At 42.9% G+C, this 110,605-nt stretch overlaps 7 protein-coding genes and 1 long non-coding RNA gene across 22 annotated transcripts; 3 read left to right on the top strand and 5 right to left on the bottom strand.

Moving 5' to 3' along the window:
• Positions 1-4,487: 4,487 nt before the first annotated feature.
• LOC311150153 (2-epi-5-epi-valiolone synthase-like) lies at positions 4,488-12,152 on the bottom strand (the record flags this gene model as incomplete). The annotated part of the gene is made up of 5 exons (XM_084187462.1): positions 4,488-4,597; positions 4,729-4,981; positions 5,179-5,421; positions 5,782-6,415; positions 11,977-12,152. 5 exons carry the CDS (start codon positions 12,150-12,152, stop codon positions 4,488-4,490), a joined length of 1,416 nt encoding a protein of 471 aa, XP_084043588.1.
• Positions 12,153-12,535: 383 nt separating this feature from the next.
• Positions 12,536-14,892, bottom strand: LOC311150158 (uncharacterized protein). The gene is made up of 4 exons (XM_084187471.1): positions 14,813-14,892; positions 14,587-14,665; positions 13,156-13,401; positions 12,536-12,897 (listed from the first exon to the last, which is right to left on the bottom strand). The coding sequence occupies exons 2-4, from the start codon at positions 14,663-14,665 to the stop codon at positions 12,638-12,640; spliced, it is 585 nt and encodes a 194-aa protein (XP_084043597.1). The 5' UTR covers positions 14,813-14,892; the 3' UTR covers positions 12,536-12,637.
• Positions 14,893-15,816: 924 nt separating this feature from the next.
• Positions 15,817-32,666, bottom strand: LOC311150148 (forkhead box protein P1-B-like). Of its 9 annotated transcripts, none has more exons than XM_084187448.1 (16): positions 32,528-32,666; positions 22,004-22,164; positions 20,138-20,263; positions 19,835-19,924; positions 19,567-19,693; positions 19,253-19,394; positions 19,056-19,163; positions 18,831-18,918; positions 18,657-18,740; positions 18,290-18,461; positions 18,102-18,178; positions 17,858-17,959; positions 17,371-17,498; positions 17,109-17,166; positions 16,844-17,013; positions 15,817-16,733 (listed from the first exon to the last, which is right to left on the bottom strand). In XM_084187448.1, exons 2-16 carry the CDS (start codon positions 22,148-22,150, stop codon positions 16,571-16,573), a joined length of 1,782 nt encoding a protein of 593 aa, XP_084043574.1. In that variant the 5' UTR covers positions 22,151-22,164; positions 32,528-32,666; the 3' UTR covers positions 15,817-16,570. The 9 variants fall into 9 exon arrangements, with proteins under 9 accessions (XP_084043574.1, XP_084043572.1, XP_084043575.1 ...); XM_084187446.1 differs by having other exon boundaries at positions 18,290-18,494; positions 32,528-32,649; XM_084187449.1 differs by having other exon boundaries at positions 16,844-16,926; positions 18,290-18,494; positions 32,528-32,649.
• Positions 32,667-33,280: 614 nt separating this feature from the next.
• LOC311150155 (eukaryotic translation initiation factor 4E type 3-like) lies at positions 33,281-42,198 on the bottom strand. 3 transcript variants are annotated; one of them, XM_084187467.1, is made up of 8 exons: positions 42,127-42,198; positions 40,747-40,913; positions 36,359-36,431; positions 36,056-36,150; positions 35,907-35,967; positions 35,725-35,791; positions 34,472-34,627; positions 33,281-34,137 (listed from the first exon to the last, which is right to left on the bottom strand). In XM_084187467.1, the coding sequence occupies exons 2-8, from the start codon at positions 40,908-40,910 to the stop codon at positions 34,091-34,093; spliced, it is 663 nt and encodes a 220-aa protein (XP_084043593.1). In that variant the 5' UTR covers positions 40,911-40,913; positions 42,127-42,198; the 3' UTR covers positions 33,281-34,090. The 3 variants fall into 3 exon arrangements, with proteins under 3 accessions (XP_084043593.1, XP_084043591.1, XP_084043592.1); XM_084187465.1 differs by lacking the exon at positions 42,127-42,198 and adding an exon at positions 41,949-42,044; XM_084187466.1 differs by lacking the exon at positions 42,127-42,198 and adding an exon at positions 40,995-41,048.
• Positions 42,192-57,589, top strand: LOC311150154 (serine/threonine-protein phosphatase 4 regulatory subunit 2-A-like). Of its 2 annotated transcripts, XM_084187464.1 has the most exons (9): positions 42,192-42,269; positions 42,881-42,962; positions 51,420-51,590; positions 51,699-51,792; positions 52,149-52,186; positions 52,356-52,430; positions 55,010-55,150; positions 55,257-55,504; positions 55,822-57,589. In XM_084187464.1, the coding sequence occupies exons 1-9, from the start codon at positions 42,236-42,238 to the stop codon at positions 56,172-56,174; spliced, it is 1,236 nt and encodes a 411-aa protein (XP_084043590.1). In that variant the 5' UTR covers positions 42,192-42,235; the 3' UTR covers positions 56,175-57,589. The 2 variants fall into 2 exon arrangements, with proteins under 2 accessions (XP_084043590.1, XP_084043589.1); XM_084187463.1 differs by lacking the exons at positions 42,192-42,269; positions 42,881-42,962 and adding an exon at positions 50,988-51,200.
• A 2,879-nt stretch (positions 57,590-60,468) lies between these two features.
• Positions 60,469-61,642, top strand: LOC311149897 (guanylyl cyclase-activating protein 2-like; the record flags this gene model as incomplete). Its single annotated transcript, XM_084187130.1, has 4 exons — positions 60,469-60,669; positions 60,776-60,979; positions 61,099-61,213; positions 61,491-61,642. The coding sequence occupies 4 exons, from the start codon at positions 60,469-60,471 to the stop codon at positions 61,640-61,642; spliced, it is 672 nt and encodes a 223-aa protein (XP_084043256.1).
• A 3,399-nt stretch (positions 61,643-65,041) lies between these two features.
• LOC311150163 lies at positions 65,042-66,858 on the bottom strand. The gene is made up of 2 exons (XR_014615081.1): positions 66,765-66,858; positions 65,042-65,795 (listed from the first exon to the last, which is right to left on the bottom strand). It is a non-coding gene; the product is annotated as an uncharacterized lncRNA (long non-coding RNA).
• LOC311150159 (ADP-ribose glycohydrolase OARD1-like) lies at positions 65,654-68,315 on the top strand. Of its 4 annotated transcripts, none has more exons than XM_084187473.1 (6): positions 65,654-65,741; positions 65,999-66,061; positions 66,885-67,050; positions 67,218-67,276; positions 67,360-67,472; positions 67,589-68,315. In XM_084187473.1, the coding sequence occupies exons 2-6, from the start codon at positions 66,014-66,016 to the stop codon at positions 67,740-67,742; spliced, it is 540 nt and encodes a 179-aa protein (XP_084043599.1). In that variant the 5' UTR covers positions 65,654-65,741; positions 65,999-66,013; the 3' UTR covers positions 67,743-68,315. The 4 variants fall into 4 exon arrangements, with proteins under 4 accessions (XP_084043599.1, XP_084043600.1, XP_084043598.1 ...); XM_084187474.1 differs by having other exon boundaries at positions 65,668-65,741; positions 65,928-66,061; XM_084187472.1 differs by lacking the exon at positions 65,654-65,741 and having other exon boundaries at positions 65,793-66,061.
• Positions 68,316-110,605: the final 42,290 nt, after the last annotated feature.

Below are 110,605 nucleotides of genomic sequence, written 5' to 3'. Positions count from 1 at the left end.
GGCAATCAGGAAGCAGGTAAAGCTAAGCATAAAGTAGCCCATGCACTTAAAGGGGCATTCTCTGCAGTAACAATCCACTGCAGAATGGCCCTCGTGGTCAAACTGAACCCAGGTCTGTCTGGTGATATTTACATTTTTGTCATTTAGCAGATGCTCTTATCCAGAGCGACTTAGTCAGTACATACATTTTCATACTAGACACAGGCCTGTCATTCACTCACTGCCCTTTGACTGAACCCAGGTCAGCATATCATTGAATGCATATAACTAACATTTCCATTAAAAGCAATGGTGACAGTTGATTGAAGCTTATTATTTGTAAATACACATTGTAATTTTGATTGGGTCCACTACCATGGAACAGTCTGGGTATACCACTAACATTTCAAAGAGCCATGTTTGTTCACACATTGAACACACCTGTCAGCTCTACTCATTATATTTATCTGCTGAGATTGCCACTGTAATCTGATAATGATACATACACTGGTTAGGGATGGATCAGTGATGTCAAACTCAAGCTCATTAATTAGAACTGAGTGTGAAAACTATCTAGTGACAAACATTAAAGTCAATTAAATATTGTTACCTGTCTTTATATGTTTTCTTTCTATTTAAGTATTTCACTAATTGTCTGTAAACACGATTGATGGGGAAATAATACTGTATACAATGAGGTTAATGAGAATACAGTATATAATGTTCAAAGACACTCCAATATAATTAATATATACAGTGCCTTCAGAAAATATTCACACCCCTTGACTTTTTCCACATTTTGTTGTGTTACAAAGTAGGATTAAAATTGATTGAATTGTCATTTTTTGTCAACGATCTACACACAATACTCTAATGTCAAAGTGGACATTTTTCTTTTTTCATTTGTAAAAAAATCCATGGAAATAAAACATTAAGTGTAAAATAGTGTTAAAAAGACATTTGGAACACCTTCCTAATATTGAGTTGCACCCCCCTTTACATTTACATGCCTTCAGAACAGCCTCAATTTGTTGGGGCATGGACTCTACAAGGTGTCAAAAGTGTTCCACAGGGATGCTGGCCCATGTTGACTTCAATGCTTCCCACAGTTGTGTCAAGTTGGTTGGATGTCCTTTGGGTGGTGGACCATTCTTGATACACACGGGAAACTGTTGAGCATGAAAAACCCAGCAGCGTTGCAGTTCTTGACACACTCAAACCGGTGCACCATACCCCATTCAAAGGCACTTTTAAATATTTTCTCTTGCCCGTTCACCCTCTGAATGGTAATGGTACACGTACACAATCCATGTCTCAATTGTCTCAAGCCTTAAAAATCTATCTTTAACCTGTCACCTCCCCTTCATCAATAAGGGATCATAGCTTTCACCTGGATTCACCTGGTCAGTCTGTCATGGAAAGAGCAGGTGTTCCTAATGTTTTATACACTCAGTGTATCCTGATTAGATTATTATTCAACCCCCTGCCCTGAGTCAATACAGTACATGTCAAAATCACCTTTGGCAGGGATTACAGCTGTGAGTCTTTCTGGGTAAGTCTTTAAGAGCTTTCACACCTGAATTGTGTAACATTTGCCCATTATTCTTTTAAAAAATCTTCATGTTCTGTCAAATTGGTTGTTGATCATTGCTAGACATCCATTTTCAGGTCTTGCCATAGATTTTCAAGTATATTTAAGTCAAAACTGTAACTCGGCCACTCAGGAACATTCACTGTCTTCTTGGTAAGCAACGCCACTGTAGATTTGGCGTTGTGTTATAGGTTATTGTCCTGCTGAAAGGTGAATTCATCTCCCAGTGTCTGGTAGAAAGCAGACTGAACCAGTGCTTAGCTCCATTCCGTTTATTTTTTATCCTGAAAACCCCCGTCCTTAACGATTACAAGCATACCCATAACATGATATAGCCACCACTATGCTTGAAAATATGGAGAGTGGTACTCAGTAATGTGTTGTATTGGATTTGCCCCAAACATAACACTTTGTATTCAGGACAAAAAGTTAATTACTTTGCCACATATTTTGCAGTATTACTTTAGTGCCTTGTTGCAAACATTATGCATGTTTTGGAATATTTTTTATTCTGTACAGGCTTCCTTTATTTCACTCTGTCAATTAGGTTAGTATTGTGGAGTAAGTACAATGTTGTTGATCCATCCTCAATTTTCTCCTATCACAGCCATTAAAGTCTGTAACTGTTTTAAAGTCACCATTGGCCTCATGGTGAAATCTCTGAGTGATTTCCTTCCTCTCCAGTAACTGAGTTAGGAAGGACGCCTGTATCTTTGTACTGGGTGTATTGATACACCATCCAAAGTGCAATTTATAACTTCACCATGCTCAAAGGGATATTCAATGTCTGCTTTTTTACTAATAGGTGCCCTTCTTTGCGAGGCATTGGAAAACCTCCCTGGTCTTTGTGGTTGAATCTGTGTTTGAAATTTGCTGCTCGACTGAGGGACGTTACAGATAATTGTATCTGTTAAACATTATTATTGCACACAGAGTGAGTCCATGCAACTTATGTGACTTGTTATGCACATTTTTACTCCTGAACTTATTTAGGCTTGCCATAACAAAGAGTTTGAATGCTTATTGACTGAAGACATTTAAGCTTTTCATTTTTAAAATGTTACCCCCTTTTTCAATCTTGTCTCATCGCTGCAACTCCTCAACAGGCTCGGGAGGCGAAGGTCGAGTCATGCATCCTCTGAAACATGACCCACCAAACCGCGGTTTTTAACACCCGCCCGCTTAACCCGGAAGCCAGCTGCACCAATGTGTCGGAGGAAACACCGTTCAACTGACAACCGAGCTCAGCCTGCAAGCGCCCGGCCCGCCACAAGGAGTCGCTAGAGCGCGATGAGCCAAATAAAGCGCCCCTGGCCAAACCCTCCCCAAACCCTCCCCCCACTACTGTAATGGTCCAGGTTACAAAGTGGCTCAGTGACTCGTGTTTGCATCTCAATGTGAAAAAAACTGTTTGCATGTTCTTCACAAAGAGGGCAACAGATGCTACTGAGCCAGAAGTCTATGTGTCAGGGGAGAAGCTCCAGGGGGTATCTGATTTTAAGTACCTTGGCATCATACTTGATTCCAACCTCTCTTTTAAAAAGCATGTGAAAAAGGTAATTCAAATAACCAAATTCAACCTAGCTAATTTCCGATTTATACGAAATTGTTTGACTACAGAGGTAGCAAAACTGTACTTCAAATCTATGATACTACCCCACTTAACATACTGCTTGACTAGTTGGGCCCAAGCTTGCTGTACAACAGTAAGACCTATTCAGTCTGTCTACAAACAGGCTCTCAAAGTGCTTGATAGGAAGCCCAATAGCCATCATCACTGTCACATCCTTAGAAAGCATGAGCTCCTGAGTTGGGAAAATCTTGTGCAATACACCGATGCATGTCTTGTATTCAAGATCCTAAATGGCTTGGCTCCCCCTCCACTCAGTATTTTTGTTAAACAGAAAACCCAAACATATGGCAGCAGATCCACAAGGTCTGCCATGAGAGGTGACTGTGTAGTTCCCCTAAGGAAAAGCACCTTTAGTAAATCCGCTTTTTCTGTGAGAGCTTCCCATGTCTGGAATACACTGCCATCAGACACACACAACTGCACCACATATCACACTTTCACAAAATGCTTGAAGACATGGCTAAAGGTCAATCAGATTTGTGAACATGGTCCCTAGCTGTGTGTTGCCGCTTTCCATGTCTGTTGTCTGTAACTTGTGAGGTGTGGAAACACTTTGTTGCTTTTATGAATTTTGTCTTGCTGCTTTTTGTTCTATGTTGCTCGGTCTGTATGCTACGTCTTGCTTGTCCTATGTTGCTATGTCTGTATGCTATGTCTTGTTCTATGTTGTTATTGTCTATATTGTAATTGTTTTTAATAACCTGCCCAGGGACTGCGGTTGAAAATTAGCCGGCTGGCTAAAACTGGCACTTTTACTGAAACGTTGATTAATGTGCACTGTCCCTGTAAAAATAAACTCAAACTCAAACTCAAACTCAAACCAGGACAACGCTGGGCCAATTGTGCGCCGCCCTATGGGACTCCCAATCATGGCCGGTTGTGATACAGCCTGGGATCGAACCCAGGTCTGTAGTGACGCCTCTAGCACTGTGATGCAATGCCTTAGACCGCTGCGCCACTTGGGAGGCCCTCAGCTTTTCATTTTTAATTCATATGTAAACATTTCGAAAAACATAATTCCACTTTGACATTATGGGGTATTGTCTGTAGGCCATTGACAATAAATCTCTATTTAATCTATTTTAAATTTGGCCAGTAACACAACAAAATTTTGAAAAAGTCAAGGGGTGTGGACACTTTCTGAAGGCACTGTATATTATATATATTAATATTGTATTGGTAGACTTCAAGTAATGTGTGTTGACTGAAACATATTGAATATGAAATACAGTATTTCATCTTCACCAGCTCATAATGGCATCAGTGTATTCCGTGTGGATATTGTTATCTCCAGATGTCAAGAAGAACCAAGTTCATCACACCAGCTCTTGAAAGCCTGACACAGGAATTCATCACTGATGTCATGGAAGATTTCTGTAGAGATGAGACAGAATGTACAGTATAGTCAATGAGCTTGCTTGTTTAGGTAATTACAAAACACATACTGTATGGAATATCTAGGAATGTTTTGAGACTGATATAAAAAGGCAGGCTGATGGTGTTCTTAAAGGAAAGATGTCCAGACCTGCACAGCCCAGTCCTTTGGGAAGAGGCATCCTCAGGGACCCTGCAGAGTGCTTCAGTCGTTCGCTCAGAGACTTCTGCACAAGGGCCAGAGTGCAGTCCTGGTGCCACACAGGCAACTCCAGCCCCAACATGCAGCGGCTGATCCGGGCCTTCTCCTCTCCCGTCAGGAGCCCTTTCTGGTGGGCCACGTACACCATGAAGGACATGTCAATGTTCACTGCCTCCCCGTGGAGCAGCGCAGGCAGCACTTTCTGCAATGGAGCATAAAGAGTTTAGTTCCAAAGGTAAAGTTATACTGTATTCACATTTGCCGAATTGTCTCTTCACTTGTCAAAAATGTATCTGATCATTCACACCTTCCCTGATGCCTTCCTCTCCATCCTTTTATATCCTCTCCATACACCTTTTTTATCGTTCACTAGTATCAATTCAGTGATCATATCTTTACCATTTCTAGCTCAGGGCTGACTAGATGGCCGAAGTCCACCAGTCTGTCCAGGTCATCCTCCCACAGATTGGGAGCCAACTCCTCTAGCATGGTTTCTATGGCAATCCGTGTGGACAAAGAGGCTGCATCCTCCAGGTCACAGCAGCCACTGAACTTGTCACGGGATTGGAAACTGGAGTCCAGCAGGTACCTGCCTTCAGTCTCCAGGAGCTCAAACAGGCCCCTGTGTTTCATCAGAGCCATCTAAAACACAACGGATGATGGCTGATTTATTAGCTCCATTCAGAGTTTGGAAGTAAGCCACTATCAATGGGGTGGTTTAGGCTCGTAAAAAGTGCTTAACTTTCTTCATTCATATTTGTAAATTAGTAATAGTGATTAGTAGAGTGTATTAGACATGTAATAGACAGCAAACAAATACAACCACACCTTGCTGTTAAGGGATGTTTGTCCAAAACAACTGTTGTCCAGATATGCCTCGAAATGCACAGCAACAGTCTCAGTCCTTTTAGAAAAGATGACATGCTCAGTTTGTAATGTGTTAGAGAGCTTTCACGTATTTAACCCACATGCATACTGTACCCATGCTGCGATGATGAGTACCTTTAACATTTCTGCCATTCCATTAGAAACCTGCCTGCGAGGAACAGTTCGGATGAAAGTCCGGTCTAAAAATGTTGCGACCGGGGGTATGTAACTCCCCAGCTTGTTCTTGCCATTGGCAAAGTTGACTCCAGTTTTGGCCCCCACACTGGCATCAATGTAGGAAAGCAGGGTTGTCGGGACACGGATATATGGGGTTCGTCTCCGGTAGAGAGAAGCAGCTAGGCCCACCACATCCAGACACACCCCTCCTCCAATAGCAATGAGGGGCTCAGAGCGCCTGTCTATCCCAAACTTGTGGACCTCCTCCAGAATCCTGGTCACGAGCTCCATGGACTTGTTCTCCTCTGTAGTGGGCAGTGGGAGGATCCTATAGAGAACATTTCTGGCCTCAAAATACCTGGTGACCTGGGAGCCATAGAGCTGATTGACTGTCTCATCGATGACAATGAAGCGTTTGATGGGCTTGGTTTTGCTTCTGAAGGCCTTGAGCTCTTCCTGGTCCTCTATATGACCACATAGCAGTGTGTCATTCCCAACATCCAGCAGGTTGTGGCATTGGATCACTCTGTAGGTGAACACAATAGGGCTGACCACTGTCCAGGAGAGGCCATGTTCTGAGGTTCTCTGGAAACTGCATGAGGAGCCAGCAGAAATGGTAAGTGATCACAACAACTGTCATAGTGGCAGGTTTGAATGGATTTATAAAGCTTTACTGTTTTCGTCTGGCTTGACTATACATACTAACCCTTGCTTTGATGTTGAATCCCTGTATACAAACATCCCCCACCAGGGAGGCCTAGAAGCTATGGCACACTATCTTAGTCAACAACCCACTGGCACACTCCCTAGCACTACCTGTATTGTTGAACTGGCTGAGATTGTTCTAAGAACTTTTTCATGTTTGAAAATTACATGTTCATTCAACAGAAGTGATCTGCCACGGCAGTAAAATGGCACCGAATTATGCCAATCTGTATGCTGGGTTGTTTGAGAAGAATATGATTTTCAGCCCTAACAATCCATTCTTGCGCCATATCAAGCTCTGGAAACGTTTCATTGATGACATTATTCCTTCCATTACAGGGTACAGCAGAGGAACTTCATCAATTCCACTCCATCAATATAAGCAGTGAATATCTAAAATTCACCCTCACATTTGATGCGCATTAAACAAGTTTCTGGACATTTTGATAAAGAGGGAGGTGGCTTTAGCACGGCCCTATACAGAAAGCCGACGGACAGGAATTCACTGTTACGCGGAGATAGCTGCACCCTACACCCCTGATAAAAAGCCTCCCTATCAGCTAATACAGTCGCATACGTAGGATCTGTAGTACACAGTGACTATGACAAACAAGCCGTCTGTCTGGATGAGCGTTTCAGACAACGGAATTATCCAGAGGAATGGCTGCATGACTCAAGGGACCGTTTCAAAGATATGACCCAGGATGACAGCCTCACGCCCAAACCACCCCGCCCCCCTGACCAACGAGTTCAATGCTTCCTTCAATACTCCCCACTTCGCAAACAGTTCGACCATATCATTAAAAAACACTGGCACATCTTGAGCACTGATTCACAACTGGAAAATACTTTTAAAGAACCCCCGCGGGTAGTCTTCTAACGCGCCCCAAACATCAGTGGTGGTGAAGTCTGATTTTCCACCCGTGCCACTTAGCACACTCCTAGACAATATGCCAGACGGTATTTACAGATGTGGCGGGTGTAGGCCTACTCAGTGTAACTTTACGAACAAATGCACAATGTTCAATCACCCTTTCACGGGCAAGGGCATTAAGATTAAGGGCATCATTACGTGTTCCACAAAAAAATGTGCTATACCTGATCAAATGTATTGGTGGTCTATGCTATGTAGGAAAAACTAAACGAGCTCTGAAAACAAGGAAAGCAGAACACAGGAGTAATATCAGGACTCCTGACCAGAGAAACCCGTGGCTGCGCATTTCATGGAGGCTCGTCACATCAGCTCTCTGAGATACATTGGTATCGAACATGTTAAGACTAACACGATGCGGTGAGATATCGACATTCTATTACTGAGAAGATAATTGTATTGGCTTTACAGTTTGTCCGCCATGTCTCCTAAAGCTCTGAACCAAAACACCGTTCTAAAATGCGCACCGCACATGCAAGCGGTTTCATTGACAGAGATGGAAATATCAGTTAGAAAGAGGGGGGATTTAAAGATGCAACAACTATCATGGGTTGCTAATATAATTACGATAATGTCTTTGGCTGCTAGACAATTAAAGAATGTTGAAATTAAACCAATAGAACAGGAGAACGCATAATAATAAGTAAGTATTTATCAAAATAATTCCATCCACGTTTCTATGGTTGGATTTTGGCTATAGGCTACTTTGAAGCAAGGTAAGACATGCCTCATATTATGAATTAAAACGTCCAGGTTTCAAACAATAAAGGAACAGGACAACTATAGTGATGCTAATGATAGGCCTAACCATCTTCTGGTAGATGGAAAGGCTTTCCCAAAAACCTTCTCTATTAAATGTTAACTAGCTACAAAGTAGCCTATGCCTACCTGTCAGAATGATATCATGATGATTATTTCCATCAATCCAGTGGCCATTTCTTTTGCAAACTCCATCTCATGTGCTACAGAAACACTGCTAATCAAACAATAGTGTAGCTCAATTGGTAGAGCATGGCGCTTGTAACGCCAGGGTAGTGGGTTCGATCCCCGGGACCACCCATGCGTAAAAATGTATGCACACATGACTGTAAGTCGCTTTGGATGAAAGCGTCTGCTAAATGGCATATTATTTTCCCCAGACCTCAAAAGTGGTCTCCTGATGTGGTTTAAGCATTGTTATGAACATAGAACATACCATTTTGTTGTTTTTCTGAAAAGAACGAAAACCTGGAAAAATAGGGGAAAATCTGAAACGTGAATTTCTGTCTCAATAGTAGGCCTACTATTAGCCTACTGCACAGCACAGCTTGGGGTGGCCTGACTGAAAGACCAATATGGGATCTATCATTTTAGATCATTCAGACCCTTACGAAAAAATATTGCAGTCAGAGTGCAGTATAACTGCAGTATGCTGTAGTATAACTGTAGTTAGAGTGCAGTATATCTGCAGTATGCTGCAAATACTGCATCCAAAATAACACTGTTTTTTTACTGCAGTAATTTTGCAGTGTAACTGATGTACACTGCAGTTATTCTGCAGTTACTGCGTCCAAAATACCACAGTCCACTGCAGTTACTGCACTTTTACTGCAGATTCAAAACTGCAATCTTTCTTTGTAAGGGGAGTGTATGTCACTGTTTCCAGCTACAATAGCCATTTACAACATTAACAATGTCTACACTGTATTTCTGATCAATTTGATGTTATTTTAATGGGCAAAAAAAATGCTTTTCTTTCGAAAACAAGGACATTTCTAAGTGACCCCAAACTTTTGAACGGTAGTGTATGTATACATTATATTTTCTGTAACTTCTACATGTACCAATCTCATTTATATCAAATTATTAGAGGTACATAAGTTGTTTTTTAAATAGGTCTGTAATTATATCTACGGCCACCGTGCGCCCTGCGCGTTATGGTCATATGGGCGGGTATTCCAACAGTTTCCAACATAATCTTATTTTTTTTTACTGTTGCCTAGGTTTTAACTTGGACCGATTTGTATGTACAGTACCTGTCAAAAGTTTGGACACACCTACTCATTCAAGGGCTTTTTTTTATTTTTACTATTTTCTACATTGTACAATAATGGTGAAGACATCAAAACTATGAAATAACACATGGAATGATGTAGTAACCAAAAAAGTGTTAAACAAATCAAAATATATTTTATATTTGAGATTCTTCAAATAGCCACCCTTTGCCTTGATGACAGCTTTGCACACTCTTGGCATTCTCTCAACCAGCTTCACCTGGAATGCTTTTCCAACAGTCTTGAAGGAGTTCCCACATATGCTGAGCACTTGTTGGCTGCTTTCCCTTCACTCTGCCGTCCGACTCATCCCAAACCATCTCAATTGGGTTGAGGTCGGGTGATTGTGGAGGCCAGGTCATCTGATGCAGCACACCATCACTCTCCTTCTTGGTAAAATAGCCCTTACACAGCCTGGAGGTGTGTTGGGTCATTGTCCTATTGAAAAACAAATGATAGTCCCACTAAGCCCAAACCAGATGGGATGGCGTATCGCTGCAGAATGCTGTGGTAGCCATGCTGGTTAAGTGTGCCTTGAATTCTAAATAAATCACAGACATTGTCACCAGCAAAGCACCCCCACACCATAACACCTCCTCCTCCATGCTTTACGGTGGGCACTACACAGGTGGAGATCATCCGTTCACCCACACCGCGTCTCACGAAGACACGGCGGTTGGAACCAAAAATCTCAAATTTGGACTCCAGACCAAAGGACACATTTCCACTGGTCTAATGTCCATTGCTCGTGTTTCTTGGCCTAAGCAGGTCTCTTCTTCTTATTGGTGTCCTTTAGTAGTGGTTTATTTGCAGCAATTTGACGGTGAAGGCCTGATTCACACAGTCCCCTCTGAACAGTTGATGTTGAGATGTGTCTGTGACTTGAACTCAATTTGGGCTGTGATTTCTGAGGCTGATAACTCTAATGAATGTATCCTCTGCAGCAGAGGTAATTCTGGGTCTTCCATTCCAGTCGTGGTCCTCATGACAGACAGTTTCATTACATTTACATTTTACATTTTAGTCATTTAGCAGACGCTCTTATCCAGAGCAACTTACAGTTAGTGAGTGCATACATAATTTTTTCATACCGGCCCCCCCGTGGGAATCGAACCCACAACCCTGGCGTTGCAAACGCCATGCTCTACCAACTGAGCTACATCCCTACCATCATAGCGCTTGATGGTTTTTGCGACTGCACTTGAAGAAACGTTCACATTTCTTGACATTTTCCGTATTGACTGTCTTAAAGTAATGATGGACGCTCGTTTCTCTTTGCTTATTTGAGCTGTTCTTGCCATAATATGGACTTGGTCTTTTACCAAATAGGGCTAACTTCTGTATACCCCCCTACCTTGTAACAACACAACTGATTGGCTCAAATGCATTAAGAAGGAAAGACATTCCAGAAATTATGTTTTAAGAAGGCACACCTGTTAATTGAAATGCATTCCAGGTGACTACCTCATGAAGCTGGTTGAGAGAATGCCAATAGTGTGCAAAGCTGTCATCAAGGCAAAGGGTGGCTATTTGAAGAATCTCAAATATAAAATATATTTTGATTTGTTTAACACTTTTTAGTTACTACATGATTCCATATGTGTTATTTCATAGTTTTGATATCTTCACTATTATTCTACATTGTAGAACATAGTAAAAAGAAAGAAAAACCCTTGAATGAGTAGGTGTGTCCAAACTTTTGACTGGTAGTGTATATAATAATTTATGTCTATATGTACCTCTGTGATTATGATTGACTATGCGCAAAAGTGAATTGAATTGTTTCCACACCCACCATGGTCATGTGAGGTGAAATGTGTATATTTTGGGATGTGAGCACTGTCTGTTTGACCTGACGAAGATGGTTGTTAATAAAGCAGTGAATTGGGGGCATAAACAGTGTGCGGGCCTTCCTGTTCTTTACAAGTATTCTTTATTAGCCCAGCACCTAAGTTAATGATGTGCGTATGACCACTAACCTTTCTATAAATACACACTTAACATCTAACATTTTTAATACACACAATATTATGACAATTACACTGTCAACAAGAACAATGGCTCCCAGTAGGCTAGTTGGGATGCAAAGTAAAGGTGTACAGATAAAATTACAAACTGTTAAACAACTTTTCCACTGGTGGTCTACTCTACACTGACGGTTAAACAAGCTGAAATGTCAGCTGTGCCCAAAATAGAAAGATATCCCGTGTCTTCCAGTTCACCGAGCCATTTATGAAAAGGACTGCTGACTCACATTGAGTCAACAAATATGAAACATCTTCCCTGTTCTAAAATAATATATATAGTTAAAATAAACATTAATCAAAAGTAACTCATTTGATTCCTAGGATTTGGAACCAGAAGTATACTCCCCCTTTTTTTTTACACTGCCATTCAGCAAGGTGATCTGTCATGCTTATGAGATGTGCTAAATCTTTCCACAAGAAAAATACAAAATGTAAATGCAAAGTATAACCTACTCACATTTTAGCAGCTGATAACCGTCCCTCCTTCTGAGACTGTCCACCAGTCTGTCTGTTCCATGCCCCGTTCACTTGCAGCAGGCTGTACTCTGTTTGTTGGCTCGTGTCGCTATCAGAGTTTTCATGTGATTGCATGACCTGAGTATTTACTGAGTGGTATATAGTTGGCTCTGTCATTTTGGAAGGATATGCAGTGCGTCTCAATTCTCTACCTTTCTCCTGTAGTGTGCACTCGGTCACTCCTCCCCTTGTAACTTGGGGGGTGGGAATGAAACCAAATATAGTCATCAATATTGTTGGCTGTTTATGTGAGAGGTTTAAGGCTAAAAAATCAATCATAAGAGAAGCAGGTGTTTTTAGGAACAATGTGTTTATTTCTGTTCATGGTTACAGAACTGAAGTGTTTGCGGAATGGAGCGTTTTGGTGGTTAATATTGAATGGGGCTCAATAGGGGGATCATTATTAAGCACTCTATACCTCAGTTTAACACTGTCTTTAGACATACTGTCCATCTTTGTAAACATATTCATGTTCCCTCTGAAACTAAGAAATGGGACAATTCTAGTTAATGATATTATGATAGAACAAACATTGACATGGTGCACTTTTAGTCCTTTTAGGCCTTCATATCAAATGGAGTAATTTGATTGAGGTGATCTTTTCATCGGTAGCAGACTTCAGAGATCTCCATGGCGAGTTCCAGTAACTCGGCTCCCTCTTGACAGGAGTTGCAGCAGCTGCAGTCCAGTTCTACGTTGCAGTTACACCAGCCACTGCCCCGCTCCTGCTCCCTGGACGCATTTAGGTATTTGAACGAGGGGAAACAGCGGCTCACAGCTCTCTCACATGTGTCTGGCACCATGACTACAATGTCATAGAACTGGCAGTAGAGGCAGGCCAGCAGAATGGCAGCACAGTCATCTGGGGACAGGGAGAGAAATATTAAATCAGTGAAAAAGTTGCATTTGACCTCACACTAGACTAGGGGAAGGCTGCAGATGTAAGTACTAGTAGAGCCCAAATGTTTTATGACTATACAGATGATACTGCATTATCAACAATGGTTGTTCTTTTTCTGGATTTTCAACTTGTCAGACTTTAAATCGTTACGATAATGGAATTACACTAGACAAAATTCACCATTGAAGCTTAATTTTCAGAGAGGAGGAAAAACAATACCCCCAGCGTCAGGCTGATGGGATTCGAAGGAGGAGAAGCGGTTGCTACTGTTGTTAATGGGCTTGTTGGAACACAGTGAGAAACTGGATCCGCCCCACTCACTGCCTCCCATGGGATCCTGAGAGCTGAGGTCTGTATCCACTTTGTCTGGGTCGTGCTCTGAGATGGTGCTCAACCTCCGCACTCCACTCACCACAACCTTGTTGCTGCTCATCACCCCAGAATTTGTGGGCTGAGACACGTCTCCTTTAAATACAGTACAGTACATAAAGTCAATACCTCATCCTCTTAGCTCCAAAAACCTTAGGTCACTCTGAAGTTAGGGGACTTATAGACCTGAGCAACCAGGTGAGTAACCATGTTAAGTGAATCTATTTGGCTACTGTAGGCCAATATTGTAGGTCCGGATATGTATCTGTAACACCCCAGCATGTGTGCTCATCAGCAGAGATACTTGGTCACATTATCAAAACATTTCTGTTTGTTAATTATTCAACATGTCTCTGAGAGGCGAGACTCACAAAGCAGGGTGTGTATACAGGCTGAAAGTCCCATAAAGTTTAATGAGGGGAAACTATTGATTTTTAGCATTTATTGGGATCCACTTTCCTCCCTTGAACATGACCATAAGAGAATTCACAGATAAACCTTTAAAGAATACAAGTCTGCAGCAGTCAAGGTAGAATGGGACCACATTTTCTTAGCTTTAGCACTCTTGCAATGGGGATATACACTGAGTATACAAACATTAGGAACACCTTCCTAATATTGAGTTGCACCCCTTTTGCTCTCAGAACAGCCTCAATTCGTTGGGGCATGGACTCTACAAGGTGTCGAAAGCGTTCCACAGGGATGCTGGCCCATGTTGACTTCAATGCTTCCCACAGTTGTGTCAAGTTGGTTGGATGTCCTTTGGGTGGTGGACCATTCTTGATACACACGGGAAACTGTTGAGCATGAAAACCCCAGCAGCGTTGCAGTTCTTGACACACTCAAACCAGTGCACCATACCCCATTCAAAGGCACTTTTAAATATTTTATCTTGCCCGTTCACCCTCTGAATGGTAATGGTACACATACACAATCCATGTCTCAATTGTCTCAAGGCTTAAAAATCTATCTTTAACCTGTCTCCTCCCCTTCATCTACACTGATTGAAGTGGATTTAACAACTGACATCAATAAGGGATCATAGCTTTCACCTGGATTTACCTGGTCAATCTATGTCATGGAAAGAGCAGGTGTTCCTAATGTTTGATACACTCAGTGTATTCCACTCTATGATACCTGGCACTACCATTACCCAGCAAATACAAAGATGACCCTCACCAGACAAATAGATCTTTACGAACTCTGCTCTTTTTCTATACTCAAGCTTTCACAAATAGATTAGTCAGCCCATAAACAAACACAACTGTTGAAACTACTTACCCTCCAGCAAAGGACTCTGGTCGCTCCCTGTCTTGACATGATCTGGTTCATTTGTAGAGGTCCTTGGTTGTGTGGTCATCTGAAGATTTGAATAACATTACCACATGCCTATGCAACCTAATGATATAACCTATACGCCTAAATAATATTTGCTAATCATATTCCATTCCTTACACGTATGCATAATACTGGTAAGATAATACTTATTCTAAATTATAAACTTTACCTGAAACAAAACTTCTGGAAGGCCGACAGAAACTGTATTGTTTGTTCACAAATGGAAAGAACCATCCAACACTTGTAAAGCCTCTGGACCTTCCTGTGTGGTTGAAGCACAGCTTGGATCTCAGTGCTCTGTAAACTTGCAGGACAAGACACACCCCATATTGATCCGGGCCATAGCCAATCAGGCAGCTCAAAAACATTTGACATGATGATCTTTGGTCAAGTATAATCATATTTTATCACTCCGACAACCTGGCTAGTCAGCCAGATAGCCTCATACCATGATAGCCTACATAGATGCCATTATAGGATATTCATCTCTGTGCAGTGTGTACACATACAGGCTGGTTGATGATGTGGTCTGAACTGAATGAGGCGAGCATTTACAGTATTTCAATTATAAAAAATATTTAGCTCCAGATATATAGCAAAGGGCATGTGTATATAGATTTTGCGTAGGCCTGTCTCACACTTGAATCTTCTCTTTGTGACAGACCGGGTTCAAACGGCTTCAGACTCATTTTTCTGGTTGGATCTGTATTTTTAATGCTCTAGGGTTATTATTGCTTGGATAACCTTATTTACTATTATGTATTGATTCAGTTTTCTTTATGCGGTGCACACTGCACAGAACACCGGAATAACTATCACTGAACTATCATTGTGAATTATTGTAACGTTTGTGTGTCAATTAATCCGGTAAGGGATGGGTTGACAACTAGCGATTTGACACAATAATAAAATGTTCATTCATTTATACAGTAGATGCTTCTCCTGCCAAACAGAGTTGGCTTATTCTTCACATTGCCTGCCATCCATTAGATATACACATTGACCACTGAAATATGGCCGTTACCACACTGTTAAATCAAACTCAGGTCATAACTCAAACCTGCACATAAACACAATGATGATGAATGCTACATTTACATTTACGTCATTTAGCAGACACTCTTATCCAGAGCGACTTACAAATTCTGCTACAACCTATACATTCACCACACACACTTTATATACAGAATTTATTACAGACAGCTTTTAGTGCACAACTCTGGCAATGTACAATACAATGCTAAATAAGGCCAAAAAGCTATGTTTGGGATAGTGGGGAAAAAATACGATTAGTAGGCTACACAAATAATTATATCCCAACAGAGAAGGTTATACATAAATCATATTTTTGGCAGTGTAAAAGTAACCAATTATCAATGATATCATGTCACAAATGGAACAGAGGATTACTATCTGGTGGTTGTCTGGTACTCACATAGGTAAAAATAAACAAGTTTGTGGGAGAAAAACATTATTCTTCATGAAGTGCTGTCCATAAATATTACCAATGCTCTGGTTATTAATATACACATATTCATGAAAGAGTGAAACAAAAGACATCGAAGAAAGAAAAAACTCTGCATCACTGAACCAGCTCCCCATAGGGCTTCATCATTGGTTGTACAGCCTCACAATAAGCCAATCCGAATACATTATTTGAGGACAAGCGGTGTTACAATAATTCCTCTATTGGTTCTGTTGTCTTCAATGTGAGCTCGGTTGGATAATACCCAGTACAAACGATGCCAGTAAAACAGAGCACCAAATATCCCCAATAAATAAAATAGTCAATTAATTCCTCCAGAGAAAATTGTTGTGTGTTTCCACTTGATATGAAGCAGTTCTACAAGTCATTTGGTATATTTCATAGTTGTTCAATGTGGGAGTCTTGCAGTTGAGATTGACAGGTTGGAATACAGTCTCTCTTTCACTGCGAAGGCACATGAGCCAGCTGCAGGTTGGGTCTCTCTGGGCTCCCGCCATCTTCATCTTGGTCCACATCTGAGCTGTGCTCATCAGAGCTCTCAGTCTCAGAACAGTCATGGGGCACATTCTCATACGCTTCCTCGTCCATTAGCTCTTCTTTTACGCTGAGAAAAAAAGTCATGATGAGGAAAAAAGGTACTTATAATGACTTCTGAAACTGAGAACCATTTCTCCATTACCAGATCTAGTTTTTAAATGGTGATGAAACACTCACAGAGGGTGCATAGGGTACTGTTCTTCACTGCTGTCACTGTAGGATCCATTCCCATACCAGAGAGCTGCATTCATCTCCTCCTGCTGGAACATATAGGGCAGAGAGCTCAGAGAGGGAGCGCCTATGGAAGCTGGGTTGAATGGAGGTATACTACTGTTTAGCCATTCAGCCTGAAAAGACACACGCCATTGATTTATAGCATAATGACAAAAATAAAGGTTTAGCACTCAATTCAAGTAGTCTGAAGAGTATTGCGTGTACTTACCTTAGGAGTAAGGAAAGCGGAGCTGTGACCATGGCCAGTGTTCTCTCTCTTGAGAGATCTGCAGTTACACATAAACACATTATTCAATTTAACAAACACACCAACTGGGAAATAGAGGAAAAACATAATATCCTCACAAGACATTTTATATTAATTACATGGTTTCTATAAGTATAATACCAACAGAAATGCAGGTTTAACATGTTAAGAAACAGAGACATACAGGGAGCTATACTGTAGAGACCAAGCATGTTAAACTTACCCTTCACCAGCAGGCTTCTGGGGCCTTCTTCTTTGGAACTCCATCTCATCAACTGTCCACACAGCTCCTTTTACATTCTCCACTCGCACAAAACACTTGTGGAGGCTGAGGTTGTGTCTCACTGCATTCTGCAGAGTCAGGAAGAAGAACATACAGTATTAACACCACATACAGCTTCAAGGTAAGGACAAGAACATTATTCCATAAAAGGTGTTCTAATACCATTGAACATTTCTAAAGATTCATGAATATGGCATACAGTGGAGGCTGCTGAGGGGAGGACGGCTCATAATAATGGCTAGAATGGAGTCAATGGAGTGGTATCAACCACATCTTTGATGTGTTGGATACCATTTCATTGACTCCATTCCAGCCATTATGAGTCGTCCTCCCTTCAGCAGCGTCCACTGATGGCATAGCAACTAAACATAGCACAACAATATTCATATACATGTAAATAACCCCTTAAATGGACATAGCCAAATACCTTCCATGTTGCTGCATTGCGTCTGAAATATGCAAATGTTCGTGTGAACCAATTGTAGATTTCATTTAGTGTCAGCTGCTTATAGGGTGATTCAAATATCGCCTGAATAATACAAACACAAAGAAATACAATTAGCAAATGATAGACATCACTACTTACGGTATTTGAGGAACAAAACAACTGGTATAGCTAACATTTAGTCAGAGGGTAAACCAGGGTGAAATAAAATACATGTATTCCTTACCTGTCTTATTAGGGCTGCATATGTAAATGGTGGTCTAACTTCCGTACTGACGTAGAACTCTTTATTCTGAACAATATCTGTTAAAACATATTTTTATCAAATAGATAAACCATCACAGGCATAACAGTAGTTCATAGAATATGTACCCCACCACCCTCATTAGATTCAGCATCACACTGCTAACTCACCTTGATTCATGTTCTTGCTGTACTTGTCTGAGTACCGTCTCCTCCCAGGGCTCACAGTGAGCAGGGTGTTGGGAGTGATGATAGAGGTCGTCGGCGGAGGGGTCAGGGGTGTGGAAGGAGCAGTGGCACTTTGAGACAAGCTCATGGGAGGAAGCACCTTGGGAAACATCACCTGGGAGAAGGCAACGTTAGGCACAAGATTCACCTGAAAAATCAAATGTAACGATTAATTTAAACGCAGTACAGAGAACACAGCTGTAGGGAATGCAATATTGGAAGTGATTATTCTACCATTATGGCTAACACTTGGACTGTTGGTAACCTGATTTGAATTAAAGACATGGCCACTAATACTCCAGAGACTTACCGTTGGTGTTGCTGGTTTTGACATTTGCTCAGAGGATTTGAGGTGAGACATCATGGCTTGCAGACGCTCTCTGTCTTTTTTCAACTGCATTGAGGAGAAGATAAAAAAACAAAGATGTAATGTCGTCGATACTGTACAATGAATGGACATTATTTAAACAAACGTCTACTATACCTGAAGTTCTAGCTGCTGAACAACCTGCATCTGCACTCGACACTGTGCTGTACTCTTGTCATCCAGTGTATGTTCACTGTTCAGATGTCTGGGAGAAAAACACACTCCCATGATAAGTCAAGAAAACACTCAAGAAGCCACTACAACACAGTGTTGTTATTACATTAAGAGAGATGGACCTTCATTTGGCTCTCTGAGAAAATTAATAGATGAGGAGAAACTCACTTGAGAAAAGCCTGAAAGTCTCCAAAGACCGCCTCACAGCCAGACCATTTGCACATGCCGTGTCCATAGAGAGGGTGAGTGTTTTGTGTGTGATCATCCACAGGACCTCTGCAGAGAGACACATCATCAATGTTACACTTCAGGAAGAGGTTGGTCAGATGATAATGAATAAACACTGTTCTAGAACGACTAATCACCTGTCTTTCTTCTTTAGGGGCTGTGATTTATGATTCCCATTAGTGGTGGACTGCTGGCTGTGGAGCAGGTTCTTCTGAAAAGTGGCTGGATACTCACCACCAGAGGGCAGGCTTGCGCTATTCTCACACCCTTTCACTAAACCTAGGAGAAATACACAAGTACATATCATCTTAATTAATTCAGCCGAATAAATAAAATATGTTAGCCCAACAACAACAACAACAACAAGTATAGCTGCAAGCAGCCATGGTGGAGGAGAACAACAACAAGCTAAGAATAGATGAATGGTAGGGGCTGGGTGGTAGACACTTACCCTGAGCTGCAGAGGGGCTCATGGAGGGCAGGACAGACAGGAGACCCTGTCTCTGGAGGCTGAGGAGGTGCTGCTGTTGGACCTGCAAGAGCTGCTGCTGGATGGCCATGTGCTGGGCCGTTAGCTGCTGTGATGGGGGGGGGGGGGGGGGATCGATAGTTACATATTGAGATATCGTTTGACAATATATCGTATCGTTGACAATATCGCAACATTTGGTTGAAGGCAAAATACAGACATATGACAGAAAATATATAGGCCGGCCTACCTCTTGCCCTGACTTCTCAGCATGCTTCTGCTGTAGGAGCTGGGCGTTGAACTGGTCCTGCTGTTTCTTGCAGAGATCCTGTATGTGTTGCTGTAGAAGAAATGTTGAGTTAATGGAAGGTCATGAGGAAATTCAGCTCTCACTTTCAAGCCATCAGCATCTTACTAAGATCCTCATGTAAAATAAATAGGTGACAATACAGAGAAACAAACTAAAAAGTGCTGCTGATAATATTACAATTTTAAAAATACACAATAAAGCATATAAATGTAGATTGAGACAGTGTGGTGATTATGTGATTACCTGGTGTAACATGAGTGCTTTCTGCTGCTGGAGCAGGGCCTGGATCTGCTGTGGATTGAGGACCTGCTGCAGTGTCTGCTGAGGAGTCTCCACCGGAGGTGTCATCATAGACACTGAGACTGGAACCTGCCAACAACACAAGTTGAGCACAGATTAGACCTAGGCTAGCCTGAAAATAACAGAAAAACAATGCCAACAACACCATTAAAAAGTGTTTTTTTGGAAGAACAAACAGCCTCTGCCAGGCATCCAGCAATTACCACCCCCTCTCCCTCTCTGCCCTACACTCACAGCTCTGGGGATGTTTACAGTAAACATAAACAGAATAATTAAAGCTGAATAGATATATAAATAATGAATACAAAGCCAGGGATGCAGGGCAAGTTTTGCAAAAACAGAACTCTGCATTGCATTTTAATTAAGGTCTGAACCACAAACAAACATGTTCCAACTAAGACTGGCTCTGTTTGAGATCCAGTAAACAACCTGCTGGAGGATGTCACAGAGGGTCTAGGCTAACAATAACAGTGGATGGATTGCTGTGGAGAACGCCCTTTCCCACACTGACTAAACGTGCTCTGGCACAGGTGCTCAGTGCTCATTAAGGTCCTTATAGACCTATACTATATATTAGACCTATGGCTTTACATGACTTAAAGCAGAAGGTAAAATAATTGCATCAGCTGGATTTGAACCTAAACGTCTGCATTACAGAAATAAACCTTTAGAGAGCCAGATAGTGCCTGTTAGTTGCTGTATATATGGTATGGGAATGGGCCATCTTTTGTATGCACAACATCAACAAAACAAAACCCTGCGCCTAGCCTAATCCTTGTTTCCATGACGGCAGGGCAGACAAGTCCAAACATCTTTTGTTATTGTCGATGACAAACATCTTTTGTTATTGTTATTGTCGATGATAGAAACCCACATACCCATGAAGGACAGTGTAAACACTGGGCTAGTCCTCATATTGAAGTCTGTGTTCTAAGACTAATGTTGCCAATGACAAGATACATGCCTTTCTGAAACCCTGAAAATATGATCATACTTTTCATATAACAGACCATTATACTTAATCTCTCTCTAAACTGAGATGTAACAACCTGATGTAACCAAAGGCAACAGACAACACACCCAAACCCCAACCACTAACGGAGAAATTTAATATAAACTACAACACCAGAGTAGGGAAAATGCTTGAAAGAGGCAATAAAGAGCCAAGGAAATGTTCATATGATTGAAGTAAATTACCTCAGATTATTTGGCACAATTACATTATAAATATGTTAGGTCACTGAGTAGTGACATGCACAATCATTCTGACTAACAAAGTCACAATTACTAGCTAGGTCAATAGTTTGCACAGATATAAGTGACGAACAGTATTGCATTTTAACATTTAACATAGCCCTTTCCATCAAGCAAATTCAACCAATGTACATACCAGTAAACAAAGAAACAAGTATTTCCTATCTAAATATAGAAATAGGCCAGTTGCTGAAATGACAATAATCAAGTTGACAAACCTGATCAACTCCATTTACAGTGGTTGTCTTTGGCAGTTAGAGAGACGCAGGTTGGAAAGAGACCGAGAGCAGTAAGCTGTACACAACGTTAGGCTGTCTGGCAGTCTGACAGAGTGCTTGTGTGCATAAACAAAACTAACCAATATCACAGATCCCTCCTCCTTCATCACAAAGTGCCTATGCAGTCTCTGTCTACACTGCTGTTGGCTCAGAGCTCAGTTTACTAGCCTACCCACCATACAAACAAAGACATATGCTAAATGTGCCAATTTGAGAACACACATGCTTTAGTCGTGGAAAGTAAGCATGTCACACTTTATAAAATAAGTTTGGTAACCTGGTTTTGCTGCTGGCTGTCAGCCCCGGAACCCTCTGGAGTTGGAGTCTGAGTGCTCAGCCAATCGTCCTTTTCAGCACTGTCCCCATTCTCGGTCTGATTGGCTGGACTGGTGCAGGTTGTCTGCTCTGACCCAGACTCATGCATCTGGACTCACTGACCTGAGAAAAGAACAAGAACAAGAGAGCTCTAAAATCAGAATCTGGATATAGGATGAAAAATGGGCTACTTCATGTAAATTCACAATGTCTCTCCACAATACTGATTTTAGGCTACATTTATTTTGAACAATTCCATATGCACATGGTGCACTTTCTTACTGATCTTATCCAAGAAACATATTCACTACGGTTGCAGATCAGCAAGGAAAGACAAGGTTACAAGACAACGGTTTCCCTCTTGCCAAGATAAACCGTCTACCCTACCGGAAGGAGTAGGAGATATTTGTTAAGTAGCTCATTGCTGCCATGGCTACGGTAAATAAAGGGGCCCTGGGTTGGTGTTTATGAGCAAACACATTGTCCTTCTGGAGCAATTTAACATTATCCAGAAGGTGAGATAAACAGATCTGGCAGGTAGCACAATACTGCATTAAAGGGAGGGCCATGTGTATACAGCTGGGGGAGCGATCGACTCAAAAGCAACACAGCGAACGTATACACCAACAGACAATCTGAAGACAAACAAGCTCTTTGAACTGGGAAGATTCAAATGTCCACAACTGCTAGAAACTGAGATAAACTAGCTGAATATGTAGGCCTATCTACATACACTACATTACCAAAAGTATGTGGACACCTGCTTGTCGAACATTTCATTCCAAAATCATGGGCATTAATATGGAGTTGGTCCCCCCTTTGCTGCTATGACAGCCTCCACTCTTCTGTCAAGGCTTTCCACTAGATGTTGGTACATTGATGCGGGGACTTGCTTCCATTCAGCCACAAGAGCATTAGTGAGGTCGGGCACTGATGTTGGGCGATCAGGCCTGGCTCGCAGTTCCAATTCAACCCAAAAAGTGTTCGATGGTGTCGAGGTCAGGGCTCTGTGCAGGCCAGTTAAGTTCTTCCACACCGATCTCGACAAACCATTTCTGTATGGACCTCGCTTTGGGCACGGGGGCATTGTCATGCTGAAACAGGAAAGGGCCTTCCCCAAACTGTTGCCACAAAGTTGGAAGCACAGAATCGTCTAGAATTTAATTGTATGCTGTAGCGTTATGATTTCCCTTCACTGGAACTAAGGGGCCTAGCCCAAACCATGAAAAACAGCCCCAGACCATTATTCCTCCTCCACCAAACTTTACAGTTGGCACTATGCATTGGGGCAGGTAGCGTTCTCCTGGCATCTGCCAAAAACAGACTTGTCCGTCGGATTGCCAGATGGTGAAGCGTGATTTATCACTCCAGGGAACGCGTTTCCACTGCTCCAGAGTCCAATGGCGGCGAGCTTTACACCACTCCAGCTGACGCTTGGCATTGCGCATGGTGATCTTAGGCTTTTGTGCGGCTGCTCGGCCATGGAAACCCATTTCATGAAGCTCCCAACAAACAGTTATTGTGCTGACGTTGCTTCCAGAGGTAGCTTGGAACTCAGTGCCACGAGGACAGATAATTTTTACGCGCTATGCGCTTCAGCACTATGCGGTCCCGTTCTGTGAGCTTGTGTGGCCTACCACTTTGCGGCCGAGCCGTTGTTGCTCCTAGAGATTTCCACTTCACAATAACAGCACTTACAGTTGACCGGGGTGGCTCTAGCATGGCAGAAATTTGACAAACTGACTTGTTGGATAGGTGGCATCCTATGACGGTGGCACGTTGAAAGTCACTGAGCTCTTCAGTAAGGCTATTCTACTGTCAATGTTTGTCTATGGGGATTGCATGGCTGTGTGCTCGATTTTATACACCTGTCAGCAACGGGTGTTACTGAAATAGCCGATTCCACTAATTTGAAGGGGTGTCCACATACTTTTGTATATATAGTGTACTTCTGAAGAAAGCTGAAACATAGGCTAGCCTACTGTAAGCCTATCATAGTTCTGTAATACAGATTTATGAGAGAAAGAAAACACATTAGCTATTCAAATGTCAAATTATAACAATCACAAATGAGAGATTGGGTTCTAGCCAAAATATCCAACCAACTAATCTGCACGTCTTTACAATACACTATCCTTACCTTGGCAGAAAATACACAGCGTTGTGGGTGATCAGCTGAGTTCAAAGCAGTAGCGTAAGATGTGTTTGTGTAGCCTATGTGGACTGTGCACACATGAACAAGTGCTGTGTTTTAACATGCAGGAGTACGCCTGTTTGCATAAACACAAACACTCTGCAGATAGAACAAGGGCAAACCATATACACAAGGAATAACTACATTCTGTTAATGTTAATGAATGCAAATTGCATTGCCTAATGTTCAGCTCGTCGCTACTTTTTGGGGATGAACATTTCCCCCATGGATTTTTCGTTTGGGAGTCTTCACTTTTTAAAATGAAAACTATCATTCAGAGTCACAAAACAACAGGCGTTATGTGACCACACCAAAACATTAGGCCAGGGTTTCCCAACTGGCGGCCAATTTGACCCGCAGGTACATCTCTGGGGCCAAGCTTCCTGCCATCCAGGACGTCTATACCAGGCGGTGTCAGAGGAAGGCCCTCAAAATTGTCAAAGACTCCAGCCACCCTAGTCATAGACTGTTCTCTCTGCTACCGCACGGCAAGCGGTACCGGAGTGCCAAGTCTAGGTCCAAAAGACTTCTCAACAGCTTCTACCCCCAAGCCATAAGACTCCTGCACAGCTAATCATGGCTACCCGGACTATTTGCATTGCCCCCCCACCCCATCTTTTTACGCTGCTGCTACTCTGCTAATTATTTATGCATAGTCACTTTAACTCTACCCACATGTACATATTATTTCAACTACCTCAACTAGCTGGTGCCCCCGCACATTGACTCTGCACCGGTACCCCCCCTGTATATATAGCCTCCCTACTGTTATTTTATTTTACTTCTGCTCTTTTTTTCTCAACACTTTTTTGTTGTTGTTTTATTTTACTTTTTTATTAAAAATAAATGCACTGTTGGTTAAGGGCTGTAAGTAATCATTTCACTGTAATGTCTGCACCTGTTGTATTCGGTGCATGTGGCCAATAAAATTGTATTTTATTTTATTTGGCCAGCCAAGTCTTTTGCAACAACAAAATATACAGTATCTGTCAAAAGTTTGGACACACCTACTCATTCCAGGGGTTTTCTTTATTTTTACTATTTTCTAGGTTGTAGAATAATAGTGAAGACATCAAAACTATGAAATAACACATATGGAATCATGTAGTAACCAAAAAAGTGTTAAACAAATCCAAATATATTTTAGATTCTTCAAAGTAGCCACTCTTGGCATTCTCTCAACCAGCTTCACCTGAAATGCTTATCTTGAAGGAGTCACACATATGCTGAGCACTTGTTGGCTGCTTTTCCTTCACTCTGCGGTCCAACTCATCCCAAACCATCTCAATTGGGTTGAGGTTGGGTGATTGATTGTGGAGGCCAGATCATCTGATGCAGCACCCCATCACTCTCCTTCTTTGTCAAATTGCCCTTACACAGCCTGGAGGTTTGTTGTGTCATTGTCCTGTTGAAAAACAAATGATAGTCCCACTAAACCCAAAAAAGAGGACTGAGCACGCCCCCATTCTCATCGACGGGGCTGTAGTGGAACAGGTTGAGAGCTTCAAGTTCCTTGGTGTCCACATCACCAACGAACTATCATGGTCCAAACACACCAAGACAGTCGTGAAGAGGGCACGACAAAGCCTATTCCCCCTCAGGAGACTAAAAAGATTTGGCATGGGTCCTCAGATCCTCAAAAAATTCTACAGCTGCACCATCGAGAGCATCCTGACTGGTTGCATCACCGCCTGGTATGGCAACTGCTTGGCCTCTGACCGCAAGGCACTACAGAGGGTAGTGCGTACGGCCCAGTACATCACTGGGGCAAAGCTCCCTGCCATCCAGGACCTCTATACCAGGCGGTGTCAGAGGAAGGCCCTCAAAATTGTCAAAGACTCCAGTCACCCTAGTCATAGACTGTTCTCTCTGCTACCGCACGGCAAGCGGTACCGGAGTGCCAAGTCTAGGTCCAAAAGACTTCTCAACAGCTTCTACCCCCAAGCCATAAGACTCCTGAACAGCTAATCATGGCTACCCGGACTATTTGCACTGCCCCCCCACCCCATCCTTTTTACGCTGCTGCTACTCTGTTAAGTATTTATGCATAGTCACTTTAACTCTACCCACATGTACATATTACCTCAACTAGCCGGTGCCCCCGCACATTGACTATGCAACGGTACCCCCCTGTATATATAGCCTCCCTACTGTCACTTTATTCTATTGTATATATAGCCTCCCTACTGTCACTTTATTTTTTACTTCTGCTCTTTTTTTTCTCAACACTTTTTTGTTGTTGTTTTATTCTTACTTTTTTTGTTTAAAATAAATGCACTGTTGGTTAAGGGCTGTAAGTAAGCATTTCACTGTAATGTCTGCACCTGTTGTATTCGGCGCATGTGACCAATAAAATTTGATTTGATTTGATTTGATTTGAAAACCAGATGGGATGGCGTGTCGCTGCAGAATGCTATGGTAGCCATGCTGGTTAAGTGTGCCTTGAATATTAAATAAATCACAGACAGTGTCACCAGCAAAGCACCCCCACACCATCACACCTCCTCCTCCATGCTTCATGGTGGGAACCACACATGCGGAGAGCATCCGTTCACCTACTCTGCGTCTCACAAAAACACGGTGGTTGGAGCCAAAAATCTAAATTTTGGACTCATCAGACCAATGGGCAGATTTCCACCGGTCTAATGTCCATTGCTCGTGTTTCTTGGCCCAAGCAAGTCTATTCTTCTTATTGGTGTCCTTTAGTAGTGATTTCTTTGCAGCAATTCGACCATCAACGCCTAATTCACGCAGTTTTTTGTCATGGCTTTAGAAGCTTCTGATAGGCTAATTGACATCATTTGAGTCAATTGGAGGTGTACCTGTGGACGTATTTCAAGGCCTACCTTCAAACTCAGTGCCTCTTTGCTTGACATCATGGGAAAATCTAAATAAATCAGCCAAGACCTCAGAAAAAAGATTGTAGACCTCCACAAGTCTGGTTCATCCTTGGGAACAATTTCCAAACGCCGGAAGGTACCACATTCATCTGTACAAACAAGAGTACGCAAGTATAAACACCATGGGACCACGCAGCCGTCATACCACTCAGGAAGGAGACGCGTTCTGTCTCCTAGAGATGAACGTACTTTGGTGCGAAAAGTGCAAATCAATCCCAGAACAACAGCAAAGGACTTTGTGAAGATGCTGGAGGAAACAGGTACAAAAGTATCTATATCCACAGTAAAACAAGTCTTATATCGACATAACCTGAAAGGCCGCTCAGCAAGGAAGAAGCCACTGCTCCAAAACCACCATAAAAAAGCCAGACTATGGTTTGCAACTGCACATGGGGACAAAGATCGTACTTTTTGGAGAAATGTCCTCTGGTCTGATGAAACAAAAATAGAACTGTTTGGCCATAATGACCATCGTTATGTTTGGAGGAAAAAGGGGGATGCTTGCAAGCCAAAGAACACCATCCCAACCGTGAAGCACAGGGGTGGCAGTATCATGCTGTGGGGCTGCTTTGCTGCAGGAGGGACTGGTGCACTTCACAAAATAGATGGCATCATGAGGAAGGAAAGTTATGTGGATATATTGAAGCAACATCTCAAGACATTAGTCAGGAAGTTAAAGCTTGGTTGCAAATGGGTCTTCCAAATGTACAATGACCCCAAGCATACTTCCAAAGTTGTGGCAAAATGACTTAAGGACAACAAAGTCAAGGTATTGGAGTTGCCATCACAAAGCCCTGACCTCAATCCCATAGAACATTTTTGGGCAGAACTGATAAAGCGTGTGCGAGCATATATTTAAAAAAAAATGTGTGTGCGGAATTTTCATTGTTGGACATAAAACACTAAAAACACCAGCAAATCAGCTCCAAGTGATATTAATTTAAGAAATCTGTTCACAAGTATTCCCACGCATAATAGAGAGACACGTGATCGTATACAAATGTAAGCAAGCTTTGAAATTATTATGTTTTAGTCAAACATTATATCTGTTTGGGCTTCTTGCGGTCAATTCGCAGTCTACAAGTTATTTGTAATTATATTCAGGCCCCCCGAACATCCCCTCAAGAAAGAAAATTGTCCCGCGGCTGAATCTAGTTGATGATCCCTGCATTAAGCTATCTTTACAAAGTGAAATGTGTTAACCATTCACTTGTATGCTAAGTTTACCACTCTGGGGAACAACTAGTGGATATTGCAAATAGAAATAAGCAAATGTGAAATTCAATAAATGGTTTTCAGTTAACATTTGCATAGCTGACCCACAGGAAGTTTTGGTTTATTGCTATTTTCATAAACCTTGCAGGTGGATGATGCTAGACTATATTATCTTTGTTTCTGTGGAAGAGACACAAGGATAGTGATTCTCCACCAGGAGGGGTCCCTGAAACAATTATTGACAGACAGCCAACACACTCCATCTAAACTATTATAGATCAGCTTGAACAGCAGTGTAAGATTAGGTATAGGTTCTGTCAGCCAGGTTGACTGGTCCCTAAATGATCATAATATGCTGTAGGCCTACATCATCTAGCCTAAACAAACACATTGCGACCCTTACGGAAACCATGCAACATAAAAACAAAACAGTTTCAGCACATTACATATAATGTTAAAGGGATAGTTCACCCAAATTACATATTGGTTTCTTTACCTTGTAAGCAGTCTATGGACAAGGTATGACAGCATTTCATTCATTTCATTTTATTTATTTAGCCAGGATAGTCTAATGAGTAACAATTGCCACTGTTTTCCAGGGAGTCCTAGGTTCCATAGAATCAATAAAAACATATACATCATAACCATTGGCATACATATAAAATCACAGCATACACAAAAGCACACAAATCATATGTGGTAGCATACATACCAAACCTCACTCGAATTACAGTTACGTATACTGCTATTTTGAAGGCGGACATGCTAGCTAGCTGTCGTGTGAATAAGTCCAGCTTGTTCCTGAGCAATGGTCCAAAGAACTGCAGACTGCCTTGAAAGGCCATGTTTTTCACTGATGGTTGTGCCAGTAGGTGTGGGTCCCATTGGTCATATGCTTTGACTGCTGCTCTGGTGCACCCCTGGAGCATGGGTGGAGACTCCCACCTGAACAGGTCTGACATGTATTCAGGCAGTTTGTGCTGTGACGCATTGAAAACTGTCACTGACCATCAGTGGTTCGACTCCAGCTTGTTGCAGAAGAAACTCTAACTTTATGTGTCCCTTCTGTCCGGTCCTGATACAACAGCCCTGTTGATCATACGCTGTAGCTGTTTAAGACCTGTCTTATTGCACTGATGTAGGGTGGGAAGCCATACTGTGGCACAGTAGTCCAGGTGAGTTGTTATCATGGTGTGGTAAATTGTCAGGATGATGTCCTTGGAGACTAAGTCCCTTGCCCTTTTTAGAGTGCCAAGCCCAGACAGTAGTTTCCCTGTGACCAGGCTGACATGTTCAGTCCAGTGTAGGTGTGGGTCGAATTTGAACCCCAGGTAATTTATGGCATTTACTTGTTCATAAGTGTTTTGTCCATCTGTTATTGTGATACTTTTGCCTGTGTATCTCAGCTTTCGTGGGTTGCCAAACAGCATTGCCTTGGTCTTCTGAGGGTGTAGGTCAGGGTTCTTCAATTCCGGTCCTGGAGGGCCGAAACACTTCTGTTTTTTATTTCTACCTGGTAGTTAATTGCACTCACCTGGTGTCCCAGGTCTGAATTAGCCCCTGATTAGAAGGAGAGGATGAAAAACAGAGGTGTCTCGGCCCTCCAGGACCGGAATTGAAGAACCCTGGTGTAGGTAGAGCTTGTTGTCAGCGAACCAAGCTGCTGCCCTCTTGATGTCATTTGACACTGACTCCTCACACTCCCTGGTGGTAGTAGCTGAGTAGTACAGGACTGTTTCATCTGCATATACAGTCCCTTTCAAAAGTTTGGACACACCTACTCATTCAAGGGTTTTTCTTTATTTTTACTATTTTCTACATTGTACAATAATAGTGAAGACATCAAAACTATGAAATAACACATATGGAATCATGTAGTAACCAAAAAAGTTTTAAACAAATCAAAATACATTTTATATTTGAGATTCTTCAAAGTAGCCACCCTTTGCCTTGATGACAGCTTTGCACATTCCTGGCATTCTCTCAACCAGCTTCACATGGAATGCTTTTCTAACAGTCTTGAAGGAGTTCCCACATATGCTGAGCACTTGTTGGCTGCTTTTCCTTCACTCTGCGGTCCAACTCATCCCAAACCATCTCAATTGGGTTGAGGTCGGGTGATTGTGGAGGCCAGGTCATCTGATGCAGCACTCCATCACTCTACTTCTTGGTAAAATAGCCCTTACACAGCCTGGAGGTGTGTTGGGTCATTGTCCTGTTGAAAAACAAATGATAGTCCCACTAAGCCCAAACCAGATGGGATGGCGTATCGCTGCAGAATGCTGTGGTAGCCATGCTGGTTAAGTGTGCCTTGAATTCTAACTCTGGGTCTTCCTTTCCCGTGGCGGTCCTCATGAGAGCCAGTTTCATCATAGAGCTTGATGGTTTTTGCATCTGCACTTGAAGAAACTTTCAAAGTTCTTGACATTTTCAGTATTCACTGACATTCATGTCTTAAAGTAATGATGGACTGTCGTTTCTCTTTGCTTATTTGAGCTGTTCTTGCCATAATATGGACTTCGTCTTTTACCAAATAGGGCTATCTTTTGTATACCACCCCTACCATGTCACAACACAACTGATTGGATGAAACACATTAAGAAGAAAATACATTCCACAAATTAACAAGGCACACCTGTTAATTGAAATGCATTCCAGGTGATTACCTCATGAAGCTGGTTGAGAGAATGCCAAGAGTGTGCAAAGCTGTCAAGGCAAAGGTGGATACTTGGAAGAAACTCAAATATAAAATATATTTTAATTTGTTTAACACTTTTTTGGTTACTATATGATTCCATATGTGTTATTTCATAGTGTTGATGTCTTCACTACTATTGTACAATGTAGAAAATAGTTAAAAAAATAAAGAAAAACCCTTGAATGAGTAGGTGTGTCCAAACTTTTGACTGGTACTGTATATGTATACAGCATTTCTCCAGCACTGATGGAAGGTCATTTATGTAAATACAGAACAGTAGAGGTCCAAGCACACTCCTTTGTGGTACTCCATTCACCACAGGTACCTGGGCTGACTGCATGCTTTGCAGTTTAGTGTATTGACTCCTTCCCTGTAAGTATGACGTGAACTACTTGATTGCAATACTGTCAAAGCTTAGTTTCTCAAGCTTCCTCGGGAGTGTGTGGTGGTGAACTGTGTCAAAATCTTTCTCCAGATCCAAGATGAGTGCTGCTGTGACCTCCTGGCTGTTACAAGCAGACTTGATGTCCTCTACAACCCTTTGCACTGCTGTAGATGTGTTGTGTATCTTCCTAAAACCTGTTTGATAGGTCGTAAATAGGCTGTTGAGTGAGAAATGGTTAGCAACCTGTGTGTGCACTAGCCTTTCCCTGGCACCTGGAAACATTGCAAGGGAAACTAAACCAAAGCATGGATTGCTGTCATACCTTGTCCATAGACTGCTCACGTGATAAGAAAACCTAAGTGTAATTTGGGTGAACTATTCCTTTCATGTTTTTATGAGAGTACACCTGCCAGATATACACCTGACCTACTAGAAACACTGTGCAGGAGTTAGAAGTCAACTCAAGGTGTGGCATATAAAGCGATGGGCATAGTATGTGTGGGAGCAACATCGATCCAATGTACGGGGCCACATATCCATGAATCCGATTGCCGAACACGTGGGAACAGAACAAGGACAGTCAATTGGTCTACATATTCTTAGTGTTGTTGTAGTGGGGTCTTTCACAACGAAAGAACAATCAATAAATCGTTTTAGTTATTTTGCTATGTTAGTTAGATAGCTATCTACCACAACATACGGACCATCGTGATTTACCTTGCTAACTAGCTATTAAAGTTAGGCTAACTAGCTAGTAACGTTAATGTAGCGAACGGCTAGTAGCAGTCGTAGCTAGCTAGGTAAGTTATCGAACAACATTGGAATTAGTTAACTCCTCAAGAGCACTGAAATTGAGAAATTGTGGTTAGTTATCTGTTAAAAGCAACCCCATCGTTGTTGTATAATATTATTTAGCTAAACAGTCATTGTAGGCCAGCTAGCTACAGTAGGTATCTAAACAACAATGGGGTTGTTGTTGTTTACCGCTAATGTTGGCTAGCTAGGCTAACGTTGGCTAACGAGATGAACAAATGTAATTAGTTACCCAATAACAAATAAATGTATCTCGGGTAGCAAGCATACATTTAACTTACCAGGGCATCAATTTGTAGCCTGGGCTACTATTTGGCACGTCTCGTTGAACAAGTTAAGAAGCGATTGACAGACAGACAAACACTCAGCAACGAGCTAACGTCAGCCAACTCGGATCAACAGTGCCAGCGGTGGACAGTCACTGGACAGTGCAGTTGGGCGTTTGTTTGTGACAAGACCATGATGACGACCATGATGATTAAAAAACAAACAAAACAACAAAAACAGCACAAGAGACCATACATAAATGTTTAGCATTATTGTTTTGCTTTTTTTTTTATCAGCAAAAATACATTACATTTTGACTGGTTAAATTTGTTGAAAATAAACAACATTAAATAATTAAACCCTAGGGGAATGCAAGGCACCATTCCAGAGATTTACAATCAGTTGAGATCTCATCTTACTAAAACAAATACTTTCATTAAAAATAGCAACAATGCCCAGCTACATACCCTATGTAAGATTGATTAGTCTCCTAGAGAGAAACAAATAATCTTAGTGTTTGAACATGGATGACCTGAGTCACAGAGAATGACATTGATCAACTAAAGAGACAGCATCTGATGACAATTACAAGGTTACAAAGCTTGGCAGGGAACATGCACTCACACACGACAGAGAAGGTTAGAAAGGTCTTTGGTAAAGAGAAGTAAGTACTCATTCAACCCAAAGCATGGTTCATACACCATACATTTTTTTAAATTTAAAAAAGGGTTTCTTTTAAAGTTTGTAAGACTTTAATGAGAATAATATTCATGATAGAAATGTAATATTTATTGATTAAACCCCTTTCGTGGAGCTTATAATGAACACAACTTAGAAATCAGCATCAGTGAACTGAAGATACAGTAATAGAGATCCTGTTCATTACAGTAATAATGAAAAAGGCTTGTTGTGCATTGCGGGAAAAAATATTGAGTGTGTTTGTTCAATGACCCACTGCTATTACAAAAAGACTCAGGGTAAACTATTGCATATATTATTTCTGGTACCATTTTCTGATTTTGTTTTTGTACAAAAGTTGGTGTCACTTTACAAATCTAACAACAAGTAACAGTTAACAGCTTTCTTTCCCCCACCCCCAAAAAACAACAAAAACTACCAAACAAAAAAACATTGAGATGTGCAATATTTTTGCATAAAACTGTATGAATATTACTGGCTTGAGGAAAATACTCTCCATTCATTCTAGAATAAGGGAACAATGTAAATCCCTTACATACTGAAAATATATTCTGAGATCTGGAACCCGTGATAAAAACTAAAAGGCTCTGGTAAAATTGCACTGTTGAGAACAAATGTGGTAAAAAAATATGTAGGTATACATGATCAACTATTGTTCTCTTCAGGTTTAGCAAAATATATTTGTATAAAAAACAAACACTAAAGAACATGTTTATCAGTCATCCTAAAATGAAGCCCCAGCTATTACATTTTCTGTCTGCCCAAACGGAAGTAATTGTATAACACATTTACAAAAGACAGTAGAGCTCAGATGAGGGGACAATTCAGTCAATTTCCAAGACCAAAAACTACATAAAGTGTAAAATGTGCAAAGCATGCTAATGTCTTGGGCGACCTCCTTCAAAGGCATGATGCTCCTCATGTGCTGAAATAGAAATAAACACAATAATCTCATGAGTTATCAATAGGCTCATTCATCAGACACATGATAGTCCCCTATAGCTCAGTTGGTAGAGCATGGCGCTTTCAACGCCAGGGTTGTGGGTTCGTTTCCTACGGGGGGCCAGTATGAAAATGTATGCACTCACTAACTGTAAGTCGCTCTGGATAAGAGCGTCTGCTAAATGACTAAAATTAAAATGTAAATGACAACAGTAAGGGAAGAGTAAGGTTGTTTTGATGGAGTGAATTAGCATGTACTCTAGTCTACTTGTTTTTATCTTGGCATGTGAATGTCATCCAAGATAGAAAGTACTCACGCTTATAAAATACTGCCTTAAAAGTGATCTGTGGAAGAAGTTCATAGATCCGTCCTAGGATGTTTGCTTCGTTAGCAAAAGAGGCATTTCCATTCCAGATTTGAACAACATCTTCTCTGTCTCGTATGCTGACACTAACACCAACCACCTCATCCTCTGAAACACAACCAGAGAAGAAAACATTTCAGATAAATACATCAATACCCTTCAATATTTTGAGATACAATATTCCGTCCCTTGTAAAGTTGTATGTTTTTCTTTATGACAGGATGTTCATGGCATTTCAGACTTCTACTGTATGGTTGATTTAAATCAAATTGTATTTGTTACATGCTTCGCAAACCACAGGAATACATACACAGTGAATAACAATAACGACTAAAAGCGGAATCCCATCTGGTTTGCACTTAGTGGGACTATCATTTGTTTTTCAACAGTGACCCAAAACACACTATTTGACCAAGAAGGAGCGTGATGGAGTGCTGCATCAGATGACCTGGCCTCCACAATCACCCGACCTCAACCCAATTGAGATGGTTTGGGATGAGTTGGACCGCAGAGTGAAGGAAAAGCAGCCAACAAGTGCTCAGCATATGTGGGAACTTCTTCAAGACTGTTGGAAAAGCATTCCAAGTGGAGCTGGTTGAAAGAATGCCAAGAGTGTGCAAAATCGTCATCAATCTAAAATATAAAATATATTTGGATTTGTTTAACACTTTTTTGGTTACTACATGATTCCATATGTGTTATTTCATAGTTTTGATGTCTTCACTATTATTCTACAATGTAGAATAATAGTAAAAATAAAGAAAAACCCTTGAATGAGTAGGTGTGTCCAAACTTTTGACTGGTGCTGCAGCACCCCTATGTCCTGAGGGGGAAGATACGCTGTCATGCCCTCTTCATAGCTGTGTGGACCATGTTCATTCCTTAGTGATGTGGACACAGACAAACTTGAAGCTCTCGACCTGCTCCACTACAGCCACATTGATATGGATGAGGGCGTACTCGCCCCTCTGTTTCCTGTAGTCCATGATCAGCTCCTTTGTCTTGCTGACGTTGAGGGAGAGGTTGTTGTCCTGGCACCACACTGCTAGGTCCTGGACCTCCTCCCTATAAGCTGCCTCATCATCGTTGGTGATCACTGACTAATTCTTCATGACTGTACAAGCTGACAAAAGACCATGTAGACCAAAACCCACAGTTGGAGTCTGAAAGACACTGCACATGATGCACTCTCTCTTCACACTTACCTGAAGCACAGTAATCAGTGAATTGCTCCCCAATAGTGGCCAACAGTAACTCCTTCCATACAGCAGGCTGGGGAAATGAAGACACATTGAGTATGTTACCAGTACACACATTTACTCAACAAACATAAATTAAATATGGTATGAATGGTTAAAACATAACGTATTACCTTTATTGTACTTACAGTGCTTTCTTTGGGTACTTTCATTTTCCAAACTCCCCCCTTTGCATTACTCTCTTCTTCCCTGGATGAAATGGAAAATGCATAGCAAGAACGAGAGTAAATGAAAGGTCATACCATTTACACATAGAATTATGATTATTTAGTCTTACCAGAGTGGTCTTCTCTCTCCTCTCATTAAGTGATAGCTACATCGCAGTGGTAAACTGGAAACTCCAGGTATATTGTTGTACACGCTCCAAAAGGTCTATTCAAAAATATGAGGAACAATTGGATCTTTACCATAATTATCAAATTCATAGTGTTGCCTTTATTACTGCATTATTATTGATAAACACAAAGACATAACATAAAGATATACATGTGTATTTATCTTGTAAAACTTTTTTTTTTTGTATTTATTTATCATGATGTGGCAATTATCTTAAACCTCTCAACTAACACAGAAACCTTACCTGAACTGTTTGCACAGTGTAGATTTTTTTCAGACCTGATTCACATTCTGCTGCGGTTGTTCCTGGTAAAGATCTGGAGGAAAGATCCAAACAAAACATAAATATCTAATTTCATCTATATATAACTCTGCATCCGGCAAGATCTATCAGTCCTAAAATAACCTGTTTTGTTTTTGTACCTATAGCAAGCCTTGGTCCAGCAGTGCTCAAAGCAGCCAGGTCGGAGAAGATCAGGTGTCAACACCTTTCCACAGGACTCTAGCCCAGCAGTAAACAAGACTGACTGACCCGTTTTAAGTTGACTGCCTTCTCTCTTGGCCAGAGACGTACGCTACATGACCAAAAGTATGTGGACACCTGCTTGTCGAACATCTCATTCCAAAATCATGGGCATTAATATGGAGTTGGTCCCCCCTTTGCTGCTATAACAGCACCACTCTTTTGGGAAAGCTTTCCACCAGATATTGGAACATTGCGGCAGGGACTTACATTTACATTTTAGTAATTTAGCAGACGCTCTTATCCAGAGCGACTTACAGTTAGTGAGTGCATACATTTTCATACTGGCCGCCCGTGGGAAAGAACCCACAACCCTAGCGTTGCAAGCGCCATGCTCTACCAACTGAGCTACAGGGGACATGATAAAATGTTATGGGATGCATTTTCTCCATTGTTTTTGATGGTAGGCCACTCTGGTAGGCCTACATTATGATCAAATAGCCACAGTAACTTACATGGCCACTGTTAAAACTGTAACGTAAAGCGGGTATAGCCTCAGTGTTCACAGTAAACATGGGCTGGAAATTGCACAGAATTTCCACAATGATCAAATTAGAGGGTATATTGCCTACAGTGCTTTCAGAAAGTATTCATACCTCTTGATTTATTATCCACAAAAAGTTCATTTCTTTGCCACATTTTTAGCAATTTCACTTTAGTGCCTTTTCACAAACAGCATGCTTTAGAATATTTGTAATTCTGTACAAGATTCCTTCTTTTCACTCTCATTTAGGTTAGTATTGTGGAGTAACTACAATGTTGTTGATCCATCCTCAGTTTTCTATCACAGCCATTAAACTCTGTAACTGTTTTAAAGTCACCATTGGCCTCATGGTGCAGTTTTCTTTCTCTCCAGCAACTGAGTTAGGAAGGACGCCTGTATCTTTGTAGTGACTGGGTGTATTGATGCACCATCCAAAGTGTAATCAATAACTTCACCATGCTCAAAGGGATATTCAATGTAAGCTTTTTTATTTTTTACCCATCTACCAATAGCTTCTTTGCGAGCCATTGGAAAATCTCCGTAGTCTTTGTGGTTGAATCTGTGTTTGAAATGCATTGCTCGAATGAGGGACCTTACAGATAATTGTATGTGTGGGTTACAGAGATGAGGTAGTCATTCAAAAATCATGTTAAACACTATTTATTGCAATGTATTATGTGATTTAAGCACATTTTTACTCGTGAACTTATGGCTTGCCATAAAGGGGTTGAATACTTATTGACTCAAGACATTTCAGCTTTTCATTTGTAATTAATGTGTAACAATTTCTAAAAACATAATTCCACTTTGACATTAATGGGTATTGTGTGTAGGCCTGTGAAACAAAAATCTCAATGTAATCAATTTTAAATTCAGGTTGTAACACAACAAAATGTGGAAAAAGTGAAGGTGTGTGAATACTTTCTGAAGGCACTGTATATCAAGATCTTTCAAAACTTGCTTCCATTCAGCCACAAGAGCATTAGTGAGGTCGGGCACTGATGTTGGGAGATTAGGCCTGGCTCGCAGTCGGCTTTCCAATTAATCCCAAAGGTGTTCGATGGGGTTGAGATTAGGCTCTGTGGAGGCCAGTCAAGTTCTTCCACACCGATCTCGACAAACCATTTCTGTATGGACCTCGCTTTGTGCATGTGCACGGGGGCATTGTCATGCTGAAACAGGAAAGGGCCTTCCTCAAACTGTTGCCACAAAGTTGGTAGCACAGAATCGTATAGAATGTCATTGTATGCTGTAGCGAACTAAGGGGCCTAGCCCGAACCATGAAAAATAGCCCCAGACCATTATTCCTCCTCCACCTAACTTTACAATTGGCACTATGCATTCGGGCAGGTAGCGTTCTTCTGGCATCCGCCAAACCCTGATTTGTCTGTCGGACTGCCAGATGGTGAAGCGTTTTCCACTGCTCCAGAGTCCAATGGTGGCGAGCTTTACACCACTCCAGCCGACGCTTGGCATTACGCATGGTGATCTTAGGCTTGCTCGGCCATGGAAACCCATTTCATGAAGCTACCGACGAACAGTTATTGTGCTGACGTTGCTTCCAGGGGCAGTTTGGAACTCGGTAGTGAGTGTTGCAACCGAGGACAGGAGATTTTTATACGCTACGCGTTTCAGCACTCGGCGCTCATGTTCTGTGAGCTTGTGTGGCTTACCACTTCGCAGTTGAGCCGTTGTTGCTCCTAGACATTTCCACTTCACAATAATAGCACTTACAGTTGACCGGGGCAACTCTAGCAGGGCAGAAATTTGACGAACTGACTTGTTGGAAAGGTGGCATCCTATGACGGGCCACGTTAAAAGTCACTGACCTCTTCAGTAAGGCCATTTTACTGCCAATGTTTGTCTATGGAGATTTCAAGGCTGTGTGCTCGATTTTATACACCTGTCAGCAATGGGTGTGGCTGAAATAGCCGAATCTACTAATTTGAAGGGATGTTCACATACAGTGCTGTGAAAAAGCCCCCTTTCTAATTATCTCTAATTTTGCATATTTTTGATACTGAATGTTATCAGATCTTCAACCAAAACCTAATATTAGATAAAGGGAACCTGAGTGAACAAATAACACAACAATGACATACTTATTTAATAAACAAACTTATATAACTCCCAATGCCCGTGTGAAAAAAGTAATTACCCCCTTACACTCAATAACTGCTTGTGCCACCTTTAGCTGCAATGACTCCAACCAAACGCTTCCTGTAGTTGTTGATCAGTCTCTCAGGTCACTGTGGAGGAATTTTGGCCCACTCTTCCATGCAGAACTGCTTTAACTCAGCAACATTTGTGGGTTTTCATGCATGAACTTCTCGTTTCAAGTCCTGCCACAACATCTCAATTGGGATTAGGTCTGGACTTAGGCCATTCCAAAACTTCATATTTGTTGCTTTCTAGCCATTTTCCTGTGGACTTGATTGTGTGTTTTGGATCATTGTCTTGCTGCATGACCCAGCTGCACTTCAGCTCACAGACGGATGGCCTGACATTCTCCTGTTGAATTCTCTGATACAGAGCAGAACTCATGGTTCCTTCTATTAAGGCAAGTCGTCCAGGGCCTGAGGCAGCAAAGCATCCCCAAACCATCACACCACCATGCTTGACCGTTGGTATGAGGTTGTTACTGTGGAATGCAGTGTTTGTTGTTTGGTTTTCGCCAGACATAATATTTGTAAACTCAGGTTCCTCTGATCTAATATTAGGTTTTGGTCAAACATCTGATAACTTTAAGTATGACAAATATGTAAAAATAGAGAAAATCAGAAAGGGGGCAAATACTTTTTTCATTGATATACATCACTTCAATAAGAACACAATGAAAAGAAAGATCTGTATAAGCAAAATCTATGTCCATTATTGTGACATCCATCACAGTTTTTGATTATACTGTAAAAAAGCTAGGTCTAAATGAAAACCAAGACAGAGAAAAGGTATCCACATTACAGAGTCAATGGATGGCAGAAGCCTAAACAAAAACAGACTAGCCTATGATTTAACTTTTAGTCTTGAGATTGGAAATAAATACTTTCACCCCTATGCCTATATTCAGGAAAAACTGTTTTGTAGAACAAATATTTAGAACAAATCAGTGTTGAGGGCCTCGGGCTTTCCCCAACCCAAGGTCTTAACACAGGTTACATAGCAGAGGTAAACAAGCTCTGCCCCATATACAAGTACTCACAGTGTTGATAAAAATAGACAAAGTCCAATTCCAGCAGGTCATGTGTACACTTCCCATAATAGAATCATATTTGCTAATAGTCAGTGAAGCAATGATCTGAAGTTTTACAATGAATACAATTTCTGATAGCCTGCCTAAGACTGAGATTTTGAGAACATTTTCTAACTAACGGTACATTGCATGGCACCATATCAACTGAGGAATAAGAAACAGTGATTGTGAAAACACAGGCTATAGTGTAATAATCATAACTATTGTGGCGTTATACACATGCACTGTCTGCAACTTGCAAGACTCCTTTGTTTTGGCAAGGCTTGCTAGCTAGCTATCCCAAATGCAGTTGAGTTCATACAAACTCATCCCATGAAAACAAATCATAGAAAGAATCACCATCAAGTCCATGTAATGATAAAATGGTGAGCTTACCTATCAAGCCAAAAAGTCCACGGAGAATGTAATGGGAGGGTGCCGTTTCCATCGTTGTTCGTGATGTTCTCCAATTCTCTTTCGTCAATATCGATGTTACGTACTGCGGAGTTTTGACTTACTGTGTTGTTCAGTTGCATGTTTGGGACAGCAGGAACGGCCATTTCCTGGGTTGTAAAAATAATCGATTTGATTGTTTTTAAAAGATCTCGTTTCACCTCTTGATTTGATAGGTGTAAAGTGCCTACTTTGCTGACTGCTGACTCATTCGTCGCTTCACAGGTCTGGCTTCACAACAACAGTAAAATGATGACGTCTATCTGTCTGCAGGCTAAACGTTCTTGTCATAGGCGAGATTCACACTAGGAAACAGGACTGCCTTAAATTAGTATTAAATGTACCTTCATTTCCCCTTAAACCATGCCAATACCCCTTAATATGAATTAAATCGTCCTTAAATTACACAATTGGCCTCTTAAATCTCCGTAATTTTAAAGCAAAAGGGCACCCATTAAACATACCTTAATTTCAATTGTTGGTCAGTATTTTTTTTAAATTTAAGTACATATGGGATATCAGGAAAATTCTCCTTAATAATACCTTACTACAAAATGTTTGATAGCACCCTTGCTTTTTGGGTTTAAGGAGAGGTTAAGGGATATATGGAGCATGCCCTTCATTATACTTAAGCAATCAGGCCCGAGGAGGTGTGGTATATGGCCAATATACCACGGCTAAGGCGCACAATTGGCCCAGCGTCATCCAGGGTAGGGGAGGGAATGGCCGGCAGGGATGTAGCTCAGTTGATAGAGCATGGCGTTTGCAATGCCAGGGTTGTGGGTTCGATTCCCACGGGGGGCCAGTATAAACAAATATGTATTCACTAACTGTAAGTCGCTCTGGATAAGAGCGTCTGCTAAATGACTAAAATGTAAATGTAAGGTATGCTCCTCTTACACACATGCAACGTGGAGTGCCTGGACCAGGCCTTAGCCGTGGTATATTGGCCATATCCCACAAACCCCCAAGGTGCCTTATTGCTATTATAAACGAGTTACCAACGTAATTAGAGCAGTAAAAATACATGTTTTGTCATACCCATGGTATACGGTCTGATATACCACGGCTGTCAGACAATCAGCATTCATGGCTCGAACCACACAGTTTATAAATTAATTTAGATTGTTTTTGTTTATACTTACATTTTCAGATTAGGTGCCGCGCGCGTACAGTGGAAATGTTGTTCTAATATTCACCACCCATACAGTAGTGTGGCGGCATGCACCTCTAACGATTGATTGCTGACCGCCAAGAAGAAGAAGACGAAGAAGAAGAAGAAGAAGAAGAAGAAGCAGAGTGTGTAGCTAGCAAGTGTGTTACCTGGATATGTTGATGTTGCTAGCTAAGGAAGCTAGTGGTCGTTTTTTTTCTGTTTCCTGTCGCTGTTGTAGGGGGTATTGGTTGCCATAGGCTAGTTGACGTTACAACCATGGAAATCGACACACTTTTGGAGGCTTTCACGGGTAAATCAACTTCCTTTAGCTGATTTTCCGTATTTCTAACGTTACATGATTAGCTACATTGGAATTGACAAACTTACTGTAGCCGCATATATTCTAGTTAGCTAGCTATCTCGTTGGATGGATGGATAACTTGGCTAGTTAACTAGCTTGTAGCTAACTCTAGCAGTCGAAATTATTAGCTCGCTAGGCCTCTTTTTTTTTATAACGTAACTACACGTATAATTCAATATTGATGTGAATGTGTGTTGACTTGAAGCTATTTCATCCACTTAAGGACACTTTGTACCTAGTCTAGTTAGCAGGTCGCTATAGCTTATGTTGACCATAGCTAGCTAGCTAAGTGTTCTAGTTTAGTTAACTAGCTCGCTCTTTGCTACTAACGTTAACTAGCTAGCTAGCGTTATTTAGTGGTGAATGTGGTAGTTGCAGCCATGGTGAACCTATGAAGTTACTAAATTAGTAGCTATTCTAATTATATGGTTGCAGCTTGCTAGCTACGTAGCGCCGGTGGTTGCCGTGAAGCTAATTCTTCCTGACGGCGTACCCTGCCTGGACTACAACGCTGCACATACTTGAATAAGTGTTTTCTATTTTCATTTATCTACGTTCAGACTTTGAGAAGAAAGGGAAGAAAGATGCCTGTCCTGCCCTGGATCAACTTCTGTCTCATGTCGCCAAAACGGGAGAAACGATGTGAGTGTCTGAGAAATGAGCCTCAAGTGCCAGTCACTTTTCTATTGAATGGACAATGTGTCAATGCAGTATAGAAATACACAGGCTGGTAAATTACACAATGGGTAAATTACAACACATGGATAGTCATATTGCTGAAATGTCTTTATGGATATGCTACCAAAACCAAGGTCTTGTTTGAGGAGACTGAAGTTAGCCCAATATTGGACTAAAGGAGCCTTACATTATACCTTAGTCCAAGGACCTTACATTTTTAAAGGGCAAATTGGCTCTGGAAGCACAAACGGCCAAATACACCATCTAAAAGTATGTCTATTCTCAATTGCGGTATGGTTCTAGAAATATAAAATCCCTCATTTACATTTACGTCATTTAGCAGACGCTCTTATCCAGAGCGACTTACAAATTGGTACATTCAACTTATGATAGCCAGTGGGACAACCACTTTTTTTTTAAATGGGGGGGGGGGGTAGAAGGATTACTTTTATACTATTCCAGGTATTCCTTAAAGAGGTAGGGTGTCAAGTGTCTCTGGAAGGTGGTCAGTGACTCCGCTGTCCTGGCGTCATGGGGGAGCTTGTTCCACCATTGGGGTGCCAGAGCAGCGAATAGCTTTGACTGGGCTGAGCGGGAACTGTGCTTCCGTAGAGGTAGGGGGGCTAGCAGGCCAGAGGTGGATGAACGTAGTGCCCTCGTTTGGGTGTAGGATCTGATCAGAGCCTGAAGGTAAGGAGGTGCCATTCCCCTCACAGCTCTGTAGGCAAGCACCATGGTCTTGTAGTAGATGCGAGCCTCAACTGGAAGCCAGTGGAGTGTGCGTAGGAGCGGGGTGGCATGAGAGAACTTGGGAAGGTTGAACACCAGACGGGCTGCAGCGTTCTGGATAAGTTGTAGGGGTTTAATGGCACAGGCAGGGAGTCCAGCCAACAGCGAGTTGCAGTAATCCAGACGGGAGATGACAAGTGCCTGGATTAGGACCTGTGCCGCTTTCTGTGTAAGGTAGGGTCGTACTCTCCAAATGTTGTAGAGCATGAACCTGCAGGATCGGGTCACCGCTTTGATGTTAGCGGAGAACGACAGGGTGTTGTCCAGGGTCACGCCAAGGTTCTTTGCACTCTGGGAGGAGGACACAATGGAGTTGTCAACCGTGATGGCAAGATCATGGAGCAGGCAGTCCTTCCCCGGGAGGAAGAGCAGCTCCGTCTTGCCGAGGTTCAGCTTGAGGTGGTGATCCAACATCCACACTGATATGTCTGCCAGACATGCAGAGATGCGATTCGCCACCTGGTTATCAGAAGGGGGAAAGGAAAAAATGGATTGTGTGTTGTCACATCAAAATAATTTCACAAATGCAAAATACAGACGTACTGTACACTGTTTTAACACAGTTGCAGATGTACTGTACACTTTTTTAAACACAGTTGCAGTCAACACTATTTTTAAGTGACAACACGTTTGTGGCATCTGTCTTCCATTTACACATAGATGTTCGGAGACGCAGATGGCTAATAAGCACAGATCTTCTGTCTGTTTTCCGTAAACAAGGGCTGTAACATGGAAATATGGCCGTGTGTGAACCCTAACCCTATAAAGGTGTGTAGTAATCAAACCTTTTTTTGTTTTTTGAAAATAATTTCTCGTCAATATGAAAGATAAGTCCTTATGCTTCCAAAACCGTGTCGCAAGCGATGCGTCTTAATGTTCAGACCGAGCGTCGCGGCTCTTAACAAAACTCTCTCCTACAGAAGACCCCTTCGTCCAATGACTCTTATGTGTAATGTAATTGAACTGAGAGTCGTGATCATGTGGTCCCAAGAGTGATATCACAACATCAAGGCTCCATCAGTTGGATAGGTTACCAGTTGGTCTCGAAAACCCTTCTCTCCGTAGCGTTTTCAGTGGTTAGCTTCGCCCAAGGCAGGCTCTGTGTGAACCACATTTCTAACCCTGTGTTTTAACGTTTACAAACATCAATCAGCGCTTGCGAAACGGTTTTCTTTCAAATAAAAAATATACACTTTACTGTAGCATATTTGCACAGATCAATACACTGTGTGCCTCCAGTTGACGAACTACACTTCCTTTCCCAGTTATGCTTACACACAGTTGTTCGGAGCAGTCGGTCTTCCGCAAACACTCGCAGCATAGGTTTCCATTAGGAAAATGTGGTGCTGGACAACGTGACCGGGTAGATTTAAATTTACCAGACATTTAAGAAATTTACCGGACCCATATGCATTGGGTACATAACCCATTAGGGTGTCCACCCACGGTGCTCAGAATGACAAATCACATTTAGATTATGGTAATGCATCTTAACAGAACATGCAACTCATGTAATGAAGCAGCCAATAAAATGTAATTTTCAAACATTTGCCAAAATGCAATTTGTGGGAAAATGTCATTCTAAACAGCGCACCTGATAGTGGTTCCATATATGACAGATGAACATCTCTGTTCGAAAGAGGGGGACTCTAAAGATGCAACAACTAGGATGGGTTGCTAATATGACTAGGATTGTGCCTTTGGCTTCTGGATAACGAATGAAAGTTGATAAGAAAACCAGTAGAACAGGAGAGAAATGGCATAGTGGTGGGCCCAATATGGAAGTAAATGGAAATACATTTGCCAAAATTATATAATTACTCCTGTCTATACAGAAATGAATAAAATCATTCAAAATATTTCAACAGAAAGCATGACTTCGCCACAGAGGAATCGAGGATCATAGGCTTCTTAAAAAAATTGCTGTGTATTGTTTAAAATCACAAGCTCATAGGCCTATGCCTATTTGGGAAACCCGCAATTTGGGCAGTGCGCGTGGCAATAGGCCTAGCTGATAATTGAGTTGCAGCTGTCGGTAACAAGGTTTCCATCCAGGCGTTTTATGCGAGTAAAGTACGTCGGATAAAAAAAAAATGTAATGGAAACATACATTTTTTCGGTAAACTTTCCAAATGTCGACAAAATACGATAGACAAGGTGAGCTCTTTAATTATGCAAGAAATGTCAGTGGAAACGCTTTAATTAGCAAATATTGAAATAATAACATCAAATCGAAGTAAACTTTGAGTCGCGCAATGACGTGTGGTCCTCCCACTACGACATGTTGGGAAAGCATGCAGTTTGTTAAATTACAGACAAAATAAGTTATGATGAACTTCACAGGGTGGTGAAAGTGCAAGGTGATGAGCTTGACGCTCCTTTCCCATAAATATCTAGGGTCTTATTATGGGGACATGATAATCGACACTTGGCTGCCTTTTTATATTTTTCCAATCTTGCTCTTGTCCATATCATCTCATGTAGGCTACATGTGCACTCTAGCCAACAGTGTGCAGATAGTGCTTTTGGCTAGAGTGCACGTGCCAATACCAGAGTGGGCACACTTGCTATATAACTTGCTATATATATATATTTTTTTTTTTGTGACAACCATCAGTAGTTGAAAATGCGATGGAAACCAATGTAACTTTTATTTGGTACATGGGAATTTAACCGCAAAATGTAGTTTTATGTGCACTACATCATCACGCACAGCCTTTTATCTACAACAAGTCAATTTGATGGAAACACATGAGAATGTGTTTTTATGCAGATTTTAGAATATTCACATGAAAGTCTGTAACCAATTGGCTGGAACCCTAGCTAGTGAAAAGCATCTAAAATGTGTGAAGATAATGCGTCTTGAGTACAATTTAAAATGTTGAGACAAGAAGAAAGGGAGGGGTGTATGGCGAAGATATAGACGAGTCTCTCTCCAGAATGGCTCAGCTGTCTCACGCTAATTCTTGTGCATTCATTGTCAATTGTTTTCCCCTGAATCCTCCATTTTTGTTGTTGTTGATCAATTCCCCATTCCATATGTCACCAGTAGTAAATGTACTGTTAATCCCCGTCATTTGGTTACATTAATTTCTGTTAAATGATTGTAATTAATAGATGCATTACCGTTCCCATTCTCGGAGTGGAAACATTGTTTGCAGAGTTCACAACCTGCTACACTTGTGAGAAACAAGTTTTGGTTAATTTCATAACCATAATTTACGAGATGTGTAAACATTTTTTTATTGTCTTTTGTTTGGAATGCTCCATGTGAGCATTGAGCATGTCTGGTGTCTCTGTCCTGATAATGTTGAGGGAGCTTGTGCACCTGAGCATGCAGTATCATGCCTGCTGCGAGGGAATGTAGGAAAGTGTTTTAACATCCACTGCAAATGATAATACAGTATATTGAAACTATAGTTCCTCACAGTAAGCTATTTGAAAAATCTTTCCAACAATATCCCCCTATAATCCCCAATCCTCGGTGTGAAAGAGCAATGGAAGTTATAGGCCACAGGTAGCAGTAGGCCTATAGGCTATGAGTTCCATGTGCTAATTTCTTTAGCCGCCAATGGATCACGGTGTATCAATGTGTCCATAATGCAGAGGCTTTACTTTTTAACTTTGAGATTATCATTTTAATTAAGATTTTTATAATTAACCATGTGACAATGATTTTGAGAAACAAAAACGTTATTGAAATGAAACTGTTCCACATTTGCGCATATGAAAACCATAACTGGCACACAGAACTGTAGAAATGGTAGGAGAAATCCCGCTCAAAATTGTGTTGGATAAATACGATGCATGATGAATAACATACACACACAATTATTCCACAAAATGATGCAAATTAACCTATAGACCGATAAGCATGATGGTCAAATATATTTACATCGACTGGTATTTCCATCAATGAATAAAAGCTGATTTATCTTTTTTCTTTCTCCTGGTCATTTTGGCCAGCAACAGTTTTTTTTAAATTTATTATCTTTTCAAAAAATTGATTGACCAAAGCCGACTATCGCCGGCTAACGGAAACCCTGACACGTGGTAACATGGAGATATGGCTGTGTGGGAACCCTAACCCTATAAAGGTGTGTAGTAATTTTAACCTTTTTGTTTTTTGAAAATTATTTCTCGCTGATATGAAAAATGTGTTCCTTATGTTTCCAAAACCGTACCGCAAGCGATGCTTGTTTACTTTTAGAGCAAGCGTCGGCTCTTAACAAAAGCCCCCGGGAAGAAGATACAGTGTCTTGCAAAAGTATTCATCCCCCTTGGCATTTTTCCTATTTTGTTGCACTACAACCTGTAATTTAGCTGGATTTTTATTTGGATTTCATGTAATGGACATACACAAAATAGTCCAAATTGGTGAAGTGAAATTAAAAAAATTACTTGTTTCAAATAAATAAATAACAGAGAAGTGGTGCGTGCATATGTGTTCACCCTCTTTGCTATGAAGCCCCTAAATAAGATGTGGTGCAACCAATTACCTTCAGAAGTCACATAATTAGTTAGATTGCACACAGGTGGACTTTAAGTGTCACATAATCTCAGTGTATATATACACCTGTTCTGAAAGGCCCCAGAGTCTGAAACACCTCTAAGCAAGGGGCACCACCAAGCAAGCGGCATCATGAAGACCAAGGAGCTCTCCAAACAGGTCAGGGACAAAGTTGTGGAGAAGTACAGATCAGGGTTGGGTTATAAAAAAATATCAGAAACTTTGAACATCCCACGGAACACCATTAAATCCATTATTAAAAAATGGAAAGAATATGGCACCACAACAAACATGCCAAGACAGGGCTGCCCACCAAAACTCACGGACCAGGCAAGGAGGGCATTAATCTGAGGCAACAAAGAGACCAAAGATAACCCTGAAGGAGCTGCAAAGCTCCACAGTGGAGATTGGAGTATCTGTCCATAGGACCACTTTAAGCCGTACACTCCACAGCTGGGCTTTACGGAAGAGTGGCCAGGAAAAAGCCATTGCTTAAAGAAAAAAATAAGCAAACATGTTTGGTGTTCGCCAAAAGGCATGTGGGAGACTCCCCAAACATATGGAAGAAGGTACTCTGGTCAGATGAGACTAAAATTGACCTTTTTGGCCATCAAGGACAACGCTATGTCTGGCGCAAACCCAACACCTCTCATCACCCCGAGAACACCATCCCCACAGTGAAGCATGGTGGTGGCAGCATCATGCTGTGGGGATGTTTTTCATCGGCAGGGACTAGGAAACTGGTCAGAATTGAAGGAATGATGGATGGCGCTAAATACAGGGAAGTTCTTGAGGGAAACCAGTTTCAGTCTTCCAGAGATTTGAGCCTGGGACGGAGGTTCACCTTCCAGCAGGACAATGACCCTAAGCATACTGCTAAAGCAACACTCGAGTGGTTTAAGGGGAAACATTTAAATGTCTTGGAATGGCCTAGTCAAAGCCCAGACCTCAATCCAATTGAGAATCTGTGGTATGACTTAAAGATTGCTGTACACCAGCGGAACCCATCCAACTTGAAGGAGCTGGAGCAGTTTTGCCTTGAAGAATGGGCAAAAATCCCAGTGGCTAGATGTTCCAAGCTTATGGAGACATACCCCAAGAGACTTGCAGCTGTAATTGCTGCAAAAGGTGGCTCTGCAAAGTATTGACTTTGGGGGGGTGAATAGTTATGCACGCTCAAGTTTTCTGTTTTTATTTTGGTCTTATTTCTTGTTTGTTTCACAATTTAAAAACAATATTTTGCATTTTCAATGTGGTAGGCATGTTGTGTAAATCAAATGATACAATCCCCCCCAAAATCTATTTTAATTCCAGGTTGAAAGGCAACAAAATAGGAAAAATGCCAAGGGGGGTGAATAGTTTCGCAAGCCACTGTACCTTCATATAATAATTTAAAAAATAATTGGTCATTTAGCAGACGCTCTTATCCAGAGCGACTTACAGGAGCAATTAGGGTTAAGTGCCTTGCTCAAGGGCACATCGACAGATTTTTCACCTAGTCGGCTCGGGGATTAGAACCAGCGACCTTTCGGTTACTGGCACAACGCTCTTAACCACTAAGCTACCTGCCGCCCCGTTGGCGTCTATGAATGGGCTAGGCAACCAGAGAGGTATCCCACGAAGCAAGCTAGATCTACTCAGGTTTTTCTAAAGCTAACCAGCTTCAGTTAGCTTCACATTCCAGCTCAGGCTTCAAGTGTCAAGTTTTATTAGTCGTATGTATGGGATATGCATGGTATAGGCCTACATCGCCCATCGAAATGCTTACTTGCAGGTTCCTTCTCAACAATGCAACAACAATAAGAAATAGTCAAAAGTAAGAATACAAACAAAGTAAATGGCAGTAGAATATACGTTTTTTAGCATAATTATAATACAGGAACGCACAATTTATAATGCAATATTTTACATGTGTATTGGGGATGGGGGGCAAGTGTATAAATCGATCAGTATAGTAAGTCTGGTAGCAGCTGTTGTGATGTGTGCAGAGAATCAGAGCAGGTGGTCAGTCCAGTTCAAGTGTTCAGCACTCTGATGGCTTGTAGATACCAACAGGCTCAGGGACAGTTTCATGCTCCGATACTTTCTGTCTCCCTGACTGTAAAGGAGAGAACAGCTCGTGGCTGGGGTGTGGGGGGTCCTTGATGATGCTGCATGCCTTCCTCAGGCACCGTTTCGAGTAATTTCCTGGATGGGTGGAAGCACGGTCCCAGTGACGTACTGGAGGGCCTTGCGGTTGTGGACGGAGCAATTCCTGTACCAGGCCATGATGCAACCAGTCAGGACGCTCTCGATGGTGCAGTAGTTTTGCAGAGGACCGGGGCAGCATGCCAGATTTCTTCAGCCGTCTTAGGAAGTAGATGCTGTTGCACCCTCTTGACAAGAGTGGTGGTGTTGTTAGTCTGCGACAAGTCCTCGGCTTCATCCATACTGTGACGGTGGATATTGCTTGTCCGCCTGCCACAAATTGTAGCAGGCTTATAACTGCGCGTGCATGTCGTACATGGCTAGTCGAACGCCGAACTCTTCATTGAAGCAATGATGAAACCTCAATCCATGGGCGAGTCAGTGCCACATTTCATTTTTTGCCGAAATCAAAATTAACTAAGTTATCTTGCAAATTCAGCAGGCTGTGGTGTGAAATAGGCTTTTAGAAGTGCCATCTTTATTTTATGACTTCTAGTTAATGCTGTCTTTGGTGTTACATTGCGTGAAGTTTAAAATGCCTTCTGTCATTACTATGTGATATATTTTAACATGATTATTTTACACACATATTTGATTAAATATTTTCTTAATCAGTCGTCTTCCTCAAATGAAGGGAATGAAGTCGCAGTCTTTGCAGGAGGGAGGAAATCTGATTTCATTGGTCCTCAACTCAAGGCTCAGTCATTTCATTCAGAGTAAGTGGCGTTAGCCTGCCCCAGAGAAGGTTAGTTCTGAAGGATTCGTTGCCATTCAAATTTACCTGGCTAAAAGGTGTGCCACTTTCATATGACTGGTTATCCCGAGTTGAACTCAGTTGACCAAAGTTACCTCACTAACTCCTCAAACCTGCTTCGTAGGATACCCCTCAGGTGTTGGACCTAGAGGATAACTTTTTGGTCTCCCATCTCTTCCAGGATTTCATGGTCACAGTTCAAAAGTTATTTCCTGTTTAAACTTGAGAAAGTAATGGATGACTTCAGAACCTCGACGCCAGACCAGCGAGGGCCAGCGAATCCTAATGTGGAGTACATTCCTTTTGAAGAGATGAAGGAAAGGATTCTCAAAATTGTAGATGGGTACAACGGGTGAGTGTCCTCCACTGTCCAGTGCTGAAACATCTAATAAAAAGTCTCCCTTTAATGCTTGTTTTACTGGTATGTCTTTGTGTATACCTTTTTGACTATATTTTCCAGTATTCCGTTCACCATCCAGCGTCTGTGTGAGTTACTTACTGAACCTAAGAGGAACTACACTGGAACAGACAAGTTCCTCAGGGGAGTGGAGAAGGTAAGTATCATCACTGTTTCTGAGATTGTTTATCATAATGGGTTTTTTAAATATGGGGTGTTATCTTTAGCCAAAATGGGAGTTTCTATTGGACAAATTTAGGTAGGTTCTTCCTCATTTTTGTTCAGTTTGCTTCCGTTTAAGAAACGTTTTGCAACAGAATCAGCGTAATGAATATGCCCCCAGGGTACTCTCCCTATTAAGGATACCCATGTCACAGATACATGTCCTTGTGTTAATTTGAATTAATAATGCATTCTCGCATGGCAGTTATTTTTGTTTTTACAAGTTAGAATTGCTTGTGTTAGCATACAATATCATGCTTGGAGATTGATGGTACTGTTTATATTTTGCAGAATGTGATGGTGGTCAGCTGTGTATATCCTACGTCAGAGTAAGTTTTCTGTCATGTTTCTCTACCTACAACTTTAGCTTATGTCTAAAAGTGTTTTATAGCAAAACATACTTTTGAAGTTGGGATCAGCTTTAAAGCTGTCTATCAAATCATTTTGGGTAGGCTAACAGTCAGTTGGATTTGCTGACTCACTCTGCCTCTTTTAAAGGAAAAATGGGGCAACCAGTGTAAACAGAATGAATGGAGTGATGTTCCCTGGCAATACCTCTATTTATTCACGAAGGTGAGAGCTACCTACTTGTCAATGGTTGATGTTCAGTTATGCAATTTATCTACATTTTATAACATAAAACGGGTGGAGAACCCCAATGAAACCCAGCAGTCTTTCTTTCCAGGGATCCCTGAACATAGGGGGAGAAGGTTTAGTAACTTACTCCTACCAAATATGCTAGTCATACAGTGGATGGCAGTGTAGTTTATCTTCTTGTTATTACACTGAACAAAAATATAAACGCAACATGCATCAATTTCAAAGATTTTACTGAGTTACAGTTCATACAAGGAAATCAGTCAATTGAAATAAATAAATTAGGCCCTAATCTATGGATTTCACATGACTGGGAATACAGATATGCATTTGTTGGTCATAGATGCCTTAAAAAAAAGGTAGGGGCGTGGATCAGAAAACCAGTCAGTATCTGGTGTGACCACCATTTGCCTCATGCAGCGTGACACATCTCCTTCACATAGAGTTGGTCAGGCTATTGATCGTGGCCTGTAGAATGTTGTCTCTCTCCTCTTGAGAGCTGAACCTCGGCAAGACGGAGCTGCTCTTCCTCCCGGGGAAGGACTGCCCGTTCCATGATCTCGCCATCACAGTTGACAACTCCGTTGTGTCCTCCTCCCAGAGTGCGAAGAGCCTTGGCGTGACCCTGGACAACACCCTGTCGTTCTCCGCTAACATCAAGGCGGTGACCTGATCCTGTAGGTTCATGCTCTACAACATTCGGAGAGTACGACCCTGCCTTACACAGGAAGTGGCACAGGTCCTAATCCAGGCACTTGTCATCTACCGTCTGGATTACTGCAACTCGCTGTTGGCTGGGCTCCCTGCCTGTGCCATTAAACCCCTACAACTCATCCAGAATGCCGCAGCCCGTCTGGTGTTCAACCTTCCCAAGTTCTCTCACGTCACCCCGCTCCTCCGCACACTCCACTGGCTTCCAGTTGAAGCTTGCATCTGCTACAAGACCATGGTGCTTGCCTACGGAGCTGTGAGGGGAACGGCACCTCCGTACCTTCAGGCTCTGATCAGTCCCTACACCCAAATGAGGGCATTGCGTTCATCCACCTCTGGCCTGCTGGCCCCCCTACCTCTGCGGAAGCACAGTTCCCGCTCAGCCCAGTCAAAACTGTTCGCTGCTCTGGCACCCCAATGGTGGAACAAGCTCCCTCACGACGCCAGGACAGCGGAGTCACTCACCACCTTCCGGAGACACTTGAAACCCCACCTCTTTAAGGAATACCTGGGATAGGATAAAGTAATCCTTCTACCCCCCCTTACCCCACCCCAAAGAAAAAAAGAAAAAAACATATTGTAAAGTGGTTATCTCACTGGCTATAAGGTGAATGCACCACTTTGTAAGTCGCTCTGGATAAGAGTGTCTGCTAAATGACGTAAATGTCTTCAATAGCTGTGCGATGTTGCTGGATATTGGCGGGAACTGGAACACGCTGTCGTACACATCAATCCAGAGCATCCCAAACATGCTCAATGGGTGACATGTCTGGTGAGTATGCAGGCCATGGAAGAACTGGGACATTTTCAGGTTCCAAGAATTGTGTACAGATCCTTGCGACATGGGACTGTGCATTATCATGCTGAAACATGAGGTGATCGCGGCAGATGAATTGCACGACAGTGGGCCTCAGGATCTCTTCACGGTATCTCTGTGCATTCAAATTGCAATTGTGTTCATTGTCCGTAGCTTATGCCTGCCCATACCATAACCCCACCGCCAACATGGGGCACTCTGTTCACAACGTTGACATCAGCAAACCGCTCGCCCACACGACGCCATATACTCCGTCTGCCATCTGCCTGGTACAGTTGAAACCAGGGTTCATCTGTGAAGAGCACACTTCTCCAGTCTGCCAGTGGCCATTCGAAGGTGAGCATTTTCCCACTGAACTGCAGTCAGGAGTCAGACTCTGGTGAGGATGATGAGCACGCAGATGAGCTTCCCAGAGACGGTTCCTGACAGTTTGTGCAGAAATTCTTCAGTTGTACAAACCCACAGTTTCATCAGCTGTCCGGGTGGCTGGTCTCAGACGATCCCGCAGGTTAAAAAGCTGGATGTGGAGGTCCTGGGCTGGCGTTGTTACACGTGGTCTGCCTCCAAATTCTCTAAAACGACGTTGGCGGTGGCTTATGGTAGAGAAATGAACATTAAATTATCTGGAAACAGCTCTGGTGGACATTCCTGCAGTCAGCATGCCAATTGCACGCTCCCTCAAAACTTGAGACATCTGTGGCATTGTGTTGTGTGACAACTGCACATTTTAGTGTCCTTTTATTGTCCCCAGCAAAAGTTGCACCTGTGTAGTGATCATGCCGTTTAATCAGCTTCTTGATATGCCACACCTGTCAGGTGGATGGATTATCTTGGCAAAGGAGAAATGCTCACTAACAGGGATGTAAACACATTTCTGCACAAAAATTGACTGGGTACTTTTATTTCAGCACGTGGGACCAACACTTTACATGTTACGTGTATAATTCGATTCAATTGCAACAATATGATTGAATGAAAGCGTGTTGGATTTTGCATATAGAGATTATTTCCTCTCTCCTTATGGTAGGAATATAAATGGACCAGGCACCCCAAGGCCACTGAACAGACCAAAGCTATTGCTATCCACCTCTCTGGCTACAAACGGTCTCCCTGACAGCACAGACGATAAGGAACCACTCACAGAACAAGAGGAGGAGCATGTTGTCAGGTAACTAGCATTGTGTGAAAGCCAGGTGACTGTCAGCAGAACACTCTGTAAATGTTACATAAGACCTAGAGCAACTGGTTATCTGATGTTTTGACGCTTTCTTTAGTGATTCCTCGGTATCGGAAAGTGATGCCACAAAAACCAGTCTGATGAAGACCAAGCATCCAGAAGAGGATGCAACGGAGGCAGAGATCCATTCAGTCAAGAGGCTGAAGTTTGAGAAAGACATGGATGAAGATGAGATGTCTGGTCCTGCACCTGCCCAAAGCTCAGCAGACATGCCAGAATCGTCAACGGACATTGTTGAGGAAGAAAAAGACAAGTCTGCTGATATGCTCACCACAGACGATCATGGTACTTTTTTTGAACAATGGGGCATTTTTAAATAACACTATATGGCTGTATTTACACAGGCAGCCCAATTCTGATCTTCTTTCCACTAATTAGTCTTTTGGCCAATCAAATCTTTCACATCAGATATTTTCCGGAGCTGATCTGATTGGTCAAAAGACCGATTTAGTAGAAAGTAATATCAGAATTGGGATGCCTGTCTAAACACAGCCTAAGATTGTGAAAGGGAAAGTTTGACATGGGTCCAAGAATAACATTGCTAAAATGGATTAATTGATTTATGGAAGGCTGTAATGGTATTCTTGCCTTCTGTCCTCCAGAGCCCTCCAGCACTCAGACAGAAGAGCCCTTTGATGAGGAAGAGACGGCGGAGACATCAGAGAGAGAGGCCGAGTCTGGCCCTACTAACAGTCTAAAAAGTGACAGCACCATGGACCAGTCAGAGGAGCAGCTTGATCAGTCAGGGAAAGATTTAAGTTTAGAGGAACAGGGGGAAGGGGATTGCAGCGACCCAGTCAGTAGCAGTAGCAGCAATGGGGAGGGAGCACCCAGTGAAGAGCCTGTCCCATCTGCCTCTCCCAGCAGTAAAGCTGAGTCGTTGGCAGAGGGCGCTGCAGCAGAAAACAGTTCAGAAAGCCCAGAGACTGCAGATGAGCCCATGGAACAGGACTAACCTGAGGGCCACCCAACATTATTTTACACTGTATGATACTGTAACTGTTCCACACCCAGGAGATCTCTACCACTGTGGACTTGTAGTCTCCCAGGACAGGGGGGATTTTTGTGAGGCCTCAGGATTTTCACCCTCGGGTCTCTTCACGCCTTATGACCCACCCACCTCCTGACAGCCACGCATCAGTCCGATTTTAAAAACGTTATTTAAAGTTCCCCTTCAGCTAGGTTTTTTTCAAGCCTGTGGCATTCATTTACACATGAAATGCCTTTATCACCCTGATTTTTTTTTTTCTTCTCCTGTATCACTGTCATTTTAATATGTACTGCTATTTTAGACGCCAATTCCAAAGCTGCTTGGTTAACATTGTGATGTAGAAGGATCAGTCATTATTCAGTGTTTGTTGTGGTCTTCATCTGTGGTAAATATTTCATGTTGGCCGGCCCAGTTAGGTTCTCTGGATCTGTGGGATGCCTTGGGTTTTCCCTGGGTAAAGTGACCGTTTACAGCTATGTTTTGTTTTTGGTGTGGTAGTTTTCCTCACTTTGAAATGTAAAGTGTAGAGAACTGGCCATGACATCTGTACCATAAACCCACTGGAAGCCCTGCAAGTTTGCTAGTCTTGCAAAGTAAACATACAGAAACCATGGATTGCAACCGATCCTCCTCATGTTCTATGATTTGAACAATACAGATATAGCTGTGAACCAAATGCTTTAAACTGTCCAGTGAAAATCTCACTTTGAAAAGCTCATCTGTTAACTTGTCCTGTTGTATTTGTAGCCAAAGCAGAAATTAAGAGAAATACTTCAAAAACTCAACCTCAAACCTCAGACTGTTACAAAACTGCTTGCCATTTCTTTTTTTGGCTGAGATGGTATTTTTCTGTCAGATTTAAAGGAATGGTCCAGAACTTTTGTATAATTGTTTTGAAAGTGGTGCGCATGAGCCAAAACGGGTCCTTGTTTTTTGTGTGCAGCGTCATCCATTTCGTATGATATGCTACATCCTGCTTTACATTTTTGTATTCATATGATATGTTACTAATCCAAATGTTACTAATTTGTTGTGCTTAAGATCCCGGACTGCATCTTCAATCAAAAGATGTGAAAACATGGCATTTAATTCTCAATCTTTTTAATTGAATGGCATCTTTCTTAAACTTCAGACATCCATATCAACTAAATTAAACTTTAAATCACAAAATGATCGGTACTGCTGTCACATGGTATAACAAGAAGCTTGTTTTGATTTGATTTTGAGCGTTTACTGGCTGCCATATCTTTACTTGTTTCTGCAACTGTCCTTTTTTATATATTAGGATTTTACATGTTCACTGCCTTTGTGAAACAGTCTCTGAATGCTTGGGCTTTCAACACCGTATTCATATGAAGCAATAAATGCTAACATTTTAAGTGTGAGGTATGCTTAATTTGTATCAAGAAAGTCATACCTTTTGCCAACTATGGCTACATCATTTGAATACATCACATCCTTATCTGTACATTTTCAGAGAAAGCATTTGTTATGACAGTATCTCCAAATGGCCTTGACACTCATGCATAGCAGGCTGATGCTTATCCCTGTCCTTATGAAACACAGTCAGCACATTACATGAGCCAAGAAATGCTAGGCAGGGGTATGTGTTCTGTCAACAGTGCTCTACTATAGGAAACAAGGACAGTCAGTCTCATAGGGGTTTATGTAGCTCACCCTCCTACATAGTCACTATTTGATTAAAGTTTCTTACATCAGGATTTTCCCATCACTTTTGTCTTCATTACAAAGATGTAACAAGGAGTATTTGGAGACATTCAACTGGTGAAATATGTTAGGCCTACTACTGAGCCATGGAATACAAAAATATATTTTCATGTTGATGTACTTGGGCTAATTATGGCTCAAGCAGAGCACATGTGTACACAGGTTATCAAGTAAGGTCCTATAAATAGCATCACCTAATTAGAGGGATTACCAAATGCCTGGCCTCTATGATTCATAACATTTGCAAACAAAAAGGAGGAACCCATGTAGGTGACATTGTAACTAACCTTTAGGTAGACCTAGGGCTCGTTTGAGTGGCAAGGCTGAAGCAACAGACTAGACAAAAGTGAGTGAAGTCAGTGGAGGTGCATATGCGACAGCCGAAAGTCTGACACTGGTTTTCCAAACGCAAGGCTCAGATCATCATGACATTGTGTCATTGTTTATTAAAGTTTTTCTTAGTCCAAATAAACATGCCTCCAACCGGCTTCCCGAGTGGCGCTTGAGGCGTCACTACAGACCCGGGTTCAATCCCAGGCTGTCACACAACCGGCCGTGACCGGGAGTCCCATAGGGCGGCGCACAATTGGCCCAGCGTCGGGTTAGGGGAGGGTTTGGCCAGGGGGCTTTACTTGGCTCATCGCGCACTAGCGACTCCTTGTAGCGGGCCGGGCGCCTGCAGGCTGACTTCGGTCGTTAGTTGAACAGTGTTTCCGCCGATACATTGGTGCAGCTGGCTTCCGGGTTAAGCAGGCGGGTGTTAAGAAGCGCGGTTTGGCGGGTCATGTTTCAGAGGACGCATGACTCGACCTTCGGGAGTTGCAGCGATGAGACAAAATTGTAATTGGATCGCAATTGGATATCACGAAATTGGGGAGAAAAAGGGGGTAAAATACAAAAAATATACATGCCTCCAACCACACACTCAAACTCAAATCAAATGAGTACAATCAAATTGAGTGTCCACGCTAGCCTACACATGAATGGCAGCAAAGTTGGTTGTTGTTTCAGTCACATCGTTGGTCACGTTCGTGTAGGTCGGAACTAACAAAGATTCACTAACAACCTAAATGAAACGTGGTGTTCTAGTAAGGGGTTATGAAAGACACTCATGGGGGTGTTCACTAGCAACAACAACTGAGCCCTAAAAGACACCCACCATGAGCGCCCACTACATTTTCCCAAGAGGCAAACAAAATAAATCTCACACCAAACTTAAAAGACAGGAAGCAAACCATAAAGTGGATCTGATAAAGGATAGTTTTTTTAGAAATCAAAACTAGGGAGAGCCAACAAATGGCGTTAACCCTCCACATCGCTCAAGCCAACTAGCACACTGGGCCGGCCACTCTTAAATATCACCTGGGCCAGCACTGGTGAAACACCTAACTAACGAGATGACAAGCCAGCACAGGTGTAAAGAATATTGCCTAACGAGGTGACACCAATCGGTGCGCCCAACGCGCTAACGTCCAACCTCGGAACCTTGGAAGAACCAAAGCCTGTAACAGTAAAGTTCATGCAGTTGGCATGTAGGCGCAAGTCGAAACATTTCTGTCCCCATAATGCAACACACTTTGAAAGGCGATGACCAACGGTGGTTACCTACTTCAGGGTTTCCCAAAGTCTGCCCTGGGGCCACCACTGGGTGCACATTTTGGTTTTTGCTTTAGCACTACACAGCTGATTCAAATAACAAACTCCTCATCAAGCTTTGATTATTTTAATCAGCCGTGTAGTGCTAGGCCAAAAACCAAAACGTGCACCTAGGGGAGGGGCCCCAGGACCAACTTTGGGAAACCCTGACCTACTTGACAAAAGTGATCCGCTTAAAAGTGCCCATGGACTTCATACTTAATCTAGTTCTGGGAAACTGGTCCTGTACTTTTTATTTCAGTTGATCAATTTCCTCATGTCACACTGATCAAAGAAAAATGTCAAATGAACAGCTCTTCCCTTTAGGTTTATAGTAGTCTACATTACCAGTTCAGTTAGCAGTTTGAAGCATCTTTATACCTATTATTGTGTTCAGCACCTGTCTGCAGTAGTTCTAGCAGCTCACTTGCCTTGGACTGATAGGATTTCCCATACTGACCCTTGAGCAATATTTAGGAGATAGACAAAGGCAACTCTTCTCATGATCTCACTATGAACTAATTGATCCAGACAGTAGGTATGTATTCCTAATCCCTTGTGTCATGTGATCCACAATAGTCCTTGCCCAGTCTCTACACTCAGTGCAGCATTGGGAGACCAGGGATAATACTAACTCACTGTTTCTGTATGGAAATATTGCATTTTCCTTCAGTAATAGTACAGACACAGTGGACTGATTCAAAAGGTGCAGTTGTGATGGTAATGGGGACATAGTTGGAAGAGAAGGAGCGTCCAAAGAGCAGAGCTACACCACTGACTGACAGACAACTTTCAATCATGAGTGACAACCTCTTCAACTAAGGAGTCCAATACAAAATGAGACAACACCTTCAACTAAAGAGGCTCTTCAAAGTATTTGATAACTATTTCCGTGATGGGTCAGCGACTGAGTGAGGAGAGTGACTCAGACCAGGAAATTGATGTTGCAGAGCTGCAGGAGTGGTATAAGAAGTTTGTGGTGGAGTGCCCAAGTGGAACACTCTATATGCACGAGTTCAAGAGCTTCTTCGGCGTCACTAACAACAAGGCGGCGGATTATATTGAGAATATGTTCCGCGCCTTTGACAAGAACGGAGTGAGTAGCATACAGATTACAGTAATCTGATGGGGGCCTTTGAGGGCCACAGTGACCACATGTCTTTCAAGTGATAACTGTTGAACACCTTTTCTCTTCATTTCAGTATTTATTGATGAGTATCATTTCAATCTTTTATGATTTTTTTCCCCCTTTGCCGGACAACACAATTGATTTTCTAGAGTATGTTGCAGCCCTGAACCTGGTCTTGAGGGGCAAGTTGGAACATAAACTGAAATGGACTTTTAAAATGTATGACAAAGATGGAAGTGGCTGCATTGACAAGACAGAGCTGCTGGAGATTGTAGAGGTAACAACAAACATTTTCCAGTCGTTGAAAGATTAGTGTATGATTAAATAAAATACAGTATTTCTATACACATGTATACATATGGGATATAATTCCAAAATGTTATTATCTTTTCTCAGTCCATCTACCGACTGAAGAAAGCCTGTCATGGAGTACTGGATTCGGAGTGTAACCTCCTGACCCCAGATCAAGTGGTCGACAGAATATTCGAACTGGTGGATGAAAACGGAGATGGTGAGGATGTTTTCTTTACCCCCTTACTGTTCTCTGACAGCTTGATCTGTGGTTTTAATAATTTAGCAGGTTCTCACTGTGATTTCCATAACATTATGGCTGTGTGTAACACACACAGACATGTACAGTATTTGCCATTTAGCACTCTTTTATCCAAAGCGACTTAGTCATTAATGTACACATTCCAGAGTATTTTGAAAATTGGACAATGGGTGAGTAATGTTTTTCCTTCGGTGTATGTGTTTTAGTTTCACTAGTAAATGGGTAATGCTAAATATTTCTCTGTCTCTGGATGAGTTCATTGACGGGGCCAGGAGAGACAAGTGGGTGATGATGATGCTGCAGATGGACGTCAACCCTGGGGAATGGATCAATGAACGGCGACGTAAGAGCTCTGGAGTGAGCTCTGAAGCTAGACCTCTGCAATAAGTTTCTAGACTACTTTCAATCAAAAGCTGAATCCATCTACCAGCAGCTTCAGCTATCCTGTGCCGGCAGACACTACCACCATGCCCACGTAGACCGTGGACGCTTGTCCAGAGGGGGCAATCACTGCTCTAATAACTCCCTCTCTCCCTGTAAACAGCCCACACACCATAACTTGTCACGTGTTTTATAACCTTTGTTTTCTCTTTTGAAATCCCTAATGTGTACATATCAATGTGTTTCTGTTTGCCCTGATGGTTGTGTGTGTTCCACTACTCTTGATTGCATTTTGTATGTGCAGGCAACAGTGAAAGGGACCAGTTTTCTCCATCTAATTATATGATTGAAAGACATCATGTAGGGGCAGATCGTAGAGTTCATTTTGCTGTGTTTTGCTGGTAAAAAAATGCATCCATCTGATTTGGGGGCTTATACTTGATGAGGTTCTGAGAGTTTCAATAGAGCTGACAATATAGTACGCCAGTCTTATTACATTTGTGGCACCATTTTTGCATTTTTAGAACTTTAGGGCACCACCTCTTTTTATGTATGTTGAACTTGAAATCCATATTTATTTGAACAGTAAATGTGTATGAAGATGCATAATAAACACCTAGCCCAATATTGGACTAAAAGAAGCTTACCGTTACTCCTTAGTCCAAGGACCTTACATTTTCTGTTTAAAGGGTGAATTGGCTCTGGAAGCCAAAACAGCCAAATACGCCATCTAAAAGTGAATCGATTCTCAATTGCGGTACGTTTGTAGGAACATAAATCCCTCTACTTTCATATCACATCAAAATAATGATACAAATGCAAAATACACATGCACTTACTGTAAACTGTTTTAACAGTTACAGCCAACAATATTTCAGTGACAACATGTTTGCGGGCTCCCCACACAGGTATTCGGAGATGCAGATAGCTCATTAGCACAGGTAGTCTTCTGTTTTCCATAAACAAGCGCTGTAACATGGAAATATGGCTGTGTGGGAACCCTAACCCTATAATTAATGGTGTGTATCAATTTAACATTTTTTTTATGATCATTTCTCACTAATATGAAAGATAGGGTTCTTATGCTTCCAAAACCGTACCACAAGCGATGCGTGTTAATGTTCAGATCGAGCGTTGCGGCTATTAACAAAACTTTCCCATACAGAAGACACTTCATCCAACGACTCTTACGTGTAGGCCTAATGTAATGGAACTGAGTCTTGATCAAGGGCTAGTTATAAACTGGGTGGTTCGAGCTCTGAACGCTGATTGGCTGACAGCTGTGGTATATCAGACCTTAAACCATGGGTATGACCATTTTTATTTTACTGCTCTAATTACATTGGTAACCAGTTTACAATAGCAATAAGGCAACCTTCGGGGGTTTGCGGTATATGGCCAATAAACCACGGCTAAGGGCTGCGTTGCGTCATGCATAAGAACAGCCCTTAACCATGGTATATTGGCCATATACCACACCCCTCGGGCCTTATTGCTTAAATAAACACCCATGTTGACCTATTGTATGGAATGTAAGCCTATTATATAGCCCTGGCCCCAGACTAAATGCACTATCAATTTAATGTCTCGTTCAAAACAACTGGAAACTCAGAAAAATACGAGGTCAATTCATGACGTCAGTGATTTTCAGGTCGGAAAGTCGGAGCTCTAGATTTATTTTTCCCAGTCGGAGCTAATTTTGTTCTGAGTTCCCAGTTGTTTTGAATGCCGATTTTTTTGTTGTTGGGACTTTTCCCAGTCGGAGCTAGTTTTTTTCTGAGTTCCCAGTTGTTTTGAACGCCGATTTTTTTGTTGTTAGGATTTTTCCCAGTCGGAGCTCGTTTTTTTCTGAGTTCCCAGTTGTTTTGAACGCTCGGAAGTCAGAGATTTCCGAGTACCCAGTTGTTTTGAACGCAGTACGAGGGTAGCTCGTGACTATATCATAAAATAACCGGACAATATGAAAATCTTATGCCGCGTTCACGTACTAGTCGGAACTAGGAAACTCAAATGTCCGACTTGCTTTGACAGTATTCGCTTTCAGCATTGATGGTGGAGGTTCTTCTTCTTCTGTGGGTTTTATGGCAGACTACAACCCAAAACGTTGTATTGCCGCCACCAACTGGACGGGTTGAAACCAAAACAAGGTAAAAAGTAAATCCATACGTGATAGGGAAACTAACTTAATCCAGCCAAATAAAATAGTACATTGACAAAACAAAACTCCCACTTCTTCCTTCTTTCAATTCTCCATATCTACCTTCTCAGGTTCTAGGGCCTGAGAGGGTTGTATGGCTTGTGACAATATTCCATGTAACTACTTCGCCGAGGAATCTTTCAGCCCCAGGAACCGCTCCCACAATGATTTCTAACTTCCTGGACCTTCTCTCCACCTTGGCAGTGCCATTTATTACCATAGCTATAAAGGCCACCTTCTTAACCTTTAAAATGTCAGGATCCTGCTGGTGAAAGGCAACCCCTGCAGCCTGCAGTGAAGGCCTATCCACCACCATGAACTCTTCAGGAGCACCATTCAAACCCTCAACCCTTTTAACAGCTGGTGCATATGATATGCTCTGGATAGCCCTGTCTTTGGCCACCTCATTCTCTTTCACCCTTATGGGGCATTCAAAAGACGTGGCTTCATGGTTCCCACCACAATTGCAACATGTCACATTTTCATTACTTTTATAACACATAATATTATCTTTTCCACAACTTAGACATCTCAGCTTCTCCCTTCTGCAAACACTTGAAACAAGCTTTACAATGATCACACTGCATTGGTCTTGGGATATGTTAAGTTGCGTCAATTCAAATCTGGTATTGGAACAAAAAGAGGTCAATACACGTCTTCTAAAATAGACTAGTATTTTAATTAATGCAAAACACTTCAATGGTAAATATGATGTTCGTATATACGGGTCCACTGAAATACCACGCAGGGCAGACAGAGAACTGAGCCATTGTCATAAGTTCTTCTTTAAATACTCTGACAGAGATAGTTCCTGCTCCCTGCTGGCCTATCAGAGTAGAGACTGAGCGTGGTTTAGACTTACTCAGCCTATCGTTGGCGCACAGGCTGGTCCCAGTCCCTTGGCGCTTCACTGTTGCCAGGCACTAGTTGTTATCCTCACAACTTGTCCCGAGTCAGCAACCTCAGACATCTTTGTAGCAGAACACATGTCCTTGAGCGGTTTAACAAAGAGGCAGTGTGTGTGTATGTGAGACACAAGTCTTATCTCATCCTACCCCCTAATGTTCCTCACATTAATCACAGCTTGTTATATTAAACATTCTATATCAGTACAGCACAAACCTATTATGTTTAATCATTAATGTATTCTTTCTAAGCTAACAGCACATCTAAAATATAAGAGAATAATTTCCCACAGATAAATGGTCTGACTCTGTAGTTAATATACCCTAACTGCACTTGAGTAGGGAGAGACTCCATATCAAAAAACAAAAGAACAGATAGACTCTTCACTTTTTCTTCATTCACCACAAGATTCATCCGACATTTATCAATCACTCCAGGAATATTTTTCATCTCTTCAACATCTACTTCCCATGAGACTCCAGATATAATCCCCTTGAGGGGTGCCCTGTTCCTAAGAGACACTTCAAATTTATCAAATCGGGTGAGACATAGCACACGTTTCTTCTGATCCTCAGATGCACAAAAAAATCTAAACCAGCCCCCCTCTCATGATCCTCACAGCCTTCACTCTACCCAGCACTCTCTCCACCAGTTTGGATATCTCAAATGGATTCCTCAAGATTGGTAATTCGATCAACTGCTCCTCATTTACAACCCGTACATTCTCATCACTGTACTCTACTTTGTTCCGTTTTCCTTTCTTTTGGACAATATTCAAATTCTCCTGGATTCTACCGCCATTATATTCAGAATCCACCTCATCATCCGCTTCCGCCATCTTTTTTCCGTCCCTGATGGTGGAGGTACTGGAGCACGAGCGTAATGGACCTCTAGTTCCTCTTACCTTAGATATGAAATTATTGGATAGGTTTAAGCAGCTTTGCCTTGGATAGGCTGGGAGGAATTTCCATCTGACACGAAGAGGAAGTCGATTGCTAGCTGGTAATGGCCACATTTTGAGAAACTGAACGACTTCGACGCTAGCTCAGTAAATTGCTAAATTAAGAAAAATGAATCAAAGTTAGCTTTATGCAATAGTCAGACAAATGTGCTTGCTCTATTAGATGACTGTAACGTTAGTGCTAGCTAATAATGCAGGTTCAAATAATCAAATGCACTTTCATTTAGCTCGCAGTGGCATTGGTTTAGCTCGCAGTTAAAACAATTGCCTATCCCTCCCTCTACCTGGTTGATTACAGCTCACCAGTCATATAATGTCAACTGTATCTGAAGAACCAGTGAGCTCTATTGACAAATATAAGGTATGTATAACTGTAATGTAAATGTAAATATAAGGTAAGTGGCCATCATGAAAACACCTAGCCATAATAGATTCTGACCCTACACTTTCTTACAGCTGCACTGGGTCTGACAGGCTCCCTGTTTAGATTGACACCACAGAGCCAGTGCGAGATATGGCTCGTGAGAAATGCATTGTACTCTGAATTGGCCCATTATCCCAACTGTTACACCAAGAAGTTTGAACGACTTATAGTTTTTCTGTAAAGCTGCCCTTTATGTCCTCATGCTAGGTAGCAGTAGCCACAGCAGCCATTATGGAATGGCATGTCGTGTCGAACAACAAAGGAACTGATAGGCTGACACTGCCATTCCAAAATGGCTGCTGTGGCTTCTGCCTACCATGAGGACAAAAAGGGCAGGTTTCTAGAAAAACTAGAAGTCGTTCAATCTTCTCAGTGTAGCAATTGGGATAATGGGACAATTCGGAGTACAACAGATTTCTCATCCCTGGATTGAGGTACGTTTTCCTATCGTGCTGGCTCCGCGGTGTCTTCATCTAAACAGGAAGCCTGTTTAACCCCAGTGCAGCTGTAAGCAAGTGTAGGGTCGGAATCTGGCTAGAAAACACCATACTTAGCTAGTAGGTAATGCTTCCATACCGTTAAATGGCATTTAATAAATGCCCATGTAGTTACAGTCCTACGTAGCAAGCTAGCTACTTACCTGGAGCTAAGGTAAAGGACAGAGGTTGGAAAACTTTGGCATAGCTAGCTAGATACTTTATCCAAGGTTTTGGAAAGTGGTGGCTGGTTCTGTGGTGTAATGCTGCCCTCTCTTGGCCAGAATGCAGAAGGTGGCTGGAGCCTGCGTCATGTGAAGCGGGACCTGTTCTCCTGTCCTGAAGATGAGGCCCTGGCCCACTGTATCAGCGAAGACTGTCGCATGGGGGCAGGCATCGCTGTCAAATTCAAGAAAACATTTTGTGGCGTAGACGAGCTGAAGAAACAGAGTGAGTCCTGTGTATTCATGTTTGTTATTATGCACGCTGCATGCTATGGAAGTATGTTGTGATGTGCCATTTTCACTTCAAAGTACGCACTACAGATAGAAAGGCATGGTATACATTATAAGCCCATGTCATTGATCAAGATCACTGTCTACTGTTTTTTACTTCAGAGAAGGTGCCAGGGCAATGCGCTGTACTGAAAAGATACAAGCGTTTTGTGTACTACCTGGTAAGATGCTTGCCACTATATACCAACCAACTAAACATATAAAGCCTTATTTTGTGATCTTTTATGGTCTCTCTCTCTTACAGATTACAAAAGAAAAATACAGCCACAAACCCACCTATGACAGCCTACGGAAGAGCCTCGAGGACATGAAGTCTCATTGCTTACAAAATGGAGTAACTGGAATATCAATGCCTCGGTTTGTATAAGTACATTCTACACAAAAAAAATCACCATTATCTTGACATTTAATTATTTTGCATTTTGTTGGTAAGCTGACTCAACTTCCATTTTTCCTATCCTTCTATTCTACAGCATCGGCTGTGGCCTTGATGGACTGAGTTGGGATAAAGTGGAGGAGATGCTTGAGCAGGTATTCCAGCCCACAGATATAAGAATCACTGTGTATACGCTCCCTGTAAAACCCACAGGGAAACCAAGTCCACGGGTGACACCAAGTATCCATTGATGTTTTCTGTAAACCAAAGTAAATAATATATATCAGGAACATTTGTTATGGTTATATTCTCTATCACCTTTTATCATAGGCTCCAAGCGTGTTTTTCAACTCTTATGACAATGGGTTTTGTGTGAAATAAAACTCAGACCATATCGTGTTGTGACACAGTGTGTACATTTCAAGTGTCTCAATGCCAGGTTTATGCAGCACACCGATATGCACCTGTGCAATGTTTGCTGAAAGTTTTACTTTCAAAAGGTAACAAATTAAATCACAAAATATAACACTTTACCTTAAGAATCATATCCTTTACCTCCTAATCTTTATTTTACCCATGTGTTTGATGGTTTTCTGAAATTACAGGTGCATATTTTTCATGTTAATTATGACCCTTTACAGTAGAGCTGTTCTCCACCAGAAGGGGGCACCAATGAGTTTTCTTCACATCGCTTCTGTGGTGTGATCTGTGCAGGTTTTTGTCATATGCTGTAAATACACTGTAATGCACATGTACCTCACATGAGCATGACTTATGAAAACTAAATAGCTGTTTTGCAGTAATAAAATCAAATGTGTTCTACACCTTTCGCTAGACCTGTGGTTCTTATAAATCTTAAGGTTTAGGTTGACTGTCCAGTGTAAATGGTGATATGTCATCTGTCGATAATATTCACCTTGTGACTAAATGTAGCTATATCACCCATCATACCATACAGGAGGACAGATGATCTGTAAAAATACATTTAGTCACTCCTAATACCCGTCTCTTCATCTACTGACTAGGGCTGTGCATCAGGCTTTGCTCATGAGTCATAAGCTTGATGCTGTGGACTCTGAAAGCTACCTTTAATGTGATTCTAATGCTATGACCATCACAAAAGACTCAGCATGGTGCAGCTGCTGCAGATATGGCCACGGTATTGTATGATGTAATGTTGATCTTGAGTGTATTGTACTGTAAAAGCAGCTGAAAGATGATGCACCAGATGTAAGGGAGGGTGGGGAAAGGAGATAGGGAATCTGACACCACAAAGTCAAACCCACTGAACCATTTTATGTGCATGCCCTCCTGTACATCAAGCCCTCCTCTACATCAAGCCCTTCTCTACATCATGAAACTTGAGTCGAATGCACACAAAACCAGCCATCCTTTCGCCGGATTGCCTGTAGTTACAGTACTTGAAAGGAATAGCATATTTTGCCATTTATAATTATTATAAATCAAAATTTGGTTGTGGTAACACGAGCGTACAATAGTTAGCTAGACAGTGTACAGTCTCTCACAGGTCTTCTAGTGAAAAGACAGAGCAGTAGTCTGCTGCCTGGCTTTGCCCCCACCCACTCCCCATGCCTCCTCTGGGGCACCTTCAATAATTCATGAGGAAAATGTGTTAGCCACTGGGTACACTGCCTTGATCCCTCTATTCCTGGCTGGAAGACTGTCGGCATCACTGCATTCGACCCCCTCCTCCCATCCCCATTTACACAGCAATTAGACTGCACTCTGCAGCGAGCCCTGGGAAATTGCCCTTTTATCTGGCCTGAGCCTCCTCTGACACATCACTGTACTGCAGAGGTCCATCACAGACTGCAGAAATGCAGTGGTCGTCTTCGACTTGTGTCTCAAAAAGCCTAACTGGCAATACGCTGAATCCTAGCTCGGCGTGCCTGTGTTTGTCCTATAGCAGCTCACTGATTTGCTACTTTCCTTAGCTCCCTCCTAACACTCACTCACTCTTTTTCTCTCATGCCCTCCCTCCTTCCTCCCTTCCCTTATTTTTTACGCTCTGTGTTTGAATCTGTAGAGCTCAGCACTCTTCTCCACAGGCACGTCAGAGAAAAAAAGAGCTAGGCGGGAGGGGTCCTGATGCACCATGAAACTGCCCCCTCCCAATTAAAGCACAGCGCTTATGTTATTGAAGAGCAGCTTAGCCAATGAGGTGGCGGTACAGGCCGATACAGCAGTAAAAAAAAAGCAGCAGAACGAGTGAAGAAAAAACTGCTGTGTGTGTAGTTTTTATCCCTCCCCATAGTTGATTTTTATTAATTTACTGTAGTAATGCATTCTTAGGGTGTGTGTGGTTGAGGCAAGAGTCCACAGTACTGAGGAAAGGTGTGTTCTAGAACTAAGCACTAGTCCACACTTATTCATTCTAACACTGGAAATAAGAGAAAGTAATTCTTGAAGGAATATTCATTCTCTTTTTTACTATCTATCTCAAAGTGCCCTGAAGCTGCTAGAGACGTTTGCCCTGAGGAGGAAGAAACCCAGCACACAAGGTAAACTGCTTTTCACATCTACTGTATGGGCTGGTGGGATGTTTTTAAAGTTATATATTTTTCTAATATAATTGTGGGTATGTTTCTCACAAGGGGGTTATGATATGAAGTGTTACATATTGGAGCTAATTAATTTATAAATGTTTACATAATTCAGACTTTACAAGGAAGGAGAGAGAAGGCTAGAGTGGGACTCTGTGATGCTCCCACAGCAAGTTATTCTCTGTGCACACAGTTGTCAAGTGCAGCAGTATCCCATTTCAGTCCATAGATAGTGGAGCTTCCCCAGACCCCAGCATCTTGCTGACATGGGGCAAGGGGGACTTAATATAACCATGCAGTTTTTTGTGAATTCAGAGCAAACTTGAAGTTTCCTGGGACATTTTACATTACATTTACATTTTAGTCATTTAGCAGACGCTCTTATCCAGAGCGACTTACAGGAGCAATTAGGGTTAAGTGCCTTGCTCAAGGGCACATCGACAGATTTTTCACCTAGTCGGCTCGGGGATTAGAACCAGCGACCTTTCGGTTACTGGCACAACGCTCTTAACCACTAAGCTACCTGCCGAGGCATAAATAAAATCTTCAAATGGAAATCATAAAAACATATTTGAAGTTTGATGTTGATGGTTCAAATGTGAGGTCAGGTGGGGACAGGACAGGTGCATCACTTCACAGTGAAACAAATGTACTGCATAATGATATTCCCAAAATGGGATGATGTGTGCACTCTCGTTTTGTGTGCAGCCGTATGTGAATACTCGGTGATGTGATGCATGCATTTGGGTTGCTTAGATAACACATGCATTATTAATGGTGTGTAGAGATTGATCTGTCTTAATTAGGAATGGTGTGTAGAGAACTTGATAGTTCACTGGGACTGCAGGCACAGACTGAGCCCCAGTGAACTATCTGACAGAGAGGGTATGCTGGGCTGGAGGAATCTCCTTCCATGGAAAGAGGAGGGTTTCTCTCTCACCCCTCAGTGGTCACACAGTAGGAACCGCAGAGGAAAGTGATTTATTTGATGCTAATTTACTCCGGCCAGCAGTGGGCGCTGTTTCTTTAATCTGTTAGCCTATCTAAAAGATTTGAGATGTGTCTAATAATCTTTATAGATAGTATTGTAAAATGAGTGAAGATGATCTTTTCATGATTTGCTGTTTATTTTTAAGGAGCAGCTCTGCTCTCCACAGTTGTAGGCTATTTACTTAATCTGGAAACCAGGTTCTGCATTATTTTGGGAGAGTAGTGTGAAGAATCTGTGTTTGTAAATGATTTACAGACCATGTCCTCATTCTGTCATTGAAAAGCAGCTGCTAAAATCTTCTGTGGAAAATCACTCTTCTAATATTGCTTTCTAAACAAGATGTAAAAGGAATTGAGGTTGTGTATTCATCACCATAGCTAGAGACGGGTTCCAGCACTTAACACAAGCCTGGGGCCCAAGTACCCATAAGTGGAAGGTACCAGTGGTAAGGATACTCCCCCTCAGTAGGCAGGACAGGAGGAAAGCTAGGGAGGGTCGGGGACCCATCCTCTCCTGACCAGAGCTGCTGACCCCTAGATCCTTGCTCTATAATAGTCTGACCCAATCTCCCAGAGACACGATAGCAGCTTTGTGAGCTTATCCACTCTACTGTGGCAGTTGTGGACCAGACAGGGAGAAACCCACATTATTATTAATGTCTCTATGCCTTTAGTGAGCATGGTGGCTCTTTCTCTGAGAGATTGCAGAGCTATTTTAGTGTGCCCCATCATCAATATTTCAAACCAACATTTTATTTTACACTACACCACACACACTGTACTACTGCCAGCCCAGTACCATAGTGATAGGCGATGAGTAGTACTTCCCCAATTCTGTGAGCGACTTCAACAACTATCACATCCCTTCCTGTGCTTGCCAGTGGCAACAATGAATCACACATTAAAACACAGTCAGAACAATAATCTTCAAATGGAAATCATAACCATGCCGTTTCTGAAGTAGGCATACTACTGCATAGGCTAGTCTCAGTGAGTGTAACAAACATTTCTCAAAAATGACCAAATTATTAATAATAAGCTTAGATTTTGTATTCTGGAAAATGAGTAATTTATGACCTGATGTATATTTTGCAGATGATTATGCCAACAACACTTTAATGACATTGACACCCATGGCATTATGGAAGACTGTTCCTCTTCACATTATCTTGGGGATGAGGTTGAGAGACTCCCAGCAGGGTAGAGACATCACGCTGAGGAAGACACTCAGATAGCACTGCTGAGAAAATCCAGCTCCTAATAGGAACGCTGCAATGATACCCCTGACTGTGTCCTAGTATTAGCTGCTGTCCTCTATAAGACTGAAATTGTGAGAAGTTGAGAACCACTGAAATTTGAAGGAGCCTAAAAAGTACTTATCTTGAATTAGCATAGCGGGATTTGAAACAGCGGATATCTCGCTGTTGGCTAAAATCATTTGAGTATTGTAATCAGGATAGAACAGCTAGTGGAATGACTGGAATCAGTGTGGTCTTCAGTCAGAGGACCAATCACAACAACTGAAGGATAGAACCTGACTGCTGAATGAAATAGTATGACACCAACTATCCAATCACTCTTATGAAAGAGACAGGTCATGAATAAAGTAAGGAAAAATCAGACATGTAATGTATTAAAATAAAAAACTGAAATATCACATTTACATAAGTATTCATAACCTTCACTCAGTACTTTGTTGAAGCACCTTTGGCAGCAATTACAGCCTTGAGTCTACAAGCTTGGCACACCTGTATTTGGGGAGTTTCTCCCATTATTCTCTGCAGATCCTCTCAAGCTCTGTCAGGTTGGATGGGGAATGGTACCTGCACAGCTATTTTCAGGTCTCTCCAGAGATGTTTGGTCAGTTTCAAGTCCGGACTCTGGCTGGGCCACTCAAGGACATTCAGAGACTTATCCCTAAGCCAATCCTGCGTTGTCTTGACTGTGTGCTTAGGGTCGTTGTCCTGTTGGAAGGTGAACCTTCGCTCCAGTCTCAGGTCCTGAGCGCTCTGGAGCAGATTTTCATCAAGGATCTCTCTGTACTTTGCTCCGTTCATCTTTCCCTCAATCCTGATTAGTTTCCCAGTCCCTGCCGCTGAAAAACATCCCCACAGCGTGATGCTGCCACCACCACCCTTCACTGTAGGGATGGTGCCAGGTTTCCTCCAGATGTGACGCTTGGCATTCAGGCTAAAGAGTTCAATCTTGTTTCTCATGGTCTGAGAGTCCTTTAGGTGCCTTTTGGCAAACTCCAAGCGGGCTGTCATATGCCTTTTACTGAGGAGTGGTTTTTGTCTAACCACTCACCATAAAGGCCTGATTGGTGGAGTGCTGCATAGATGGTTGTCCTTCTGGAATGTTCTCCCATCTCCACAGAGGAACTCTGGAGCTCTGTCAGAGTGACCATCAGGTTTTTGGTCACCTTCCTGACCAAGGCCCTTCTCCCCCGATTGCTCAGTTTGGCCGGGCGGCCAGCTCTAGGAAGAGTCTTGGTGGTTCCAAACTTCTTCCATTTAATGATGGAGGCCACTGTGTTCTTGGGGACCTTCAATGCTGTAGAAATGTGTTGGTACCCTTCCCCAGATCTGTGCCTCGACACAATCCTGTCTCGGAGCTCTACGGACAATTCGTTCGACCTCATGGCTTGGTTTTTGCTCTGACATGCACTGTCAATTGTGGGACCTTATATAGACAGGTTTGTGCTTTTCCAAATCATGTCCAATCAATTGAATTTACCACAGGTGTACTCCAATCAAGTTGTAGAAACATCTCAAGGATGATCAATGGAAACAGGATGCACCTGAGCTCAATTTCGATTCTCATAGCAAAGGGTCTGAGTACTTATGTAAATAAGGTATTTCCGTTTTAGTTTTTTTATACATTTGCAAAAATTTCTAACAAACTGTTTTCGCTTTGTAATTATGGGGTATTGTGTGTAGATTGATGAGGGAAAAAAAGAATTTTATCAATTTTAGAATAAGGCTGTAATGTAACAAAATATGGAAAAAGGGAGAGGGTCGGTTTATTTCCGAATGCACTGTAACCAATGAGATTTGAATGTTTTTGTTACCATCAGGTCATTGAAGGTAATGAGAAATAAATCTTAATTAAAACATTTTAATTCCATTGTTTTGAATTGAGACATTATGTGTTCATTATTTTAGAAGCTTTGGACCTTTGGGTTAATAGATCAGATCATTGGGTTCACCTCTGCAGGTATAAAATCCCTTGTACCCATTGAGTGTTTAGCACCTCAGGAAGAGGCAGATCAGCAGAATTGTCAGGAGTCTTGTCATTGCTCATCCTCTCGGTGTGACACCCCCTGTCCCAGATTGTGTGACACGGGGCGTTTAGTGCGCCCCTGTTACTGATGGCGTAGGCGATATAGCGGAGCCAACACTGCTGTCACCCTGACACCACAGTTAGCAGAGTGGTTAGCTCCACATGTCAGCCAATTCTGCACTGTGAGCATTCCACCAAACAAAACTCAAAATTCTATTAGAATTGGATCACATTAAAACAACTACAGAGAGGAACTGAATGGACTGAAAAGGAGCCAGAGCTTTATATTGAGAAAATAGAAGGCTTTGAATGGAAAAAATTATATGTAGAAGACACAATGAATATTCAGGGAAGTTATCCAGCCCTTATGTATTGCTACCACTGAGAAAGAATACAGGAAACAATAGAGGAAAATAGAGGACATACCAAATGATTACGGTGAACATTCTCTCCTTGATGAAGTGTCACCCTGAAAAGTACACTGGCGTGCGGGAGAAGAGGAGAGAACAGTACAGTTGTGCCGTGCTAGCAACCAGGACCAGGGCGCCTCATCACACACCCTGGGGAAATGTGTGTGTAGGATACTGTGTGCAAGGAAGGGAAGAGAGGGGGAGGAGAAAAAAAAGTCAAAGTGAGCATGAGAATAGGATAGAAAGTGAGTGATGGAGGGAAGACAAAAATAGAGGGGATTATTAGGAAGAAACTAAAAAAAGAAGGGGAGAGGAAGGGGACATAAGAAAAAAAGGAAAGTGAAAAGAGATGGAGAATAAGGGAGACAGATGATGCAAGTATGAGAGGAAAGAGCGGAGCGGGAGAATATGAGGGAGAGAGAGAGAGAGTGGGTGTGCGGTACAAAGCTTGGAGCACTGCAGCACATTGCAGTGCCCAGCCCCCGCTGTGTTCTTGCCATCTGGTTCCATGCACTGAAAAGACCCCTGCAGCTGGGCAACATAGAGGGCTGCCTGCCTGCTGACGAACACAATTGTTCTTTCCACTTGACTTGATAAATGTCTTTCTGTTATGCGGATTCTGGGGTACTTGAAATGTGCTATTGAATGTTCAGAGCAAAGAGTTGAATGGACAATACAGGGCAATTAATCTCATGTTAAGGCTTTCCTTGATTATATAAACCTATAAATACTACACATTCAGTTCTGCCCAATTTGACCTGTTATATTCAGTCATGGGATTGTCATTACTTTAGCTGTACAAGCATGCTGTAACCATATCAGAGCATGCCAAATGTGGCCAATAACCCCCCTCTATGTTTATCCCATCAGGAACATTTGCACACATCACATGCTTTTGTCCCTGGGTAGGCTAGCCTAATGCCCTTGCAAATAAAGCCAGCTCCCTTATGGGACATGTTGAAATGACAACAATGGAAAGACAAACACATGACCAGAAATTACTATCTGTCTGATGCGTTGTTGATGTGCTCTGTTCATTTGGCTTTTTAGTTCTGTTTACAACGAGCCCAATGGTCAACTTTCAATTCTAGACACTAATGCATGTTGAATTAAAACAGGTAAAGCCTAACTATGGGATGCCTTGTCCAGAAAACCACTAGACTCACGGTTGAGATACAGGACAGTGCCAATCTAGGAAATTGAAGATCCAAGTTATTTCTGCTTCCTCAAACAGTTGTTACGTTTCCATCCCACTGTCTGCCTTTGGGGCAGTGGCTGAAGCATGAGAGGCTTATCCGCTGTATTTGATCTTAGTTACTATCATGTAATGCTGTAGTAGCTGACTGACTGTGTATTTGGTGTTGTTTAGAGTTATCAGTTCCACTGAGGGGTTTGATGTTCAGTCAGTGTTCCTATATTTGAGAAGGGCTTGAGTCTGTGTTTGGACTGTGAAGTTTATTTCCCCACAGCACACCATGCTAAGCTTCTCATTTCAGCCGACTGTTTACCTGTTATCTCAGATTTACACTGAGTGTACAAAACATTAGGAACACCTTCCTAATATTGAGTTGCACCCCCTTTTGCCCTCAGAACAGCCTCAATTCATTGGGGGCATGGACACTACAAGGTGTTGAAAGAGTTCCACAGGGATACTGGCCCATGTTGACTCCAATGCTTCTGACAGTTGTGTCAAGTTGGCTGGATGTCCTTTGGGTGGTGGACCATTCTTTATACACACAGGAAACTGTTGAGCGTGAAAAACCCAGCAGCGTTGCAGTTCTTGACACACTCAAACCGGTGTGCCTGGCACCTACTACCATACCCGTTCAAAGGCACTTCAATATTTTGTCTTGCCCATTCACCCTCTGAATGACACAAATACACAATCCATGTCTCAAGGCTTAAAAATCCTTCTTTAACCTGTCTTCTCCCCTTCATCTACACTGATTGAAGTGGATTTAACAGGTGACATCAATAATAGATCATAGCTTTCACATGGATTCACCTAGTCAGTCTGTCATGGTAAGAGCAGTTGTTCCTAATGTTTTGTACACTCAGTGGCTAAACACATCCTAGGTTGGACATTTATTTCTGGAAAGTCTACCCGATGCTGGAAATTCATTATTTAACTTGGTGAAGTCTTGAGGGCAAAGTAGTGTAGTTTGTATAACACTTGTTTCAACCGCTGTATATCAAAGGGCTTTCTTTTAATAGAGTGGACTCTCCCCAGTCAGTCAACAAATAATTTGGAGAGCAAAGAATTAGAATAGAAGGTTCTCTTGGTCCAATTATGGGCTAGCCATGTGTGTAATTGCTGCTTTTCTAAGCTTTGTGTGTTTAGAGCAGGGATGGGCAAATTTGATGGGGGTTGGGGCTACAAAAAATCTGAACTCATCATGGCGGTCGCAATGGCTCGCGGGTCTGCGTACCCACATCCAAACCCACTATCACGTTTCAGGAGAAGACCCTGATACAGACAGTGTCGAAGTAACAAAAGTTTATTACAAAAACAGGGGGCAGGCAAACGACAGGTCAAGGGCAGGCAGAGGTCAGTAATCCAGATCAGAGTCCAAAAGGTACAGAACGGCAGGCAGTTTCAGGGTCAGGGCAGGCAGAGGTCAATAATCCAGGGTGGTGTGAAAAGGTACAGAACGGCAGGCAGGCTCAGGGTCAGGGCAGGCAGAATGGTCAAAACAGGGAAAACTAGAAAACAGGAACTTGAAAAAGACAGGAGCAAGGGGAAAAACGCTGGTAGGCTTGACGAAACAAAACGAACTGGCAACAGACAAACAGAGAACACAGGTATAAATACAGGGGCGCCACCTGGCGTCCTACCTGGGCGCATACCTGGTTGACCGGGGTGCCTAGCGGGAACCCAGCTCCTCTCCTCCGGGCCATAACCCTCCCAGTCAACCAGGTACTGGAAACCCCTGCCCCGAGGTCGAACCGGTTGGTCGTCGATGAGATGGGGGAGAGGGGTGGGCCTGGAAACAGGAGACAAATGTCTGTGAGACATGGGTTTGATCCTAGACACATGAAAAGTGGGATGTATACAGAGGGTATGGGGCAACAGAAGAGGAACAGCAGAGGGGCTAATGATCTTGAAGATGGGGAAAGGGCCGATAAACCGAGGGGAAAGTTTGTGGGACTCTACCCGGAGGGGCAGATCTCGAGTGGACAGTCATACCTTCTGCCCGAGATGATACCGGGGAGCCGGGGTCCGGTGGCGGTCCGCTTGTCGTCGATACCTGGAAGTGGTCTTGAGAAGAGCCGACCGGGCTCTCCTCCAGGTACGACGACAGCGGCGGACAAACATCTGGTCCGAGGGTATGCCGACCTCTTGCTCTGGGAAGAGCAGGGGCTGATAACCCAGGGAACAGTCAAAGGGCGAAAGACCCGTGGCAGAGCAGGGAAGGGTGTTGCGGGCATATTCGACCCACACTAGTTGCTGGCTCCAGGTGGTGGGGTTGGCAGAGACCAGGCAGCGCAGAGTCGTCTTCAGGTCTTGGTTAGCTCGCTCAGACTGGCCGGTGGACTGAGGGTGGAAACCGGAGGACAGGCTGGCCGACGACCCAATGAGTGTGCAGAAAGCCTTCCAGAACCGGGACGAGAACTGAGGACCCCGGTCGGAGACCATATCCACTGGGAGTCCATGGATCCGGAAGATGTGCTGCACCATGAGCTGGGCCGTCTTGGAGAGAGAAATGAAGTGGGCGGCTTTGGAAAACCGGTCCACAACTGTCAGGATGGCGGGGTTGCCATCAGACGGGGGAAGACCCGTGACAAAGTCCAGAGATATGTGAGACCAGGGACGGTGAGGAACAGGCAGAGGTTGGAGGAGACCAGCCGGAACTTGCCGAGGAGTCTTGTTCTACGCACAGATCGTACAGGCGGCGACGAACGCGGAGACATCAGGAACCATGGTAGGCCACCAAAAGCGTTGTCGCACAAAGGCCAGGGTCCGACGGGAGCCCGGGTGGCAGGCAAGCCTGGAGGAGTAGGCCCACTCCAGGACCGAGGAGCGGACAGCGTCAGGAACAAAGATCCGGTTATCTGCCCCCCCCCCCCCCCCCCCCCAAGCACGAGGTGGGAAGGATGGTCTCGGATTCTGGGGGTGTAGCCGCGGAGCTATAGTGTCGTGACAGCGCATCTGGCTTGTCATTCTTGGATCCCGGTCGGTATGAGCGGGAGAAGTTGAACTGGGTGAAAAGCAGGGCCCACCTAGCTTGCCTGGAATTGAGACGCTTGGCGGTGCGGAGATATTCCAAGTTCTTGTGGTCTGTCCAGACAATGAATGGATGTTCTGCCCCCTCCAGCCAGTGCCTCCACTCCTCCAACACCATCTTCACCGCGAGAAGCTCATGTTTCCCCACATCGTAATTCCTCTCCGTGGTGTTGAGGCAATGGGAGAAGAAGGCGCAGGGATGTAACTTGAGGTCCAGGGCCGAACGCTGGGACAGGACCGCCGCCACTCTGACGTTCGAAGCTTCAGCCTCCACCAGGAACTGGCGGGACGGGTCAGGATGAACCAAGATGAGAGCAGTGGTGAAACGATGTTTGAGGTCCCGGAACGCCCGGTCAGGTAAGAGAGGTAAGTGCAGACAGGGGGAAGCCAGGGTGCTGTAACCCCGGATAAAGTGGCGATAAAAGTTGGCGAATCCCAGGAAACACGCTCTCACCTTCCCGGGATCCATCTGTACACTCCCTGCAGCGATGATGTAGCCCAGGAAGGGGATGGTGGAGCGATGGAATTCGAATTTCTCCGCTTTCACAAAAAGCTGGTTCTCCAGTAGGCGTTGGAGGACCTGTCAGACGTGGAGCATGTGTTCTTGGGCGGAGCGGGAGAAGATGAGGATGTCGTCGAGGTAGACAAAGACAATCCGGTTCAACATGGAGAACATCATTAACCAGGGCCTGGAACACAGCTGGAGCATTGGTAAGGCCAAATGGCAGATACTCTTTGTGACCGCTGGCCGTGTTGAAGGCAGTCTTCCACTCGTCCCCCTCCCGTATCCGCACAAGGTGGTAGGCGTTCTGTTGGTCCAGCTTGGAGAGCACGTTGGCCCCCTGGAGCGGCTCGAAGGCCGAGGAGATGTGTGGTAGCGGTTAGCGTTGAGGCCCCGGTAATCGATGCACGGGCGCAGGGTTTTGTCCTTCTTCTCCACAAAGAAGAACCCTATGCCGGTGGGGGAGGCAGAAGGACGGATTAACCCAGCAGCTAGGGAGTCCTCAATGTAGGTCTCCATAGCCTTGGTCTCCGCACCTGACAGCGAGTACAGTCGTCCCCGGGGAGGAGTGGTGCCTGGGAGAAGGTCGATTCCGCAGTCGTAGGGTCGGTGCGGCAGAAGCGAAGTGGCCCGGGCCTTACTGAACACCTCCCGGAGGTCCTGGTACTCCGCGGGAATGGAGGAGAGGTCCGATGCAACTTCCGAGCCCCAAGGAAGATGTCCCGGGGTAGGCTGCGCTGACTTCAGGCAATGAACGTGGCAGAACGGGCTCCAGCCCATGATGGCACCAGTAGACCAGTCAAGAGCCAAGAGAAACCCAATACCACGGAAACCTGAGGAGACTTAATTAGCAGGAATTGGATCGTCTCGCGTGGTTCCATGATACTCGTAGGTTGTTGGGGGTGGTATTGTGGGTGAACCGGCCTATAGAGCGCCCATCCAGCGCTCTAACGACCATGGGAATGGAGAGGGGCTGAGTGGGGATGCCCAGCTCGGACGCCAGGGTAGCATCCATAAAGCTCTCATCAGCCCCAGAGTCGATGAGTACCCGGAGAGACTTCGACTGGTCCCCCCACAACAAGATGGCATGAAAAGGAGTGTGAGTAAGGGGAGAGGAAAAGTTATCAGTTTGACCCACCAGAGTACTCGCTCCTACCAGTGCGGAAATCCACTGCATAGTCTGCCACACTGCGGGATTCTTGCCGAAGCTGGAGAAACTTGCGGGCAGCCTCTCTCCCGGACAATGGAGCATCGAAAACCTTCTTTACATCCTGCATAAACTCCTCCAGACTGAAGCATACGACCGACTGTTGTTCCCACACTGCCGTAGCCCAGGCGAGAGCCCTCCCGGACATCAGCGTAATGAGGTATGCAATCTTAGAGTGGTCCGAGGGGAAGGAGGAGGGCTGCAGCTCGATGATGAGCGAGCACTGAGTGAAAAATGCCGATAGGTTCCCGACTCTCCAGCGAAGCGTTCCGGGGAGGTAAGTGGGGTTCTCGGGAAACCGAGGTGGCCGGGGAGGCCGCGCTGCTAACAGCATGGTTACTGAGGGGCTGGGAGGTTACCGTCGTGGTAGGCTGCCTAACAGACAACCCGCAGAATTGCTCCAGCAATGTGTTAAACGCTCAGTCATGGCGTTCGGCCAAGGTCTGGAACCCTTCCATGAGACCACGAAGCAACTCCTCGTGCCTTCCAATGGTGGCTCATTGGGAGGAGATGGCATTGCGGAGCTGATCCGAGTCTGCTGGGTCAGTAGGCTTGACGAAACAAAACCCACTGGCAACAGACAAACAGAGAACACGGGTATAAATACACTGGGGATAATGGGGAAGATGGGCGACACCTGGAGGGGGGTGGAGACAATCACAAAGACAGGTGAAACAGATCAGGGTGTGACACCCACACATGTAGTCAGAGCCTTTTGGGGGCCGTAACCGAAATTTAGAAAATGTTTAGTCTTTGTAAATTGATCCACCATCCAACAAAAGGGGGGCCGCATGCCGCTAGTTGCCCTCCATGGTTTAGAGCATCCTCTATAATAAATTCACATTTCTATGACAACACATAACATTAATATGATAAATGCCATGATGCCAGTATCATAATTGTTCTTATAGCCTGACAAATGAGTGATAGAGATAGCATCAATCTTAGCATGAGTCTTACATGGCATGTCACGCTACCCGCACGCTGGTGTTTGGAGCAAGCACTGTGATGTGCATGTGTGTGAGTACGAGTGTGTTGTGTGTCAACAGTGTGTGTGTTGGCATTCTTGCACCGAAGAATGTCCCAGCCTTGGTCACGACGCAAGGAAAAATTAAAGAAAGAAAAAAGAGAGAGATAGCGAGTGTGTAGGGGTGAATGGGGGTGGGGCTGAGCCAGCAGAGCTGCAGCCGGGACTCAGAGTGCTGCATTGAGCTGCATAATTAATCCAGAGGGGGAGGAGAAAGGGGAGGAGCAAAAGGTGGAGCTCCGGTATGAAGAATATAGTGAGCGGACAGAAATGCTGCTGGAACGGAGCCAGCCTATTCTTGTGTGCAATCTCTGTTCAGAACGCATGCTGAGCTCTGAGCAGAATATAAGGAGGACATGTTTTCATGCAAAGCAAATAGGACCCAATGTGTTTCTATTTCTTTCAGACATATTCAATCAGAGAGACGCAAAACTGCTTGGAGAAGGGAGCAGGGCCAGGGAGGGGGAGAGGGAAGGGAAGAGGGGATGAATATTCAGAGGAAGCACCCTCAGCTGTTTGGTCCAGCTCTGCTCTGTTATGCTTTGTTATGCTCTGTGTTCCTGTCTCATCTGTTCTCTTGGCCCTCAAATCCAATCACCTTCCACTATACTGCGTTGCAGAACACACTACTTATTCTTTGGAGGGCCCTCTTTCTCTGACTCAGCCTGTTAATAATCAGCCAATTTGCTGTACAATGCTTTCTTATTCGACCCACCTGGTGATAACATACAGATCCAATGGGGGCATGATACCATGGGTGTTTCACTGATGTGTTGGGACCTTCGTCTAGGCTAATCCTCCCCTTTTAAAATGTTGTTCTTGAGATGGTGACAGGGACCTTGAGTGTTATGTAAGTATACATGAGACCCTTTTCATGAAGCCTCCTTCCCTTTCTCTCTCTGTGAGGAGTGTGCAGTAAAAGCTTCCAAGGCCTCCTCTCCTCTCCTCTGTTTTATTTATAACCACTGTTTCCCTGCAGAGGAGACTTTCTGCCAGATCAGTCATGCATTCCACTCTGCAGTTTCACACAAGCAATGTGAGCGGTGTGTGTGTATGTGTGTATATATTTGTGTGGGTGCGTTTGTGTGTGAGAGCGAGAGTGTATGTGTCTGTGTCTGTGGGGGCATGTGTGTCTGTGCGTGTGTGTGGCAGGTCTTGGTCAGAATGGTCAAGAAGGTGGTGGCGTGTTTTTGGAATATACAGTAGGTTGCCATCCCTGTCAGAGCTGGCTCCCCACTGTGCCTCTGCTGTCACTGGTGATTGTATAATCTGGCCCGCATCTTCACCCATATCAAACTGCCTGGCTGCACCTCTGTCACCTCACCTACCCATCACTGTGGTTCCCCCCATCTCATCCATTTTAATGCACTGTAACTTGTTAAATCCTCAGTGAGTCTTCACTGCTCTGAGATACTGTATGTGGCTGCGCAGGTGTAGTGTCTCTGTAAAACTATAGTTTAATACACTCTGAAATCCAATTTATGTTTTTGTTGAATGTTTCCCTGTTATTTTGTTGCTCCTTGAAAAAACACAATCAAAGAGCACTTTCATGTCTGTCCAATATTATAATTATTAAGCAATAAGGCACGAGGGGGTGTGGTATATGGCCAATATACCACGGCTAAGGGCTGTTCTAATGCACGACGCAAAGCGGAGTGCCTGGATACAGCCCTTAGCCGTGGTATATTGGCCATATACCGCAAACTCCCGAGGTGCCTTATTGCTATTATAAACTGGTTACCAATGTAATTAGAGCAGTAAAAATACATGTTTTGTCATACCCACGGTATACGGTCTGATATACCACGGCTGTCAGCCAATCACCATTCAGGGCTCAAACCACCCAGTCTATAATCCAAGATAACATTGTGATAGAAAATGCTAAGTAAGAACTGTTATAGTTTCCTTTAAGATCTGGCTGCCAACGTCTGTTTGTAGGTTGGGGTCTATTTTTCTTAATGGGGGCTGAGGGAGAACACAGAGGCATTTTAAATGCACCCCGTGTCGGCCCTGAACCTCCCAAAGCACAGCTGGGGAGCTTGTAATGTTTACAATCTCATTCCCGTCTCATGAGAGCCACCAGATCAGACTTAAATTACAACATCGACATTACCCTGTATACCCACTGCAGCAGTGCAACGCTGATATCAAGCACAGAGGTGTGGTCCCTCCAGAAAGGTATGTGTATATCTCATATCCATGCTCATGGATTTCCTTCATACCTGATGATCAAAATCCTCTCTCCTGCACCTTATGGGTGATTTGTAGGCTGCTACAGTATGGGAGCTTTAAGGTGTCCACATGCTTCCCATCGAAACAGTTTGGAACAGTTTGTGCATATATTATGACATTTTGTGAAGTTTTTGTTAGTTTTGGTCTTCTGCAAGGCTTTTCGTGCACGCACAGTTTTTGCTCGAGACAAGCCGAAGTTCAGAGCCGAAGTCTACACCCCTTCGTCGGTCATTGGTCAACAGTAGGGATTCTTCAATTAAGTGTTTGTTGTCATTCAACAATAGACGACTCGTTTTCATGCAAATTATTTCACTTGAGAAATACTACACCAAACATCTTTATTAATATCGAATTGCGCGACTAAGATCTCCTCTGCATAAATGTCAAAATTAATGACAGATTTCTTGAGTTATCTATTTTGAGGAAGTGTATACTGGCTACGGCGTCTCAAGATGGACAAACAGTACTATTGCTGCTTTTTCTCGTTTTTCAAGTGAATGTCTTTTAAGGGAGTATGCGAGCACACTAGGCGCCAGCCGAACCGAAGCATGCCGAAGGCTTTAGGGTGATGGGATCATAAAGCTGTTATGCTTCTGGTTTCCCATTCATTTTTGCATGGATGTTTCTTCAAAGGGCATTTGGCATACATTCTGATTTTAAGCTCTAATCATACAGTGCCTTGCAAAAGTATTCATCCTCCTTGGCGTTTTTCCTATTTTGTTGCATTACAACCTGTAATTTAGTTTGTTTCACCCCCAAAAATATTTTGCATCTTCAAAGTGGTAGGCATGTTGTGTAAATCAAATGATACAAACCCCCAAAAAATCCATTTTAATTCCAGGTTGTAAGGCAACAAAATAGGAAAAATGCCAAGGGGGGTGAATACTTTTGCAGGCCATTGTATACACGCTCAAAGCAATTGTTACAGCATTAAACATAAACAGGGTTTATTTACATGTTCTGTCCACCAAAATCTAAAAAACAAAGAGAGGACATACAGTGGGGAAAAAAAGTATTTAGTCAGCCACCAATTGTGCAAGTTCTCCCACTTAAAAAGATGAGAGAGGCCTGTAATTTTCATCATAGGTACACGTCAACTATGACAGACAAATTGAGAATTTTTTCCCCAGAAAATCACATTGTAGGACTTTTTATGAATTTATTTGCAAATTATGGTGGAAAATAAGTACCGTAATTTTCGGACTATAAGCTGTGCCTTTTTTCCCATTTTTCGACCCTGCGGCTTATATAACGGTGCGGCTAATCCAGTCCTTCTCAAATAGTGGGGCGCGCCCCCCTGGTGGGGCTCGGAGCAATGCCAGGGGGGGCGCGTGTGACCCCGTAGAACATGCTTTTTTTTTGCCGCAGGGAGTAGGGTTTTTTTGCACCGAACAAGAGCACACAGCACAGAGCAGGAGATATGAAGTGCAGATAACAAACCCTTAAGAGACAACATGGAAAATTATTTAACAGGGATGAAAAGAAAGGCGGAGAGAGACGGAGATAATGAGACAAACGTAAGTCTCCCGAAAGCTAAGACGAGGAAATATGACGAAGCGTATGTAGCGCTTGGCTTCACTGTGACTACGGTGGGAGACGAGGAAAGACCGGTATGTTTACTGTGTCTAAAATTTTTGGCAGCGGACAGCATGAAGCCAAATAAATTAAGGCGTCACTTAAAGACATTACACCCCAATCACACTGATAAGCCGCTTGAGTTTTTTCAGCGAAAACGTGCCGAATATTGCCAACAATCGTCCCGCTTTGTGAATGCTACTTCAGTAAACCAGCGAGCACTGTTAGCATCATATAAGGTGGCGTACCAAATTGCTCAGTGCAAAAAAAAACACTCCATAGCAGAGGAGCTGATACTGCCTGCAGCATTAGACATGGTCTCTGTCATGCTGGATGACGCAAGTGCTGCAAAAATAAAAACTATCCCTCTGTCCAATGACACTGTCGCCAGACGTATAAATGACATTGCTAACAATCTTAAAGAACAGCTGGTAGATAAACTCAAAGACAAACGTTTTGCCTTACAGTTCGATGAAGCAACTGACAGCAACAAAGACTGTTTGTTTATCACTTATGTACGTTTTGACATGACAAACTCCCTGTGTGAGGATCTACTTTTTTGTAAATATGTCAGGGACAGAGCCACAGCTGAAGAGCTATTCAAAATGCTGAACTGCTTCCTGACTGAGAATGGGCTAAAGTGGGAGAACTGCATTGGTGTTTGCAGTGATGGTGCACAGACCATGGCAGGGATGAGAAAAGGACTTCGGGCACTCATCAAGAAGGCCTCACCTAATGCTGAGTGGACACACTGTGTTATACACAGAGAAGCACTAGCATCAAGGCACCTTTCCTCTGAATTAAGTGAGGTTATGACTGACATTGTAGGTGTAGTCAATTTTATAAAGACCAGACCACTAAAAACAAGAGTCTTCTCTGCTATCTGTGAGGAGATGGGAGCTGAACATCAAGCTGTGCTGTTTCACAGTGAAGCAAGGTGGCTGTCACGAGGAAAAGTATTGTCCTGAGTTTTTGAGCTCAGAGAGCAGATAAGAATGTTTTCGGAGCAGGAGCACAAGTATGACCTCGCAGAAAAATTTAGTGATGAGAACTTCCTGGCAAAGCTGGCCTACCTGAGTGATATATTTGGAAAGCTAAATGAACTAAATCTACAGCTTCAAGGGAAAGATAAACACCTCCCTCAGGTCACAGACAAGATCAGCTCTTTCACTCGAAAGCTTGCAATGTGGGGCAGGCGACTTGATGAAGGAAATATTGATTCATTCGAGAACCTGCATGAATTTGTTGACACTACTGACTATGATGCCACCTCAGTGATTCCATATATTAAGGAGCATATTTCATCACTGATGGGATTCTTTAAAAAGTACTTCCCTGAAAACAGTTCCCAATATGACTGGGTGAGAGATCCATTCAATGCACCAGCTCCAACTGGTTTCAGCTCTGCAGAGGAGGACCAGTTCATTGATATGACGTCTGACTCCACATTGAGAATGAGGTTCACATCACAGACACTGAGTGAATTCTGGCTGAGTGTAGAGAGGCAGTATCCACTCTTAGGGCAGAGGGCCATGGGCATTCTTCTTCCTTTTGCAACATCTTATCTTTGTGAGACTGGCTTCTCTGCTGTTGCTGCACTGAAGACCAAGTACAGGTCCCAGCTAAACATTGAGCAGGAGCTGAGAGTTGCAGTATCATGCTTCAAACCCCGCTTCGAAAAGCTGTGCACTGCAAAACGTGCTCATTGTAGCCATTAATCCTGACTTCCTCATTTTGATTTTAAAAAAATCAGCACAAATTGTTTTATTCATTTTTGTTTTATAGGTCAAAGTGTTTCATATATTGTGCTCCTGAGTTAATGTTGCTGATCAATTTGAATTTATTATTATTTATTGATTATATTTTATTTTATTTTTCAGTATCAAATGGTCAAAATCAAATGTTTACAGTTTAAATAAGGTTTGAATTTTTTTTTAAATTTCAGGCAAATTGATGCACTTTAAGTATTTTCTGTTACAGACTAAAAAACAATGTTAATAAAGTTATTATTTGTTGTAAGTTGATCTATATTTCTTTATTTTTTATTTTTCTTTAATGTTAATAAGGATACAATGTTATGCAGAGGTGTACTTATAACAATTTGATAGACAAATTATACTATTTACAGTCGTGGCGGAGAGTTGGGGGGCGCGAAATGTTTACTTCTTCTTAGGGGGGGCGTAACAGAAAATAATTGAGAAGCACTGGGCTAATCTATGGATTTTTACAGCTAACGGCCACTAGAAGACCTCCTAAATCTATGGATTTTACAGGTTACAGTCCACCAACTTTAACTCTATGGGCTCTATGACCAGTCCGCGCCCCCCACCTTTAAGCGGCGGGCTCCAGCAGGAAAAGCTGGAGGCCAGAAAAGAGTGAGACAGGTAGCGCGCAAAAGTAAAAGTGGAACCGAGAGTGGTACGAGAGACAGAACGAGAGCAAGACAGACAGACATTACAAGAGCGAGACAGTTTGTCTCTTTCCCGACAATCCCCTCTGTGCACGAACCCTTACATATGGTAATTAAACATTAAAACACCTGCGGCTTATAGTCCAGTGCGGCTTATATATGTACACATCATTCAATTTAGCTGCTGCGGCTTATACTCCGGTGTGCCTTATAGTGCGGAAAATACGGTATTTGGTCACCTACAAACAAGCAAGATTTCTGGCTCTCACAGACCTGTAACTTCTTCTTTAAGAGGCTCCTCTGTCCTCCACTTGTTACCTGTATTACTGGCACCTGTTTGAACTTGCTATCAGTATAAAATACACCTGTCCACAACCTCAAACAGTCACACTCCAAACTCCACTATGGCCAAGACCAAAGAGCTGTCAAAGGACACCAGAAACAAAATTGTAGACCTGCACCAGGCTGGGAAGACTGAATCTGCAATAGGTAAGCAGCTTGGTTTGAAGAAATCAACTGTGGGAGCAATTATTAGGAAATGTAAGACATACAAGACCACTGATAATCTCCCTCGATCTGGGGCTCCACGCAAGATCTCACCCGTGGGGTCAAAATGATCACAAGAACGGTGAGCAAAAATCCCAGAACCACACGGGGGGACCTAGTGAATGACCTGCAGAGAGCTGGGACCAAAGTAACAAAGCCTACCATCAGTAACACACTACGCCGCTAGGGACTCAAATCCTGCAGTGCCAGACGTCTCCCCCTGCTTAAGCCAGTACATGTCCAGGCCCGTCTGAAGTTTACTAGAGTGCATTTGGATGATCCAGAAGAGGATTGGGAGAATGTCATATGGTCAGATGAAACCAAAATAGAACTTTTTGGTAAAAACTCAATTCGTCGTGTTTGGAGGACAAAGAATGCTGAGTTGCATTCAAAGAACACCGCCCGGGCAACGAAGGAGTGGCTTCGTAAGAAGCATTTCAAGGTCCTGGAGTGGCCTAGCCAGTCTCCAGATCTCAACCCCATAGAAAATCTTTGGAGGGAGTTGAAAGTCCGTGTTGCCCAGCGACATCCCCAAAACATCACTGCTCTAGAGGAGATCTGCATGGAGGAATGGGATAAAATACCATCAACAGTGTGTGAAAACCTTGTGAAGACTTACAGAAAACGTTTGACCTGTGTCATTGCCAACAAAGGGTATATAACAAAGTATTGAGAAACTTTTGTCATTGACCAAATACTTATTTTCCACCATAATTTGCAAATAAATTCATTCAAAATCCTACAATGTGATTTTCTGGAATTCTTTTTCTCATTTTGTCTGTCATAGTTGACGTGTACCTATGATGAAAATTACAGGCCTCTCTCATCTTTTTAAGTGGGAGAACTTGCACAATTGGTGGCTGACTAAATACTTTTTTCCCCCACTGTATTCTGGCTCAGTTTTAATTCCATTCTTTGCAGTGTAAAAACAGAGTTGCCATATCCCAGCATTACTGAGGCAGAAAACTGACCATCTGACATTAAGAATGCAGGAGTGATGTTTTTGCCAGTTCGGAGAAGCTACTAGACCTAACTAATTCAATATCTTCTCAGAAATATTGTTACTACACTGTATTGAACAAATTCTATGTTATCACCTCATATTAAAAACCAACCCCTTTATATTCTATATTTCTATTCAGCTAGACCTAGTACTGTAGTATACCAATTTGATTGGCCAAACAGCCACTGAAGAAACACAGATGCCAGAGCTGGGAGAAAGTTTGCCAGAGAGAGTGAAATTGGTCCTTTAATGACTCTGAGTGGTTGCTCGACTACAAGGTTGTTTCAATTCATTGAGTTCTGGAGGCCAGTGAGCAGAGGAAGGACATGGCATACAGAGCAGATCCTGTAGGCGCCATCAGTGCTGCTGCCTGCCTGTCACATTCCCCTTGGTGTTAGAACTCACAGAGAGAGACACGGAACAATAACAGGATGGAAAACTCAAGCCGAACACATTAATAAATCAATCCCTTTGTCATGCATCCAGAAATAATGGAAATGGCTTTTTATGGAATGGCTTTTCTTTTCTTGTATTGTGACATAGAATATATTTTGGCATATTCATTTTCAAGAATTGTATGATATTTTGCTGTGAGGTAAAACAACCAACATATTTTCCATTGACATCACCAAACAAACATTTCCATTTAATAACATTTATTTATGTTTGAACAGATTTGAAGAGTATGAACCTGGATGGACATAGTTAATTAGAGGATACTACTCCTGCTGATGCTGTAATGTATACGAGCTGCCTTACTTACAATATACTGTGCCTTCAGAAATTATTCACACCCCTTGAATTTTTCCACATTTTGTTGTGTTACAGCCTGAATTAAAAATTGATTAAATTGATATTTTGTGTCACTGGCCTACACACAATACCCCACAAGAAATGTTTACAAATTAATAAAAAACGAAAAGCTGAAATGTCTTGAGTCAATAAGTATTCAACCTCTTTGTTATGGCAAGCCTAAATATGTTAATGTATACAATGTGCATAATAAGTCACATAATGAGTTGCATGGACTCTCTCTGTGTGCAATAATAGTGTTTAACATGATTTTTGAATGACTACCTCATCTCTGTACCCCACACATACAATTATCTGTAAGGTCCCTCAGTCGAGCAGTGAATTTCAAACACAGATTCAACCACAAAGACCAGGGAGGTTTTCCAATGCCTTGCAAAGGCCACCTATTGGTAGATGGGTAAAAATAATTAATGACATTGAATATCTTTTGAGCATGGTGAAGTTATAAATTACACTTTGGATGGTGTATCAATACAACCAGTCACAAAAAAGATACAGGCCTCCTTCCTAACTAAGTTGCCGGAGAGGAAGGAAGCCGCTCAGGGATTTCAACATAAGGCCAATGGTGACTTTAAAACAGTTACAGAGTTTAATGGCTGTGATAGTAGAAAACTGAGGATGAATCAACAACATTGTAGTTACTCCACAATACTAACCTAATTGACAGAGTGAAAAGAAGGAAGCCTGTACAGAATGAAAATATTCCAAAGCATGCATCCTGTTTGCAACAAGGCACTAAAGTAATACTGGAAAAAGCTTGGCCACTCTCCATATGGCCACTCTCCATATTTTCAAGCATGGTGGTGGCTGCATCATGTTATGGGTATGCTTGTAATCGTTAAAGACTGTGGAGTTTTTCAGAATAAAAAAGAAAGAAATGGAATGGAGCTAAGCACAGGCAAAATCTTAGAGGAAAACCTGGTTCAGTATGCTTTCCACCAGACACTGGGAAATGAATTCACTTTTCAGCAGGACAATAACCTAAAACACAACGCCAAATCACACTGGAATTGTTTACCAAGAAGACAGTGAATGTTTGTGAGTGGCCGAGTTACAGTTTGGACTTTAATCTGCCTGAGAATGCTATGGCAAGACTTGAAAATGGTTGTCTAACGGAGCACCATTAAATCCATTATAAAAAAATTGAAAGAATATGGCACACAACAAACCTGTCAAGAAAGGGCCGCCCACCAAAACTCACGGACCAGGCAAGAAGGGCATTAATCAGAGAGGCAACAAAGAGACCAAAGATAACCCTGAAGGAGCTGCAAAGCTCCACAGCGGAGATTAGAGTATCTGTCCATAGGACCACTTTAAGCCGTACACTCCACAGAGCTGTGCTTTACGTAAGAGTGGCCAGAAAAAAGCCATTGCTTAAAGAAAAAAATAAGCAAACACGTTTGGTGTTCGCCAAAAGGCATGTGGGAGACTCCCCAAACATATGGAAGAAGGTACTCTGGTCAGATGAGACTAAAATTGAGCTTTTTGGCCATCAAGGAAAATGCTATGTCTGGCACAAACCCAACACCTCTCATCACACGAGAACACCATCCCCACAGTGAAGCATGGTGGTGTCAGCATCATGCTGTGGGGATGTTTTTCATCGGCAGGGACTGGGAAACTGGTCAGAATTGAAGGAATGATGGATGGTGCTAAATACAGGGAAATTCTTTAGGGAATTTTTTTTTCAGACTTCCAGAGATTTGAGACTGGGACGGAGGTTCACCTTCCAGCAGGACAATGAACCTCAGCATACTGCTAAAGCAACACTTGAGTGGTTTAAGGGGAAACATTTAAATGTCTTGGAATGGCCTAGTCAAAGCCCAGACCTCAATCCAATTGAGAATCTGTGGTATGACTTAAAGATTGCTGTACACCAGCAGAACCCATCCAACTTGAAGGAGCTGGAGCAGTTTTGCCTTGAAGAATGGTCAAAAATCCCATTGGCTAGATGTGCCAAGCTTATAGAGACATACCTCAAGTGACTTGCAGCTGTAATTGCTGCAAAAGGTGGCTCTACAAAGTATTGACTTTGTAGAGCATGCTCAAGTTTTTTTGTCTTATTTCTTGTTTGTTTCACACAAAAAATATTTTGCATCTTCAAAGTGGTAGGCATGTAGTGTAAATGAAATGATACAAACCCCCAAAAAATCAATTATAATTCCAAGTTGTAAGGCAACAAAATAGGAAAAATGCCAAGGGGGGTGAATACTTTTGCAAGCCACTGTAGGCCTATTACTCTGCAAGCAAGGCAATCAATTGTGTGATTATGTCATATTGTGGTACTCTCAAGTCCCAAATAGAATACATCTGTTTTTGTTCAGTTAGCTAACCCTGGAGTGCTCAGTGAAAGTATAAAAGAGAATATAATATAATATAGTTATTATATGTATTTTGTGTGACATGGTTTTGTGAGTCCTGCTCCATGGGGTTCTCAATTAAAGTCCAAGCAGCTTGCAGAGACATTTAGATTTCTCCAGTCCTGACAACAAATTGGTCAGGCTCTAAGGCTCCCAGCCCATCTCTTCCAATACATCCAATCCTATCATATTCAACCTACATTATTGGCTCAAATGAATCACACTCTCCTCATTCCCATAATCTTTAAACAATTTCGTAAAGAGCTTTCTGAAGACATAAGCCAGTTGTGAGCTTGTGATAGCCTATTGTCCTTCTCAGGGTCACTGTAATCATAGTTGTCAATGCCTGGTACATATTCACCATTGAATACGATTATGGATAATGCTTTGGTATCCTTTACTGTAATTTGTGTCAAGTTGTTTATTGAGCCGAGTGTTGTGTTCATTGCAGCATGTCTCTGAGTCCCTCCTTAAAAGCTCGCAATTTAGAGTAGTTGTGTAGTGTAATTTCTGACTGCTGCTCAGAATGTAAAAATAGATGTGTTAAATAGGGTGAGGGAACAAAAGAGGAGACCGCTCTGTCGTGTTGTACTATCCCATTTCTACCAAGCACCATTTAAAACCTGCAGTGATTCATACAAGGTGTATAACAATCTCTCATCTTGTTCCAGCGCCTTGCTCTTATCATGAACAAACACATTCACTCATAGCCACGGGAAGTAGGGGTGCTAAGGATGCTGCAGCACCACATGTCGACAGCACCCCCACCCCAAAGCATCTTCCTGCGGACATGCATTCACCTGCTCCCTGAAGAGAAAATGGAGCATATTGCATCTCAGGCTTTAGTTATTATATAAATGATAGCTAGCTCTCAAGGAAACCATATCCCATTGTCAACAAAAGTATATTAGTATTTATACTGTAAATGTGGTCCGAGTATGATTATCCATTTACACTACTAAAAAGCATAACACACCAGGTAGACTCAAGAACCACAGTGTGTCGATCCACCTGTACATTGTCCAAATGATGGTGCTGCATGAGAATGAGGGAAGGGAGGAAGGCCTATAGTGTCAAAAGGTAGATCGCTCAAGGAAAAGTTGAAGAGCTTGGCCTGACAACCTTTGCCACTTGCCACTGTTCCTGAGATTCCCTAAAAGCAACCCTGACTGACTGTCATAAACGGTCCATCCACAGGCTGCAGGGCTGTCATTTGTTGAGGAAAAGGGTGTTAGTGGCTCCTTGCTCCACTCTTACATATCCCTAACAAGGTCTTTGAAGTCAGGTTTGATCTTTCCCTCTCACCCCTCTCGTTTGTGAAGGAAACCCTTATAGACATGATGGTGGACAGTTAAGAGAGCAAGGTCAATTATTCAATAGGGCTGTCTCACTCCTTTATGAAATGATGGCGATTCAAGCTGTAAGCTGTTTCGTACTCAGTATCCATGTGATATTGCTGTGCATGACACTGTGTTGTAGACTATGTGTGTGATAGGACTGATGGTACTGTCGGGTTCGGAAGGCACCTTTGTGATTCTTACGAGGCTAAATGTGCCTGGATCACTTGTAAGGTAGCGGGCAACAACTCTTCCCCTCCCACGTAATTGATGTCCCGCTTTCTTCACATCACGCCTTTTCTTTCTCTGTTGATTTGTCATCTGCTTAGATCGCTGAGCAGTGAGCGTTACATTGTTTTATATGATTCTATAAAGCAGGAATAGCCAGTGAGATGAATATTCTGCACCAAGGCAACAGGGTGTAAAATCGTGGAGAGATTCCTGAATTGACATGGGTAACATTAAGAACAACCCATTGGTGTGTATATCATATGAATATTCCTATTATACAAGAAAGAGCTGGGATTCATTTATATTTTAGAGCATTTGATTGCTCTCCATTTTTATTGCATTCCCCTATGAAATCGCATAGCCATGAATAGTTAAATTCCTCTCTGCGCTTTCTGCCTTTTAAAAATGCAGCGCTGCTTTAATTTCTTATCAAGGTGGCTGGAAATAGTATGACACAAAGCAAGCAGGAGGACAGAGAACAGGAGACACAGACTAATTTCATTAGGCAACGAAGCCTCTCTCACCTCCACATTGGCCTTTTGGAAAAGCTGGTTGTCTCTATCCCACAGTGTTCAGTCTAGTTAACTCAGATTTATAGGGTGGCTATGTTTGGTGCTTCCAGCCCAGAATCCACCTTTTTTTTACTGGCCAGCTGCCACACTAATTCACTGGGGTCTGAGACAATATTTTGGTGATTTAGCTGTATGCATGTGTTTGTTATTGCCTGTGTGTGTGTGTGTGTGTGTGTGTGTGTGTGTGTGTGTGTGTGTGTGTGTGTGTGTGTGTGTGTGTGTGTGTGTGTGTGTGTGTGTGTGTGTGTGTGTGTGTGTGTGTGTGTGTGTGTGTGTGTGTGTGTGTGTGTGTGTGTGTGTGTGTGTGTGTGTGTGTGTGTGTGTGTGTGTGTGTGTGTGTGTGTGTGTGTGATGCATCTGTAATAGTGATTTATTTTGTTGCCATGCTTACAACAAGCCCCCATTCGGCGGCACATACACCTACATTAATATATTGTACACATTTCACTGTATGCAATATGCATTTCTGTTCTAGATATTGACTTTCAGTTTCACCTGATGGATGTCAAGTCCCTGAAGAATAGGACAATAAAGCTGCATAGCAGCACAATTGCATAGTATTTACAGTGCCTTCAGAAAGTATTCACATCCCTTTACTTTTTCCACATTTTGTTGTTACAGGCTGAATTTAAAATTGATTAAATTGAGATTTTTTTGTCACTGGCCTACACACAATACCCCATTATGTCAAAGTGAATTTAGTTTTTTGAAATTTTTACAAATTAATAAAAAATGAAAATCTGATGGATCAACAACATTGTAGTTACTCCACAATACTAACCTAATTGACAGAGTGAAAAGAAGGAAGCCTGTAAAAAATAAAAATATTCCAAAACATGCATCCTGTTTGCAACAAGGCACTAAAGTAGTACTGGCAGAAAATAATTTGGCAAAGCAATTCACTTTTTGGGGCAAATCCAATACAACGCATTACTGAGTACAACTCTCCATATTTTCAAAGGTAGTGGTGGCTGCATCATGTTATGGGTTGGGGTGAAACCTTGGTTTATTATTATTATTATTATTTAATTTTTTTATCCAGTCGGATAAACACTCCAAACAGCCTACCCGACTGCTCGGAGGTGTCCGCATGGTCCTAAAGCACACCGTTGCCTGGTTTTGTATCCCATATGTCCAACTCCGTGGACAAATCTACACTGGAGTTGCTTACCAAGAAGACATTGAATGTTCCAGAGTGGCTGAGTTACACTTTTGACTCAAATCTGCTTGAACATTTATGGCAAGACCTGAAAACGGTTGTCAAGCAATGATCAACAACCAATTTGACAGAGCTTGAAGAAATCTTTAAAGAATAATGGGCAAATGTTGCACAATCCAGGTGTGGAAAGCTCTTAGAGACTTACCCAGAAAGATTCATAGCTGTAATCGCTGCCAAAAATGAGTAACATGTATTGACTCAGGGGGTTGAATACCTATCTAAACAAGATATATGAGTGTTTTATTTTTTCATTAATACAATCATACGTTTTTCTTCTACTTTGACATTACATAGTAATTTGTGTAGATCGTTGACAAAGAAATTACAATTATATCTACAAAATGTGGAAAAAGTCAAGGGGTGTGAATACTTTCTGAAGGCCCAGGGGAATTTACTTTTTCTCCTTATCTATTCTCTGTGTGCTGCTGCCCTACCAAGTCTTAGTGTAGGTCTACATGTATTCTAATGCAGCGGTAGAAAGGTCATGAAATGCCATCAACAGAGTGTTGTATACCAATGATTAGATCAATTAGTAGATCAGTCATTCTCCTTCCCACGTGAATGACAATAGACAGCATTGAGTATGACAGTCTCAATTGCACATCATCAGCAACATAATGAAAGCTGTCCCTGACTGTGTTATTTTGACATATCTGGCATTTCAGGACATATTAATGCTCACTAACTGAGCCTTCTTCAAGCCCTACCAGTTAACAATGGTTAAAAGTGGTCTCCTACTTAGAAAAGTGTGTGAATATTAATTTCATTTACAAGGCAGAGGTCAATTGATCTTTGAATTATGAATTCTGAGTGTGTTATTCTTAATGTTTGAAATAACTATTGAATCCAGCCAACCTTCCAGAGGCAAATCATTAACGAAATTGGTTGAGCTTTGAAAACAGTAAATTCATCATAGGTATCATCAATTTAAAACCCTTGAGGGCACGTACATGTTCAGTCAGTATTCAGTCGGAGTCTCAGCAGTTCCACTTATCTAAATACATTAGAATGATTTCACCTCAGGTGTATTAGGTAATTGCAGACCTTTGACTAAGTACGTTTTAACCAAAGCAAAGGGCTGAAACCCCCATCCTTGTATGCATGAACATTCAGTTCTACCTAGGATCTCACAAAATCACCTTGATTATAACCTGGGTAGACAGGGGTGGTTGGCAATGTGCTGCTTTCTTTTTTACCATTTGCAGACAATGAAGTATAACCTGATATTGTTCTTACATTTTTTCATAAATAACATCCTGAACTTAATCCAGTGCCCTTAGGCAGAGCTTAATGGGATCCCAGCATTACGGGCCTTGAGGTGATCGATTATTCAAGTCTGAACGCAGGACATTTTGTTCCTTCCGTCCCCCAAATGGAGGCTGGAAGCTAAGCTCTGGATAAGAACTCAGTAACCCTACAGGAAAGATACCGGATTTGTGGACCAGGGAAACTCACCTTTGCCTGTATATTAAGCCTGAATAGTTTATGAGTTTTGAGGCAGGTGGGTCTTGAATAACTGCCAAGATGAGTGTTTCCTCTGGGTGGCTCGTTGACCATATTTCTACATGAGATAAAAGTAGATATTTTTTACAAACCTTACATACAGTTGAAGTCGGAAGTTTACATACACCTTAGCCAAATACATTTAAACTCAGTTTTTCACAATTCATGACATTTAATCCTAGTAAAATGTCCCTGTCTTAGGTCAGCTTATTTTAAGAATGTGAAATGTCAGAATAATAGTAGAGAGAATGATTTATTTCAGCTTGTATTTCTTTCATCACATTCCCAGTGGGTCAGAAGTTTACATACACTCAATTAGTATTTGGTAGCATTGCCTTTAAATTGTTTAACTTGGGTCAAATGTTTCGGGTAGCCTTCCACAAGCTTCCCACAATAAGTTGGGTGAATTTTGGCCCATTCCTCCTGACAGAGCTGGTGTAACTTAGTCAGGTTTGTAGGCCTCCTTGCTCGCACATGCTTTTTCAGTTCTGCCCACACATTTTCAATAGGATTGAGGTCAGGGCTTTGTGATGGCCACTCCAATACCTTGACTTTGTTGTCCTTAAGCCATTTTGCCACAACTTTGGAAGTATGCTTGGGGTCATTGTCCATTTGGAAGACCCATTTGCGACCAAGCTTTAACTTCCTGACTGATGTCTTGAGATATTGCTTCAATATATCCACATAATTTTCCTTCCTCATGATGCCATCTATTTTGTGAAGTGCACCAGTCCCTCCTGCAGCAAAGCACCCCCACAGCATGATGCTGCCACCCAGTGCTTCACGGTTGGGATGGTGTTCTTTGGCTTGCAAGCAACCCCCTTTTTCCTCCAAACACAACAATGGTCATTATGGCCAAACAGTTCTATTTTTGTTTAATCAGACCAGAGGACATTTCTCAAAAAACTACGATATTCATCCCCATGTGCAGTTGCAAACCGTAGTCTGTCTTTTTTATGGCGGTTTTGGAGCAGTGGCTTCTTCCTTGCTGAGCGGCCTTTCAGGTTATGTCGATATAGGACTTGTTTTACTGTGGATATAGATACTTTTGAACCTGTTTCCTCCAGCATCTTCACAAGGTCCTTTGCTGTTGTTCAGGGATTGATTTGCACTTTTCGCACCAAAGTACGTTCATCTCTAGGAGACAGAACGCGTCTCCTTCCAGAACGGTATGACGGCTGCGTGGTCCCATGGTGTTGCGTACTATTGTTTGTACAGATGAACGTGGTACCTTCAGGCGTTTGGAAATTGCTCCCAAGGATGAACCAGACTTGTGGAGGTCTACAATTTTTTGGCTGATTTCTTTTGATTTTCCCATGATGTCAAGCAAAGAAATGTGTGGAGTGGTTGAAAAACAAGTTTTAAACTTCCGACTTCAACTGTATACTGTACACCCATAAAGTATGTACCACGCTGCTCTGGGATTCAATATCCACAACACTACCCAGTGCCTTGAAGTTTCAGGAGTGCAATGTCATGGCCTGATGCTAAATGACCTAGTCTGAGATCTTAAGACTTGTGATAGCTCCCTTTACTAATAAAATAGGCTTTAGCTCAGTGGGCTAGTGGCCTTTAGGTGTGCAAACACCCAGAATTGGTCACCCATGCCCATATGGATAAACATTCACACCTCCAACCAACAAGACTGAATGAACTGAATGGCACATTACTCATTTTGACTTCCTGTCAGGATAGACTCGTGCTTTTCCGACACAAGTCGTTTTTGAGGTACAGTGCTCCCCTCTACTTTCTGATTCACAATGGGTATAAACAGTGTATCTGTGATCAATGTTTCCTCAGTGCTGCTGTACCCACAGCGACCGTTAGCTTTGACAGGTAGCAGATGGTGTGCTGTACACAGATTTACCACAGCATAGCCTTCGGTGCTATATTTTTGCAAGCATTTCACAATAGATTTTCCTCCTGAATAATTAATAACATACTGCCAGTTGTATGTACTGTATGGGCTTGGCCTGCTCATCAAAGCAGAGGAGAGGTTTTTGCGCATATTCTGAAATGTTTCCAGGCCCCCCTCCCATCTGATTTGATCATTGTGGTTCATAGGGCGGCAGGTAGCTTAGTGGTTAAGAGCGTTGTGCCAGTAACCGAAAGGTCGCTGGTTCTAATCCCTGAGCCACCTAGGTGAAAAATATGTCAATGTGACCTTGAGCAAGGCACTTAACCCTAATTGCTCTTGTAAGTCGCTCTGGATAAGAGCGTCTGCTAAATTACCAAAAAAAATAAAAAATGTGTTAACGTGTTGATATGGTGTTTTTCACTGTAAAAGGGAGCTGAGAAACATTGGTCGAATGGTGCACTCCTGTCTCCTGAGATACATGTATATTGATTGAGTCAACTCTCTATCCTTTACATTGATCTTCCCATAATGGGGGAAGATCAATGTCCCCCCCCCCCCCCCCCACACATAACCTCTTGTTGAAGTAATACCCATACATCATGATTCATGATAACAGGACAGAACATCTGTATTGTTCTGAGAAGATATGTAGATTTGTATTTCATCATTTACTGTCCTCTTATCATGGGTGGCATGTAGCCTAGCGGTTAGAGTCTTGAGCCAGTAACCGAAAGGTTGCTAGTTCGAATCCCTAAGCCAACAAAGTGTTAAATCTGTTGATGTGCGCTTAAGCAAGGCACTTTACCCTAATTGCTCCAGGGTTGCCGTTGATAATGGCAGACCCTGGCCGTGACCCCACTCTCCGAGGGTGTCTCAGGAAGAGTTGGAATATGCAAATAAAAAAACATTTCCAATTCACACATGCGTATTAATACACACTATAATAGGACAAATATAAGCACCCACCAAATGATTATTAAGTAAGATAGAGAGTTTTTTATGTTGTAATTACATGATACAAACTGCCCAATAACAACAATGTGTGTCAGAGCAGAAGACAGCCATTTTGGACAACGAGAGAGGACAAGGAATTGATGATAGGGCTATCCAAGAATCAACCATTTTCAAGGGTGTTTCTGAAAGGGTCATCCAATCTGTGTACCGTAAAGTTAACAGCAGTTCGCTGCTGGAAACTGATAACTCCACAATTACCGCAAGGCTCCTAACTGGGCATCGATTGGTCTTGTCTTCTTTCCCCCTGCCCTCAGCTCATCGATTGTTGATGCAGCACCAAGATTACAAGACTGCGTGAGACCCAGCGGTAATACCACTATGTCTGGCTGCAGGAACATCTTTGACCTATGTACTAGTGTCTCTGTGTGTGTGTGTGTACTATGTGTGTGTGTACTGTGTGTGTGAGGGAGAAAAACAAAAGGAATGCCTGAAGTGTATCTACCAGTGTGTGACAGAAAAATGACTGCAAATGTATAGCTGTTTTCAGGTAGAATAATATACACTTCGCATTTCTACAGTAACCAGCTGTGCCATATGTGGTGTTGTCAATTACAATTACATTTTCAGTTATCATGTGTTTGAGACACTACACCCACCCTATTCTCCTCCAACAATCACCAAGGGAGCTTTGTCACATAACCTATTATTGAACCTAGACAGTGTGGAGCCTGGTGTCTGAGAAGATCTCAGAGGGGTATCCATCCATGCCAGACCACTGAGCTCTACTGAGGTAATGGTACTATATTCGTCTTATCGCCAGCCACTTATCACCAGCCACTGCTACTATATAGGTGAAATAAATATACTATGTTATGTCCCTTACAGAAATATTCAGTTGATCTCAATATCCTTAAAATTGTTTAATTATGATGTTCATGGACATTACAACAAAGTGAAAATAACCAGATGCTGATGCCGTTTTGATTCTAATCACCAGATAATACTCCAAAGATTCTAATTTAAAATGACAATCAGGAAACAATTTTATAATGGCAGGAAAGGCCCTTGAAAGATAACAATGACAGTTGTAATTTTAATTATAAGTGAGTGTGTTAAAGTACTTGTCCTTGCCTTTCCTCTAGTCTTCCCTGTGCTGGTATGCTTGGAAGGTCAGTGCTTAATTTGGTTTGTAATGAGATTAATTGAAAATGACTCCCTTCTACTTTACAATTGATCTCACAGTTAATTATCACTATGCTCTCAGGTCAAAGCAGTCACATCACAGGAGACACTGAGCCCTAGAAGACACCAAAGAAGACACTGATGAGTCCTGCAAATGGTGACAGCTACTCAAAAATACCTTGAAAAAGCAATACCTTCTCTATGTACTGGCACTTCAGGATAAGTGCTTATTGTAATCTCTCAAGTGCTTAGAAAAGTAATTTGTCCAAAAAGTTTTTCTAACACTAGGAGTCATACGTTTTTGTACTTTGTGCCCACATCAGGTGTCAGCATAATAGGCTCCAAATGAGACGCCATTACTGTGGGCTGATACAAACACAAGTGACCTTGGGAGAACCCTGCCGAGCCACTGGCTACGGTCCTCCTCCAAGCTGCATATTCATTGGTCGTGTCCGAATACCCAAACTAGCGTATTACATACTTAAACGTACTACGTACTTACTCATCGTCACATACTATTTAGCACATACTGTTTAGTAAAACGTATGCAGTATGCCACGGCTGCAACGCAGTAGTGGCTCCTGATTGGCTGAGTAGGTGGGGCTTGGCTGAGTGCGGATGCATTGCATTAACCAGGCTGATAATAGCTCATTTCCAATTTAATTAATTTCTCTAAATAGAATAGGAGTGGAGGTACAGTATATGCCTTCTCAGGCTGATTATAGGAGGACTATCACATTCGACCTATACCGTAGTAGACCAAAGCCCATCTATCCTATTTAAAAAGGACTGTAGACAGAAACAGATAATTTGGTTCCATTTCAACATATTTATTAGTGACACTAAAGTGCTGTAACATATATAAATTAAATCAAATAGCCTAGTACACACACCAACACTTTTCAAATGTTCAAATCAAAAGACTATTGCACAGAAAAACGTGGAGAGTCGGGTGCATCGCAAATTCAGAACCGCTGGGCAGCAACATAGCTTAATAAACTGAAGCACTGATCATTGGGAACGAGATCAGAATGACTGCTAAGGCTTGATCTAAAAATGTAATAATTGATTAGGTAGCCTAGCCTACAAAACTAAAACAATCCGTACAAATCAAAAGTCCTGATTAACATGACATCAATAACGCAGCCACATCCCGAGTCCCTGTTGCCAACACATTCAGAAATCAAAAGATGGTTCAGTATTTAGTTTAAAAGCTCAGATGATGACCAAAAGAACAAGAAACTATTTTCAGTTAGAAAACAGAAATCTCCCTAAAAATATAAATAAATAAAAACAAATTACTTATGTTTTCAAAGATGTAGCCTACACTCAACAATGTTGCATACTATTAAACATTCTATTTTTGCATACTGAGAATGCGTCATGCGTGATTGCGTTGTTTCCCGCTATTTGTTGATTTTGGTAGTGCACCCCCATATCTTGTGATTGATCAGCTGTTGTCAAAGCCGAAAAGAGTATGACATCCAGGCATTTAAAGTATACTAGATTTTCGAAATGTCACGTATTATTAAACAGATTTTTTTTCGCATATTCAAACAGCCTGCTATTTAGGACGCAAGTATGGGTATTCGGACACGGCCACTGTCTTAAACCTTACTTTGGTATTCAAGGAGATGCGTCAGGCCAGATTCTAAGTATGTTGCCTTGTTTGAGGGCTGTAGTCCGTTTTACATGCCAGACATGTCTTAATGGCAAAAACATTGTGTCCCCCTCCCCATTAGGTTGTGTGACTAGACGGGTTTCAGAGGTTGGCATGGCATTCAGACAGAGGGAAGCAGAGTTTTATTTTAGACTGCTGGCGCCGGTTTCCTAGATTTGGTTCACAGAGTGTGAGAAAGTGAGTGATTCCCTTGAGCAGACACAGACAGCTTGTCTATCACATGACCTACACTAACACTCACTGACCACTCAGTACCAGGGTCAGGCAGAAACAGAAACCACCTAGTGGCCAGAGGGGTAATGCCAGGATACAGACCTGCAGGCTCTTGAATGTGGGTTTCATTCCCTCATCCTCTGGATATAGAAGGACTTGGTACTTGCAATGAGTACAATATTACAAAAACTTACTTGACATTTCTGGGACTTTATAAGGCCCCTTGTCAGTCGGTTGTTGCTTTCGGTGCTTTTAGGTTGCCTCTATGACTTCATGGCATTTGAGTCTGGAGGGTTTCAGTTCCTCTTGTTACAGACACATACTGTAGCTTAAAATAAAGCAGATGAGCTACATTGATCTATTAATCATTATGAAAAACAAGACATTCTCTATACAGTGAGGGAAAAAGTATTTGAGCCCCTGCTGATTTTGTACGTTTGCCCACTGACAAAGAAATGATCAGTCTATAATTTTAATGGTAGGTTTATTTGAACAGTGAGAGACAGAATAATAACAAAAAAATCCAGAAAAACGCATGTCAAACATTTTATACATTGATTTGCATTTTAATGAGGGAAATAAGTATTTGACCCCCTCTCAATCAGAAAGATTTCTGGCTCCCAGGTGTCTTTTATACAGGTAACGAGCTGAGATTAGGAGCACACTCTTAAAGGGAGTGCTCCTAATCTCAGTTTGTTACCTGTATAAAAGACACCTGTCCACAGAAGCAATCAATCAATCAGATTCCAAACTCTCCACCATGGCCAAGACCAAAGAGCTCTCCAAGGATGTCAGGGACAAGATTGTAGACCTACACAAGGCTGGAATGGGCTACAAGACCATCGCCAAGCAGCTTGGTGAGAAGGTGACAACAGTTGGTGCGATTATTCGCAAATGGAAGAAACACAAAATAACTGTCAATCTCCCTCTGCCTGGGGCTCCATGCAAGATCTAACCTTGTGGAGTTGCAATGATCATGAGAACGGTGAGGAATCAGCCCAGAACTACACGGGAGGATCTTGTCAATGATCTCAAGGCAGCTGGAACCATAGTCCCCAAGAAAATAATTGGTAACACACTACGCCGTGAAGGACTGAAATCATGCAGCGCCCGCAAGGTCCCCCTGCTCAAGAAAGCACATATACACGCCCGTCTGAAGTTTGCCAATGAACATCTGAATGATTCAGAGGAGAACTGGGTGCAAGTGTTGTGGTCAGATGAGACCAAAATGGAGCTCTTTGGACAGGACAACTTCACCGCATCAGGGGACGATGGACGGGGCCATGTACCGTCAAATCTTGGGTGAGAACCTCCTTCCCTCAGCCAGGGCATTGAAAATGGGTCGTGGATGGGTATTCCAGCATGACAATGACCCAAAACACACGGCCAAGGCAACAAAGGAGTGGCTCAAGAAGAAGCACATTAAGGTCCTGGAGTGGCCTAGCCAGTCTCCAGACCTTAATTCCATAGAAAATCTGTGGAGGGAGCTGAAGGTTCGAGTTGCCAAACGTCAGCCTTGAAACCTTAATGACTTGGAGAAGATCTGCAAAGAGGAGTGGGACAAAATCCCTCCCGAGATGTGTGCAAACCTGGTGGTCAACTACAAGAAACGTCTGACCTCTGTGATTGCCAACAAGGGTTTTGCCACCAAGTACTAAGTCATGTTTTGCAGAGGGGTCAAATACTTATTTCCCTCATTAAAACATGCTGTTTTCTGGATTTTGTTGTTGTTATTCTGTCTATCACTGTTCAAATAAACCTACCATTAAAATTATAGACTGATAATTTCTTTGTCAGTGGGCAAACGTACAAAATCAGCAGGGGATCGAATACTTTTTGTCCCTCACTGTATTTGCATGATTTCTTCTTCATCATCATCATTAGTTTTTCTATTGAGTACAGATTTGGAGTGTTCTGGTACATTAGTTGGCAGCCACCACAGAGGGGAGTAATTAATCTAAAACTGTGTGCTCATTTATCTCAGTCCGCAGCTGACCGTTTGTTTCTGTGGCACTGGGTGATGGATGGCCTTATTTCTGTACATAAACACAGCCTTCCTTGTCTCCCACTGAAACAGCCAGGTAGCTAGACTAGAGGGAGGCCTGCAGGCTGCCGCCGCCGCCCTCCATCCACCAAAGATTTATGGCCAGCTGCTTGTTGAAAAAATGCATTTTGTTCAACAAGTGTTGAACTTGACCAAAAAGTTAAGTATAAATAAAATAAAACAAAAGGGTTTCAGATGGTGCAGTGTAGGCATTGTATGTTTTAGGGTTTGAAGTAGAAGCCATTTTCAATCACTGAACCTCTGTTTTAGAGCAAACAATCCTTGATTCCCTGTAATGGCGTTGTGGTCTCTGAGTTCTTACTGATAAACTGGGAGGGTTGACAGTTTAGAAGGACAGGGGAGAGAAGAAGCTTAGCTCAAGGTCAAGAGATTCTCCTAGTTTCTGATGATTTGTCACACACAGAGAATAGAAAAAGAGAATTGTTTATTAACTATATTAATATATATTAAGCTCTTTATAAAACACATTAAAAATCAAATTAATTAATTACACTTCGTGAATATTTTAACATGCATTGTTAACTTCATAAGATTCATTCATAAGATTCTTTTAATCTTTTCACAGTTTAAATAAACTCAGTTGAGGAGTTTGTAAACTGAATTGGGCTGCAGTAAGCAATCAGTGTATCAGATTTGATTGACTGTGTGGTAATCCCCCTCCTAGCTGTACTGTTCTGTACTGCCTATATCAGCAGTGTAAAGATTGGAGCCAGAGTGTCATTATGAAGGGTTGTTTCTGCTGACGGTGAAAGACACCCACTGTCAGCAATCTGCCATGTAGCCTAGCCTACACAACAACCATCATCCCCTCCCCTCCCTCCCACTCTGGGTAACTCTATGGATCAACACAGCAGCTCACAGGAACCTCTGTTTAGTACAGTATGTGTCCGTTTCTATCCTGATTAGAGAAGAGGGAAAATACATTATAAATGCAAAAGTATGTGGACACCCCTTCAAATGAGTGGATTCGCCTATTTCAGCCACACCTGTTGCTGACAGGTGTAAAAAATCGAGCACACAGTCATGCAATCTCCATAGACAAACATTGGCAGTAGAATGGCCTTACTGAAGAGCTCAGTGACTTTCAACGTGCCACCGTCATAGGATGCCACTTTTCCAACAAGTCAGTTCATCAAATTTCTGCCCTGTTAGAGCTGCGCCAGTCAACTGTAAGTGCTGTTATTGTGAAGTGGAAACGTCTAGGAGCAACAACGGCTCAGCCGCAAAGTGGTAGGCCACACAAGCTCACAGAACGGGACCGCCGAGTGCTGTAAGTGTGTAGCGCGTGAAAATTGTCTGTCCTCGGTTGCAACACTCACTACCGAGTTCCAAACACTCTGGAGTGATGTATCACGCTTCATCATCTTTCAGTCCGACGGACGAATCTGGGTTTGGCGGATGCCAGGAGAACGCTACCTGCCCCAAAGCATAGTGCCAACTGTAAAGTTTGCTGGAGGAGGAATAATGGTCTGCGGCTGTTTTTCATGGTTTGGGCTAGGCCCCTTAGTTCAAGTGAAGGGAGATCTTAATGCTACTAAATACAAAGTCATTCTAGATGATTCTGTGCTTCCAACTTTGTGGCAACAGTTTGGCAAAGGCCCTTTCCTGTTTCAGCACGACAATGCCCCCATGTACAAAACGAGGTCCATATAGAAATTGTTCGTCGAGATCGGTGTGGAAGAACTTGACTGGCCTGCACAGAGCCCTGACCTCAACCCATTGAACACCTTTGGGATGAATTGTAACGCTGACTGCGAGCCAGGGCTAATCGCCCAACATCAGTGCCCGACCTCACTAATGCTCTTGTGGCTGAATGGAAGCAAGTCCCCACAGCAATGTTTCAACATCTAGTGGAAAGCCTTCCCAGAAGAGTGGAGGCTGTTATAGCAGCAAAGGGGGGACCAACTCCATATTAATGCCCACGATTTTGGAATGAGATGTTCGACGAGCAGGTGTCCACATACTTTCGGTCATGTAGTGTATGTAAGCCTAGGTGCGGTTGGCAAAGGTAATTTCGAATATTAGGATAACCCAATGAAAAAACTCTGGTGGAACAAATACACAGGACATACTGTTGACTACTGCAGTCACACAATGATGAAAATTCACTGTTAAAGTGGAATGACAAGTATACATAATCCTTTATGTCCTATTTTTATTCAGTACACATATTTTTTCTACTCTACCACACTTTATTGCTACTGTACCATGAGGCCAACTGGGAAGACTGATATGGAGTAATGTAAAAGGAGAGACAGCTTAACCAGCCACACACAGTCAATATCATATTTTATTTATCCCTCTCTCGTCCCTTCTTATTCGCTCTCTCACCCCCTTCTTTCTTTGTTTACAACTCTTTTGTCAGCTGTTATCTAAGTGGCCGACTTTCTCCTCGCTGCACTGCAAGCTTCAATTCCCTGGCCTATCTGCCGTCTTACTAATAATTGTCCTGGAGAAGACTGCTCTTTAAAAGTGGCCTGCATCTGCACATTGGGGTGTCATAGAGGATATAAACCTGGACAAACACTTAGCTCTGTGAATGAACCTAGCCTGGCCCAAATGGCTTTTCTTTAATATGCAGGGGGGACCCTGAGTCAGTATTGAATAATTATGTGAAGCATTCAAATGATAGGAATTGCTGTGTGCAACACTGAGGCACAGTGGCTTCCAGTTCTATAGTTTATTAGGTACACCACCCCGTTCATGAAAATGGATAGCTGCTAATGACAGTGAGTCACGTGGCCGTGGCTTGCTATATAAAGTAGGCAGACAGGCATCGAGGCATTCAGTTACTGTTTGATTGAATGTGAGAATGGGCAATACGAGTGACCTAAACAACTTTGAGCGTGGTATGATCGTCGGTGCCAGGCGAGCTGGTGTCACACCCTGGTTCTGGGACTCTATATGTTGAGCCAGGGTGTGTTCATTCTGTGTGTTCTGTTTCTATGTTGGGTGTTCTAGGTTGTTTATTTCTATGTTTAACTGAGTGACTCCCAATCAGAGGCAACGAGTGTCAGCTGTGTGCTGGTTGTCTCTGATTGGGAGCCATATTTAACTGTCTGTGTTTCACTTTGTGGTTGTGGGTTTTTGTTCCGTGTTCGGTCATTGTCACTGAGGACTTCACGAGTCGTTTATTGTTTTGTTATTTCGTGTGTATGCTTTAATTAAATAAAGCAAGTATGTTCGCAACTAACGCTGCGCTTTGGTCCACTCCTTCATACGACGTTCGTGACAGAAAAACCCACCGTAAAAGGACCAAGCAGCGTGTCCAGGAGCAGGCAGACTGGACATGGGAGGAAGCGCCAGGAAAGGAGATGGAGAGGCTGGCGATGGCCCAGGTGGGCAAATCGTGGTCCTGGGAAGACATGCTCGGGGGCAAGGGACCTTGGGGTAGGATTAAGGCCCTGGCGAGAGATGAGCAGTGGCGTCAGCAGTGCCATCGTCGGAAGGACGAGAGGCACCCCCAATAATTTTTTAGGGGGGGGCACACGGCATGGGCGACTGGGCAGCAGGAGGCTGCCACAGGGCGAAATGGGAGACGAGGAGAGAAGGCCACCGGGTTACGGGAGCCATTGGCGAGAGGAGGGAAGGAAGTTGTAGAGGCACGGCGAGAGGTACTGAGGTGTATTGCCAGTCCGGTCCGGCCCGTTCCTGATCCCCGTTTAAGGCCAGTGGTGTGTGTTCCCAGTACGGTTCGGCCTGTTCCTGCTCCACGCACCAAGCCTACGGTGTGCGTCGCCAGCCCAGCCCGGCCTGTTCCTGCTCCACGCACCAAGCCTACGGTGTGCGTCGCCAGCCCAGCCCGGCCTGTCCCTGCTCCACGCACCAAGCCTACGGTGTGCGTCGACAGCCCAGCCCGGCCTGTTCCTGCTCCACGCACCAAGCCTACGGTGTGCGTCGCCAGCCCAGCCCGGCCTGTCCCTGCTCCACGCACCAAGCCTACGGTGTGCGTCGCCAGCCCAGCCCGGCCTGTCCCTGCTCCACGCACCAAGCCTACGGTGTGCGTCGCCAGCCCAGCCCGGCCTGTTCCTGCTCCACGCACCGAGCCTACGGTGTGCGTCGCCAGCCCAGCCCGGCCTGTCCCTGCTCCACGCACCAAGCCTACGGGGTGCGTCGCCAGCCCGGCCCGGCCTGTCCCTGCTCCACGCACCAAGCCTACGGTGTGCGTCGACAGCCCAGCCCGGCCTGTTCCTGCTCCACGCACCAAGCCTACGGTGTGCGTCGCCAGCCCAGCCCGGCCTGTTCCTGCTCCACGCACCAAGCCTACGGTGTGCGTCGCCAGCCCAGCCCGGCCTGTCCCTGCTCCACGCACCAAGCCTACGGTGTGCGTCGACAGCCCAGCCCGGCCTGTTCCTGCTCCACGCACCAAGCCTACGGTGTGCGTCGCCAGCCCGGCCTGTCCCTGCTCCACGCACCAAGCCTACGGTGTGCGTCGCCAGCCCAGCCCGGCCTGTCCCTGCTCCACGCACCAAGCCTACGGTGTGCGTCGCCAGCCCAGCCTGGCCTGTCCCTGCTCCACGCACCAAGTCTACGGTGCGCGTCGCCAGCCCGGTCCGGCCTGTTCCTGCCACTCGCACCAAGTCTACGGTGCGCGTCGCCAGCCCGGCCCGGCCCGTTCCTGCCACTCTCACCAAGCCAGGGGTGCGAGTCGTCAGTCCGGCACAACCCGTGCCTGGGTCATCGGTGCCAATTCAGGTACCGCTCTACTGCTCCACTAAGGAGCTGAAGCCTACCGCTCCTGCTACGTCCAGTCCAGCTCCAGCCAGCGGGGCCAGACCGGACCAGGGGCGCTATGGGGGGTTTGTTGGAGGGTGGTGGGCAAGCCCGGAGCCGGAGCCGCCGCCGAGGAGGAATGCCCACCCAGCCCTCCCCTGTTTTGCTCGTATTTAGGCGCGGTCGCAGTCCGCGCCTTTAGGGGGGGGTACTGTCACACCCTGGTTCTGGGACTCTATATGTTGAGCCAGGGTGTGTTCATTCTGTGTGTTCTGTTTCTATGTTGGGTGTTCTAGGTTGTTTATTTCTATGTTTAACTGAGTGACTCCCAATCAGAGGCAACGAGTGTCAGCTGTGTGCTGGTTGTCTCTGATTGGGAGCCATATTTAACTGTCTGTGTTTCACTTTGTGGTTGTGGGTTTTTGTTCCGTGTTCGGTCA

This window comes from Coregonus lavaretus, assembly GCF_964263955.1.
Source record: "Coregonus lavaretus genome assembly, chromosome: 22".
NCBI lineage: Eukaryota > Metazoa > Chordata > Actinopteri > Salmoniformes > Salmonidae > Coregonus > Coregonus lavaretus.
This window is presented reverse-complemented; position numbering and strand designations above follow the sequence as displayed.

Excerpts from the sequence above, each read along its gene's own strand:
- LOC311150148 (XM_084187446.1), bottom strand. The coding sequence starts at position 22,150 with ATGCATGAGTCTGGGTCAGAGCAGACAACCTGCACCAGTCCAGCCAAT. Across the intron at positions 19,925-20,137 it reads AAGCACTCATGTTACACCAG|CAACACATACAGGATCTCTG; the intron begins GTAATCACATAA and ends TTTCTTCTACAG. Across the intron at positions 18,919-19,055 it reads GACTTTCAGGCTTTTCTCAA|ACATCTGAACAGTGAACATA; the intron begins GTGAGTTTCTCC and ends TTTTTCTCCCAG.
- LOC311150159 (XM_084187473.1), top strand. The coding sequence starts at position 66,014 with ATGTCAACTGTATCTGAAGAACCAGTGAGCTCTATTGACAAATATAAG. Across the intron at positions 67,051-67,217 it reads AGACGAGCTGAAGAAACAGA|AGAAGGTGCCAGGGCAATGC; the intron begins GTGAGTCCTGTG and ends TTTTTACTTCAG. Across the intron at positions 67,473-67,588 it reads ACTGGAATATCAATGCCTCG|CATCGGCTGTGGCCTTGATG; the intron begins GTTTGTATAAGT and ends TCTATTCTACAG.
- LOC311150158 (XM_084187471.1), bottom strand. The coding sequence starts at position 14,665 with ATGACCACACAACCAAGGACCTCTACAAATGAACCAGATCATGTCAAG. Across the intron at positions 13,402-14,586 it reads CCAGAGTCCTTTGCTGGAGG|GAGACGTGTCTCAGCCCACA; the intron begins GTAAGTAGTTTC and ends CTGTATTTAAAG. Across the intron at positions 12,898-13,155 it reads CCATCAGCCTGACGCTGGGG|ATGACTGTGCTGCCATTCTG; the intron begins GTATTGTTTTTC and ends CCCTGTCCCCAG.
- LOC311150154 (XM_084187463.1), top strand. The coding sequence starts at position 51,055 with ATGATTATTTTACACACATATTTGATTAAATATTTTCTTAATCAGTCG. Across the intron at positions 51,201-51,419 it reads GCTCAGTCATTTCATTCAGA|GATTTCATGGTCACAGTTCA; the intron begins GTAAGTGGCGTT and ends CATCTCTTCCAG. Across the intron at positions 52,187-52,355 it reads TGTGTATATCCTACGTCAGA|GAAAAATGGGGCAACCAGTG; the intron begins GTAAGTTTTCTG and ends CCTCTTTTAAAG.
- LOC311150155 (XM_084187467.1), bottom strand. The coding sequence starts at position 40,910 with ATGGCCGTTCCTGCTGTCCCAAACATGCAACTGAACAACACAGTAAGT. Across the intron at positions 35,968-36,055 it reads GGAGAGAGAAGACCACTCTG|GGAAGAAGAGAGTAATGCAA; the intron begins GTAAGACTAAAT and ends CATTTCATCCAG. Across the intron at positions 35,792-35,906 it reads AAGTACCCAAAGAAAGCACT|CCTGCTGTATGGAAGGAGTT; the intron begins GTAAGTACAATA and ends TCATTTCCCCAG.